We start from the raw sequence: 107,792 nt of genomic DNA, 5'->3' as shown, positions 1-107,792 counted from the left end.
TCAAGATATAATTTCTCAATGACTTATTATAAAAAATAACAATATTATTATTCATAAAAATTTATTATTAAACAAAAATATTTATAAAAAAAAAAAACCTTTTATACTGTAAACATATTTAAATTAAATTTTTAGAAATTTCAAAAACTTAAATCATCTCTCACGAGAGATTCTTAAAATAAAAGTCAGTTTTTTTATTTTTTAAATTATTAGATTACAGTGACATATATAACCTCCATTTGTAGAATTGATTCTATTGCAGTAAAAAAAGAAAACAAAACAGGTGAAACTCATATAATGGAAAATAAGAACTTAAGCTTTCATTGAAATAGAAAATTAAAAAAAAATTCTTAATTCCTAAGTGAAATTGAAGATTCACAAATGAATTATATCGATAAAAATGCTTAACTCAGCTAAATAATTAGTGCTAGACTGCGACTATATCCAATATGTAATATGTTGGTGGGAATATTTGAAGTAAGATAGAAAACTAAAACCATATGGAGCGCATGTGGAGACATTAAAAGTTTGTTCTTCGTATGATTCCAACAAATCCAGCGAATATATCATATGGTTTGTTTAAGCGAGTTGTGTGGCCTGCTATTTGGTAACTGTTGTTCTTTTGATTATTTTCCGGGATTTGCACCAATTACTAGCTGTTCCTTTTACTTCAATCATTCAAAGCAAGGGTGTTACAAAGTACAAATCATAGAATAATGGGTTTTGTAGATTCATAATCATAATGTAAGCCAAACAAGGATGTTGCTAAGTGCTAACACGAGTTCTGCTTTGAAGAAATGGGACCTGGGTGACACTTTCATTGGCTACCTTAAACCCTCAATCTTTACCTTTTTAATAGGACCACCTATCAAGTTCATAGACCTTATACCTTTCAAACATGATTTTCATGAGAAGACTGAATATACGTGTTGAGATATATTTTTAATGCAGATGAATTTTTCACAAGCTTAGAACTTGGTTTCACGAAGTATGATTAGCCAATGAAGACTCCTCCCAATCATGTTCCCGTACGATATATTTTGTAATTTTTTAATGAATATAATTTATGTTTTAAAATCGATAATTAAAGATTAATTTATATTAAAAAAGGTGACTTTTGTCGATAACAATGGTCCAAAATTCCTTATTTAAAAAACGAATTAATAATCGATATATATCTAACATAAAAATAAGCAAGGCATTACTTGGGTTGTTTCCAAATATATATATATATATAGGAAATTCAGTCTCTACTGAAGATTAAAAAACAGATACAGAAAACGTTTAAATGAAATAAATTTTAATTTTGAAAACAAATTATAAAGATAAAATGTACATATAAAGATAAAATAAAGATAGTTTGGAATGGTTGTTAGGGGTGTAAGAAGGTTGGATTAAACCGAATTTGAATGATCTAGTTATCTAACTTGATCAAAAATTAAAAAGTTTGATTGAGTTGAGTTTGCATTTCTTTTTACTTCAATCCGACTCAAGTTGATCACAAACAAGTTGGATTGAGTATGGTTAATTAGACCATTCGCAATGGTAGTTCAAGAAACAGCTTTCTTAGGAAAGTAACATTACTTCTTAGTTTGTGGCCATTGAAAACAATTAAATTGGAGTGCATCCTCAACAAAAGTTACTTTAGCTAACAATATACAAATCAACCAACAAATATTAAAAAAAATATATTTTTTATTTTATTGTTGCAAATGCAACAATTACTTTTTTTTTTCATTTATATATAAATAAGGGTTTTTCAAAAGAAAAATTGCACAACTGAACATCTCAAATTTCTCTCTATCATCCTCAAAAATTCTCAACTTCTTCTTTTCATTTTATGGATTCAAACCAAAATTCATGGTTTAATTTGATACCAAATTATGAACAATCCACAAATCCAAATTTTCAAAATCCGTGGTTTAACAAAAGTAGTAATTAATAATTTTACTACTTTTTTTATTGCGTCAACAAATTATTTAAATAATGAAAATAAAAAATTGGTTTTTTTAAAATTAATTAATTTATAAATAAATTATTATAAATTAATAAATAAGTTCATAATAAAATATAATGATGTAAACTTTTTTGTGGGACTTATTGGAAGCACCCAAAGAGAGTTGCTCGAGATGAAGTACTTGGAGGTGCTTGTATGGACAAGAGTAAAAATGAGTGATGTATATAGGTGAGTCCCATTGAAAACATCCAAATGGAGTTGTTCCATTGTGGATGCTCTTAGGTTAGCATAATTATTTATTTATTTATTGTAAACATTAAAATATTTAATAATAGATGTACATCATTTGACATCTTGTTACAAATATAATATATGTTATCAACTCATAAAGTAAATAACAATATGAATTAAATTTCTTGATTTGTCATATCAAACAACTAACATTAGTACAAAATAAAATTTAAATTACATATCTTCTTCTTCTTGAGTTGGGTCACTTGTTAAAAAATACAAAACTTGTTATTTGACCCGTACAATATCAAATTTTGATCGGGATGAATTGGATCTAATATGAACGTCAAATAAATTCAATTAGAACTTACTAGATTTGTTTTAGTTTGGATTTGCATATTATTAATACTCACTTACACTCCTAATAGTTGTTAGGTAAATTTTCTTATTGAGTTTGACTTCTACAAATAGTGTGAAATGCTCGTCCAAAGAAAAGAAAAGAAAATAATAAATACGTTTAACGAGATTTAGAGTAATTTATAGATAATATTTTTAAATTTCTTACTACACTTTAAATTAGAAAGCTAATTTTTAATTATATTTGTATACTACATTTAAAAACTTTTAAAATTTTAATGAAGACAACTACTCCACATCTTTGTATATAGTTCTATCATTGACAATAATTTAATTCAAAAAATGTAAAAAAAAAAATTTTAAAAAAAAATCCAACTCTCATAAGTTGTAATGTGTAATGAAAGAAGAGGAGATACAAAACTAGTAAGTGTTGAAACTTGATAGTATATAAAGATTTGAGTTCAATCTTTGATATTATTATTGTAATTCTTATCAATGAAAAAAGAAAGGATACAAATGTACGTTTGTTTCAAATCTTTATAGTTCTCTTAACATATTTTTTATGACAAAATAATTGACTTTTTAGAATTTTAAAATCTAATTAATACCTTTTTTCCTTTAAAAGAACTAATACTTTTTGTTTTTCAATTATATTCTTATTTAATATACACTTCATCAACTACTAACTTAATTTTTTTTACGAAAATTAGATAATATAATTGAGAAAATAAGATATTAATTAAAGAATTTTTAAGTTCTACTTTTATTTTTACGAAAATTAGATAATAGAATTGAGAAAATGAGATATTAATTAAATAATTTTTAAGTTCAAATTTACATCTATTAAATATTTGTTATACATGTGCATTACTTTAAAAGATTAAAGATTTGAGATAAAAAATAATAATTAATTAATTAATTTGTGTTGAGAATTAAAGAGACTATATAGAGAAGAATTTAGTCATTTTAATAGTAACTTTTGATAGAATTGTTTTACTTAATAATTTATATTTATATTAAATTTTAATAATTTAATTATTAAAATTTATAAATACATATTATATATTAATTTAAATCTATATAATTAAGTATCATATTATTTTTATACTAGAAATCTTTTTATAAATTTTATATATCTATTAAAAACTTTTAATTTAACGTAATGATTGAAATTTAAGGTGGATAACAAATTATTGAATGGAGTAATTCTAATGAGAATTATTGGTGGAATATGTGAATTCTTTCCCTATCAATTATTATAATTGAGAGAATAAAAATAAAACTAATAAAAAGAATGACAAGTGAAAAGAAATGGTGAGAGATAGAATTTTTTTTTACAAGGCCTATCTTAAAAAAAAAAAAAAGAAAAAAAAAAGACTAGTCTAGAGGGGATAAATTATTTATACAATTATTAAGCGAGGATATAACTCAAAAAATTCATCAGGTCAGGCATTTCTCCATTTTTGAAATGGAGGAAGTAATTAATAATGACCAATTTTCACGTTCTCCATTTTTCTCCCTCATCCTGTTTGCTCATTGCTTGAATTTTATAATGAAATCAAAGTTTAAAATTCATAGATTAGTTTTAGCCATACAAACAAGTGAAGTACAATTTACTTGACAGAGCAAACTATGCGACCGACACTTCTTAAAAAAGGAATGAATAATCGGATGACTAATTTGACACTGACAATTATGAAAATTAGTATTCAATTAGTTATCGTATCCGATCGAAACTCTTGATATGGATACATTGATGTAAAAATTATAGGTTGTGTAACATATTAAAATTATTATAAAATAAAAATTATAGCAATAAGCCTGAACTGGACACAATCTGCAAGTATTATAATTCATGAATATAGTCATCTTTGATAACAAAAAAATTGATAAAATTCTCCTATATGACTAAAATCAAATTTTTATATTACAGACATAGTGAATGAGAAAACAGAATAAGAAAGTTTATCTATGCATTCTGCATATGTAATATGTATCCCCATTTGCATGTTAGGAATAGTCGAATCAAATGCATTCATCTCTCCACATAACTAATACTGTCATACTACAAGACAACGAACATATGATGAATATTCACAGGAATCTTTTTAAGATAATAAATAACAAATAAATGTAAAAGCTAGAGAATCCATACATATTAAGTTCACAAAGTTGTATTATATAGTGTTCTACCTTGAATTGAAAGTGCTAAGTGTATGTCAAAACTGGAGAAAACATCTTGAACATGGAGAACCAAACACTCCTTCTATTTATTTTTTTATAAGCATACATAAAGCTTCCCTCGAAAGGTCTTACATTACATACAATGCAAATCACACTGCAGCTGTAAATAAATATACAGTATACACCCCATCTATCAACAAGCTTTCAATATTATTCGTAAGAAACTTTATACAAAAATCACACAACTATCTTCTCTAACGTAATGACGCCAAAAAAGAATTAAAATGAAGAATCCCCAATATGAAGTTGCAATAATTAGTATCATTTTTGTTCCTTCAATTTCAATAAATACTTCAGAACTCATACAGTGTCCCTGCACCAGAAAATAGAGATTATGGACATATGTTAGGAGGGTTACTTTATAGATTATTAATGAAGTTTCATAGTTCATTCATATTTATGTAAAGCAACTTGTCCAGATTATGTGGCTAAATTTCAACTACCTAAATTTGTCATGACTTCTTCATTTTCAATCTCTGCATCAGTGAAGGTCAGGGCTTTCTGCAGCTTCCTTGGAGAGAACACCTCAACCTCAGCCATGTATGTGGCAGTCACTGGTCTGTGGTCTGAAAATTTCAGTTCAGTCCTTCCATAACTAAGTAATTTCATTCCCGTGCCATATGAAAGAACACGATCACACCTGAAAGGTAATTGCAAATTTATATATATAAAAAAAACCATTTATACAAGATAATATTTTGCTAACAAGTGTGGTAAAGTTTGTCGGTTAAGCAGCAATAAATACACCATATTAAATATTAATTACTTAAAAAAATGTGTTAAATCACTTTTGAGTTATGAATATCAGAATGATCACCAACTATTTATGGTCCAAGTCAATCACTAATGCATTTAAGCTTTTCAATTTACGTAAAACTTAATCACTCCCAATTACATGTTAAGCAGAGATTAATTAGCATATAGTAGAATAACACATATACATGGATTCATAAAATTACTAATACTTGGTTTTCCTAAGAATAATTCAGTTTAGAAACATAAGAAAACAATGGTAGTTTGAAAGATAGATAAATCAATATATAAACAAAGACTGGCAGATGTTGTAGCAGAATCTGAGATCAAACAAGCATATGTACCATGAGGGTGTGCGCCTCCCAACCTTTGGATCCTCTCCATAGTATTTCTCTGAATTAAGCTCATACTTATAAGTTGGTGGGAAGTTTAACGTGCCTTCTGACCATCCATCAAACACACCTTTCTCTAGTTCTTTCGTAAGCTGTCACAATAACATGACAATAAATTACACAGCCATATAATATTTTTTCTTAAATATGTTTTTAGTCCTTCAAATTTAGGATAAATTTATTTTTGGTCCCTCAAATTTAAAATTGATATTTTTAGTTCCTGTAATTTCAAAAAAATCTTATTTTAGTCTTTATATTCAAATTTTGTTAAGAAATTTATCAAATATTATTACATAAAATTTACTTATTAGTATTCCTGTTAATAAAAATATCACATTAAATTCAATTGATATTGCATAACCGTCTTAATTTGTTACTTTCAGATATATTATTGGTGATCTGATAGATTAAAATAAGATTTTTGAAAATTACAGGAACTAAAAATAACAATTTTAAATTTGAGGGATCAAAAATAAATTTATGTTAAATTTGAAGAACAAAAACATATTTAAACCAATTTTTTTTTATGCTGATACTTTCCACATATCATAATGTATCTCACGATTGAAAAATAGCATGGACTGTAGAGCATAGTTATCTAACTTGTTCCAAAAAGGAAGCGTTAAAAATGTTATACATAACAGTTCCACTATTACAAGGTTACTGGGATATTGTTGTCATTTGAATACTGTTATCTAAGTTAAAACAAGGATACATTGGTTATATATCAGTATGCAGTTTTATTTACAAGAAATCACTGAAAGGGTTGAGCAAATTTCTTGAGTGACAGCATGTGTTTCCTAATAGATTTTGCGTATTGCTCCTCGCCAGCAAGACCTCAAGGGTACAAAGTTTCAGACAAAGAAATTTTAAAAAAAGGTTGGTTATATCAGTAACAAAGGCTTACTAGCTAGAAAAATATGGGTACCATATTTCTTGTCAAAGGAGAAGACTAGACCACATAATTGTGATGCAGAGGATGGTTCTTATGCAACACACACGGAATAAGAGTTTCTATACTATTACCTGGTCTTTCTCAATCAATTTGGACCATTGCTTTTTTGAAATAAAATCTCTTGTTTTCTCATATGACAAGTTGATACGGTAATTCAGATCACCCAACCAAATTATTCTTCTGCAAATAAATTGGAAATGATTATGTTATTATACTTGATTTAGACAGAACTTGTAAATACACAATTGAAGCAGACATAAAAGGAATAACCATCATGAAAGGAATGCCTACCAATCCCACTGAAAAGTCAGAAAAAATCGTCCTTTTACAAATCAATGACTACCAAAAAAAATAAAAGAATAATTACTATCTATGCAAGAACACAAAATAGAATATGTTCCCTAACAGTTGGAAGCATATTTTTATTTTACCAAAGATGAAGACCAAACTACCAGAAGATTTGCTTTAATTTAACGTTGTCTATGTGTTTAAGTGATGAGATTTCTATTTGATATAAAGTACTTCAAACATTATATTGTCATGCTATATTTAAAATTTGGGGGCATGATATAATTCAAGTATATAGAAAATTGGCAAAACAACAAAAATGATGAATCTAGATGAGAAAGCCAATAATTTTAATGCTACAACAGTGTCAACCTGGGGTAAAACATGTACTCACTCATGATCAAGGATGTTTCTGGGAAGTCCATCAGCAAGAGAATAAAAATGCGTTCGTTGATGTATTTCGCGCACATCAGCATTTCTTTTATGTTCATCTGCTTCCTTTTCACCTGCCGTAAGGTGGGTACATATGAAACAAAAGAGTGTCTGATATATAGACATGCTGATAGATATTGACCCCTGAAAATTTTAAAATGTTTCTTATCATCTCATAAGTACATTAACCTTGATCAGATGTCAAGATCACCCTATATTTCTTTCAACAAAATCACCTTAAACAAAAGAAGACCAATATAATCATCACAAAAAGTTATGTTAAAAGTTAAAAACATTAATTGGTCAATTAACTTCTCTTTTTTAATACTAAAGGTCATTAAAAGCTTAGCGATATCATCGCCATTGAATGGTGAGGAACCATATATATCAACTGTGCAAAGAGAAATGATAAGTGAGCAATGCAGAAAACTATATATAACAAAATAAACAAGAGAAAGATATATTAACATTCTCATATATAATCATCATGATATAATGAGTAATGACCAAAGACTTCAAACTCAAACAGTATAGAAAAAATTGAATATTCTAAAGAAAGGGAAAAATACCTTGTTACCAATATAGCCCATAACACCAACACCAACAGTTGACACCTTTAAATTCTGAATATGCTTACGCAAGCTGCGACGAACCCATATGGTGATGAAAATCCCAACCATCTGTTTGCTCACTATCTTTACATATGATGATCTCCTTTTCCGCTTCATTAATGCTTCAAGGTCAATTTCAGCAAGCAAACCTATGTCATCTATGGTTGGCTTGAGAGAATGACATGTTCTGAAAGACTTTGATGATTTAAAGGATCTGATAGACTTAAAAGAAGTTGGTCTATCCAATGGTCCCTGAGATATCAGGTGCAGTGGTGGCTCTGGCCAGCTCAAACCAATCCTATCAGAACTACTAATCATTCTGGATAGCTTACTCTTCGGTTGAGAAGATGATGTTTCTGTATTCTCAGACAAATTTTGGTCACGAAAACAATTCAGCCTATTCAACCTCTTTTGATCTGAAAACTGTCTCAGTAAATCATTGCCAAGTGGCTCTCCTGTGTTGGCAATATCAGCAACATCTGAAGCCTGAAAATTTGTATCCAAGACTTCTTCATCTGTGGTTGGTTTATCTGTAATACCATCATAAACGTTGTTTTCTTCATCCAAAGGATGGACTTCCTCGCCAACATCACTATCACTTTCAAGTAATATTTCTTCTTCCATGTCTGGCAAATCTTCTAATGGCTTAAATTTTGATGGTGATGGAGGATCACTGAAGGATTTAATCTTTGGTGCTTTTGGTCTAACTCTATTCAGTGTATCTCGAATGATATTTTCCCATTTTGGTACCGGCCGAGTATCTTCAGCTCCAAAAATGTTACCAGTATTTAATGGCACAATCTCCTGAAGACTGCAATATTTTACAGAAAAATGATTATATGAAGAAAATATATTAAAAAGTGATTCCAAAATGACGTTCTATTCAGGTGTACGTATATTCAATATATTTTAGAAAAAATTGATAAGGTAGAATGTAGAACTTACCCAAGAACATAGATATCAGCTGGCTCATTAATGCCTAACCATTCGTCAATATCTAGGTCATCAGGGGGAAGTTTTCCTCCAACATTCCATGTTCCAACACATACTCTAAGAGACAAGTATTCACCAGAATCCAGATATGAGAAGCTTGAGCAATACCATCAAATGAACTATGCTTTCTACTCTTTCAAATCATCGCAATTAGAGTCTTCTCTTGCTAAATAAACATAAGAACAGTGCCTCACCTCAGTTCCTTCTTGTTTATATACTGAGACCTAGAAGTTAATGACTTTTGCCTTCTTAACCTTGGAAGAAACTCTTCAGTTCATTGGAAATTTAGCGGGTGTGATAAAGATAATCAAGAAAAGTGTCATACTAATCATTAAAACTCTCAGAATAGAAGAAAATTTGGAAACAGTAATTTCAATATTTTCATATACCAAAAAGAAAAATAATTACCATTCGACTCAATTGGAGCTTGTTCCCCTCTGCTGTCCCCAAATCGTGAAGGTTTTCCCCACTCTGCATATTCAAATTGAGACAGATCACAGAAAAAGCCAAACTGAAAATAAGTTGTAAAGTTTTAATTCTAAATTTTCAGATTATTTTGACATAAAGCATACTGTTCAATTTCCATATTCTAATAGAATTTATTAATTTAACAACATGCTGCAACCAACTTTTGCAATCTTCAAATAAACACACGCACAAACACAAACACAAAGACAAACACTGATAACAACAGAACTTTGGTTGCAAACACTGACCTTCATTGTCTGAGTCACTCTCAGGGTCATCCTCGTTATCATCATCAGGGTCAGCGCTGTAATCAGGCTCGTTGCTTCCCATGTTAAGCCATTTGCGCATAACCACTCTTGCCCACAAGAGCTGCGTGCAACACCAAACCAAATAGCATATTTCAGACCAAATCCTTTGCACTGTGCCTCAGTTTCCAAAGATCAACAAATCCCAAAACAGTACCAAAGACACCAACTTGCACAAGCATGCAGAAAGAAGCCATGCACGAGCTCAGGGTAGAGAGAGAGAGAGAGGCACAGTACCTGTTGGTTGTTTGCTGACCCTTGCTTCATCACAGTTAAAAATGCCTATTATTGGACGAAGCAGAATGAGAGAATGAACACAGAAACTTAACAGAGTATTGACTAGAAAAGGAGGTAACAAAAGCACATCCAAGTACTTATACCATACGTACCTCTCAAAAAACAAAGTAGTTATAATAGTAATTCATACAACCAGAAATTATGAGAGAATATATAATTGAACTTGAAGATGCAAAACTGCTTTTTGTTTTTATGAATTTTTATTCCTAAGTGTGTTGACATAGTCTAGTTGAATTTTATAAAATAGGTGAAATATTTAACACATTTTTTTTATTTTAAGATCAGACATTTTGAACATAAAATTTATAAAATTATAGATTTTGATTTCATCTTAAAAAAAAGTATGATATAATAATAGATAGCCTAATAAATGTAATAAAATTTGCTAAGACATGAGCTCTACAATATTTTTAAAAGATAAATTAGTCTAACTCAATATTGAAAGTTGATTTGTAAAGTGGTTTGAATTGCTTCCACGCATATACAGCACTTTTTTTTGTTTTTGAATGTTAACTGTGGAGTAATAATTATAGGGTATTTTTGGTAATTTGTTGGTTTCAGTGGAATTCTTCAGAAGAAAAACAATAGCAGTAGTTTTAAAACATGATTATTGAGAAATCACTAATCAGGATTCAGGATCATATTCGATCTTTTATCTGATTGGATCATAGAAATGCAAAGTATGGACTGCATGGTGACCAAAGATGACAAGTGGGTCCGTCCCCAAAATCACGGGCTATGGACAAGTTGCGACTTCGACTTGGAGGTTAAGCTATTAAATTGGAATGATAGTACTCTCACATCTCAAACTCCCCCAACCGTTTTCGTACACGTGGCAGGCATACCTTGCACATGTAAAGCTTTTATTGAAAAATATACATACACAAGCTCCCAGTTATTAATTATTATGTCATTAAACTTTAATTTTTATTTTATTGAAAAAAATACTAAAGTTCCTTACGGTGAGACTTCTAAGGTGACCCTCAACTCAAGTGAAGTCAAGGAAGAAAATTAAAAAGGGAGAGAGGAAAGCCTACTATTTATGAGGATGGATCAAACTTCCAATTCTTCATTGCCTCTTTGGATTAAATTCTCTATGGTTAAAATTTTGAGGTTTATTTTTTTATTTATGATTTCATGAATTTTACTTTTAGTTTTTATGATTAAAATATTTTATTTTAGTTCATATATACACTATTTTTTTAAAAAAATTTCATACGTTTTACATTTTAATTTCTATAAAAATAAATCACATGGTCTTGAAAAGTAACAAAAATAATATAGTTTAAATATTCTTCTATAAATTTTCTTATAGTTTTTTATATTTTCATAAAAGAATATTAAATAAAAAATATCCCATTATTTCTTTTTAGTTGTCAATTTTTTAGAAGACTTTTATTTTTATCTGTTTGTCAGCTTGAAAGTTCATGATAATATTATTATTTTTGTCAATTATACCATTATTTCTTACCTAACTTATAATTAATTGGTTTAAACATTTTTTTTTCTTATAATTTCATTTACTTTACATTTTAGATTTTATAATTTAAAATAAATATTTTTAGTTCATATACTTTTTTTTTCAATTATTTTTAGACTTTATAATTTAAGGGATTTTTAATTTATGAGAATAAAAAAAATACTTTAACAATAAGTCTCACATATAAAAATATAAAAGAAGTACGAAACATTGAAAGATCTAATTTAGAATAATTTTAATAAAATAATTTGACATATAATACACAAAGTTGAATTAATATTTATGTCACATCAATAAAAAAAAGAGATTGTTGCAAAAAAAAAATGATAGAAACTAAAAAGATTTATCTTAAATTTTAAATACTAAAAAATTTAAAAAAAAAATAAGTATAATGACTAAAAATATCTATTTTAAATTATAATAATTAAAATATAAAGTAAATAAAATTATAGAGAGTTTAAAAAATATTTTAACTTAATTAATTTACATATTTAAGACTAATATTTTTTTTTAACATTTACAACTAATATGTATTCACTGCAGAGTAAAAAATTAAAATGCTATAATAAAAACTTTAAAATTATTTAACAAAAAATAAAATTATTATATCTTTTAATTTGTTTATAAAAAATTTAATCGACGGTTAAAAAAATTGAGGTAACAATTGTATTTAATATTTTAAAAATATAAATTACATTTGATACTTATTCCATAAAATAATTATAAAAAAATATATATGTTACTAGTAGAAAGGTGTAGGAGAATTTAGAATTGTTCCTACAATACTTACTGATAAGTTAAATTATGTTTATACAATTATACAGCATCTCCTTAACTAAAACTGCATTCTTTATTTCTCCGCACTGAATAAATGTTGATTAATGAATAATGAGTACACCACGTGAAATGCAACAATGAATGAGTGGGTCTATGGGAAATTAGGGTTGCATTCTTTTACTTTTACAACCTAATTGTTTGAAAATGGACAAAAGAAATGACAAAAGAGAGAAGTCATCATGAGATGAAATGAAGAAACAACTTGAAGAAAAAAATTTAATCAACTTGTTTTTTTGGTGAAAAGGAGTTTAATTAATTATATCACGTGTAACTATCCATCGACCCCAGCTTTCAATGAAGGCACCAACCAAAGTTGGTAAAATAATTAAAGACTGTGGAATGTCTCAGAAATTATTGAGTTATAATATATTAAAAACCTCGTAGATAAAGTGATGAAGTATTAAAATGGGAAAAACCGACTATTTTTTAGTCAAGTTTGGGATGAGTGGAAGCTACAAAATAAAAGAGTTAATCTGTAATACCCATTATTTTCAAAGATAAATGATGATAAGGTTGGGTGAAGAAACAACGTCCACAATTTAAACATATGCATGATGCATCCATTAATATTCTATTTCATCATCATTTTTGCTTTCAAATGAAATGGGCATGGATGAACATTTTGACTACCAAGCATACATGAGTAATTTCATATATAATAAGCTAATGGCACCTACCTCATGAATATTGCTTATGATTGCATCTAAATTTTAAATACAGTGTTTCCCATGTTGTTTTTTTTTTTTTTTTTAATTACAGTACTGGAAACTAATCTTTCTACATTAAAATTACTCCTCTCATAATCACATACTTTAAGAATTCAAGATTCAAATTCAAAATCTTTAAATTTGAAAATCAATCACTAATTATATTGGTTTGGTTTGAATTTTAAAATTTGTTTTAGTTAATTAAAAATAAATTGAACCGATTGAAGTTAAATTGATTTGGTTCAAGAAGGTATATTATAATTTTTAAGTACTTTTTAATTTTTAATATAGTCTATTTTATGTCATATAAAAGTTTATATTAATACAGGAAAAAATATTTTTTTATTTTGCAATCAATAATTATTTTCTTTATTTAAAAAATTAATTATCTATAGTTATCATTTTATATATTATTTTTTTTATCTAAAATAATATATATATATATATATATATATATATATATATATACGATCAAATTAAGGCACTTGATAATGAGATCATAAGAAAAATAAAATAAAATAATACAAAAATTGAAGTAAAATTTAAAACATATTAATCTAAAAATTAAAATAAAATATTTAATTAGTTTTGGATTAAAAACAATCGTGTTACTAAATCAAGTTAAAATTTAAAGTAAAAATATTTATTCCAAAAAAATTTTAATTAGTAAAAACTGAAATAATATACACATAATTATACAAGTTTGAATTCTTTTATTATCGTTACAATATCAATAAAATAAATAAATTTAATTAATTGATTTAATTTAGATCGTAGAATCACCATATAAATGAACACTTATTTTAAAGGAAACTGATAGAACTTCCGAATTCTTGTTCTGAAAAATATTTCAAAAGATTAAAATATTAACTTAAATTATAAAATATTAAATTAAATAATTATTTAATAATAAATTTATTAAAAAATCGAAGGATGTATCACATCTCTATTTTAAATAGACACCGACACCATAACGACCTCCGCAATAATCGTAGGCCATAACTTTATGTGATAGCTCTCAACATTAACAGTAGAATCATTTATTTATACATGTCTACATATTTTGGTTTGATATTAAATATGGATACAAACAACTTTTAAAAAAATTATACAATTAAATCAATGTTATTAATATATATTATTTTATTTTATAACATTAAAGATAGAATTAAAATTTTGTCTTGAGAATCTATATTATCTTATAACGTAAATTCTTTTATCACGCAAATCATCAAAGTGCAACTTTATTTCTAATTAAAAAAAAAATACTAATAGCATGTATAAATGTCTCTAAGTTTTTCTTTTTTCATTTTTTTTCTTTTACACCAATTAATGGGTTCTTAAAACTGGTTGTACAGTCAAGTTTAAAATGTAAAAAAAATTGTTCATAACATTGTGAGTTCACGTCAATTTAAATTAGTTATATGATTAGGTGTTGAATTGTTGTAGTTGTTAGTTAATAATTATGGAATAATAAGATTTTGAGAGTTAAATTACCTATGAGGTAGTCAAGTTAAAACTAAGTTATTACGACTTAAGAAAAAATATATAAGAGTTTTTTTAAGATTTGTATTTCATAAATGTGTGTTTTAAGAAAATCTAGAGAAAAGTTCTCTAAAAACCCAAATCTCCTTCTTTCCCTTGTTTTCTACTGAAATCTTCCCTCCTTTCCTTCCTGTAGTTGAATCCACTTGATTGAGTTGGAAGATCTAAGCTTGTGGAGTTGAAGACTTAACTCAGAATGTTGCAGATGGTTCCTTTTCTTCCTCTTTCCTTATCATCTTTTTGGTTGAGATTTACAAAAGGTAAGGGAAGCTTGTAGTTTGATCTTTTATATTGTATATGATGATTATATTATACCTTGTTGAATCCTACTCTGATGAGCATTTAAGTTGAAATTTTGAAAGATGAAACTTTTGAGCCCTTCGTTCTTGAGGTTTCTTGAAGAGGAATGAAGGAATTGATGAGTTTGTAATGCACTGTTGTTGCATGTTGTTTCTCTTTCAAAATTTTAGTAGTATTATATTGGTAGATGGTGGATGATGAGTTACATGCATGAATTATAGTATGGGATGAGAGAATTTGCATGGTTCTTGAGTTGTTGTATTCATACTTAGATTTATGTAGGTTTTATGAACTTGCTCGCTTAGAACGCCAATGGGTTGCTTAGAGTAAGAAAGTGAGACCATTGACTTAGCTCGCTTAGAGCGCAAGGTGTAGGTGCCTGGAGTGAATTACAGTGGCTCAAAGCGAGAATTAATTTGCTTAGAGCGAGCTAGTGTGACTAATTCAAATGTGCTATTTGGCTTGGGACACTTTGAGTGAATTTGGTTTGCTTAGAATGAGGGCTTTGTTCGCTTTAAGAAATCAGATTGAGATTTTTAGGAGTACTCTCTATTTGAGTTAGCTTAGAGCGAATTTTGTTTGCCTATAGCGACTTCTGGGGTGCTCAAAGTGCCAGTTTTCATAAAAACTTGTAAACCTCTTAATTTAACTTGATGAGTGGATTGATTATATGATGCATGATGATGATATAACCTGTGTCATTATGAATTGATCTTTGATGATGCATAAGAATATTTGAAGTTGTTTAAACTAATAGTTGATTAAATGTCGAGTAAGATGAAAGGTGTTTGTTGTGTAAAGTTGCTAGACATGCGGTGAAAATACATACATTTGTTAAGATACATAAAAACTATAAGAGAGTAAAAGATGTTTTGGAAATTAGAATATCTCATTGTAATGATATACGTTGCGGTGCTTCAAGAGCCTAATTGAAAACTCTTTAGTAAGTAGGTTGACTATTGAATGGGTAATTATTTTTTAGTTGTCACATCTATGTTTTATGTGGTATTCATATGTGGATAATTGAGTGAAGAATAAAGTTGGAGACTTAATCCTTATTCAAGTATCGAAAGGGCACAATATTTAGAGGGTAGTCGATGACTAATGTTGCAAACTAATCTTGTAATAGACTTATATCCAAATTTTTCTATCCTAACAGTAGTATTATATTTCATAGTTTAAGTAACAAAATATGATAAATCAATCTAGCTAATACTAGCTGTTGTTTCTAGTTTTATACTGGTTGTTGTTTTCGATTTTATACTAACTGTTGTGATTTGATAGGGTTAAGTCACTTAAATGACTCACCTCTATTGTAGAAGATCTTCTTAATTGATATGCATGACGACACATTAGTTGTTTATCGTTACTTAGGTTGAATATGTTGTTAATCTGAAGTTGATTAATGATGTTGAGATTAAGCAAGTGATATATTAAAGTTGTTATATATTGTATTAAGTTGCAAGTTGTTTGTGTAGTTTTGATGTTGTGACAAAGTTGTTTGAGATGTTGATGTGATGATGTTGACTTCAAGTAGTAAGTTGATATGTTGAGTTGTATTGTTGTAAGTTGTTAAATTGTGTTTATTGTATTGTTTCTTTTCGTAAGCTTACTCATCTTGTCCTTATAATTAGATTTATAATAATCATATTTAATATACAAGTAAAATATAATTAACAAGTTAACTTGTATAATTATTAGAAAGTCACGTGGTTAGTGACCATTTTGGTTAGTGTCAGTTTAATGTGACACAAATATTTTATTGATGCTAATTGATACTTAGATTTATCTTATATATAATGACATATTTTATGTATATAGATATATATGTATAAGAAATATTATGAATTTTCTACTCCTTACATATAATTCTGCATATGAGATTAGATATTTATTACATATAATCTTAAATTAATAGATATTTATTATTTCTTTCCATTATAGTAGTTAGATTATAATAAATGTACGCTCTATCGAATGATTACAATGTTGAGTGAGAATTTTTTGAAAACAAAAATATGATATATTCAAAAGGTAGGAGTCGTAATAAGAAGCATAAAACGATCGAAGTGATGTAGAAAGAAGAATCAGCGGCACCCAAATGCGTGTGACATTGACTTAGACGTGTCCTATTTCTATACACACAATCATAGCCACGAAGCCATTGGTACCTAAACAAATTTGGGCCCAAGTCTTCAATACTTCAAATTTTTATTCAACTAAACTCGGCAAATCTGGTTTGAGTAAAAGTGACAGTTTGTCGTCACATTTTCCTTCTTTTCTTTTTGTTTTTGTTTTTTATTAATCATCGATACCTTTTTGGTCGTCAAAGACAAATGTTATTCCTCACATATGTGGTTGTCAAATAATAATAATAATGTATATGTAGAAAAACAAAAAAAAGGACACAACAAACTGATAAAGGCTTTGTAAGGGACTATAATCCTTGAGATAAAATCTTACACCAATTCAAACTTCAAATAAATACCTGTGACAAATACGGAATAGGCTACAGTTTTAACCTTAGGTTCTTAAGTAAAATTATCCACAAACATTTATTAAAGAAGAAAATAAGGGGAAAAAGTAAAATAATTTTATTCACATATTGTACAAATTAAAAGGAATATTTTAAAAATTTATAAAAAAAATCTTTAATTTAACTTAAAAAACTAACTTTAATTTATACATATATAAAATAATCTCATCTCAGATGAATTTATTTAATTTTTTATATTCTTTTATAATTCTATATTTTGTGAATTCAAAAAAAATCAATATCAAAATAAAATGTATGAATAACTCATGAGTTAATCATATAAGTGAATTTGAGATTATATTTTAATCAATTTCTTATTTATAAAAATTTATCTAAATAAGGTTTTAAATAAATATCTATGCTTGTAGTTAAGAAAAGAGTAAAACACTTATAATTAATGAATTAAGTATAAATAATTAATGTACTAAACTTAAGGTTAAATTATTTGAGAATATAATTTTTTTAAAATAATTTTTAATTAAATTTTATTTACCTTTAATCAAACTAGATTAATCTAAAGTATAAATCTAAAACACGTGTGAAATGAAAAGAATAAAACACTTAGAACAATTTCAATGGGAGTTGTTTGTCCCGTTTCTTGTTTCAAGGGACAGTTTCTTCCCATTGGAGCACTCCTACGTGACAATATGAGTCGCTTGAAGAAGAGGGAGAGTTGTTTCTGCAAGCAATTGTTGCTTACCTGATTTTGGTGGGGAAAGAGATCAACGAGGTAGGGATGAGGCAAGGGTTTGATAATGGTAGGGTTGACGGCATAGGTGCGAGGTTTGATGGCAAGAGCAGAGCCGCGACGACGACTTTATTGAAGGCGTCGAGAGCTTTGTCGACATTGCGACGGTCGTGCTTGAACCGGTTCATGGCCTCTTATAGTAGTTGCAACGCCTCCCACCAGGCGTGACACACGAGCGATGCCGCGCAACACACGAGCACCTTTCTTTTAAAAGTTTTCTTTTATTTTACATTTTAAAAAATTAAAATTAAAATTTTATAAATATATAATTTAGTTCCTAAATATATTTTATTGAAAATCAATTTCTTTAATTTTTAAATTAAGTAATATTGGTCCATTATTAATATGTTATTTAAAATTTAAAAAGATTGACAGATAAATAACAATTACCCGATTGTATTGGCTTCCTCATATGGAATAATAATTATTTTTATTATATATATTAATTAAAATTTATAGTCTCTTTAAATAAATTTTTTAATTTTAAATACTATTAATTATCTATGTGATTAATTATTTGTCATGTAGTATTTGTTATGTGATTAATTTGCGTCAAGCATGCCATATAAATAAGTCTTAAAATTTTGTTAAAAAAATGTCTTGAAATAAATATTGAAAAGATGTTGAAATAAATTAATTATATGTGGCCTTGAAGCTTGCTAGAGGAGGACGTCCCCCTACCCCATGCATGTGGTATGGAGTCATTGTGTCCTTAAATAGTCTGACATGATCGGTTGTATTTGTAGTGTTAAGTAAATAAGGCTAAAACAACCTACAACAGATACATATCTGCATATCACTTGCAAAATTGGGTCGGAATTGTTTCCACGGTACTTCACTTCACGGGTACTTCACTCGGCTTTTTTGCCGGTCAGAACCTTCCGTGAGTAGCCCTTCTCGATTTGGCTGGTTCTCAATGAAAGCACCATTGTAACGAGCATAAGACTAAGGAAGGGAACCATCCCTCAAAAGCCGGCTCAAGAGGTTGGAGTTTCCACGGTACTTCACTCACGGGTACTTCACTCAGCTTTTTTGCCGGTCAGAACCCTCCGATGGTCAGAACCCTCCGTGAGTAGCCCTTCTCAATTTGGCTGGCTCTCAATGAAAGCATCATTGTAACGAGCATAAGACTAAGGAAGGGAACCATCCCTCAAAAGTCGGCCCAAGAGGTTGGAGAACCTCCCGCCTTATAAGGCCTCCCTGGTAAGGAGACCTCCCCGATGTGGGACTTGTTACATTACTACCCCCTTCAAAAGCCAGCGTCCTCGATGGCTGCACTCCACAGTACTTCACTCACCGGTACTTCACTCGGCCTTTGCCGGTCAGAACCCTCCGGTGGTCAGAACCCTCCATGAGTAGCCCTTCTATGTTACTCCTTTTTTGAAATCACATTCTTGAGAATATTATTGAAATATTATTTTTGAAAATATTGAAAAATATGTTTGGTGAGATTTTAATATTTTTGAAAATATTTTAAAAATGAAAATTAATTAAAATAAAAAATGAGTTGAAAAAGTAGATTAAAATATAACTTTTTACATTTTCATGAAAATATAATTTTTTCATTCTCCATCATGAGAATCAATTAAAACAAAGTGAATTATGTTAAAGTATTTTTTCAAAACTACTAACAAATATGAGAATATGATATTCTCAACTCAATATTTCTACAAATAAATTTTTAATTTGTGAAACAAACACACTCTAAGATTTCATGTTTTGAATTAAATTATTAAGCAAGAGATACTGTGGGAGTTGCTTTAATTTTGTTCGTAATCACAAGAATTTATACCCCAAGCACAATCATGGTTTTAATTTTTAAAGAAAACTTCCCTCTTGATAAAATAAAAGAAAAAAAAAAACTTTCCTAGATCATCGATCGTTTTCAAAAAAAATTGTTAATTAGCCTTCCAAAAGATTTTTAAAAATTATGTCTTTAATTTTAACATGCGGTAGTAATTACTATCTCTGATCTTTTAAATAAGAAACAAGCTATAAGTATAATTTTCACTATAACTTATTTTTTTATTAAAAAAATCAAAGGTAATGCATATTAAGAAAAACAAAAGTACAAATAAAATAAGGAATCTTACATAAATAAATAAAAATTTAGTGTATATTTTTATTTGATACTATGTTAGGTTTGATTATATAGATTTGTTACCCCTTTCTTTTTATCAAGAGGTAGGGTAAAATGTTGTTTAGATTATAAGCAGGCGAGAGGGAAAAATGAAATTTAACCATTTTAAGTATTTATTTAATAAAAGAATTGAACACAAATAATTAATATATTAAATTTAAGGTCGAATTATTTGGACAATGTCAAAACTTAATTTTTGACAAAATTAATCTTTAATTAAATTTTACTTACTCTCCAATTAAGATAGATTAGTCTAAAATTACAAATTGATGAGTCATAGTTATCTTTTTTTATTATTAAATCATTAAAAAAATTGACATAAATAAATAAAAATATCCTATATTAATTAAACATGTTTTTAATTATTGATAAGTCTTCGATATTATCTTGGATAAGTAAATTATATTTTAGATTGATAATGAATAATTTAAATTATGAAATAAAGTTGTTTTTATTTATTTATAACAGATAGATGAGTAAGAAAATTAAGTATATAAATTAAGATGAAAAATTATATAATTAAAATTTATAATAAATAAATATTTTCAAATATATGAGCTATATTACAATTATTTTAAATTTGTAATCAATAATTAAATTATGTTATAAGGTTATTTTTAATTTAAAATGGATACATAACTAAAAAAAATTAAGTATACAAATAAAGATGATAAAAGGAGTAATTTAAGATGTTTGAAAAATTATTATTTTTAGTTACAGAAGTAATGTGCAAAATATACCTTCTAGAGAAAGGAAAAAATATTAAAAAGGTGATTAGAGTAAGTTATTAGGAGAGTAAATTCTTCACCTTTTAGATCAGGGAGATAAATTAATTAATATAACGTATAGGAGTGATATAGAGTTTGAACATGGTATTTTCCATGCTCAAATCATAATCAAAGAATCAAATTCATATTCAATCTAGCTTTATGTATACTATTCTTTAATTGCTCCATGACTTAACGTACCCATAAAAGTTTAGATTCTAGATATGTAATAGAAAAAAGGAGAAGCATAAAAAGAAGAATTAAGATTATGAAGAAGGAAAAAGGGTGGAGAAACACTTAATAACATACCTCTGAAGTCTGAATATGAGATTAGCAGACCAGGGAAGTTCAGTACTGTACTTGATGCTTCTGCTACTTTCGTCACTTCCAAAGCTTTAATTCTTTAGGGAAAAGGAGAAAATGAAAAGGGTTATCCTGTGCTTAAGCTTAATTAATAATCTAAGCATAAGCTGAAGAACATTGCAATATTGCTGACTATCAAGAACCTATATCTGCAGAAAAGTAACACTCATAGTCGGAACCTGCTTCCTATATATCTTCCCTAGCTTGTATATAAGTTTTATGAAAATTAGTTTACATTATCTATTGACTAACGTATATAATAACGCAGTGGGGAAAGGGTCGTACGTCTACATCTTATCTGACCCAATGTTGCTGCTACACGTGGTCTTGGTTTCTGTCATAGATCTCCACCTCCACGTAAATATAAATAATACTCGTAAAAAAACTATTTAAGAAAAAAACATTATGTGTGGTAGGTGTTGCATGTGGTTTCTTCATGTGTGTTGTGTGTCTCATCATTGAAGGTAGAAGTTTCAAGAAACACATAAATTTCAACACGCTGGTTAATTAACCAAGCTTTACACGTGAAAAATATTTTTTTTATATACATCACTCCCTTCGAATAACAGTCGGCTCATGTACAGTATAACAAATGTATACTAGTATTCAATTATAAACAAAGTTAATTTGTTACGTAAGAAAAGTTGCTGATTTAATGATAGCTATTGTTTCAGACCCCAGGCTTGATATCATGATTACTAGTGTTTGCAATATATAATAGAATCGGAGTATTGCCATATTCCCTGACATAACAGCAAATGTTGTTTATTTAATTTTTTGATTTCTATATCAAGGTGGCAAAAATTAAGTTTCCTCGTTGACAAGTGTCACATATATAGCCAATAGCTTTCCTCATTGTCTAAGCTTTACCCCCATTTTATAAATCTAAGGAAACAATTTGATCGGGAAAAATAAGGGAAAGTTTTGTTTATACATTTTTGGAGATATGATTCCACATTGGCCAAGGTTTTAAAAATGGAGGAAGTGTTATGTTTCTTTAGCTCAACTCCATTAATTAATCTAGAGTCTGTAAACTGATGCCAAGTGCCACAAAGAGATGTATCGATTGTTGTTTTAAAATCATGGCATTGTTAGACATAACATGTGACAAAGTCAAAGGTTTGATATTTTCCCCACCGATAATCAAGGTAATTGGTTTGTTCTTGTGATGACTTCGACGAAAAGGATTGAAAAATGGAAGTGTTTTAATTAAGGGCATGATTAGCTGGTACTGCCTCTTATCTCTAATATGAGAGCATTTGACTTAACACGATCGAGTTGGGTTTAGTGAATTATGATTTCAAATCAACATTTCTCATAATGTTGCCAGCTTTAATATTGAAATTGACATTTGAAGAATATTTAATCCAATTTAATGTTAACTGACCAAATATACATCATTCAAATGAAGAATTAAACCAAGATAAAAGCAAAATAAGAAAACTAAATCCAATGGTTAAAGATGGTAAATAATGATCAAATAAATACTCAAATTGGTCTTTCAATTTAGAAGGTACTGTATAATTAAAAGATCGGGGTACTTAATACCAATATACCATGAATTGGAGTGCAAGCGATGACAGAAAAATGAATGGTAAAAAGCTGAAGGTGGTGAAGAGTTAAACGGATCATTATGATGCTGACAAAGCCTATACCCCTAGCTATATAGTTCTAAAAATGACAACACGAATTAGAAATTGGAGTTGAAAAACTTGTCTTGCTGTAAAATTAAAAAGAAGGTCATGGACAATAATGATCGTACAACAATAACAATGACAACAGAAAAAGAAAAAGAAAAAGTCATGGATACAACAAAATAGGGACATATATACTTGCTTTAATGTCAAACAAGTTGTCCGAATGGTGCCACAACCTTTAAAGTACACTCTCTAACATCCTTTAATATATAACTAAGTTTCAATACTTAGAGCTTTATATCAATAACATCTACAAATTTGTACTAATATTAGGATCAGCGTCTAAGATTGTTTTTTTTATTTTTATGTTGAAGTATCCCAAGTGATTTTTTTTTGTCACTATTATACATTGTTAATCATAACAAGAGAAAGCTAGTGCTCATTAGAATCAAGAAAAAGTAAGTTAAAATTCTCCTTATAAGAATATTCGATGAAATTATTGATTTGTTATGAGGTCTTCTAAAGGTTTATTACAAAAGAGTTTAGCAAGGAACACGTCGATACTAAATAAAGTCGAGATCTGTTCATGATATTAGTAGATTTTGTAGAAACTATTAAATTAAATATTCAAAATGTTAAAATTTCTTTAACTATTGAAAAGTGTCGAACATGACTAATCGGCTTTGATGTTTAATTTGGGTTTGCGTCATAGATTTATTATTAGAGTAAGTAATGTGATTTCACTTCCACTTTCGTTTCTAATTTCTAACAATAGATCGAATGATAGATATTATGCAATGATACTGAAGTAAATGTGTAAATAAATAAAGTAGAATTTGGAGATTAAAAAAGGCTAAAATTAGATAATAAAAAAATAAAGATTAAAATTGGATTTTAATTATTTTGGACTAAAATTAAAACTTAAGAATTTTCTATAGACGAAAAAAAAATGTTTAAAATGTCACAAATAGTAGTTACCATGTAGCTATCATATACATGAGTCCACACATACACATGAGATACACATGTAGTTGCTTAATAGATCTAATTTAATGATAGAAACTAAAAATATTGACCGAAATTAACGAGATAAAAAAAACTGTGAAATTGTTTTGAAAGAATAAACGAGAAAAATGATGGTATTTGTAAAGACAAAGAGATATTTAATGAAGCCTAGCCTACAAAAATGCATTAAAATGGAAAATATCAGCATACTTTCTAAAAAGTTAAAAAAAAAAGTGAAATAAAAATTAAAACAAAAAACAAAACAGGGAGGGAGATCACAATGCAAAGTAGAATGAGACAGAGAAACAATAGATGCATTTGTCTATCATAATTATTGCCATCAAAGGGACCACGTCTCTGCCCTGTCCTATAAAACAGCATTCATTTAACGTATTAGGATTTAGCAGGACCATTCAATCACACACGAAAATAGGAAACAAGGTTGGGAATGAGGACAAATAGATAGCCTCATTTTTTATTTTTTATTTTTTATTTTTAAAAAAAATTTAAAATTTATTTATTTATAAAACTCGAATCGAGATTTTATTTAAAAAAATTAAATTCAATACTATTTGAAATAACGATATTTAGTAATAATTATTAATTAAACACTTTTCTTTCACACATTGTGGAAAAAAAAATTAACAAAAAAATTTATAATCAATTCTAATCATGTGTATATTTTTTAAAAATTAACGACGGCCACGAGCAACATTAATATAAGAAAATGAGAAAATTTGTAAGGAGGGAAAGTCTGCCCTTACTTCTTACTTTTTTGCTTTGAAAGGGAAAAGTGTCATTTACATTTTTCCTTAAAGACCAAAGCTTGTTAGTTTAATTAAGTGATGAGAAGTTTAATATGTTTGAATTCATCTATAAGGAACTTGAATCAACTGTTTGTGTTCCGTTATCTATATTTATATACAAAAGTCATTTTCGTTATATAATTTTTGAATTATTTTATTTTAAAATTTTTAAATAATAAAAAATTAACTATTCTTATAAATTCAAGAGTCAAATCTAAAATTTTAATATTTAAAAATTAGACACAAACATCAATTAATTCAATAAATATTAATAATTTTTAAATATTCTTAAATAAATATATAGAGACATAAAGTGTTTTATCCTATTACTTATATGTAAAAAAATATTTTTTTTAGTAATAATCTCGATATCCACATTTAATAAATCATTATACTATTTTATTATTAAAAAATTATAAAAAAAAATATTTTTTTTATCAAACTCAAAACTCTAAAATTTAAAAATAAATCATAGATTTAGTTGAATTAATATAATTTTATTATTTAATAAAGATACGAATTGCTTTGTCTCCATCAATTCCTAATAAAAGATATATAAGATACTTAGATTTTGGCTTTCCTAAGTCATGAAACAAACAATAAAAATGAGTGATGGTGTGAATGAAAAACGTTCTCCACGAACCCAAAAGCCAGTAACCAAACATGTTAGAATAGTGGATTAAGCCTAACTCAACCCTACAAAACCGGCTTGTAAGGTAAGGGTTGTTTTCCACTTATATATTATTCAATTGCCTAATCTCTAGTCGATGTGGGACTTGGGTTTTTCCCAATACACCCCCTCACGTCCAGCACTATTGGGCTTGGTACGTGGATAAATGGTGGGTGGCCCTTTTTAATGATCTAGGATTGGCGGGACTTGGGTTTTTCCCAATACACCCCCTCATGCCTATGAGGCATGCATCAATGGTGGGTGGCTCATTTTTAAAGTGGATCTAAATGGCTCTGATACCATGTTAGAATAGTGGATTGAAGCCTAACTCAACCCTACAAAACCGGCTTGTAAGGTGAGAGTTGCTTTCAGTGTTAGAATAGTGGATTAAGCCTAACTCAACCCTACAAAACCGGCTTGTAAGGTGAGGGTTGCTCTCCACTTATATACTATTTAATTGCCTAATCTCTAGTCGATGTGGGACTTGGGTTTTTCCCAATACACCCCCTCACGTCCAGCACTATTGGGCTTGGTACGTGGATAAATGGTAGGTGGCCCTTTTTAATGATCTAGGATTGGCGGGACTTGAATACACCCCCTCATGTCCATGGTGCATGTAGCAATGAATGGTAGGTGGCCCTTTTCTAATTGACGGGACTTGAAATACACCCCCTCATGCCCATGGTGCATGTATCAATGAATGGTGGGTGGCCCATTTTTAAAGTGGATCTAAATGGCTCTGATACCATGTTAGAATAGTGGATTAAGCCTAACTCAACCCTACAAAACCGGCTTGTAGGGTGAGGGTTGCTCTCCACTTATATACTATTTAATTGCCTAATCTCTAGTCGATGTGGGACTTGGGTTTTTCCCAATAAAACAAGGCTATGTCGAAAGCAATTCTCATATCCAAGTGACCAAATCAAGGTCCTTCCTTTTTTCTATAAGTACACCTCCTTTTCTAAAAAAATTAAAATTTTAAAATATTCTTAATTTTTTTATTTTTTATTTTTAACTTTAATTTTATATCCACAACATTTAATTTATTATTTTTTTTTCACACATCTTCCCTCTTTTTTCTCAATTTTTACATGCACCTCCTTATTTTTCTCACCCTACCTATTTTAGTAGTATGTGAAAATTAAAAGAGAAAAAAAAAGTGTGTGAAAAAGAAAAAGAAAGTAACAAATTGAAAATTAAAGGTGTAAAAATAGAAGATTTAAAAAAAAAAACTACAATATTTTATAATTTTTAAAAAAAATATAAAGGAGGTGTACTTACAAAAAAAGAGAGGTGTATATATCATGAGCCCCAAATCAAACCACCTCTTCACCGTCCACGAGCCCAACAAGCCTTTTTTTTTTCTTTCTTGCGTCCGTGTTTGTTTATATTGCACCAGGTGAGAGGCCCAAAACCTTACCTTTGGGCTTACCATATTACGTCTCGTGGTCTGAACTCTCTTTTATTTGCTTTTCTTTCAATTGACTTTACTCTTTAGGAATACTTATTTTAATAAATAACTAATAAAACATGGAATATAAACATTCGAAAATCTCAGAAGATTAAAAACAAAGTACGAGTGTTCTACTTGTTTTTAATGGATCTCTTTTTAATTTTTATTTTTTTACTTTTATATATGTTTATGTATTTTATATATCATGTTATCTAGCTTTTTGTTTGAGTATTCTTTTATTACTTCAACGTGTTATTTGTGCATCATAGTTAAATACTAATCTATTTTAAATTAAAATAAAAAATAAAAGAATGTCAAAATCTATATAATGAGTTAATGCTGTGCAATTGGTTGGGCATGGTGGAGTTGAATCGTGTTTGGTTCTAAAGAATTGGGTTTGCACTGTTTGGTGGTTTGTTTTATCCTTCTTTTTCAAGATGTAATAAAGCTATTTACACCTCGTATTATTTGTTTGTACTATGTAGTTTGCGCCACATGCCCTCCTGAACTAACTAAAATATTTTTGTATCTTAATTAAAATAATTAAGGTGAATGTCAAAATTAAGTTAAACAACTATGATCGGCTAGTCATTTAATTAAATTCTATATTTAAAAATATGAATGTCTATCTTAAATAATAGAAGATTTTTAAAGATTATTTTAATTTTATATTTAATTTAATTATTTATAAATATAAATTTTAATATTTTAGAATAAATTATCAATAAATTAAATAAAAATAACCTTATAAAATAATATTAATTATTTATCATTGTACTAACCGTACTTCGCACCCGGGCTCCGAGCCCGGATTGGCAATACAAAACAGCCCCGGGCACATGCTGCGCGACGTTAGCTCGGTATTTGAGCAAATCATACCTGATTCCAAGGATCTCGTCCCAAACCAGATCCGCCTTTCAATCATATCATATCATATCATGATATATCTTATCTCAAGCCCAAAAGGGCCCAAGGCAAACCTAATTCACTCCAAGGTACGTGCATTACTTATACGAGACTATTACACATACAAACCCTAACTTTGGCATCGGAGTCTCTTTTGTAGGTACCTCCCCCATCTTGGAGCACCAATACATCAGGCAAAGGAGGCTCACCGATCTTACCAGACGGATCACCTCTACGACCAAATTCTGGTAAGAACATTTGGCGCCCACCGTGGGGCCGATCGAGACAGCCCTCATCGGCCACCTGTATGGTTTCTACTAGAAGCTACATCAGAAGAGCAACAGAAGACGATGCACATTCAGCCACGATGGACAGCAACGCTGCGACCTTGAGAAGGCTAATCGACCAAGTCGAACAGATGCGCCAGCAGCATGACGCTGACCTGCGCAACATGCGTGCCCAGCACGAAAGTGACATAGCGGCGATACGGACCGCCAATGAAGCAAACCTCGCAGCATTACGAGCCGAGAATGAGTACATCCGCGCCCAGCTCCCTTGACACCTTGGTAACGTCTCCGACTCTCAGCTCAACCTCAGCGGAGCAGCGCGGAGTGGGGCAAGTCGGGAACCCGGATCAAACCTCTCACGGGAGGTAATCGGTGCAATCGCAGGAGGCTTCGCAGGAGGGGGAGCCAGCAGCTCGGCCCGCAAGAAACACCTGCGTAAGGTTAATCGCGTACACTCCGCCACCTGCGCCTTACGCCGAAACCCGCCAATGATAACTCTCACCGACGACGACTATGTCGGGGTCAGCCGAAATCAAGACGATCCCATGGTCATAGTTGTGGCATTGGCCAATTGGGAAGTTCGCAAGACCTTGGTCGACCAAGGAAGCTCGGCCGACATCCTATATTGGCCAACATTCCTCAGGTTAGACATCCCCCACTCTCTCATACAACCTCATACCGAACCTCTAGTCGGTTTTGCAGGAAAAAGCATTCATACTCGGGGATATGTAGACCTACTCACGACTTTCGGAGCACCCCCGGTTTCCAGACAGGTCCTGATACGATACCTACTTGTGGAAGCCGACACCTCCTATAACGTCATCATCAGCAGACCAACCCTAAATTAGCTCAGGGCGGTGGTGTCCACCCCGCACCTCACCATGAAATTTCCAGGGCACGATGGGAAGATCATCTCCATCACATCGACCACGAAAAAATCACCGATCTCGACCCGAGATCCGACACTCATGACGAACGACCCAGCCCCGTTGATGAGCTTGACGACCTTCAAATTGGCAAACTCCCCGGACAAACCACGAAGATCAGCCGGCAATTAACCCCCGAACTACGACAGCAACTCCAAGCGGAGATCCTCAAGAACGCTGACCTCTTCGCCTGGTCTAGCGCTGACATGCCCGGTATAGACGCAGACTTCATCTGCCACAGATTAGCAATACATAAGGAAGCAAAACTAGTCGCCCAGAGAAAGAGGAAGGTCCGCGGCGAAAGACGGGAAGCCGTCATTGCCGAAACGCAGAAGTTGCTCAACGCTGGCTTCATCCGTGAAGTCAGGCACACCACATGGCTGGTAAACATGGTCCTAGTAAAGAAGCACTCGGGAAAGTGGCGTATGTGCGTCGACTATACCGACCTCAACAAAGCATGCCCCAAGGACTCATACCCCTTGCCGAGCATCGACAGGTTAGTCGACGGAGCCTCCAGACATGCCCTCCTCAACTTCCTTGACGCTTACTCCGGGTACAACCAGATAATGATGTACCCAACTGATGAAGTGCACACATCCTTCATCACTGACCACGCCAACTACTGTTACCAGGTGATGCCCTTCGGCCTCAAAAATGCGGGAGCAACATACCAGCGGCTAATGGACAAAGTATTTCACCACCAAATTGGGCGAAACTTGGAAGTTTATATGGACGACATGGTGGTTAAAACCATCTCAGCAACGGACCACGCCTCCGACCTCGCCGAGGTGTTCGCCTAGATCAGGAAGCACAACATGCGCCTCAACCCGGAGAAATGTGTCTTCGGCGTCCAGGGGGGTAAGTTCCTCGGCTTCATGATCACCAGCAGAGGAATCGAGGCCAACCCCGAGAAGTGCCAAGCCATCATACAAATGCAAAGCCCACAAACGGTAAAAGAGGTTCAACGCCTGTCCGGACGGCTAGTCTCGCTATCCCGCTTCATCCCCAAACTTGCGGAGAAAGCAGGGCCAATCTTTACCCTGCTAAAAAAGCCAAAAACCTTCCTTTGGACAGACCAATGCGAAGAAGCTTTTCAAAGCTTCAAAAACTTTCTCACAACCCCGCCAGTCTTACAGAGGCCGGATCACAATACCGACCTCCTTCTCTACCTGGCGGTGGCAGAAAACGCCATCAGCGCTGTCATTGTACAAGAACACCAAAAGACATAGACGCCTATCTACTTCATCAGCCGAGTCCTCCAAGACGCGGAAAGAAGATACCAGATGATCGAGAAGCTGGCGTTGGCACTGGTCACCGCAGCCCGGCGACTCCGACCCTACTTCCAGAGCCACCAGGTGGTAGTCAAAATTGACTACCCCATCAAACAAATTCTACGAAAACCTGAGCTCGCCGGACGTATGATTGCCTGGTCGATAGAACTGTCCGAGTTCGACATCCAGTACGAAAACCGTGGACCCCTGAAAGCCCAGTGCTTAGCCGATTTCGTAGCTGAGCTCACGCCAGCTACTACTGAAGAATCCCAGGCATGGACCCTGCATGTTGACGGGTCCTCCAACACCAAAGGTGGGGGTGCAGGCATCATTCTGGAAGGGCCAAAGCAAGTCACCCTAGAGCAATCCCTCAAATTCGGTTTCAAAGTAACCAACAACCAGGCAGAGTACGAGGCGCTCCTTGCCGGTCTGAGGCTAGCCCACGATCTCGGAGCTCGAAGAGTGAACTGCAACAGCGACTCGAAGCTCATGGTAGAACAGCTCAGTGGGACATACCAGGCAAAAGACACCCTCCTACAGCGGTACTTCCACATTGCATCCCGCTAGATCTCGTCTTTCGACGAATTCTCTATAAAACATGTACCACAAGAGCAAAACACCAGAGCATACCTCCTATCAAAACTCGCTAGTACTAAACGGCCAGGTCAACACCGAACCATCATCCAGGAAACCCTGCACTCACCTAGCTTAGACGACAAAATCGTCAATGTCAACGACATTGAAGAACGGGGATGGATGGCGGACATCTGGAACCACCTGAAAAAGGGGACCCTGCCCAAAGACAAAGACGAAGCACGAAAGGTGAGAATGAGATCAGCCAAATTCATCATCATCGATGATGAATTATTCAAACGTGGGATTTCCACTCCATTGCTCAAATGCCTGACCACATCTCAAGCAACCTACGTCATCAAGGAAATCCATCAGGGGATATGCGGAATGCACTCCGGAGCGCGCTCAATGGCAACCAGGGTACTCCGAGCTGGATACTACTGGCCCACTCTAAAGTCGGACTGCCAAAACTACATCCAAAAATGAAAAGAGTGCCAGCAATTTGGCAACGCACGCCGACAACCTCCCGAAGCCCTTCACCACATGATGTCAGCGTGGCCTTTCTCCCAGTGGGGAATGGACATCCTTGGGCCATTCCCCCCCGCAAAGGGTCAGCTAAAATTCCTCCTAGTGGCAATCGACTATTTCACCAAGTGGATTGAGGCGTGCCCACTCGCCAAAATCACCACCGAGAACGTGCGAAAATTCACCTGGAAAAACATAGTCTGCAGGTTCGAGATCCCCCACACCATCATTACTGACAATGGACGACAGTTCATCGCAGAAGAATTCGAGAACTTCCTCCAAGAACTCGGAATCAAGCATCTCCCAACCTCAGTGGAGCACCCCCAAACCAACGGCCAGGCCGAGGCAGCCAACAAGGTCATCCTCCAAGAGCTTAAAAAACGGCTCGGGAAAGCAAAAGGGCAGTGGCCTGACATGCTCCCCAGCATCCTCTGGGCATATCACTGTACCCCCTAGTCGACCACGCAAGAAACACCCTACAGGCTAACTTACGGAGCCGACGCAATGATCCTAGTTGAAGTCGGAGAAGCGTCGCACCGACGCCAAGTCTTCAATAGCGAACAGAACGCCCAAGAGCTGGTAGCCGACCTCGACTTGGTGGACGAACTTAGAGACGAGGCCCAAATCCATGAAGAGACCTGCAAGCTCCGAGCTTCCCGGCGATATAACTCACGAGTAAAACCCCGCTCCTTCCGAGCAGGCGACCTGGTATGGCGACTATTAGGAGAAGCACGAAAAGACATGTCAGATGGAAAACTCGCACCTACTTGGGGCGGCCCCTTCCGAGTCACAGAAGACTTGGAAAATGGAGCATATAGATTGGAAGAACTCAGCGGGAAACCCATACCGCGAACTTGGAATGCTACGCATCTCAAGTTCTATTTCAGTTGAACTTTGTACCAATGAGCCGTGCACTCTTTTCCCGCCTCAGTCTTTGGCTGAGAGGGCTTTTAACGAGGCACACATTTTCATCAATAAAATGACTCGTCCCCTTTTATTCATACTCTTACTTTCATCATTTTGTCCACGATTACTAGAGGTCGAGAACGAACCTCGCCACGATTATTAGAGGTCGAGAACGAACCTTGTCGTGATTACTAGAGGTCGAGTACGAACCACGCCACGATTATTAGAGGTCGAGAACGAACCTTGTCGTGATTACTAGAGGTCGAATACGAACCTCACCACGATTGTTAGAGGTCAAGAACGAACCTTGTCGTGATTATTAGAGGTCGATAACGAACCTCGCCGTGATTACTAGAGGTCAAGTACGAACCTCGCGACGATTATTAGAGGTCGAGAACGAACCTTGTTGTGACTATTAGAGGTCGAGAACGAACCTCGCAGTGATTATTAGAGGACGAATACGAGCCTCGTCGCGATAACTAGAGGTCGAAAACGAACCTCATCATACCTATACTCAATTAGAGGTCAAAAACGAACCTCGTTACGTTCATTAGAGGTCGAAAACGAACCTCGTCACGCTTATTAGAGGTCGAATTTGAACCCCGGCATTGCAAAAGATAAGCTCGAACCCTCGCAACACGCCATCAAACAAAGAGCCGAAGCCGACTTTGAGTCTCGATACAATAAATTCAAAATAAAACCACCTACGCAACGGGCACCGAACGTGCGCCCTAAAACTTGAGAAAAAACCAAAACCAAACACTGGTGCAGAACAAAACTCGTATACAAAGATCACGATCCATACATAAACACGGATACAAAAATGTATACACAACAAAACTGTCCTATACGGAGACGTCGTTGCTAGAACCCTCCTCGACATCATCCTCTCAGACTAACCACCCGAAGCGAACAACCTTTTCCAAATGCATACCGGAAGAGTCGCACCCCGGCGCGAGGAGCCTAGCCTGCCGAGCAGCCTTGAGGAAGCCCCTCTTATGTTCCATTACCACAGAACGTTCAACTTCCTCAAGCCTCCTCTTCAACGCCGCATTCTCGGCCTCCAAATTCGAAAGACTTACCCTCTGGGCAGCCACCTCCTCCTCCTTACTACCAAGGACCACCTCGTCGCGGAGACGCTCCTCGGTTACGGACACCAGCTCGCCCTTCAAAAAAGTCACCTCCTCCTCCAAGGAGCAAACCTAGCTAGCGTAACCCTCATTAGTGCCCAAGGCGGCCTCCAGCGATTTCCGGGTCTCGGCGAGATCCCCCCGGACCGCCTGGAGCTCAGCCCCTTGCATCTTCGCCTCAGACAGGGTGGCGGCCAAAACCTTGTTCTCCTCCACCAAAGGCCTCACTTAGCCCTTCAGCTTCGCCAGATCTTCCTGCTGTCGCGACCACTTGTGCTTCCAGTAGTCCACAATGGTTGTGCCCCTCTGTAGGAAGATCTGAGCGGCATCAAAACTCCCCATAGGCCCAGCAGACTCGAACATCGCCTGGTCGGCCGCGCTCAACGACCCCCTCAGAAAAAATTTCTCGGGTGTCAACGAAGCACTCCACAGTGAGTCAATCTCCTCCGACGCGCTCAGGTGCTCCAATCGCGTCGGGGCGCCCTCCTGCGCGTAGCAGTACGCAAGATAGGGACGTTTTGGAGGCCCCCTCGCCGCAGGTGCAGAGGTTGGGACCCCAGAGCTAGGACCTTCCCCACGAGGATCGGCCGAAGTAGCAGCAGAAGCCCCCAGCTCTGCCCCAGGGACATCGGCCCCCGTTGCCGTCGACCTCGGAACCTTCAGAACCCCGGGGGGCCTGCCCGCCTGCAAAAGAAGTATGGGAAAAGGTCTAAGCCCCGCCAGACAACAAACAACCCGGGGAATAGCAAATCAAGAGATCGCAAACACACGTTGCTTACCTCAACAACACGGGTAACTCGCCCGACGGTCGGAACTTCCGCTCTAGAAGTCGTACTGACCTGGCCAGCAGCCCGGGAAGTCGACTTGACGGCAGCTTCCACCTACAATAAACAATCGCAACTCATGGAACTGAAAGAGAACGTACAAAGAAAGAGCAAGTCATCGACAAGCAATCCCAATAGCTCGTTCAGAAGCCCAGATAGATACCCCGGCAGGACGGACGAAAGGCTCGGCAGCCGACGCTGCCCCCTCAGAAACCACCCGAGCTCCCCTGGGGCAGGAGACTCCCGGGCAAACCCGCCACCTCAACGCTGGTGGCCCCAGTAACAACCTCCTCCGCCTCGCGAGGAACAGAGGCTCCCCCAACCTCCCTCGGGACCCTTTTCCTTTTCCGATTGACCTTTAGGGGAGAGACCTCTACCTCCCCCTGAGCCTTAGAAGCCTCAAGCTCAACAAAATTGTAGCAATGGCACTGCTTCTAGTCACGCCACAAGTCCTTTCCCACAATACCTGAAAGCAAAGGACAGAGCACGTTAGCAAGCATAAAACCCTAACACATAAACAAAGTTACCAAAGACTCACCCTCCAAATCTCTTTCTCTGTGCGCCGAACGCTCGAGCGACAGAATGAGCTTACAGTCTAGCGGGCGAGGAAGCGCCTTCAAAGCATCGACAGCAGCCGTCTCCGACGGCGTCAGCTGCGAGGGATCCACCCCATGAAACCCAGACGGGTCACGGCACCAGTAGAAGGGAAACCTCGGCAGCCCGCCAAAATAGAACCCCCCATCCTCCAAAGGGTCGACATCGACAAGAGTAACCCGGAAACACTCTTGCCTATAGTTTTTATATGATTGGGAATAAGGAGTAAATAAACCCCCTTCCTTACCCCCATTCAAAGAAAGAGTCCCGTACGGCGGGGCGCCCGCCTTCAATTGGTAGAAAGAGAGGAAAACCCGAAGGGACACCTCCACCCCTAGAACCGTTCATAAAACCTCGAACGCCCTCAAAAAACCCCAACTGTTGGGATGCAACTGACTGGGGGCCGCATTGACGTAGTTCAAAAAGTCGCATTCAAACTGCGTCAAAGGAAGGAAGACACCCAAGTCCCTGAAAAAACTCTGATACATATAGAAGGAGGGGGAACCAACGGACCTCTTCATATACACACCTTCACTAGCCGAACAAGGCTCCAATCGAATCATCTGAGAAATAGAGGGGTCACAAATCCTGTGCGTCTCCTAGAGCGCATCAACCTCCAAACTCGAGTAAAAAACGCTTGCAAACTTGGCCATTTCGCGTTTTACCCATTCGTAGCCAGGGACACTCAACTCTAAGTCCCCGGGCGGAGGCACCTCCTTTCCCTCAGCGGCGCCCCTTCCGGTAACCACCGCCTTACCGCATGCTTTGCCCCTAGCAGGGGCAGTAGAACCAACGCCATGACCACCAGCCATCAAGAAAACTCAAAGAAACACAAGAAAGACAAAGAAAGCAGAAATAGGGAGTAGACGAAGACGAAGCGTGCACAAGAAGCTGAAGGGCCAAGAAAGAGTAAAGCGAAAACGAGAAGAGACGCGGGAAAAGGAGAAAACCTCTTCCCAAAATTCAAAATGGCCAGGCCACGTGTCGACCAAGGGGCACGCCTGATGACACATTAATTGTAACCCATCATTGCATAACCGTCATTTCCCTTAAGGCGCCACTTGCACGTTCCCGGGAAATGAACAGTCGCGACACATGGCAGACCCTCAGGTGGTGCGCGTGGAAAGCTACTTCCCACTGGCGAGCCCGGTCTCAGCTCCTCGACCTACGGTCTTCAGAGCTCGGGGGGCTAGTGTACTAACCGTACTTCGCACCCGGGCTCCGAGCCCAGATTCGCAATACAAAACAACCCCGGGCACGCGGTGCATGACGTCAGCCCGGTATTTCCCACTGGCGAGCCCGGTCTCAGCTCCTCGACCTACGGTCTTCAGAGCTCGGGGGGCTAGTGTACTAACCGTACTTCGCACCCGGGCTCCGAGCCTGGATTGGCAATACAAAACAGCCCCGGGCACGTGCTGCGCGACGTCAGCCCGGTATTTAAGCAAATCATACCTGATTCCAAGGATCTCGTCCCAAACCAGATCCGCCCTTCAATCATATCATATCATATCATGATATATCTTATCTCAAGCCCAAAAAGGCCCAAGGCAAACCTAATTCACTCCAAGGTACGTGCGTTACTTATACGAGACTATTACACATACAAACCCTAACTTTGGCATCGGAGTCTCTTTTGCAGGTACCTCCTCCATCTTGAAGCACCAATACATCAGGCAAAGGAGGCTCACCGATCTTACCAGACGGATCACCTCTACGACCAAATATCGGTAAGAACAATCATAAATATATAATATAACATATTTAAAAATATTTATTTACTCAAATTTATATATAATTTATATATTTAAACACAATATTTATTTATATACATAATTTGATTTAAATTTTAATAATATATAATAAACATTTAATGTGTGTACTGTCCAAACTAAAACACTAGTAACAATTTAAATTGAAATAATTTATAAATAATTTAACTCATTTCACATTAAATTTATGAGAATGTCATTTTAAAAAAATAGAAATTAATATATATAAATCAAACTTACACATATATTCAGTACTAATAAATAAATAATATAATGTTATTGAATCAATCAAATAATAACGTGTACTTTTTGATACTAGATATTTTAATTATACTTAAATAATATACTCTTTTATAAAATTGTTTTTCTTTTTGTTTCTTGGTTTTGCACATTTTAATGACTGAAATAAGATATTATTATCAACATAATTACTTTTTCATATATTTTACTAAAAAAATATTTACATATAATAATTAAATTTTCTAATATATTTTTATACCTAAAAAGTTTATCAATGTAGACTAATTTATATTATATATTAGTGAAATCAGGGGAACATTTTAAATCCGATTTATGTAAAAATATCTGTATTAATGAAATCACAAGTTCTATATCATTGGAGTTCAATTAACCTTGTCCACATCTCTTTTGCAAGAAAGAAAATCTATTAAGATTTAGAAACAGAACTGAGAGAACTAAACCAAGTTAAAGTAAAAATATCAAGGGAGAACAAAGGCAGAGCGAGAGACACGAAACCTCAAAAGGATAAAACAAAAACCAATGCGTCTGTCTGAAAACCAAAACCAAAGGTGATGCTGTGTGCAGCAGCATTCCAAGATGCCCTTTATTCTTCATCCCTGTAAGTCCCTTTGCTCTTCCAACTGCACAACAATACCAGTTAAGGATACCACTTTTTTCACCAAAACCTTCATCAAGAAACCCCACAACAATTCCACCAAGTTTCGTTCTTTTGCCAAGATTGTTCTTTCCACTCCCCGTGCTTCCATAGTTTCTAAGAAAGATTCAATCTTGGGTTACACCCACTTCACACTTTGCTCCAGGAGTGATGGGTTTGATGGCTTTCCCACTGAAGAGGCCATTGATGATGGAACAACCCAAGAGCTTGAAAAGCTTGAGTTGCTGAACAAGCCTTCTCCTGTGCTTGTTACAGAAGAGTCTTCTCCTGAAGTTGAAGTGGAGCAAGAGAAACCCTCCAAAGAGGAGGCTTTGGCACCTTTCTTGAAGTTTTTCAAAGGAAGGGATTCTGGGGAGGGTGTAGAGGAAGAGGGCCAGGAATTGCAAGTTTCTGAGGAGAAAAGTGATGTGGAGAGTGAGAATGAAGAGGGAGATAAGAAGGTTAATGTTGAGTACTATGAGCCAAGACCTGGGGATTTTGTGGTGGGTGTTGTTGTTTCAGGTAATGAGAACAAGCTTGATGTTAATGTAGGGGCAGACTTGCTAGGTACAATGTTGACGAAGGAAGTGCTTCCCTTGTATGGTAAGGAAATGGAGAACTTGTTGTGTGATGTGGACAATGATGCTGAGAGTTTCATGGCTCAGGGGAAGATGGGAATTGTGAAGAATGAGGAGGCAATAAGTGGAGTGGCAGTGCCTGGAAGGCCTGTTGTGGAGATTGGAACCATTTTGTTTGCTGAGGTTTTAGGTAGAACACTTAGTGGCCGGCCATTGCTTTCCACCAGAAGGCTCTTTCGCCGCATTGCTTGGCATCGAGTGAGGCAGGTTTTTCTCTTTCTTTTGTTACTCTTTTCTTCATCCCTGTATTTAGTTTAGTAGATATATTCCAACATTCATGCACAATTTGTGATATAAGGCATCAATATAGTACATACTTGCATTTGCTTCATGTCTATGTATCGGCTTCATATTGGACACTGATACATTTGGATTCTTTACCTATATATATTTATATAGTATCCGACTCTTTTCTATTAGTATTTAGTTTTGAAAATCCTAGACTGCTTTGCATACTCCTAAGTATGGCTAGTGAGGGAGCTTTGATATATTTCAATATGGATCCTTCAATTTTCTTATTTTTCACTTTCGTCTAACTATATGGCATGAAGTGCTGCCTATATGAACAAAACTACTCTTTTCTCTTCTTTCATGAGATCAACGATGAGAACTTGGTCAGTGGACAGAGAGCACAAGATGTAGGCACACAACAAGCAAAACATGGAAGCTTTCGTTTCCAAGAATGATACTTAAGGGGGAAATAAGATTGATGCTCTTCCTGTTTGTTGGCAATAGGCAGTGATATATGACAATAATAATTTATAATGTCAGGATGAATGCTCTTAGTTTGGTTTTGTGGAACTGAAATTATATACTATTTTTTATCATTTATGCATATCTATATGTGTGCTACACATATCCTTTGTATCATAAAAATATCACTTTATCAGATACATCGTATTCAATGATATGAGCATCATTTTGGATTCAGCTGTTCTTATGACTACTTAATTGGAACTTGGAAGAATATAATATTGAGCAAACACTAGCTTTGGCCCCCCAAATATACCCATGAAATCATTTATCCTCCATTTATTAGTGACATCATATTGGTCCTTCTATGATAATTAATGCCTTCAATTTTGTTTTTCAAGGTTCAATTTCTGTCCTTTTAATTACCAATTTGATGGAAAAATGAGAAATTGAAGGATCAATTTGGCATTGTGTTATTATGACCAAAATTGATATTATAAATTGTGAACTAATATGATGTTGTCTGCATATAGAGTGTGTCTGTTTCAATGTTTTAAAAACTGGATCAGTCTCTATTAATTTTTAAAAAAAAAATATTCATGTAAGATATTTTATATCTATAAATTTCAATAAAATTTATACCATGCTTTAAAGAAGTATCTAAAAAATCTATAATCAATATAATAATAATAATAATAATAATAAAAACAACCAAATTATAGATTTCTTGAACTGTATAAATTAATATAATTTTAAATTAAAAATAGTATTAATTAATTATTTAAGTCAATTGTATAATAATAGAGTATGTTAGTTTAGTGGTCACTAAAGTATTAAATAATTACATTCATCTATGTTTAAGTTCTATATTTAAATAAAACAAAATTTAATATATAGGATATATATTATATTTGTTGCATATAATAACAAGAAATCATTTGGTTTAGTGGTAAGGCACTTATACATACATGGAATAATTTTTAAAAATTAAAAAACGAAAACAGAACATGATTTTAAAAATTGTCTCTGACTAGCCAATTGAACCGGGAACCAGGGAGTAATAGAAAACTGAAAGTAGAAAACCAAAACAACATAGAGATGCTCTTGTTTTCTATTTTAAAAATTGAAAAAGAGAAACTATTTTTTAAATCAGTTTTCAAAAACTATTCTAGCCAAACATTTTTTTCTTGTTTTCAAAAAGAAAATAATTTTTAAAAATAGGAAATAATCAGGCTGTTACTCTTTATTATTTTGTATCAACATGGTAAGCAAATATTACAGCATAATTGTACAGAAATTAGAGAGAGAAAATATATTGTGATCAAATAACAAAATTGATACCCATGATCTTATGAATGCTACATTATCCCTGTTTGCAATCTTAACTCTTGTAAAGTCTAATAACATCTTTCTAATGCTGATTAGATTTAAATTTTCAATTTTTAATATTTTGGGCAGATAAAACAGCTCAATGAACCTATTGAGGTTAGAATTACTGAGTGGAATACCGGCGGCCTGCTAACAAGGATTGAGGTCTGTGCCATTGACCTGCAATTTATGTTTATGTGGCATTTGAGTAGATGCTTATCTCTTCTTAAATTTGGATGGGCAGGGTTTGCGAGCTTTTCTACCCAAAGCTGAGCTTCTAAGAAGAGCAAATAGCTTTACGGAATTGAAAGAAAATGTAAGTTACAGCCTTGGAACTTCCTTCCAAGCCAGGGTTTTTTTTTTTTATTTATTGGGATACCTTCTGCTGATATTCTGATTTTATTATCTGTTATTTAGTAGAACTGCTCATAGCAATCTGTATAGCTTCACAGCTGTGGATGATGCAATTATATTAAGTTTACTTCCAATGTGGCTGTTGAGTGTAAACTTAAGCTATATGATCTCTCCTGTCACTTTCATTGTTATTCTATAAGTAAAAGTGTGAAACCAAGTCTGTTCCTCAAGTGAGTAGCCAAAGATTTTGACTACTGCTTAGTGAATAGTTATTAAGCATAAAAGGATGTTCTGACCTGGTAGTCAAAATGATGTCTTATCTTATTGCCTCTGTAAGATCTTAATGTTTCCTCCCATGCTTATATTTATGTTGTTCTTTATTTTAACATATACCACTCTTGATTTAAATTCATATATATTATGATGGGGTTCAAAGTATGAAACGTGATGATCTAAAATATCTTGCATGATACTTTATTGCTTTATGAGCTTCCATTAGGTAAATGAATGTAGTATATCTTACTGTTTTTTAAGTGATCAGAAAATTACCTTCTTATTCTTTAATACATGGAAGACTCGTATTAGTTTGACCGAATACATTTGTTGTTATCTTCAGTCTTTATTTTGTCTTCCTTGCTTCTTATTACCACTTGATTATGATGATGTAGGTGGGGCGCCGTATATATGTACAAATTACTCAGATAGATGAAACTAAAAACAATTTGATACTTAGTGAAAAGGAAGCTTGGGTTAGTATTTGAATCTGTCTATTTTCTATTCTTCCTTCCTTGCTATTTTCCTTCATTTTTCCAGGGTTAGTTTTTAACCCTTTCTTTCTCTTTTGTCTTCTGAAGTTTCCACTGTGCTATATGATATTGCAGGAAAAGCGGTATCTTCGTGAGGGAACACTTCTAGATGGAACTGTAAAAAAGATTTTACCGTATGGAGCCCAAATTAAGCTAGGAAAAACTAACAGAAGGTTAGTGTCTGCCTGGAAATGGATGGCTTTGCATTTTTTTTCTTGTTTGATAAATCATAACTTTATTCAAAAGGGTATTTATCTTTCTAGCAAGGGATGATTCCATCTTAGAGAATCATCGGATGTTTCTAATGTTAAGGAAAGAAAACATAATTCAAGTTGGTTTCCTTCATTCTAGTTTTTTTTTTCTTCTTTAAACTTAAAACTTGTGGTTTGCCTTTGAAATTGGTGGAATTGTTTTGGGCTGCATTATTACACAAGTTTATTTCATTTTTTGGTCTAATTTTTTTCTTCTACGAGTACTTATGGAAAAATTTATCCTGATAGTGCCTAAATTTCAAAACGCATGCAGATGTAAATACTTCCTCAATTGTCTGCAGTGCTTTTATCTAGACCATTTTAGGCATCATGTCGTCTTAAAACGAAAAATAGACAGCATGAACTGTAAATTACTAAACATATTTGGTACTGTTGCAACTTTCATTGAACCTTGATTCTCTTACTAAATGAAGTTAACAAATACAAGGTGCATCAATCCATCTTCCTGCATAGTTTTCTTTATTATTTCCCTGCCTATCATAGTTTTAGTATTATCATGCTCATTTCTATCCTTATCATTGCTCTATCATCTGATATTCTAGTTTGGCTGCTATGATAAAGGCTTTATAGGCATATCATCTTGGACTTGGAGATTTATTTATCAACTTTATGAGCTTTTATTGTTAAAGTTGAATTAAGCCTGCCTATATACATCAACCTGGCATTTTAAATGAACCTATTGAATCCCTTTCAGTGGATTGCTGCATGTTTCAAATATCTCTCGAGCTGAAATTGCTTCTGTCAGTGACATACTTTCTGTTGATGAGAACGTTAAAGTTCTTGTGGTGAAGTCAATGTTTCCTGATAAAATTTCTCTCAGGTAATGGATTTATGACTTTAACTTGCTTTTGGAATTGTTTGTTACATTCAGTTTGTTCATGTTTCTGTAATTGCCGACTTTAACTCCTTTTTGCCATCATATGTACCCCCACCCAATCACCCAAAAAAATAAATAAATGAAAAAGATTAGTAATTTGCTTTTCTTGTCATGCAGCATTGCAGACCTTGAAAGTGAACCTGGCCTTTTTCTATCAAATAAAGAGGTATATATATTTATTATTTTCCTAATAAAGAATTTGTTTTGATAAACTTCTCAATAAATATTTATAAAAGAAGAAAATATGGTAAAATGAATTAAGTTTCTACCATAAACTAAAATCAAATTATGCACTTAAACATTTATAGAACTCTCTTATTTAACTTCTTCAAAAGCTGATTTTAACTTTAACCTGTGTATAAACTAATTTTAACTTATGAGAGAAACTTGATTCATTTTACCTCCATTTGATTTATAATTAATTGGTTATTGAGAAGTTTGTCCAAACAAAGCCAAAGGTGTCTTTGATTTTAGTTGGGCTGATATTGATTGATAGCCTTGATTTTCTTTTCTCATAAAAAAGAGAGTATTTCTGGAGGCTGATATGATGGCAAAGAAATATAAGCAAAAGCTACCACCTGCTGTCATCACTCAACGATTAGAACCCCTACCAACCAGTGCCCTGCCTTTTGAAAATGAATCACTTTATGCAAACTGGAAGTGGTTCAAGTTTGAAAAATAATGAAGTAACAAGTTGACACAAAACACAAGCATGATGTTATTCACTGACAGAAGCTCGACTGAGAGAACTTGACATTGCATGGGGGCGTGACATTGCATGGAAGAAAACATTAAGAGCCTCATTGGTTTTTGTTTTGATACGCTCACTGTTCTCCTGATGAGAGCATAAAGATCACCAGCTATGAAGTATATGTGGTCAAAAGGATCAAAGAGTGATTCACTTTTTTTTTTCCTTTCTTTTTATCTTAAATTTTGTCGTGCGGGGTCTCATTTTATAGATAGATTCATGTAGTTTTATGTAAATTAAGGGATAAATTTTCGAGTTTAATTTTGATTAACGCTCAGAGTAAAGCTTTTGCACTCTCAGCATGTTGTGTTGACACTTCATTTTTGACCTTCCAAGTTACAAATTTGTTTATGTTCTAACATTATTTTATGTGATAGTGTAAAAGTTTTATATTGATAAGATCAAAATTAAGGTCAGTTTGTATTACATTCATTTCCATAGTTTTTGATGTTTTTCACTTCATCTTGTATTTCTCCATACTATTTTTGTTTTTACTTTTTCTAATGGTTTGGACAACCCATTGATTGCTAGTTGTAGTGGCAATAGCCAATACAAATTGGAGGATGTTCTTTCCGCTCTTCTTACACTTCTTCCATTCTTTAACATCTAAACAAATCATCATAGATTGGCCAGTCAAATAATGTTGGAGAGTCATAAGCTGAAACCAAGTTCAAGTCCCCATCACTAGTCAATTTCCAAGCAATTCAATCCTGGCCCAAAAAAGCCTCAGCAAAAGGTCCTCAATATTTTCCATTTTTCTTATTTTTACCTAATTAAGGAAAGATAAGTAATTAAAAATACTCCTTCACATTCTTCTTTATCTCAGGCTGCAGAATAGAGGTCAAATTTTGTTCGAGGTTTTTTTTTATTTTTTTTACCTAACTACGGAAAAGCTTAGTTAAAAATAGAGATAATATGATCTATAGAAAGAGATAAGTAGTTAAACAGATATAAATATACAAAAAGAGTGATTTGAAATGATTGAGATTTTTTTTTTGCCCAATTACAGAGATATTATATAAAATATACATTTAAAGGAGTAAATAATATTACAATGTTTAATCAAGATAATGAAAAACAAGAGCTTTACTTTCAAGTTGTGTATTTTTCATAATACACGAGAAATTATTACAGAAAGTTTGCTTTCAACCAGATAAATTGAGCTAACGTGAAAAGATTAAAATAAAAAATAAAAAATAAAAAAAAAGGAATGAATTTAATCCAAAGAAATTATAAGTTTATAACTAATTGAAAACATAAAAGAAAAAAACACTTTAACCATGAAAAAAATTAATAATAAAAGCTCTTCAAAAGATTAAATATTTTCAGTATGAAACTTTTGATATTTAAAACTTAAACATGGCTTCGATTAATTTGAACTGTGTTGGATAGATCAATTCAAGGAGACAACTCCTCTAACATTTCTCAATTATAATTTGTAAGACTGAAATTGGAAACTTTTTAATGAATCAAACAAATAATTTTGAAACGGAATTAAACTAACAATAGTTGAAAAAATAAAATGCCTCCTCTAAACCAAGTATAATAATCAATAATAGTCACTTATAAAAAAATATTTGTTAATAAACTGTTTACTTCATAGTAAGATCAACCTAGTGTTGGGAATGAGCTAATATGCACAAAATCCTAATTGTGAGAATATGATAATATACACATGGTATTAAATTTAGACTCTTTGTCATTGTAATTTGAAAAAATCTTGATCAGAAAAAGGCATACAATTTAAGAAATTTTTATAATGAAAAGTACATTATTAAAACATGTTTAAATAATATAACCAAAAACGTCCTATTCAATGAAATTAATAACTAATTTTCCTCATAATACGGTATCACTTCAAATATTTTTATTTGTTTATATCAAAACCAACAATTCTACATAAATGAAAACTTGAACAATTAAACAAACTATTAAACTTCATACATTTATTGTATATACAATAATTCATATAAAAAAATTTACAAAATTTTCTTTATGCAACACTTGCATTTTATTGTAATCTTATATATTAACCATAGTTTAACAACTATATTTTCGCTACTAATTGTACTTGCACCCCTTCTTGATTAAAATATTACATCTATTTCCTTTTATTCAAATAAGGCTACAAATTTATATTCATATTATACTTAAAAAAGCAACTATAAATATCCATCCAAAGACATCGTGTTCTATGATTGTTAACAAATACCATATTCCTTTATGGTTATGTTGCGTGACCAACATGTGCTTGCTAAATATAATTTGTAAATATAGCCCATGGCATTCTTTTCCCCTTCACCACCAGAGTAACAGCCACTTTTCAGCTTTCACAAAAAAAAAAATGACACCAACTCGATACGAAAAACCCATCCAAAGAAAAGAGAATATCACCACTATTTTCAACATATTTCACTTCCACTCGAGAGACCATGATAAAAATTCTAGCTCTAACGGGATGAACTAATTTATGAAGAAAACTTAGGCAGGAGGAACAGACCGAAAAACCATATAATCGAGTCCTTAAAAAAAATATGAAACTAAAACAACTTGTACCAAAACCTTCGTTTATAATTTTGACTATCTCTTGACTGCACCCTCCCAACCAACATGACTCATTACTCGCAACAAATACATATGTAGAATGAAAATAACAATAATAATCGACTCCCAAACCCCGAAAGCTCAACCAGTCAAGCCTCAAAATTCAAACCCAACCCTAACTTTGCCAGATGACAAAAACTCAAGAGGACACAAACAGCTCAATTAAGTGACATAATCCAGCAACTATTAAGCATGAGAATATCCCAAGATATGGGCGGCAAAAACATCAACCACCTAACCTTGTCAGACTGCAAGTATAGAATATGAATAAAAAATACTCAAGCTGAGGACGCAGGCTCATCAACTTTCTTATCTTTATCCTTACTATCCTTTCCAGATGCAGGTTCTTGCTCCCCAGTCTTGTCCTCAGACTTATCTTCTTTCTTCTCTGCATCAGCCTTCTCTTCTACACTTAAATTTTCAATAAGACCAGCTGCTGTAGATGATTCCTGCTCATCCTCTGCCTTCTGGGATTCAGCAACTTCTTGGAAGGTTTCCATGAAGCTTTTGCAATCTAAAAGAAAACACAACAGAAAATAATTAAATATAGAAAGCTACAGTTATGACAAACACAACACCATTATTTGTCCGGAGAGAAAAACATTTGATAATAAAATTACTCCATCCATCCTTACAATAATACTACATCCCTCGGCCCAATCAGAAAAAGAAAATAAAAGAAAATATGTTAACGAGAACTTCATTGCATAGTTCATCCTGACGGTGGAACAGCTAATTAAAAAAAAATTAGTTGATACCAACAAGTATACACTGAACATTTCACCATAAAAGAAAATAAAAATCCACCATAAAGTAGTATTTGTCCAACCCCGACATACTAGTAAGTGGAAGCTAAAATCAATTAAGAAATAAACTGCACTACGATAATAATTTTTAATAATTTAAAAGTGTTGAGAACCAAAGATATGTTACAAAGAATACAAATCAGAGAACATTAAAATATTAACAGGAAATTCATACAAGTCTGTTACCGTATGGCATACAACCATGCTACATACAACCATGCTACATCATGGGTGACAAGAGCTTCCAAATATAAGAAAACTCAAAAAACTTGGATACCAATCATATCACAATTTCAAGAAACAAAGACAAAAGGGCCAATTGAAAATCTATTGTTCTGAATCTGAACTATGAAACCCCACCCTTTGTCCACCCATTTACTAAATTTATTAAAATCTAAATCTATTAAAGAAAATCACATAAATCGATAAATTATTTCATAAACTTAATATGTCATTATTCAGTTATGAGAAAGTACTTTAGGAACCATATCAAATAACATCTTTAATACTTGAAATTTATCAAAACAGTTACGGCCAGGGGATGTACCCAAACCATTTTCACTTCAAAAATATGTGCAGATATCAAGATAATACACAAAGTGATGCTCCGTCAAAAAGAAATAGAGAACCGACATCAAAATGAACGGAGGATGTGATAAATAAGAGAACACGTGATACGGAAGTTCACAATCATAATTCAGTTGGACATGCAAGTATTTCAAACCCTGAACTCACAAGACTTCATAAAAACTTTGTATTACAAGTATTTTACTAGAGATTCATCAAAAGCAGCTTTACGCTAAAGAGCACTAGAGGGTTTAAAGTTAAAACTAGTAACAAATACGAAACAAGCACAACCTAGTAACTCAAAAAAGCAAACACAAAAAAGACATACTTCACGGGTTCATATTGGCACCACACCTATCATCAAACAGCAATCGACAAGTCAATGGATTAGTTGCAAATCATCTATATGTGAATTTGCAAAACAACAAAACACACAATAAGTCTATATACCGCAAAAACATCATCGGCACCAATAGAAGGAACTCGAAAGCCACAACTTACTTTCAATGGAAGGAAAACGAATGCAGAAAAGCTCATCCTTGAGTTCACCATCAGCAAAGTCCCTAGCATGCCAAACGCATGACTTCTCGTTTCCGGCGTGCTCTTGCACAGACATCGTAGGCAAAACTACAATCGAAAATCAACAACAAAACAAAAAGTAAACCTCAAAATCAAAATTCAAAAAACCAGATGCAAAAGAGAATAAGTAAAAGAGCGCATACTGAGATGATTGGCGCAGATCTTGAGCGTCTTCGATTGCCTCATGAGAAGCCTAACCTTGCCGGTAGACTTGTGCTTCAGGAACTTCACGGTGCCGGCGCCTCGCTCCTTCCACTGGTTTCCGTCCTTGTCGAACCGGTAAAGCTTCGATTTGCTGCGATCCACGGGAATAAGTATCAACCGCAGCGATAAGTGGCAAAAAGTGTAAAATGAAAAAGTAAGAAGAGAAGGAAAGAACGTACAGATCTAGGATTGCATCCTCGTCCTCCTCACCGGTGGTGACAGCAACCTCCTCGAGTTTGACGATCGGAGCGACCTGAGCTCCGGTGTCTTCGTCATCTCCGACGGCGGGCGCCTCCTCTTCTTCTCGGTGCTCGGCATCGGCCATAGTGTTGAGATAGAGAGAACGTGTGCGGTGCCGACTAGGGTTTGGAAGGTGTGAGTAGGAGTAAGGTGTGTGCAACGCAGAATGCGTAATTGAGGGTGCGATGGTTATTTTAAACTCTTTAGAAAAAGAATAATAGTAATTTAGAATTTATTTTTGTTTAGGTATATACATACAAAAACTTGTTGACCTAAAAAAAATGTTGTAATCATTTCTGATTCTAAAAATAATATATATCAGTACTTTTCATTTTATTTTCTATTGTAAATTATTTTATTATTTATGTTATCTGTTATTATTTTTAAAAAACGAAAATGTAATTATTGCATAAGGATACCATGTTAACATAATAATAAAAACATTGTCATATTACAAGACTTGTCACGAGTCTAACACTGTATTTTTTTATATTGTAAATTTTATTAATTTAATTGTTGTTGTGACTAGTTGTTAATTTTTGTGAGACTCGTAGGATTGAAAAAAAATTATGAGTTTTAGTTGTTAGGAATTGTTTTGAACAGGGAAAGGTATATAAGTTATTTATTAATAAGTGAACATCATAAGTTTATTTATTTGGAAAACTTTGAGAGACGAACTCTAGAATCTAAGGAGAATCACTTTCACTTTCGACCCCACAAATTTCTTCCATCCCTTCCCTAATAGTAAACTTTGTGGCTGCTTAAGTGATTCGAAGTTCCAAAGCCAAGAATCAAAATAGTCATGGTGACGATACAGAGCCAACTCGAAGTGACTTGTTTTACTTCCTTCTATCTCCTTTTAGGTGATTCAGAGGTAAGAGAAACTATAACTTGATTCTCGATGAATTGATGGGTTGCATATTACTTGATTTTTGTTGAAATTGTAGTTATGGTGATAATTGAGAATTGGAATTCTTACTTTTTAGTTTTTGAAGTACTAGTTCTTGAATATGTTGAATATGAGATGATGATCTAAAGGTCAATTTCTATGTGGTTATTTTGGTTGGGAATGAACTGCTTATGATGTGTCGTTGTGATATTTTGCTTTGCATTTTGGAATTTTATGGTTTTCAAGTGAAGGGAGCCAAATTGTGAAAATGTCAAGTGTAGAATTTACCATTGTGTCAGTCGCAACTTCAAGGTGTTGGGCGTGATGCATGTCAGAGGCTCTTTGCCACACTTTCTTTATGCATAAGATTGGTAGCATTGGGCCTAGTTTTGGGTTAAAGGAGCGTTCTTTTACTTGTTTGTGCAGGGTGTGGATTGAGGGGTGTTAAGCGTGGTTGCCCTTAGAACTCTCTGACTTGGTGATCATGGGCTCGAGTTGAGTGGTGTCAGGCATGATCAAAACAAAAGTTATTTGCCTAAACAACGTTGGGCGCCAATGTTGTGACATCAAGAGTAAGTCAGGCAGAGACTCTGTCTAAAATGAGGTCGGGCATAGGTCTTGTTATGCTATACGTGATTGGCATAAGGCTCTCTGCCTTGTTCATGTCAACGCATGGGTAGTTTGACACTAGGTGTGGACAAGTTAGAGACTTTCTGCCTCAATGATGCCAAGTGCGGGGGAGAATAACATTGGGCGTGAGATGTTAAATTAAAAAAAATAACTTGTTATTTCATTAACTAAGTGTTGAACATGTGTTAGTAATTAAATTGGATTGCTCACATGGTATAAGTCGTTATGTGATTCTAGTACTTTATACATTGATATAGGATGATGTATATTGATATTTACACTATTAAAAGTTTTAAGTTGTTAAATATTGGAATATGGTAGAGTTGTATGTGTTTGTAGTGTTAAGGTGATTGTGTTGAGAATGCTTAAAACATGTAGTTGAGTATGTTGATTGACTTAGAAATAGAGGAGATTGTTGTTTTAAAAGTTTAATATCTCATTGTGAGGATATGGTATTATGGTGTTCTACGAGTCCAGTTGTTATAAATCCTTATTGAGAAGTTAACTTTTGAAACAAAGTGTTGAGTCTCATTTAGAACTTTAGTTGATGTTGTATAAGGGTCAAATTGAGTTATACGTGTATAAAGTGACTCCTATAAAATACTATAGGGGTCAAGTCGAGCTATATTGATTATAAAGCAACCAATGTAGATTTGTATTAAGTTAAGTCATATGTGTATAAAGTGACCAAACCGAGTTAGGTACAAAGTCGAGGACCAAACTCCAAAAGTATTGGAAAAGGTGCAGTATTTAGAAGGTAGTGAGTGAACTAATCCTATATTAGGCTTAGTTATGCATGATAAGGTCGTGATAGACTCACACCCAAGTTGTTATACTTTGGAAAAATATTGAATTTTCATAATTTAAGTGGCAAAATTCGAGAAATTATGTTGTGTTGTATATTTTCACCCAAATTTGTTGTTGATTTAGCAAGTCCAAAAAGATTGTGTTGTTAAGTTAGTTCGATAAGGTCAAGCTACTTATACTAATGACCTATATTGTAAGATATCTTTTAGTTGAAATGTGTGACGATACATTGTGTTGTTGTTTGATGATTTGTGGAGTTGGTATGCAGAAATGTTGCCTAAGTGTTTATGTTGTGAACTATATTGTTGATTAACTATTGTGTTGAATAGTTGTAACTTTCACAAATGAAGTTAATATAATTATATGTTGTGTTATAAGTTTACATGTTGTAAGTTGATAAGTTGATGTTGATAATGTTGTGTATTTTACTTTTGCATTTATAATGAAATTTTTTGTAAGCTCATCCTTACATGTTTTCTTGTGGTTGGATTGCTACGATAGTTTTTAGTATGATAGTAGGGCAGAGATATGTTGGAGGAGGAGTATTGTTGAGAGCCATGTTGGAAGGTGGTTGAATTCTTCAGTTGCTACCCTAGAGTAGCTATTCTTTTTGCAGTGTTGCTCGATCGATGACCAGGATTATGTTTTCAGTGGGATTACTGTGGATATGTATATATGTACAATATTTAAGGTGTAGTTCTATTGAGAAACTTTTATATTTTTTAGTATATACTTCTATACACACACACATACACACACACACACACACACACACACATATATATATATATATATATATATATATATATATATATATATATATATTATGTTGCATCTATATCCAAGATTTATTTGCATAGTAATCCTAGTTGAATTAGATTTATATTTTTCATTATTTTAATTATTGAGCTGTAAAGTATAAAAACCTATCAAATTGTTACAACAAGAGCGTACTAAAGTAAATATAAAAAAAAGACACACAAAAGATATTTTATTTGTATCTGTGCATCACTTCTTTAATTCCCTTCAAATTCTTTCGCATGAGAAGATAATTTTATAGTCGTGAGACACACCCTTTATTCCACACAATTTTTCTTATTTTCCTTCCACTAAACAAAAGTTGTTATTATTGTTGTTGTTATTGTTTTTTTTTTTTAATATTCTCCTTTAATCCACCCCTCAAATCCCTCTTAAATGAACCTCAACAAAATTTTGAAGTTACACACTCAAATTTTGATATGAACAACAATTATAGCATTAGCTTAGTATCCTTCTTTTATTTTTATCATATTTATTCTCCGTTTAATAGCATCATATTATTGTATTTAAATAGATAATTTTTATTTTTTAAATTAATAAATATATTGAAACTTTTAGAAATAGTTTTTTAAATAAATAATATTTTCACTGATAAAACATATGTTTATAGTACTAAATTATTAGTGTGTCTAAATTGAGGTTAAAAATATGTATGTATTTTATTTTTCTCAATTAAAATAAAGATTTAAATATTTTTTTAGTTCCTCAAATTTATGGTAAGTTTATTTTTAGTCTCTCAATTTTAAAATTGAGTTTTTTTAATTTATGTAATTTTAATAAATTTTGTTTTAGTTTTTATACTCAATTTTTTTAGGAAATCTATTAAGTATTGTCACATAAGATATATTTATTAGTGTTCCTGTTAATAAAAATATTACATTAAACTCAACTGGTATTGCCTAATTGTCTTAACTTATCATTTATATATATATTATTGGTAACCTAAGGAAATAAAATAAAATTTTTAAAAGTCGGATAGATTAAAATGAATAATTTTAAATTTAAGAAAAAAAACAAATTTATTCAAAATTAAAAAATTAAAAAATATGCAAGCCTAGAATAAAAAATGTAGAAACTACACTAAAAGATTAAAACACACGCCAACAACTGCGTTATTCATTTTGTCATTTTTTTTAAGTACATTTCATTGTTTTACACTTTCGGTGCATATTCATTTTGTCATTTCGTCAACACTTTATTATATAACTTTTTTTACTAAATTACCATTTTTTCATTTTTCTTAATAATAATAATAATGTTTTTATTACTAAAAAAAATTTAATGTTGTTGTTATATTTATTATTTTATTTTTATGAAAAATATTTTTATCATTCAATCAATTCAAATGAAGACCATTAGTGTTGTACAATATCAAACCAACGCAAATTGTTATATAGTAATGAAGTGATTTTGCCAATCCAATTAAACTTCAAAAGTGACAAATGCTTCACTATAGCATGCTGAAATTGGTTAAATTTTTTGTTTAGATTCTGAGATGAATTAATTCTCAAATCAACAATTTATTTTATCAAGAGTTTGCAAATAAATAAAATTGATTAAAAAATAAAAAATAGACGCAACAAGCTATCAGTAGCAATTTGTTCAACTCTTCCTTTAAAGAGAAACATTCATGTATGTAAAATTCTAACTATTTTAAATATGAGGAGTTCTATGGTGGCCCACCTTTATAGGTGGTTTACCATCGTTAGATTCATTTTGTCCTATAATAATACCATGTAGGGTTTTATTTTATGCTTTAAGGTTTGATGCCAACAGGTTGCGCAATGACATGCATTTCTGTGACTTGTGCTTGCATCCCTGATGCTACTGAATCTGCAAATAAAACACCAGAGTCGTACGTAAGGAAGAAGAGAAGAAGAAAAAGGAGAGGGGAATAAGTGGCGTCGTCGTCAAAAATCATCTCCAATGACGGTGCATGGTTGAAAGCGGTGGTTCCAAAGGTAGTGTAGGGTGGTTAGTTAAAAAAAAAAAAACTAATATTTTAATATATAATATAGAGGGTACATCTTAATAATCCAAGTCTCAAATTAAATTAATCTAAGGGACATAAATAATGGTGCATGGTGAATCACCTATATAAGTGGATCACCCTATAGTTTTTATCTTAAAATGCATTATAAAAAATTAAGATAATTATGAGATGCATACACATCAATTATTATCGGTTCCAGTTAAAATGCTTGAATAAGTTCCTTTAGAAACACTTTTCGAGAAGAAAAATAAGAAAAAGATGTAGAATTTTGAATGATTTTGTGGTTACTACTTACAAAGATGTGTAAATCCGATACAAGGGAGTTCCATGGATCTAAATAAGGTTGTCACAAATCGGAGTACACGGTATATACACAACTACAGATTTAGGGTGTCCTGTGCACATTAGGGCGAAAAATGGTTTATAGTAGACTATGAAGGATCAGTACTAGAATTTGTCATGACCTCAATATTTTTGGATTCAATTATTACACCTTAGAATGATAGTTTTAATGACGGAGGGGAAGGAGGTTGGGGATAGTTTAGGTTTGGGCCACGAAGGATTTCCTTGTCTTCATGGGACTTTGAAGTTGTTGTGGAAGACTAACTAAAGACAATATTGAAGGTGCTTTTCACTATGACAAACAATGTTCATAAATGCTCTAATTAGGGATGGCAATGGGGCGGGGCGGGTACAGGTTTCATGATACCCGTTCCCGTCCCCGCGAATCAAACTCATTCCCGTCTCCGTACCTGTACCCGTCGAGTATGTGATTTTCATCCCCATCCCTGTCCCTGTTGGGTATCGGGTATACTCGTACCCGTACCCGTACCCGTCAAATTTTTTATTTTTATTGTTTTAAAAAATATAATATTTTTAAATTATTTTTTTAATTATATTATAATTATAATTAAGTTATTTCTTTATCTCATATTATAATAAATAATCACACATAAAAAAATATTAAAATTCTTTAATATAATTAAATTGAAAGTGAGTATTAAATTAAAAATGAGAACGAGGACGGGTATGGGTACGGGTACGGGACGGGTAAGTACATACCTGTACCCGTACCCGTACCCGATTTAATATATCGGGTTTTACCCGTACCTGTACCCGGTCAAACTGAATATTCCCCGTTAAAGTCGGGACGAGTTCGAGTATTACCTGCGGGTACGAATATATTTGTCATTCCTAGCTCTAATGAAATTATACAATAATGAATGACGTTTCAACAAAATGTACAATAATTATTGGATTAATGTTGATTTGGTGTGGAGGATACATAATACATTATAATGTCATGCACCTCATATTAGTCTAAATTATTTGTGGAACATGGTGGATTTTACATTAAATGATTCGCCTCTTAAAAATTCGTCACAATTTATTCACCACTAAAACATAATATTAAGAGAAACAATAGGCTGAGGCTTCACCGAAAGAAGTGTGCTAGAAAAGAGTCTACACAAATGTGATTTTAAAATCTTGGTGAAACCAAACTTGCATGATAAATATGCAGATAACCCAACCCAAGTTCTTCATTATCCTACGAAGAACAACATCTTCTGAAATGTAATCGCCATGGGGTGGAGCTCGTACCATCTACAAATCCCGTGCTGAACGTACGTCAGGGATCATCATGAACTCAATCCAAGTATTAGGAACCACGTCAGGCACACGAGGCAGAGACAATTCACCATACCCCAAATCAAGGGAAAAAAATCATCCATCGATAATTAGTCTTATCTATCCACAAATTTTCCTAGGCATTCAGTAGGTTGACATGGAAAATTCTGAAGCACTGTCCATGGATTTGCACCAAAGGTACACATTTTGGTGACAGATTGACCAATATTATCCACAACCAATTGACAAACATTTGGATTTCAATCTCCACAATTTGACACGTTTAGAAGGATCAAGCAAGCAGAGTAAGCCACGGCAACACTTCCCTAAGGTAATGTCACTATTAGTTTGGCCAAACCATCAGCATTAAAGTTTCCTTCCCGAAACATGCGTTGTAATGTACCTCAATCCATCCTCGTGTAGATGATGGTTCGAGACACCAGCATCAACCATACGGCCAAGCATGAAACTTTTTCGAAACCAGTTTTCCAGCAGAGCGTGAGTTTTTGTGATTTTTAACGAGGACTTCTTTTGTCATTTCATAAAACTAAACTAATTTTTTAATTTAAATATAAAATAATATAATAATAACGTAGCTTTTATTTTGTTTTGCCCCAGTAAGTCATTTAAAAAATACTACCACGTCCGAGTAATACTAGAGTATAGAGTCTATCTCCTCCTTGGGGTTCAAGCAGGTGGATACAGAGATAATCAAATCGGAATTATGTTGCTGTGTACGTGACTTGAAAGTTTTGTGAGACTTTCTTGTATTTCTCTGTGGCAGATGCAATCCACAAATAGAATGAATCCCCGCACGAAGCTTTCCCTCTTGAACGCCTTCTTCAGAATCAGATACCCTTTTCGCCAATCCCCAATTACTCCCTTCACTCCACCGACCCACGTCACGTCCACCTTAAAGTTTCACTCTTTTTCAAACATCCCGAACACCCATTTCGCGATTCGGTGTAATCGAAGGAGTTTGAGTGGTGGGTCTGGCGAGTTGGATCACACGAAGGAGGTGGACAGCATCAACCTCAAGTTCGCGGAAGCCAGGGAAGAGATAGAGATGGCGTTGGAGTCTAAAGATACTGTTTATTTCGACGAAGAAGCTGAGTGTGCACGTGCAGCCGTCAATGAGGTTTTGGGCATGTTTGAGGGATTGTTGGCTAAGCTGCCAGAGAGGGAAAGAGGGGCTTTGCAGAGGTCTATGGGTCTCAAAATTGAACAATTGAAGGCTGAAATTCGACAATTGGATGAGTAAGAGGTTGGTTTGGTTGTGACTTGAGCTGATCAATTTTTTAAGAATGTGTCGCTGACAGAGTCATTTTAGGATGTTTTATTGGATGTAGTTTTGAATAAATACATTGGAAGCCAAGCCAACTCTTCATGACTTATTTGTGACTAATGAGGACTGACTATTATAGTTCTTTTGCTTTATGTTGTTGTTCTTCTGGCATTCTCGATACAGGGTTTGCACTTGTTGTATTGGTTTAATAAGACCTTTCATTTAAAGGGATGATGTTGTTATACTAAATCTTGGATTTGCTGATAGTGTGAGGAGTCTGTTGGAAAATCTTAAATTTCTAGAGATTCCGAGATATCCGAGATATCTGAGATATCCGATTTAAGTTATCTGGAATTATTTGATTTATCTTTTGAGTTATTTTGTTTCAGATTAGATAAGATAGTTTTTTGATAAGTTTTGATTTGATAAGATATTTTATTATCTTCTTGTTAGTTCAGTACGTTGTAAAATGACTATTTAAAGGTCATCTCTTATTCAATAAAGAAATACAGTGAGTTGCTACGTTCACCCACAACATTAATATTACCTCGTCTCTCTTTTTTTTTTCTACAAATTGGTATCAGAGCTTTATGCTCTGAGTGCCGAGTGTGAGAGGAAAATAGTGTGCGCCTGTGAAGGGGAGGAAAGAAGAAAGAGAGAGTAATGGCGAAAGTTGTTAATGGAATGACCGTACCACAACTGTCAAAGAAAACCAATTATGATAATTGGTGTTTACAGATGAAGACCCTGTTGGGTTCCCAAAGTCTATGGGATATAGTGGAGAAGGGGTTTCAAGAACCCGAGGAGGACGAAGACCAATCTGTGGCTCAGATTGCCGCATTGGAAAAGACACGAGTGAAGGACAAATCGGCTTTGTATTTTTTGTACAATGCCGTGGATGAGTCAGGCTTCGAGAAGATTGCAAACGCTGCATCTTCAAAGGAAGCATGGAAGATCTTGGAGGTTGCGCACAGAGGTAACCACCGTGTCAGACAGATCCGACTTCAAACTCTCCGAGGAGAGTTTGAGTGTTTGAAGATGGAGGATAAGGAACAAGTATCCGAGTACATAACTCGGGTGGAGAAGTTGGCTAACCAACTCGGAAGGAATGGGGAGCCAATGCCAGCAAGTAGAATTGTGGAGAAAATCTTGAGATCATTAACAGATGATTTCGAGAGTATTGCATGCGTAATTGAGGAGTCAAAGGACTTGTCAGTTCTCTCAGTGGAAGAGCTCGCTGGGTCACTAGAAGCCCACGAACAAAGGAGGAGGAAGATGAAGGGTACTCTTGATCAAGCATTATAGGCGCAACTTGATTTGAATGAAACTCGGAACACCCAGGGCCGAAGATCAAGTGGACAAGGACGAGGTGATCAAGGACGAGGTGATCATGGAGGTGGACAATGACGAGGTGATCGTAGCCAAGGAAGTCAGCCGAGGTCGGAGGTGGAATGTTATAAGTGTGGCAAACTCGGCCACTACGCAAAGGAATGCAGATCGGCAAATTGCTACAACTGTGGCAAATACGGTCACATAGCAAAGTATTGCCGAGCTAAAAGCCGAAGTGAAGAGAAAGAGAAGAATCTTCTCACAGAAGAAGAGGACGAGGAAGCAGGAATTTTGATGATGACGCAGAGCTCGGAGACCAAGCTACGTCCGAGTTGTGCCTCCGAGGATGAGCTAAACTTGAGTTGCGTGGAGAGATCAGCAGTTGAGCTTCCAAGCTCAGATGAGAAGTCAGAGGCCGAGCTTGATTCGAGTTGCTTAAACAACTCGGTCTGGTATTTGGACACTGGGGCGAGCAATCATATGTGTGGAGAAGAGAGTTTCTTCAACGAACTCATCAAGGTGAAGGCTGGATTCGTGTCATTTGGAGATGATTCCAAGGTTGCGGTAAAAGGGCATGGAACCATCAAGTTTATGCAGAAGGATGGACGAGTTGGAGAAATAAGAAATGTCTACTACGTTCCCGAACTTAAGAGCAACATCTTGAGCATGGGGCAGATGATGGAGAAAGGCAACTCGGTTCTGATGAAGGATCGAGTGCTTTATTTGAAGGACAAGCATGATCGTTTAATAGCCCGAGTGAAGATGAAAAAGAATCGGATGTATAAACTGAAACTGAACATCATTCAAAATAAGTGTTTAAAGCTGGACGTGAAGGATGAAGCAATAATGAGGCATTCTCGTCTTGGGCATTTAAACTTTGGAGGTTTGGTCGAGTTATCAAGGAAGGAGTTGGTGCACGGATTGCGTGGTGATGAGTTTGACAAGAAGTTTTGTGAAGCGTGTGTACTCGGAAAGCATTCAAGAACAAGTTTTCCGAGCTCGTCCGAGTACAAAGCAAAGGAGCAAGACATCTACAACTCCACTAACGAGTTACATGTAGTGTGTCTATTGACAGGAACAGAAGATATAAAGTTTGAAGAGGCGGTACTTGATGAGAGATGGAAGAAAGCAATGAATGAGGAGATCGGATCAATTGAGAAGAGTGAGACGTGGAAGCTGACAGATTTACCCACAGGAGCTCGGCCAATTGGTTTGAAGTGGGTATACAAAAGGAAGACAAATGCAAATGGCGAAGTGGAGCGCTACAAAGCTCGTCTTGTGGCAAGGGGTTATAAACAGCAGAAAGGCATTGATTATGATGAAGTTTTTGCACCCGTGACAAGGATGGAAACGATTCGATTACTACTGTCCTTAGCAACTCAGCATGGATGGAAGATACAACAAATGGACGTGAAGTCAGCATTCTTGAATGGGGTGTTGGAGGAAGAAGTCTACGTGGAGCAACCTCTAGGGTACATGAGGAAAGGTGAAGAGAAGAAAGTGCTGAAGCTCAAAAAGGCTTTGTACGGTTTGAAGCAAGCTCCTCGAGCATGGAATGAGAGAATAGACACCTACTTCAAGAGAAATGGTTATGAACAATGTCCGTATGAACATGCTCTCTATTTAAAGAAGTGCAAAGGAGATATATTGTTCGTTGCTCTATACGTGGATGACTTGATATTCATGGGAAGCAAAGCTGAGCTAGTTGAGGAGTTTAAAGAAGTGATGAAGAGGGAGTTTGAGATGACCGATTTGGGCATCATGAAGTATTTTCTGGGTTTAGAGGTGGATCAAAGAACAACGGGTACTTTTGTGTCCCAAAAGAGGCATCGGCCACCGCGGCGTCGGGGGTGCTGGACGTCGTGTGGCTCGCGGGGCCATGGTACGCGGAGGAGTATCGCGCTCTGGTGGAAGAGGCATCGAAAAAAAAAAAAATTTAAGATTATGGGGGAGTTTTGTTGGAAAATCTTAAATTTCTAGAGATTCCGAGATATCCGAGATATCCGAGATATCCGATTTAAGTTATCTGGAATTATTTGATTTATCTTTTGAGTTATTTTGTTTCAGATTAGATAAGATAGTTTTTTGATAAGTTTTGATTTGATAAGATATTTTATTATCTTCTTGTTAGTTCAGTACGTTGTAAAATGGCTATTTAAAGGCCATCTCTTATTCAATAAAGAAATACAGTGAGTTGCTACGTTCACCCACAACATTAATATTACCTCGTCTCTCTTATTTCTTTCTACAAGTCTAGTTGATTGAGATGTTCTCGTAACCTATCTCCACAACTTTAATATGGTTTAGTCTCATAATATTATGATAAAGAAAGAAAAGTTTGACTAACATGAAAACTTAATCTTAGTCCCATAATATTATCATAATAGGTCTCCTGTAGCTGATTTCAGTTGATTTTGGCTATGCTAGGTCAACTGACTTAGATCATGCATTATTGGTGGTTGCTAACTTTTTCTATGGCGTAATTTCATGTGTTTTGATGGTTAATAATATGAAGAAAGCAAGATTTTTAGTAATTCATAATTGTTAGCAGTAAGTGATATTGCTCTTGACAAGACTTTGCGATACATTAGTAGCACTGCCAAATTTCAATTAATGTTGATATGCGTTATTTGAATTCAGGAGGCTGCTCACACCAGGGCTACACACCGTTTGAACTCATGAACAGCAGATCCTTTTATTAGCTCAGAACCGCCCAATGGTGTCTGTCATTGCTTGCCATGTCAAGGACCAGCTTGAGCTCTCCTTTTACTTCTTAGTCAATTACCTTTGTTTCTATTGCAAGACACATTCTTTGTAGACAATAATTAAATAAATCATCTCCAAATCTGAAAACTAGTTTTGTTTAATTTTTTTTTTTACAGATTAACTGTTCAAGCCTAGTGTTTATTTAATATTTTGACTGGAGAGCTAATCCTAGGATGTTACGAATATTATTGACTTGAATAAAATTGCCTCCCGTGAAGATACTTATGGTCTAGATTGAGAAACAAATATGTATTCAATCTATATGTGAATCATATTTCACAATAGCTGCACTACTGGAGCTCCTTGCTGCTACATGTGATCCATTCACTTTAATTAACCAGAGAAGGTACTAGAGAAATATTTTTTTTAAAAATGTTTCCCTGATCCAAGGTGGCTCAAAATATCAGGCCCACACTCGAATGTGGAGGTTTCTCTGTTTGACTGCTCTGCTACTCTGTTGAGCATGATTGATGGAGGTTGTGTCACCTGTGGAGACTTCAATGCTATAATAAGTTGAAATTCCTAGAGAGTAAAAAAATCACAGGATGATGAAGATACTTGTCTGAGAAGGAAGTGGTAGTATTTATAAGTGTTGGATAATAAAGGCGGTTATCAACTAGCATGAATGGATATTCACGTGCTTCCTCATTTCAGCGTGAAATGTAACGAGCTCTTAGATGTTTACAAGTTTGGCATTGGATCAATTGTCAAGGGGGATCCCATTGTTTTACCAAGATGTGTGATGTGGCAAAGTACACGGTATTGTAGCAAGTGATGTACTTTGATGCTTTTGAAGGTTACCTTTTAAATACGTGATTAGACCAGCCACATAATGAGTGTTCATGTGGGAGATATTCCAAGGTGTATCCGAGACTACCTGAAGCAGCTTGGCTTCGAGCTGGGTTGTCTCAAAGGCTTTTTCATTGTCGAATCAGAAAATCAAGATGAGCTTTCTATATTTGTTGCAGTTCCATTGATAAGATAGACAATGAAGGTAAAAAAACCTCGGAATGTAATCCCTTGTATTATGTTCCCGTAAGAATCTGTATTCTCAAGTCTGCATTCTTAGATATAGTTAGTTACTTTATAGTAACGTGAAGGAACAAATGGTAAACTTGAGACAGGTATCGTGTATGATTAAGAGATGCCAACATGTTGATACATTTATCATTTGCAGGATAAAAAACGACCCTTACAAGAAAATTGGCAGATCATCTCACTCTCCCTTGGATTCTCATCATCTCCCTTGAGACTTCCCATTCAGTACAACATATTCATTCGTCCATCATTTGCCATCAACCTCCTTTTACTAAGTCATGGCATTGTCCAAGGGGCATGAACATATTAAGTTGAACTTCGAAGTTCAAACTACTCACTTTTAATAACGTGTTTCGATCGAATATTTTCAGTTCAATTAACTAAAAAGGTGGCTCAAGGAACATGAACATATTTCAACATAATTCAATTGATTATTTAAGAATTTCATTCGATTAAAATGACAACTCTAGGGGCATGAACACGCTCCAATATGGTTTAATTGATTATTTAAGAATTTCAATCAATTAAAATGACAAATTAGAAAACATAAACACACTTCAATATAGTTCAACCAATTATTTACTAAATTCAATTGATTTAAAGAGCTATATAGTTGGTGGTGCACGGCTCGAGATATCTTTGTCAATACTATTTTGTTCTTCACTGAATACAACTTAGGTTGCATTTTCGAAGCCACTCACTGAAGAAAAAAAAAAGAAAAAAAAAAGAAAAAAAAAGACGAGTCCCACCAACTTTTATCTTCTCTCCCCTTGTTTATCTATACTACCAAGTACAATGTAAAAAAAGTATTTTGTTCTTTTAGTTTCGACAAAATTTGCTATGGTACAAACTGTTGGAGGTCCTTGGAGGGGATGAATACAATATAAGAAGGGAGATTCCTAGAGCAAACTGATGAACATGACGATTCTGCCTTTTGACCAACATTGTCTGACAAATCAAAGTTTCGCTGTAGAAGGAAAATCTAGTGTCTGCTTAGATATGGAAGAAGGAAAGGGAAGCATGGCTTTGTTTCCTTTTGTCTCCCAACACGCTGTAATCTTGCCCCCCACACTTAAACCTCTCTCCATAAAGCTCATGCATCTATAAGCCTCAGAGTCCATTTTATATGTTTTAGTCACTTCATTCTTCAAATTTAGTGTTGCGTGTGTTCTAAGAATATTTATAAGAAAAAATCAGTAAACAACATTTTATTAGAATTTATGATAAAAAAAAATTAGTTTTTTTATAGTGAAGGCTAATCCTAAAGTCACAAGGTTACTATCACGGCATCTGTGTCCGACTTGATCATATAACAAGCACTCCAAGATGTCTCAAGCCATTTAAGGTCTTTAGACTCAGGCCAAAATGTCTCATGATTATCTTTGCAATTCGCATGATGAAAAAATTAATTTACTCTACAGAAAAGTATAACAAAAAAGAAAGGCATATGTTTTGTCTACAGCAGACGTTCGGACCAATGGGCCATAGAGGTTCTGTATTTTTGCTGTCAGGTCAGCCTCACTCCTTTCGGCTCTCTCTTGTACCCTTTTGTAGATGTGAGACATAATGTCGCCAAAGAATTTTACGTAGAATCAGAATAAGATATAAATTATTATTTTTAAATAAATAAATAGGTGTATATTTACTTTGTGGAGGGGCCTTGGAAGTGGCATGAACATGATACGTGTGGAACCAGATGACTGAATTCAGTTAAGGAAACAAAACTCTCCTAGTGCTTATGTTCATTGTTTACGAGAACTTGAGACGGTGCTTAATGGAAACTCAGCTACTCACCATTTAAATCCGCAGACAGTGAATGGTAATAGCATGTATTATTTTGTAGTAAACCTTGTCTTAAATAAAATTTTTAACAGAATTAAAAATCATCAAGAGGATAAAGTCAGCAACAAGAATAAGGGCTTTTACTCATTTTATTTTTTGTATTTAAGATGTATCTTGGTCATAATTTATTTGAATTTAAAAATAAATATAACTTTAACTTTCTACTATGAAATCAATTAATTAAAGAGGTCCCTTTTCCCTGGAAATTATTGGCAGAATTTCAGGCAGAAAAACTGGTACCATTTATATAGCATAAATGACAAATTTTCGGTGCCATGTCGAGTGACTCGAGTCCCCTTTGCCAACCATTTAGGCTTTCAACAAATCATAATAACATGGAATAGCAATATGAAAAATTGAATGAAAGAGCATAGTTATTCAGTAGTAAAAGGTGGCGAAGCACGAGTATACTACTTCACAATCACAAAGTGCAGATTACTGAAATCTGTACTGCTGAAACTGTACAACAATAGCCGTTTAAATGAAACATCAATTCCTCTCTAGCTCCCTACTCTCAACTTTTCCACATTAGCAGCACCCTTGTTTTCATCTTGGAAGAGATGAAAATCAATCAATAACCATTTTCAATTTGGAATCATAATAAAAAAGGAAGAGGGGGAGGGGGTTATCAGCTTTGATTTGAGGACTGTTTTATTAGAGGTTGAGAAGTCTTTCCCATCTCCTCAGGTTGGCTCTTCACCTCCATTAGTAGAGCAACCACTTCCTTCATTGTAGGGCGTTCTGATGGCGAAGAGTTCACACAAAACATAGCAATTCCAAGCGTTTGAAGCATCTCTTGCACCATTTGATCTGGTAGACCTTGGAGCTTTGTGTCTAGTATTGATACAGCTGGTTCAAAGCTTCCCATCTTCCTCTTCACCCACTCCACTATGTGTTGGCCATCTCCAACATGGGATTCAACAGCACTACGCCCACTTAGTATCTCTAGTAAAACCACCCCATAACTATAGACATCACTCTTCTCTGTTATGTTCATGGAGTAACCATATTCTGCATTGGTGATAAAAACATGGTTAGAATTTAAATGGATATTCCTGAACTTGAACTGAATTTGTGCACATTGTTCCTACTTTAGATGTCCTATAATACTATAACTAAGACAACAAATCTAAGGGCATTGATTTTGTAAATTATGTAAAGGATGTAAGAATTTAAACAAGGTAAAAAAAAAAAAAAAGTAAAGAAAGCCAAGTACACTTGCCTGGGGCAATATAACCATATGAACCAGCAACTCTGGACATTGCATGATGATAATTTGGTGAATGCATTAGCTTTGCAAGACCAAAATCTGCCAGATATGCCTCAAATTTGGAGTCTAGGAGTATGTTATTGCACTTGACATCTCTATGGAGGATTGCAGGGACACAATCATGATGAAGGTAAGCTAGACCTTGAGCAGATCCAACGGCAATCTTGTATCTTGTTTCCCAGTCTAAGTTCCTGTTCCCTTGTAAAAGCTGTCGCAGATTACCATTTGGGATGTAGTTATAGAGAAGAAGATTAGTGCTCCTGTTAGAACAATAACCTAGGAGCCTCACAATGTTCCTATGCCGAATGTACCCGAGAATCTGAATCTCTGCAGCAAAAGAATCCACAATTTCATCTGCTTTGCTTGCTTTCCAAAGCTTCTTCACTGCTATCAACTCCCCATTTGGCATCTCAGCCTTGTACACAACACCTGAGCAACCCTTTCCAATCACATTTTCATCCTTCAAGCAATCCAAGATATTATCTATGCCGAAGTTTACTTTCTGAAATGGGATGAAAGTCCAAGGATAAGAGAAGTCTTCAGCTCCTGATGTGGAACCTGAAGTCCCCAAAGTTTTTTCAGCCGTGTATCCATGCTTACGAGTTACTAGAATCCAGGATGAAATGATAATTATAGTAACCGAGGCTAGAATGACTGCGATCACAGCGATGGTTTTTGCAGATTTTAAACCATTTTTTCGTATCAGACTTGAAGAACATGTTGTTCCATCAATGGACTGACAAAGATGGGAATTCTGAAGATATGAATTAGAAGATACAGTTCTGAAGAATGGAGTTACTGGGATAGGACCTGAGAAGTTGTTGTAGGAGATATTGAGATAAGTGAGGCTAGTGAGAGACCCCAGAACCTTAATTCCTCCATAAAGCATATTATGAGAAAGATCAAGTGATTGCAACTGTGTCAAAGCAGACACTGAGTCCGGGATTTCTCCTGTAAACGCATTTGAGCTCAAGTCCAAACTGATGGTTAAGCTTGTAACAAGACCAATCTCAGGGGGTATGCGACTAGAGAGGTTGTTGTAACTCAAATCCAGTAGAGTTAGCTTCTGCAAATTTCTAATGGATTTTGGGATTGATCCTGTCAGTAAGTTGTTATTGAGGATGAGCTTGTTCAAATAGCTTAAGTTTCCAAAGCTCCAAGGAATTTCACCTGTCAAACTGTTTCTACTGAGATCAAGCTGCTCCAAATTTTCAAGCTCCCCAATCACATATGGAATTTCCCCAGTGAGGTAGTTGTTGTGCACATCTAACAGTTCAAGAACTGTGATATTGGCAATCTCCACTGGTATGCTTCCAGAGAAGTGATTCATGTACAAGTCAAGGAACACAAGATTCTGCAATTGGCCTATCTCTTTAGGAATCTGTCCTGAAAGGTGGTTCTCTCCAACCCTCAGCCTCACTAAAGACTGGCAATTAGCAACACTTGGTGGCAACCTTCCTGTTAATGAATTTCCCAGAAGCAGAAGCTTACTCAGCTTCTTCAAGCTGAAAATCTCTTCTGGGATCGAACCTGTCAGCTTGTTCCTTGAAAGGTCAAGTGCATAGAGTTCTGTGCAGTTTCCAAAAGAGGATGGAATGGTTCCAGACACTAAATTACCCCAAAGGAAAAAACTCTGCAGAACCTTCAATTTGCCTAAATCCCATGGAATTGTACCTGATAACTGATTCTTGTCAAGCTGAACAGTGGAAAGGCTGGTGCAGTTGCTTAACTGCCATGGTATTTTACCTGTGAGTGAATTGTCTGATAGATGAAGCTGTTCCAGAACCACCAGCTTCCCAAAATCCCCAGGTATTTCACCAGAGAGATCATTAGAAGAGACATCAAATATAACAAGTGATGAACAGTTGGAAAGCTCTGCTGGGATTGGACCGGTTATGGCATTGCCCCAAAGTAGCAAGCTAGTAAGTTTTTGCAACTTGCTCAATTGAGGAGGGATAGAGCCAGTGAGCTTATTCATGTGTAGATACAGATTTCTCAGCTCAGAACACAACCCAAGTTCTGGTGGTATTGAGCCGGAAATTTCAGTATCATAAAGTGCTAGAGTTTGTAGATTGATCAAGTTACCAAATGTAGAGGGAATGGCACCAGAAAGTCCAGTGGAAGCTGCACCAAAAGTGGTGAGGTTGGAGAGTAGTCCCAACTGTGATGGGATTTGTCCAGTGAGGTATGGATTGCCCCCTATCCTAAACTGCTGCAGAGAAGTCAAAGAGCCTAACTGTGATGGGATTGAGCCATTAAGAAGATTGTCTTGGAGGCAGAGAACTTCAAGTGAAGTAAGATTAGCAAGATGTTGAGGAATGCTTCCTGTCATTCTGTTGGAGTTCAAGAAAAGGAATTGAAGTGAGGAGAGTCTTCCAAGTTCAGCAGGTATGGAACCAGTGAGAGAGTTTGAGGAGAGGTCCAGCAGCTGAAGATGGGTGAGTTGACCAAAAGAGGGTGGAATGGAGCCAGAGACATTGGTGGAAGAGAGATTGAGAAGTTGCAACATTGATAAAGAGGAGAGCTGAGGAGGTAAATAGGAGAGGTTTAGAAAAGTATCTGGAATAGAGAGGGAAATGACTCTACTTTGTGGGGAGCAAGTGATGCCTTTCCATGAACAAGGTGTTGAGCTTGATGGATTCCATGAGGAGAGAACAGAAGGTGATGATTTTGCAGCAGGACCTGCTGCAGATAGAAGAGCAAGAAGGGCTTGTCCATCAGGTGAGAGACAAGTGACTCCTATCTTTGTCAGGGAGAGGCAGAAGAATAGCAAGGAAAATAACAAAGTGGTAAAACTATAGGGAGCAATATTTTCCATTTGGATAATGAAAATGACCTGGTTTTGGAGATTCAGAACTTGGTCTAATGAAGTATTGGTTGGTTTTAAGGTCACTATGTCAGTCTTCCAGCTATTGAAGATGGTGATTGGTGAAGCTGAAGTTGATTAAAGTCCACTCTATGTGACCAAATGCATGTGAAAGAGGGTTTCTATTGCTTAAGTTTCACACTAAAGTTTTCAATAGTAGCATGTGAAACAAAAAGAGACTGTATCATGTATCTTTAAGAAGGAAGATTGGACAATGAAGAGTGCAACCCATTTCTCTCTTACCAAAAAGTTGGTCTACTCTCTCTGCTACCAAATGTTAGTACAAAGCCAGGCTTCTGATGATGATGCTTACTGTGCGGCTGTTCCAGTACTTGTGATGTTATGCTAATGGTGGTGGAAATGGTGCATAGCCGTCTAAGTTCTGGCACTTGTAGTGCATGCACCATTGTTGGTTTCCATGATTCGCGTGACTGCTTACAGGTAATAATAACAAAGGAGTTTAGCTCAATGGTGGTAGTGCGGTGGCTGAGCTTTTTTTTAGTTCAATGCACTTTGAAAACCTACCCTCCCAGTTTCTCTTTTTCATTAAATAGTTAGTATAGTTTTTTATTTAATTGCTTTGGCTGTATACGTTGTTGTGTGCATGTACCAATTTGACCTCCATTATTTAGCAAGTAGTATATAGTATTATAGGGAGTCTATGAATTGGGACAATGTTGGCAGTTTACAAAATTTCAATTGTTCTCCAATCACTCGCTGACACAGACACTCTCCCTTACCCTTTCATTATCTTACTATTTAGGGAGGAGTGGGGCTTCCCTGTTTGTTCTTGCACCTGCTGTAGTCACTGACTTATCAAACAGACCAAAATTCTCACACCATTGATAAGTTCTGTAAACTACATAACATTATTGATAAAAATTGCTAGCCAAATATCTATATTCATATGACTTAAAATTGATGATGATAAAAATACTTTAAGCAGAGGAGGAAGAGAATTATTTTTAAGTGCTAAATTCATGTATTATTAATGCCAAACTAAATGTTTATTACAAAACATTTTTTGAGTACTCACAGGGGGACCATTAAAAATAAGGAAAAAACTTGGATACAATTTCTTGAATGTTATTGATTTTGTTCTTTGATTATAATTAAAATTGTCTTAGATATCTGTATAACATAAGTATGCATATTATTAATGTAATATTCAAATTCTGATTAAAGAATTACACTAACAATAGTTTAAAAATAAAGTGATGTATATTGATGAGTGAAAATTTGGTAGGCATGTGACTATGTGAGAACAACGTCGGTGTAAATATCAGTCCTCATGAATGAATGTCTAAAAGGACAAAATAGCCTGGATGAATTCATGAAGGACCTACGAAATGCAAAACAGTAGTTGCATGAATGTGACAAAATTAGGCATTGCGGATAAGTTGCCTCTATCTGAATCCTGGTGGTAAGGGCTGGGATTGGGACAATGCAAGAGATTCAGAGCTGTGTGTTTATGTGCAAATGTGTCCATGGCACACACAGTAAAATTGCCTTATTGGGAACACAAAGAACACTTTGATGAGTGAGGCAGCTTGGGAGATTGTGAAAGGTTAAAAGGGTAGAGTAACCAAAACAATTTCAATGTCTTTTTCTTTGCGTGGCCTTGGTTTTAAGCAAACTACTAGTACTTGGCTACTTGCATAGTCATAGAGGAATTCCTACGTGGGAGGGGCCAAATTGGTACTGTAAATTTTCCAAGTTTTACTTTTTAACTGTGTGATTAATGTTTTGAAGATTTAATTAAGAAAGGTTAGAGTGATTTGGTTACCGAGGAGGAGGAGAAGGTGGGTTTGTTTTGGGAGTGGTGCAAAAGAAAATTGAGTGTCACATGACAGAGAGAAGGTTTTGGAATAAATTAGGGCACAGGTAACGATTAGGGTTTTATTAAGCTTTAGGTTTTGACTGTTTTCTATCATATTCAGCTCCACGAGGCTTATCTCTCATAAATGTCGCAAAATTTTAGAATCGAGAACCTTTTGGAATGGTAACTATGATTCAGTATAGTACAATTGTTCATTTTTCATAACATTTTGAATTTTTATTATTGGCAATAACTATATTAATTCGGTCATCAACCGTGTTCATAAAATGTTTGGGAAAAATAAATGCTAATTATATGAAAGATGAAATTTGTTAAATTAACTTATTGAAATAATTTTAATTATAAATAAAATTAAAAGAATCTATTTAATGAAAGTTATTTTTTTTATAAAAATTAACTTTTAAAAAATAATTCAGATAGTTTTATTTTCTATAACAATTTATTCATTATTTCGTAATTTTGAAATAAAATTTTATTAACATACTAAAATAATATTTATGCACTGTAACAATTTATTTATTATTTTATATTTGTTTAAAAAAATAATTAATTAATTAATTTTTTTTCACTATAGCCTTGTTATAGTTGTTACACTTACATTGTTTTTGGCTAGCATGAGCACAGGTATCAAAATGGGTAGAACTCAATAAATTAACTCCAATAATCTATCCAAATAGGTTTGATTAAACCCTAAACTCAATAAGTTAAATGGTGAGTTGGGTTTGGTTGACTTGTTGTGTTATCTCTTTTTTTTTTGTTGGTGATATTTATTTTATTTGTGATTTATTTACTTAATTAGATTTATTTGTAATTTTATTATATACTTATTTTATTGTTAGTTATTAAATTATTTTGTGACTATATTGTAAAGTTATTTTAATGTTATTAATAGATTTATTTTATTGTTGATTATTAAGTTTGTGCTTCACTTGAATCATTTAATTCATTATTAATGTTACAACATTTTTAATTATATTTGGTCATAAAATTTAAAGAAAATTTAGGAAAAATTAAATAAAAATAATTTATAATTTTTTTAACAATTCAATTCTCAACCTACCACAAATAGAGTTAAGTTAATTTTTAACTCGATGAAATACAAATTTAATTCAACCCATTTTTTAGTAACACAAAAGTGGATGAATTAAGTTTGATCGACTTATTTAACAATTTTAGTCGTCAATCTCATGATATGTTAGTTTCATAGTAACTGCCTCTAATTTCATTCCAAAACAAGTTAAGTGTTAATATTTTTTTTTGGTAACAAAATTTGAATTTTCTTTTTTTATAAAAAGTTTAAATTAAAATAAGGCATGATTACATGTAAGAGTCAATTACTAATTTCTTTGAGAACTCTCAATATGGTTATATATTGTGTATTACATCCTCAACACAAGTTCACATTAAAAGTAAAATACAAATAAAACTAGATCTTGATCTCAAATTATAAATAGTAAAAATGAAGAGGCTTAACTGATTACCTTTGTCACATTATTGAAAATTGAATCTAAGTTGAAGTTTGAAAATAGTTGAAAAATATTTCAAAAAAATTGCTATATAAATTTAAGATGATCGAGTCCATGCATTCTCCACTATAAAGTATACATGTAAAGGAAAATTGAAGCGTTTTTTTTTTTTTTTTTTTTTGCATTTGTTAAGGTTAAAGTATATCATTGACTCAATGGTCTATGGATTGGTCTAAGCTAGCTAGCAAAATGGTACAGTTATTTGTGAAAACTGTTCTGATAATGTGCATGTCCCTCCTATAACGTATAGTGTAAAGCAAGATCTTCACATTTTACGTGTATCATAATTACATCTTACATATAATCAAACTAAAGAACACACATTTCGCCTTCTTTTCCCCTTTTTGGGGTTACGCCAAATTAAATAACGATGATCAAAGACAATAAATAATTTAGGGGGGAAAAATAATGTGACCCTGCAACTAGGCAGTTCGAGTAGCAAAGAATCACGTAAAAAAAAAGATTCCAAGTTTACTTTAATTCACCGTTACATGTACAACATTTAGTATTGTTTAACAATTGTGAATACAAAAAGTAGTTCCCATTTTCCAAAATAATTTTTTTATTTGAATTGCATTATGATTAATTATGGTGTAGCATAAGCATGACAATCTAACCCGCCCCGTGGGTACTTGCCTGAACCTGGCCGATTTGGATGGGGAAAATTCGTGTTTATCGGGTTCGAGTTTGGGTTAGGGTTTTTCCTGATTGATAAAATCGGGTGCGGGGACGGGGATGTTAATATCCACCCCGCCACCATACCCGCCCCCTCCCCCGCCCCGCTTAATAATATAATTAAAAAATTATTTTTATATATATAAACCAAAAATTATAAATATTTATATGTAAAAATTTATATTATTTTACTTTTCTTTTATTTTTTTAAATTGTTCATATTTATTTAAAAGAAAAAAGAAGAAAAAAAATAGGAGCGGGAGCGGGAGACGGGGGCGGGGGGCGGGGGCGAGGCGGGGCGGGAAAACTCGAACCTCGCCACCAGGGGTGGGGATAAGGACCCAGATTTTATCCCCGGTGAGTATCAGGAGCGGGAGAGTTTAAATTTGCAGGGCGGGGGCGGGTGCCCTGTTGCCATGCCTACTGTAACAATAGCTCATGTATTATTTTATAATTGAATTATGTGGCATATTCTGATAGGACAAGGTGAATCCATTAAGATAAGAAGCTGGACTCAAGCAATCAAAGACAAACCTAGGCCTCTAAACTCCGCAGTGAACTACACAAGGAACATGTATCTATTATTTTATTAGCTTTATTTTTTTTTAAATTAGTGGTTTGTTTTAGTGTACAAGTTTAAATGTTTATCCAATCAAGTATATAATAAGCATATTTGCACTAAGTAGTATAAAAACCCTAACTAGAGAATGGAGCAGGGGTATGCAAAGTGTATTGGGTCTTATATTAAGAGTCAAAAGAAAACAAAGGAAATAGGCATATATGTTGTGTATATGTTACCAAAAATCTTATTGTGAGGTACAAGAAATTATTTTGAATGCTATGAGCATGTATTCTAATCATAGTTAAGTTCATACAGCCCCAAACCCTATAATGGTAATATATAGGGGTGTCAGTGTGATCACTTTAAGATTCTTTTAGGAACAATTCTCTTATTAATGAATTAATTTGTCTATATCTTGTTGTCGTTTATACATGAAGAGAGTTGTTATGTATACTCTTAATAGAAAAAGTAAAGAAGTTACTTATAAATGAAGAGGATAAAAGAGATGGACTTAAGCCGTAATTCCTAAATTTAAGTGTAAACAAATTATTACTCCTTCCATTTTTTTTCATTGACGTTTAAAGTTATATACAATAATTAAGAAAATGATTGATATTTTAGTTTTTCAAAGTATTTATTACATATTTTTCTGTTATATTCTTTTGGTGGTTAGAGAAGAAATAGGTACATTAAAAAATGAATAGACATATTGATCCATAAACATACATTAATTATTAAAGGTAAAAATGAAAAACAAAATTAATAAGTCATTGATTTTAGAAAAGTGAACAATGTGTCACTTTAAAAAATAGGTAATAAATACTTTAAAAATTTAAATATCAATTATTTTCTTAATTATTCTACATAATCTTAAATATCAATGAAAAAAAAAAGGAGGGATTAATAACCTTTAAGTGATGCGATAAGGTATTTCAATGCTGAGACATTAATCATAAATGCAGTTACACTGGGCTTGTAAGTTGTAACACTTGTTCACATAGGAGAGGGTTATTAGGTGAGTTGAGACGGTCATGAGACATTTTGGCCTAAGACTATCGGTGAGCAAACTAAAGATCTTCGACAACATGAGACATTTTGAAGTAGTAATAATAACCTTGGAACTTTGGATTGTTACACCATTAAGATTAGGTCTCACTCCAAACACTAACATTTTTTTAACCATAAATTCTAATAAAGTATTCTTTATTAATTTTTTAATTAATATTCTTAGAACGCGCACCATTAAATTTAAAGAATGGGCCGTGAGGTTTACAAATCCATGAGCCTAATGGAGAGGTTCAAGTGTGGGGGCCAAGATTGCAGCGTGTTGGAGACAAAAAGGAAACAAAGTCATGCTGCCCTATCCTTCTTCCATGCTTTAGCAGACACTAGATTGCCTTCCATAGCGGCGCTTTGGTTTGTGGTTGATGACATGGTTGTGAATTGATTCTTTGAAGATTAATCAAATTAAAAATCTTTCGTTCATGTGCGTGGGACGCTCTGTCGATTTTGTAAGGGCATTTTTTACCTGCAATTCTGCAAATGATAAATTTATCAACATGTTGGCATCTCCTAATTATGCACAATACCCTGTCTCAAGTCTACTATTTGTTCCTTCATGTTTAGACTATAAAGTATAAAGTAACTAACTATATCTAGGAATGCATATTTAAGAAAACGGATTCATCCGGGAACATAATTAAAGGGATTACACTCAATTCTTTTTTTAACTTCGTTTTCTATCTTATCAATGGAACTACGACAAATACAGAAAGCTTATTTTGATATTCTGATTCCACAATCCTGCCCGTAATAATTCCTCCTAAATGTGAACTTAAATGGCTATCAGTTCAAAAGAAATATCTATAGTTCTAGAACAATATTCTAACCTTTTCATCTCAAATTAACATCAAGTGGTCATTACCTAATACATAATCATTTATATGATATAAGTATATTCATTCTTATATTTTACATTTTCTGCTGCAAGCATTCCTCTAACATACTAACCATAAAACAACCTCTGAAAAAATATTCTTGCTTTATCTGTTCAAAATATATCAAGCAGGACCCAACACCTTCGTTCCTATAACAAAGATATAGACCAGACGGAGTTGGGTCTGGCAAAAGGAACTAGTCTCTTACAGTGTCGCTAACTAATATTTGAATCTATGTTAACAGAGGTGTCCACATATAGTTTTCGTTAGTGGCTAGAACAAGATTGCCTCTAAAAAAAGATACTCAGTAAAAAAAAGGGCATAGTAGAATAGTAAAAGCCCAACTTGTGTGTCTCCAAGAATTACAAATTATTGTTCCCACGTACATATGTCTCATATGGTGAGCAATTGACAGCGTGTAGATACATACTGATGACCTGCACGTCACAATAACGATCAGGGAAGTATCTCTACCATGGTCAAGATGCGTCAGTTCAATGAAAGCCTTTGAGACAACCCAGCTTGGAGCCAAGTTGCTTCAGGTGGTCTTGGATCCACCTAACAATCTCTCCCACGTGAACACTCATTATGTGGTTGGTTTAATCACGCATTTAAGAGGTAAAGGTAATACACCTTCAGAAGCATCAAAGAACATCACTTGCCACATCAGCCAGTACTTTGTCTCATCAGACATCTTGGGAAAACAATGGGGTCAACCTTGACAGTTGATCCAAGGCCAAACTTGTAGACATCTAAGGGCTCACAAACTTTCAAGCTGAAATGATAACCTTCCATACTAGTTGATAACCACCTTTATTATCCCACACTTATAAATACTAGAACACCCTTCACAGATAAGAATCTTCTTCATCCTGAGATCTTGTTACTCTATTGAAATTTCTACTTGAGCATTGATGTCTTGATAGGTGTCACGACCTCCATTCATCATGCTCAACAGAGTAGCAGACCTCCACATTCGAGTTTTTGCCTGATATTTTGAGCCTCCTCAAATCAGGTCAGCATTTTCCTGTAGAATTTTCTGGTTCATTTCAATCCTAAAACTCAAGACCTATAGAATAGTTAATTAAAGTGAGTGGATCACATGTAGCAACAAGGAGCTCCACTAGTGCAGCTATTATAAAATATGGTTAACATATACATTGAATACATATCCGCCAGTCTCCAAGCAAAAACTTATTCTACACACTAGGCTTGAACATTTACTATGAGAATTTTATTTTAAATAAAACTAGTTTTCAAATTAGGAGATGATTCATTTATTGTTTAGAAGGAATGTGTCTTGCAACAGAAACAAAGGTAATTGACTTAGAAGGAAAAGAAGAGCTCAACCTGACCATTGACTCTACAAGCAGTGGCAGCCACCATTGGGCAGTTGTGAGAATTAATATGTATGCTTAAGAAGCATAGGAGGCTTTAGGTTTATGGTGACTTCGGATTTTAAAAATCTAAGAGGATCTAGTCGTCATGAGCTCAAACAGTGTGAAGCCCTATTGCTCACTATTAACTATGAGGTATACAACACCCTATTTGAGGGCCCGCTTTTGAATTCAAATAATGCATTATCAGCACTAAATAAAGTTTCGCAATGCTAGTAATGTAGCGCAATGTCTTGTCAAGAGCCATATCGCTTACTACCAACAATTATGACTTACTAAACATCTCGTTTTATTCGTATTATTAATCATAAAAAAGATGGAATTACGCCAAAGAAAAAGTTATCAATCACCAATAATTCATAATTTAAGTCAATTGAAGAAACGTTGAGACAATCAACAGAAATCAGATACAAGATAGCTTTTTCACTTTATTGCTTTAGGGAAAGTCAACTCATATTATGAGACTAAACCTTATAAGGTTGTATGTAGAGATAGGTTTCTCAATCAAAGTCTCCTTGCGCTATCAGTCTCCTTTAAATAAAAATCTTAATAAACCATTAAACAAGTGCAAACCCAAGAATAACAACATCAAAATCCCTTTAAATGAAAAGAACCATAGAACATAGTAGTAAGTCCTCACAAATAAGTAGTGAAGAGTTGGCTTGGCTTCCAATGGGTTTATTCAAAACTACAGCCAATAAAACACCCTAAAATGATGGTGTGTGTCATACATTCTTAAAAAAATTGACCAGCACAAGTCACAAGCAAACTAACCAATTACTCATCCAATTGTCGAATTTCAGCCTTCAATTGTTCAATTTTGAGACCCATAGACCTCTGCAAAGCCCCTTTTTCCCCCTCTGGCAACTTAGCCAACAACCCCTCAAACATGCTCAAAACCTCGTTGACGGCGGCACGTGCACACTCAGCTTCTTCGTCGAAATAAACAGTGTCTTTGGACTCCAACGCCATCTCTATCTCTTCCCTGGCTTCCGCGAACTTGAGGTTGATGCTGTCCACCTCCTTCGTGTGATCCAACTCGCCAGACCCACCACTCAAACTCCTCCGATTACACCGAATCGCGAAATGGGTGTTCGGGATGTTTGAAAAAGAGTGAAACTTTAAGGTGGACGCGACGTGGGTCGGCGGAATGAAGGGAGTAATTGGGGATTGGCGAAAAGGGTGTCTGATTCTTAAGAGCGCGTTCAAGAGGGAAAGCTTCACGCGGCGATTCATTCTGTTTGAGGGTTGCAGCGGCCACAGAGAGAGATACAATACAAGAGTGGCGCTAACTGCAAAGAGCTCAGGGTTGAAATGAAGAATAGCAAAGAAACTCTCCACGGAACTTCAGTATTCACTATTCAGGTCACATACACAGCAAAATAAGTGGTGTTTCCATCGTTATTAGCTAATCTAATTTGAATTACATAAGATTTGTCTTTATAATCTAATCTAATATAGTTTGTATTTTTAATATTAAATATATAATGAATATTTATTATTATTTAGATTTTATACCAGTATTGGGCTGAGAGTACTCGGGAGGGAAACCTGTTAGGCACGAGTTCACTTTGTAGCCGCCGGCCGAGTATTGCTCGGCCTCGTCGTGGTTGGGGATAGTGCTCGGCCTAGGTACGTCCTTAGCCGAGGAGGGTACTCGGGAGGGAAACCTGAGGCACGAGTTCACTTTGTTGCCGCCGGCCGAGTATTGCTCGGCCTCATCGTGGTTGGGGATAGTGCTCGGCCTAGGTACGTCCTTAGCCGAGGAGGGTACTCGGGAGGGAAACCTGTTAGGCACGAGTTCACTTTGTTGTCGTCGACCGAGTGTTGCTCGGCCTCGTCGTATTTGGGTGTAGTGCTCGGCCTAGACATAATATAAAAACAATATGAAGAATTCTGAACTTTTATTAATGAAGTGCCTCGTTAAAAACCTTGCCGACCCAAAAACCCTCCCTAGGGAAAAAATAGTCGGTCAAGGAAAAGAGTGCACCATTACATCAGCTGTAATACATCTTTAAGTGTGTCGAATTCCAAGTCCTAGGAATAGGTTCTCCTGATAGGTATTCTAGCTTGAAAGCTCCATTGTTTAGGTTGTGTCGGATGCGGAATGGTCCATCCCAATTTGGGGCGAGCTTCCCCTGTCTCGGATCTTTTCTTGCTTCACCTGTGGCTCTCCAAACGAGATCTCCTTCTCGAAATTCTCTTGGTTTCACCCTGCTGTCGAATCTTCGCTTGTAGCGTTGCTTGGTGGCCTCGGCCACGACTAGCGCTCGGTCACGAACCTCTTCTACCGTGTCCAAGTTTGTTCGGAGTTCGGCTTCGTTGCTTGCTTCATCAAAGTGGGCTCGGCGGAAGGACGGTTCTCCGATTTCCACTGGGATCATCGCGTCGGATCCATAGACCAACCGGAAAGGTGTTTCTTGCGTGGTTGACTGGGGGGTGCATCGGTATGCCCATAACACCTCGGGTAGCTGCTCGGCCCATGCTCCATTTGCTTCCCCTAAACGTTTCTTTAGTTCTGAGAGGATGACCTTGTTGGCTGACTCGGCCTGACCATTCGTTTGCGGGTGTTCGACCGATGTGACCTTGTGCTGCACTCCTAAGCCGGCTAGGAACTCGTTTAGTTTTCGGTCGGTAAATTGCAGGCCGTTGTCGGTCAGAAGAGTGCGTGGGACACCGAAACGGGTGATAATATTCCTCCATAGAAACTTTTGGACTTGATGGGCCGAGATACACGCCAAGGGTTCGGCTTCGATCCATTTGGTGAACAGGTCGACGGCAACGATGAGGAATTTGCATTGGCCCTTGGTGACCGGGAAAGGTCCAAGTATATCGGCACCCCAAGTGGCGAACGGCCATGCTGGGGGAATGCAATGTAATTGTTCGGCCGGCTGATGGGCCAAATTGCCATGCTTTTGACACGGTAGGCACTTCTTTACGAACATAGCGCAGTCGGTGTTCATGGTCGGCCAATAGTACCCGGCTCATAGGAGTTTGGAAACGGTTGTCCTCGCTCCCGAATGCAGTCCACATATACCCTCGTGCACTTCTCTCGTCACATAATCAGCCTCGGCGGAGTTTAGGCACTTGAGTAACGGGGTAGAGAAACCGCGTTTGTACAACTGGTCGGCGATGACAACATATCTGCCGGCTTGGGTTCTTAGCCGTTTGGCTTTGGATGGATCAGTCGGCGTGTTTCCATTCGCAAGGAACTCTTTTATTTCGGCTCGCCAGTCTTGAGAATCGTCCTGATCGGCGTATCCGGCATTGACGTTTGACACCACTTCTGCGTCGACACTGGGGCGGTCGATCTCTTGTTGGATTATCGTTCTCAAGTGCCCCGACTTTTTGGTTGCGGCGAGCCGAGCCAACTGGTCGGCACGGGCATTGTCTTCGCGTGGAATGTGCTCCACCGACACCTCCTGAAAGCCCGCTTTTATTTTTTGATAAGCGTGATAATACTTCATCATGCTGTGATCCTTTACTTGGAAGCTTCCACCAACTTGCTCGGCCACCACTTTGGAGTCGGTTCGACATTTGACTTTTGATGCACCCATGTCCTCGGCCAGTCTTAACCCTGCCAATAAAGCTTCGTATTCGGCTTGGTTGTTCGAGGCTTTGAACCGGAAGCGCAGGGATTGTTCCAATGTTATCCCTCTCGGCCCTTCTAGGATCACTCCTGCCCCGCTCCCCTGGCTGTTTGAGGATCCGTCCACATGGAGGGTCCACCATGGTTCCTCGAATTGGCCCTGTGGGTGAAGTTCATTTATAAAGTCGGCCAAACACTGAGCCTTGATCGGTCCCCTCGGTTTGAAGGTGATGTCAAACTGCGAGAGTTCTATCGACCAGGCCATCATTCTTCCGGCAAGTTCGGGCTTCCTTAACACCTTAGCGACGGGGCAGTCGGTGTGCACAACAACTCGGTGGCTTTGGAAATAATGGCGTAGGCGTCGGGAAGTGTGTACTAGGCCGAGCGCCACTTTTTTGATCAATTGGTATCGAGTTTCTGAATCTTGTAGCAGTCGGCTGACAAAATACACGGGAGCTTGGTTGCCTTCTCTTTCCTGCACCAGAACCGAGCTGATCGCCTCCTCTGACACGGCCAAATATACCAGTATTGGGCTGAGAGGGTCAGGCTTCGTAAGGGTCGGGGGTGTCGCCAAAGTCGTCTTCAAGGTTGTGAAAGCTGCTTCGCAGTGTTCATCCCACGAGAAGGCCGACGCCTTCCGCATGAGCTTTGTCATCGGGCTAATTTTGTCGCTTAACCGTGGGAGAAATCGGGATAAGGCGACTAGTCTCCCAGAGAGGCGTTGCAATTCCTTGAGATTGCTTGGGCTTCTCATGTTCAGCACGGCCTGGCATTTGTCTCGGTTCGCTTCTATGCCTCTTGCTGATAGCATAAAGCCTAAGAATTTGCCTCCCTTGACCCCAAAAGTACACTTCTCGGGGTTTAGCCTCATGTTGTGCTTGCGGAGTTCGCCGAAGATTTCGGCTAGGTCCGTGATGTGCTCGGTGAGAGAATTGGACTTGACCACCATATCGTCCACGTAGATCTCGATGTTTCGACCGATTTGTCCCTCGAATACTTTATCCATTAACCTCTGATAGGTCGCCCCGGCGTTCTTCAATCCAAAAGGCATGACTCGGTAACAGAAGTTGGCGTTTTCAGTGATGAATGCCGTCTTCTCCTCGTCGGAAGGGTGCATCCTTATCTGATTGTAGCCGGAATAGGCGTCGAGGAAGCTGAAGATAGAGTGCCCGGACGCTCCGTCGACAAGTCGGTCGATGCAAGGGAGTGGATAGGCGTCTTTGGGGCATGCTTTGTTGAGGTCGGTGTAATCGGTACACATTCTCCATTTTCCATTCGACTTTTTTACCAAAACTACGTTAGCTAGCCAAGTCGTGTACCTGACTTCCCTTATGAACTTAGCCTCTAACAACTTCTTCACCTCGGCGTCCGCAGCTTTTCGCTTCTCCTCCCCCATCTTTCTTTTCTTTTGCGCGACGGGTCGCGCGTCTCGGCAAACGGCTAACCGGTGGCATAGGAACTTGGGGTCTATCCCTGGCATATCTGATGCCCTCCATGCAAATAGGTCTCGGTTATCCCTCACAACGCACTTGACTCGTCTTGAGTCGGCTTCGCTCAACTGAGATCCCATATTTGTGCTTTGTTCGGGTGTTTTGCCTAGTTGAAAAGGTCTGAGGTCCTCGGTTGGCTCGATTCGTTCTTCTTCGCCTAACCGAGGATCGAGTTCGATGTCTTCCGTCGTCTGCTGCCCTACTACATTCACACCCTTCGTCCTTGGGGAGTCGGACATTGGCCGTACCTTGAGACTGGAGAGATAACATTCTCGTGCCGTTTTTTGATCGGCATGTACGGTTATCACTTGTCCATCTCTCGACGGAAACTTCATGCACAAGTGGGGGGTCGAGACAATCGCCCCGAGGGCGTTAATGGAGGGCCGACCTAGTAGGATGTTATACGACGTGTTTGCGTGCACCACGATGTACCGGATCTTGATTTCTTGGGAAGGCTTTTGATCGAACCCGAATCGGGTATACAGGTCGATGCACCCTCTCGTCATCACCCTTTCGCCTGAGAAGCCTACCAGTGGCTCTTGGTACGGCTCTAGGCTCTCCTCAGGAATTCCGAGCTGTACAAATGTATTCCAGTACAATATGTCGGCCGAGCTCCCCTGATCAACCAAAGTTTTCTTTACGATGCAGTTGCGTACTTCGACGGAAATCACCATGGGGTCGTCCTGAACAGGATCAACCCCCCGGAAAATCTCGGTCGGAGAAAGTTATGGGTGGCATCCTGGGCACTCTTGGCTGGTTCACACTATTTACCGACCGCATTGCCCGGAGGTGTCTTTTCCTCGCCGAAGAGGTAGATCCTCCCCCGGCGAAGCCCCCGGCTATTGTATTTATTATCTTTCTTGGTCGGTCATCGTCTTCTCGAGAATGTCTTGACTGGTCTCTCCTTTCATTTGACCGGGATTGGCGGCGTCGGTCTCTGGGTGGGGGTGCTTCACGTGAGTGGTGGCGGTTACCCCCCCTCAACTGGTGGTCCTGGGGGGTGATGAAGCTTGATAGGTGGCCCTGTTTGATGAGGTCCTCGAGTTTATCTTTTAATGCTGAGCATTCTTCGGTCGAGTGTCCTCTGTTTCGGTGGAACCGGCACGCTTTCGCCTTATCGGCTCTCGGGGGAGTGTTTGCCCTTTTCGGCATCGCAAGGATTTCGGAAGCGAGGGCCTGCTCCATCACCTTGACCCTGCTCGTATTCAGAGGGGTGTAGGCGGTGTAATGTGGTCCTCTCGGTGGTCGAGTGGTCGGGGCCTCGGCATTCGCCTTTTTCAGGGGCTCTCGGCCTGGCTCTTTTCGGCCGTAACCCTCTTCGGCCCTGGCCTGGTTTCGGGTCTCCGCCAGTTCCTCCATTTGCATATACTTCTCAGCTCTTCGTCGGAGGTCATTCATATCAACGGGTGGTTTTTTGCACAAACTGTTCACGAATGGTCCCGGCCTGAGGGCCGTGCTCAGCCGATCCAACGCCACGGCAAGATTAAGATCACCAATCTCCATTACAATTTTGTTGAATCGGTCCATGAAGCTTCTTAGGCTTTCTTTCTTTTCCTGACGAACCCCGGCTAAGGCTAATGAGGTCGTCTTGTACGGCTTACTTGTTGCGAACTGCAAGGTGAACTGGGATGACAACTCACCAAACGAGTCAATGGAGGCACTCGGCAGTCTCGTGAACCAACTCAAAGCTCTTCCTTTTAGTGATGTGGGGAATATTCGGCACAAAGCCGAGTCGTCCTGAGTGGACAGGGTTGCCTGGGTCAGGAAAACGTTTAAATGTTCCTCGGGGTCGGATGATCCGTCGTACTTCTCGATCGGCATGCTTTTCCAATGGTCTAACAGGGTTGCCTCCATTATTCTTCGGGAAAAGGGGTGCCTTAGGGAGTGAGTGGTGGTATCGGCCTTGTTGGCTATCAATGAGCTGACGGGAGTTCGGGTCACATGGTCAGTCGGGGCGTGATATGCCGACTCCTCTTGGAGAGTAGGGGTTGACGACACATTTGTTTGGTTAAGACCTCGGAGTTCGGCATTTTGTCGTCGCAGTTCGGCCAACTCCCTGGCGTCGGCCTCTCTCTGCCTTCGGATAGCGGCCATTTCTTCTCGTAAAGCACGCAAGTCATCTTGGAGGTCAGGTTGGTCTCGGTTAGTGTTCGGCCGGACCTCTTGTATCACAGGTTCAGGTTCGGTTTGAGGCATTCCATATGAGTAGCGTTCTTGGTTGGTCATGACGGGGTTGCTATCGGGATTAGGAACCGGTTGAGTTGCTGTTTGAGGATACACACTTCAATTATCTTCGTTGTGACGGGTCGGGTCTTCGGTCTCTGTTTTCTTGTTCCAATCCGGGTAGTTCGAAGGGGGTGTGCCTGCAAAGACACTCCGACGCTCAAGTTAGTGCTCGGCGTAATAAATGCGGTAGTTCAGAATTAATTACGTACCTCGTTGAGGTCCTATTTATAGTGGTTCTTATTGGGCTGCAATTAGGGACTGGGCCCCGGAAAATTAGGGGTTTAATCCTGTGCATTATATTAATTAATCTCTCCGTAACCATCTAGATGATGTCGACAGACTCGGCCGACTCCGCCGACCCGCTTCACCCCATGTAGGGGTGGTCGGCGGGTTCGGGTACTCGGCATAATCAACGATCTCGGGAATTCGGGCGTTTCGGCCACTATACGGTCAACGATCTCGGGTATTCGGGCATTTCGGCCACCATACGGTATACAACCCTAAATCTAATAGTATGTTCGGCAACAAAATTGATTCATATTGTATGTGCAGCACTACTTAATTAACCCAATGAATTACTCATTACTCCCAGCTTGAAGACAAAGGAATAAATTAAGGAGATGGAACAAGTGGCCTGGTAAGGACATCATCCAGCTTATTGAACTAATTAAAAAATAAAAGGTTTCTATTGTAGCTTCTATCGAAACAAATGACAATTCAACTACATGTCCTTAGAGAAATATCAATAACAAAGTCTTAAAAGTTTTTGTATATCCTCGTTATAATTTTTATGAATAAAAAATAATAATTATATGTCTTTAAAATATGTATAGATAAACATTTTTAAAAATATTTGTAAAAAAAGATAAAAGTAGTCCAATTATATTTGATTTTGCATGTTTTTAAGAAAAATATTGTAGTATAATTTGGCAAGTCACTGTATAAGAAAAATACAGTAATTAATTAAGTAATAAAAAACATAAAGAATTATCTAGCTTAGGAAAAATAATTCCTAAATATACATGTAATAATATATGTATAAGAATTAAAATTTTAAAAAAATATTTGTTTATATCAACTTAAAAACATCAAATCTCTCGTCGAACTTAATTTTACCATACTCTTATAATAATATGATTATTGTAATTCAACTTCTATTTATAATGAATAATTTGATAATAATATGTCTCCTTAATACATTAATTGTAATTAAAAAAAAGAATTAGATAAAAGGTTAACAAAAATTCTTAAAAGCATTTGTCTATTATAATTCCTAAAAATATTTTTATGCAAAATATATAAAAGTTAATTTATTATTTTTATTTATATAGTAAATATTTAGCATAATACTACTTAAAATTATATATCTAAGTTGCTAAGTTATATATACAAATATAAATATTTAAATAATTTTTTTTCAAAACACATGTTTAAACTTGAATATCACGTGTATATATATATATATATATATATATATATATATATATATATATATATATATATATATATATATATATATATATATATATATATATATATATATATATATATATATATATATATATATATATATATATATAAACAAAATATTGTTCCCATCTAGAAAATATCTTGGTTTAACCTAGTTGTTATAGAATTAAAGACTTTATATTTGACTATTCTAACTTAATTATAGGGTTAGTGTCTTTATGTTTGACTATTACATGATCTATTAGAGGTGATTGGTACTCTACCAGAACCTCTCGAAAAAACATTGAGACGGTATACTCTTCTCGGTAAATTTGGACTCCTCTTAAAAATGTCTGACGAGTTAGTATATTTTTTTTTTGTTAAAAGTTAATATAGTTTTAGATATATGAAAAAGCAATTAAGAGAACTTGGGACTATAATGAATAATTTATTAAAATAAAAAATCGTATTAATTTTATTTGTTTATTTAAATCTTATTATTTTTTTTTGTAAAAATTCATTTTATTTTTAAAAATATCAAAAATTGATATAATATTTTCAAATTTTATAAAGAAAATTTTTAAAATATAAATTACAAAATTTGTATCCTAAAAATATTTAAAAAATTTTAAAGTCATTATATTTTTTTAAATAGTATTCAATCTTCGACAAATTTTCACCTTAAAATAATCGATTAAAATCAGAGTAGCAGTAATTTAATCGATGCTAGACCTAGTGCTAGTTTGAAGAAGAAGAAAAAAGTCTAAAAATATTTATCCTTTTTATTTTTTATTTCTTTCTCACTGTCTGTCACAACTCTTGTAGGATATGGTTGCAATTGCAGAGACCACCACTTTGACAATAGTTTGATGCTCGATTCTCATTCTCAAGATGGATGAATCGCCTTCATTGCCTGATGAACTCATATTGGAGATCCTTCATAGGGTTCCGGTGAGATCCCTTCTGCAATTCAGGTGCGTCTGCAAATCATGGAGAACCCTAATCTCCAATCCCCAATTCGCTAACGACCACCTTTCCACCTCAATCGCTGATCCAAACATGACCCACCACCGATTGGTCTCTTCCACCTTCGGCGACCCCCGCAAAATCGTATCTTTCTCCTTGCAGTCGCTGTTCCAAAATCCATCATCCCGTGCTAAACCACTTACCTTGAGGATGAGTCACAAGTACCACATTGTAGGTTCCTACAATGGCTTATTGTGTTTGTTTGATGTTTATCAGGGTTATTTCAGACTGTGGAATCCTTCTACCAGGTTGAAATCCAAAAGATTGTCAATCGGTGTTTACCCTGATGTGATTATTACTTACCATGGTTTTGGCTATGATCACGTGAATCACAAGTACAAGTTGCTAGCAGTTGTGGAAGATGTTCATGAAACCCTCACCAAATTATATTCCTTTGGTTCAAATTCGTGTACTGTGCTTCAGAATTTCCCGTGTGAACCCACCAGGATGCAAGGAAAATTTGTGAGTGGTACTCTTAATTGGATAGCTAAAGGAGGTGTAAGTGATGATCAATGGGTGATTCTTTCCCTTGATTTGGCAACCGAGACATACAGTAAAATGTTGCTGCTTGATGGGGATGCTGAGAAGATTCTTAGTCCTGGGCTACAGGTCTTGCGTAACTGTCTTTGTGTTTGTTTTTTTGACTCTAAGAGTGCTCATTGGATTGTGTGGTTGATGAAGGAGTATGGGGTTCATGATTCTTGGATTAAATTGATGATGGTCCCTTGCATTGGGCGTGAGACTAGTGCAATGTATCCCTCATCTGAGCCCTTGTGCATTTTAGAAGATGGTGTTGTTCTCATGAAAAACACATATGCCAAATTAGTTCTGTATAATCTGAATGATGGTAGGTTTGATTATCTTAGGATTAGGGGCGAACTTGGGTTTAATATGCATATTTACCTTGAAAGTTTGGTTTCCCCACAATGTTAAAACCGCATTTGTGGATTCCATCCTGTTGTGCTTCTATGAGATCTGATTAAAGGAAGATTACTGTTTGTTTCAGAATTTTTGGGCACTGTGTTAATTTGAATAACAAAATATGGGGTGTCTTTGGTACGAGTTCTTTAGGTGAAACCTTACTGTACCATCTCATATATTGTTATATACTAGTGATGATTAAATTGAAAAGCACTTTTTCTTAAGAATTCAATTAATATTATAGCGTTCTTTCTATTCTGTTCAGAAAATGTATTATGCTATCTTGACTTGGAAGACATTTGCATTATATGAGTTGTGTTTTTACATGCATAAACATTGAAAAATAAAGCAATCTTAGTGCTGCAATAGTGAACTATTTGTCTCTGTAATTTTTCCTCGTTTCAAATTCACAATGTTACAGCTATTTTGTTTGGAAAATCAGATTTTGTTCAATACTTTTAATCTCCAAAACAAAGGGAGTTTGGAAAAAGTATTTTTTGAATCTGATTTTTCCAGCCCATCAATATCAAAGGTTTCAATGACATTGGTGCCCAGAATTAATTTAGAAATATGAACTCTTACTTTTTATTTCGAATTGGTATTAATACTAGTTTACAAAGAGGCATGACAGATGTTTTGTTATTCATTTGTAAAATGATTTGATCACTTTAATAATAGTGGTATGCAATGATCCACTATACTTTTGAATTTGGACAACATGATGGTAATGGAGCAAATACCTACTTTGGATGTTTATCTTTTGAGTTTATTAGGGTAAATTTTTTTAAGAACAATCTTCTATTGCAAGGTATCTATGATTGAGTGTGGATGATGATCATCTGAGAAGAATTTCTTCAATTTTGTTTGAGTTGTGTTGAAAAGCTTTTCATCTCCACACGTAACACAGGATAAAAAGGTGGCTTGAAGTCATGGATCTTCTTTTTGTTTTGGGTTATGGATGTAAAACCCTGATTCCTGATCTTATAGCTTTCACAAGGTAACGGAAAAAAAGTTATGATACCTCTCAGTTGTATGGCTATTGGCTAGTACTTGAAAATGACTAAAAGTATTCACCATTCAATCCTTAATTCGAGGTCAAAGATGAAAAATTCACTTGTTGGTTTTAGGGAATGTAACCATATACTCAGTATTTGCCATTGACGCTGACAACCAATCATTACCTATTAATTATGGAGTTCCTAAGCTTTTCTATTTCCTTCTTATATTGTTTGATATTTTATTCCTGCCGTGCTACTTTTTCCCAGGATTTTTCAGAAATGTAAACCAACCAAACCAAATGCCCCCTTAATTTTCATTCCCTTTCTGTTTTACATAATTACTAAATTAGTTTCCATGAAATCTTTTAGTGTCTCAGGTGATATCCAGGAGGACACACTCTCAGGTGAAAATGCCGGCTTAATACATTTATTTGTCATGGTGGTTGTGTAACCTGTGGTGATTTTACTCCTAATGATAGTAGTTTCTCTTCGTCTTGGGGCATTTTTTTTATTTGTCAAATGTTGTCATTTGTGTTACATATATTTACACTCTTCCCTTTCCTTTTACTGGGTACCTTACAGAAAATAATTTGTGCTGGTTCTAACAACGGAACCTTGAGAATGTGGAATCTAATATTATGTGTAAGAAGCTATAATACTAAAACTAAAATATTATGTGCTAGAAGCTACCAGGAAACTAGTCATACATTCCATCCCAGCAGTATTGGTGTACCCATTTATTTTAGAAAAATGATATCTATTTGCTTCTCCTGGAAGACTATTCATTACTCGTTCTTTTACGTAGTTGTTTTTCTAGAAGCTTCAATTGTGTGTATATATGAATGTGTTTTTGGTATTTGCTTTCTATTCCTTGTTTATGCATTTTGTCAATTATTCATAGCTCTGATTTAAATTGCCTTTGTTCTTACAACTCATTATAGTGATTTTATTTTTCAAAAACATATTCTGGAATTTTCACAGGAAAAAAAAATATGGGTTGCAATTTAAGCAAAATTTAAAATCAATTGAAAGCATCTTCACATGCATCTTTTATCTCTTTTCTCAATATCAAATAGGGACAACATTCATGAGGTAAAACTCGATGTATATAATGTCATGACCGCTTCACAAAAAATTGATGTATAATAATTGTTTCATACGCAGATCTTGTTTTTCTTTTTGTTTTTCGTAACTTGCTAGAGTTTGCTTTATTTGAAGCTGTATTATAGACAGATGCGTTGATTACAATGACAAGATTTATTTTCATCATGTGTGTTTTCATGCTCTTAATAGAGATGGAAATCTAACAATTCTTGCAGATAAGGTGTGGAGGTCACATGGACACACAAGTGGGATACTGAGTGTGTTTAGTAAGGTAATTGAGAATTTTGTATGTTTTTTATTAGCTTATAAGTTAGTTTGACCAAAATAAACTTGTTTGGGACTAAAGCTTATTTTTGAAACTTATAGTTTATTTTCACGAGTTAATTGAAGTAGCTTATACTTTATATGTTAGTTTTTTTTTTTTTTTTTAATCTTCATTAATATACTTGAATTTTGACTTTACCCTTTTTTATCGTCATTCTCTTACTCTCATAATCAAATAAATAAATATATCATTTTACATTAATTAGCTAGCTTATTAGCTAAACTTACCATTCACTTTCAATTAAGGGCCTGTTTGGATAAATTTTTTTAGAAGTATTTCTAGTAGGAACAAAAATAGGAAGAAAAAAAGAAATAAGTTTCTCTAAAGTTAAAATTAACTTATGTATAAGCTAATTTGTAGAAGGTATTTCATATAGCTTCTCCTAAAACTTATTTTTACATATGCATATGTTAGTTTTAACTTATGAAAAAACTTATTTTATTTATCTTTCCTATTTTTTCTTCTGAAAGTATTTCTAAATAAGTTTATTCAAACAAGCCTTATTTCAGGTAACTTTTAAGCTTTTGGCTTATAAACTTCTAGCTAGCTTATAAATTAGTTTTACCAAACACAACAACTATGCAGCACATCATCATAGCTTATAATAGATTCCTTTTAGTTCAATGATTTTTGGACATCTCATTTTTTATTTTTATCTCTCGTCTCATCTTATTATATCCCTAGATGTGTATAAATATATATATATATATATAGAGGAGGGTTCAAACGACATCGGTGTAACTTTTACTAAGTGTTACACCGCTCAATAACTTTATATTAAATGTGAATTTTGTAAATCCAACCGTTAGATTGAAAGTTCATATCTCTTAGATCATATATGTCAAATTTTGTTAAAAAACAACAACTTGAAGGTAATCAAAGTGTTCATATTTTAGTATATTTTGAAATGTATATATTATGTCAATTTTGTTTTACGAGAATGAAGTATCAAATCATCTTAGATTAATATAAAATTTGATATATATGATCTAATAGATATGAACTTTCAATCTAACGGTTGGTTTACAAAATTCACATTTAATATAAAGTTATTGAGCGGTGTAACACTTAGTAAAAGTTACACCGGTGTTGTTTGAACCCTCCTCATATATATATTAGAATAGTTATATGAGAGTTTGTAGAGACTATTCTTCAACAAAAACGTTTTTAGCCGTTTCTTTAATAAGAACGTTTTTATGATTTTTTTTGCCAACTTCTTATATCTTTCAATTTTTTAAATTCAATTTCAATATTTTTAAAAATCATCAATAATTAAAGTTATCTTGTTTTACTATATAAATTGCTTATTTTAAATCTTAAATTTAATTTATATGGTAAAATATTCATTTGTTATAAATTTTAACTATAATATAATTTAATATTTGAATATCTATTTATTTATAAATTATAGCCATATAAAATAAATATTTATTCTTGAAGTTAAAATAACATTTATATTTTTGGCTAAATTGTACCTTTGGTTTGCTTATAATATTCAATTCACGATTTTTGTTTTCCAATTTTATTAAATTTGCAATTGTGGTCCCATTGCTAAATGTTTATTTATTGCTCGTTAAAATTGTTACGTTGACCATGACATGATATTGGGAAATGTTACCAAAATTGTTATTTAATAATATTCAAGTTAAATTGTCCTTTTATTCTTATTTTTATCTCATAAAATTTGTAAAAAGAGATGAAAATGATATAAATGGGAATAAAAATACAATTTAACCTAAATATTATTAAATATTAATTGTCATATCATCTGTTTAATGTTAAGTCATGGTCAATGTTACAATTATATCGGTGAACAAATAAATATTTAGCAGTGAAAGCAAAATTGTAGATTTTATAAAATTGAGCGACTAAAATTGCAAAATTGAAAGTTGGAAACTAAATCGTTGATCGAATATTATAGGGAACCAAAAGTATAATTTAACCTATATTTTTTGTATGTTTATCTCTCTACATAAATATTTAATAAGATGAGTTGTCTAAAAATATTTTTTCTTTTTATATCAATTTCCTTCTCACCACCAAAGCTCTAATAGGATATGCGTTATCAAGACCATTTTGACAGCAGTGTTTCTACTCAACTGATGCTCATTTCTCAGGATGTCTGAGGTTGTTTCTCCAACCGGCGATGAATCCCCTTCATTGCCGGTCTTACCTGATGAACTGATATTGAAGATCCTACTTAGGGTTCCGGTGAGATCCCTTTTGCAATTCAAGTGTGTCTGCAAATCATGGAATGCCCTAATCTCTGATCCCCAATTCGCGAATGACCACCTTTGCACCTCAATTGCTGATCCAAACATGACCCACCAACGATTGGTCTCTTCCACCTCCTCTAAGCCCTGCAAAATTGTATCTTTCTCTGTGCAGTCTTTGTTCCAAAACCCATCAACTGGTGCTGAACCACAGATCTTGCAGATGAGTCTCAAGTACCACATTGTAGGTTCTTGCAATGGCTTATTATGTTTGTTTGAGATTTATCAAGGTTATTTCAAATTGTGGAACCCTTCTACCGGATTGAAATCCAAAAGATTGTCAATAGGTGTTTTCCCTGATGTGATTATTACTTACCATGGTTTTGGCTATGACCATGTGAATCACAAGTACAAGTTGCTAGCAGTTGTGGAAGATGTTCATGAAACTCTAACCAAAATATATTCCTTTGGTTCAAATTCTTGTACTGTGATTCAGACTTTCCCGTGTGATCCCACTAGGATGCAAGGAAAATTTGTGAGTGGCACTCTTAATTGGATAGCTAAGGGAGGTGTAAGTGATGATCAATGGGTGATTCTTTCCCTTGATATGGCGAATGAGACATACAGTGAAATGGTTCTGCCTGATGAGGAAGATGAGAAGATTTGCAGTCCTGTGCTACATGTCTTGTGCAACTCTATCTGTGTTTGTTTCTTTGACTCTAAGAGTGCTCATTGGATTGTGTGGCTGATGAAGGAGTACGGAGCTCAAGATTCTTGGACTAAATTGATGATGGTCCCTCACATTGGGCGTGAGATTAGTGCAGGGTATCCCTTGTTTGAGCCCTTGTGCATCTCAGAAAATGGTGTTGTTCTCCTGAAAACTACTTCTGCCAAATTAGTTCTGTATAATTCGAATGATAGTAGGTTGGATTATCTCAGCACTAGGGGTGAACTTGGGTTTAATATGCATATTTTCCTTGAAAGTTTGGTTTCACCACAATTATAAAATCACATTTGTGGATTCCATCCTGCTGTGCTACTATGAGATGCTGTTTGTTTCAGAATTTTTGGGCACTCTGTTAATTTGAATAACAGAATATGGGGTGCTTTTATATTGATTGTGTTCATTATTGAACTAATGTTATCCAATTTTAATCGCCTTCTAATTTAGATATCTTTTATGATGCATCTCAGTTGTATGGGTATTGTCTATACTTGAAAGATCTTTTATGATGCATCTCAGTTGTATGGGTATTGTCTATACTTGAAAGAGACGAAATGTATTCACTGTTCAATCCCTAATTTGTGGGGAAAGATAAAAAAATCCCTTGGTAGTTTTAGGGAAATGCAACTATATACTCGGGATTTATCATTGAAGCTGACTACTAATCATTACCTTTTAATTTTGGAGTTCCCATGGTTTTTATATCCTTCTTATATATTTTGATATTTTAATCCTGCCTTTTTTCACAGAAATGTAAACAAATCAAACCAAATGCACCCTTAATTTTCTTGCCTTTTCTGTTTAACATAATTACTAAATTGGTTTCTGTGAAATCCTTCAGTGTCCCAGGTGATATCCAAGAGGAGACACTCTAAGGTGATAACACTCCCTTAATACGTTTATTTGTCATGGTGGTTGTGTAACCCGTAGTGATTTTACTCCTAATGGAATGTTAGTAGTTTCTCTTCGTCTTGGAGCATTTTTTCATTTGTTAAAGGTTGTTACTTGTGTTGCGTGTTTTTACACTCTTCCTTTTTCTTTCACTGGGTACCTTATTGAAAATAATTTATACTGGTTCTAACTATGCGACCATGAGAATGTGGAATCCAAAAAATGTAGAAAACATTCAGGTTGTGCGGGGTATGTAAATAGCTGTTTATAGTGTATTTGCTGTTCATAAATCACAGGCTACGCAATTATTAATACCAAAACTTCAATATTGTGTAAGAAGCCTTAAAAACTGAAAATACCTGTTTCTGTCGACCAGGAAACTAGTCATACATTCCATCCCAGTATCGGTGTACCCATCTATTATAGAAAAATGATACCTATTTTCATGTAGTTGTTTTTCTTGAAACTTCAATTCTGTGTATTTATGAATGCGTTTGTTGTGTTTGTTTTCTATTCCTTGGTAAAGCATTTTGTCAATTATTCATAGCTCCGATCTAAATTGCCTTTGTTCTTACAACTCATTATGGTGATTTTATTTTTCAAAACATATTCTGGAATTTTCACAGAAAATAAAAAATATGGAATGCAATTTTTGAGCAAAATTTAAAATCAATTGAAAGCATCTTCACATGTATCCTTTTATCTCTTTTCTCAATATCAAATAGGGACAATATTCATGAGGTAAAACTTGATGTACATAATGTCATGATAGCTTCACAAAAAATTGATGTATAATAATTTTACTTTCATATGATCTATTTTATTTTTCTTGTTTCTTCTTTTTGTTTTTGATAACCTGCTAGAATTTGCTTTCTAGGACATCCACATCCTGCTGAGGGGTTAACATGCTTGACAAAAATTTCAACTTCAACTCTTACTCTTTCTAGTTCTAAGGATGGACCTGTCCATATTGTGAATTTCACCACGGGAAGAATACATGTTTTTATTGGCTTATTGACTATTTTAGGGTTCTTTTTAAAACTAATTATGTAAATGGTGTTGATTTGAAATTATTTACACCTTTAGGACTATTTTAGGGTTCTTTTTAAAATTAATTATATAAATAGTGTTATTTTGAAACTATTTACACTTTTGGAATAGTTTACTATAGTGTCGCTCCACGTGTAATATTTTTTTTTAGAAGCCATGAAAGTGATGCCGTAAAAGTTTTCATAGCCGGTAATGTTTCAACTAAAGTCGTTATTTCTACGAAGTTGTTACACGTTATAGCGCATATTTTTTTTTTAAAAAAATAATTAAATAAAGTTGTTACAGACTATAACAATAGTAATTAATTAATTTTAAAAAAAATTAATTTATTTAAATTTTTAGCATATAATATTTTTTAAAAAAATTAAATTTATTTAATCATTTTTAAGATTAACATAAATTGTTAAAAAATAAAGAAAAAATAAATTTATTTTTGAATTGAATTATTTAATATATGAAATATAATTATAATATATATATATATCTGTAAATATAAATATAATAAAGTAATTAAATTTTTTTTATTAACTGTAAAATAGAAAATATCATAAATTATTAAATAAATAAAATTATTTTTTAAATATTAATTAATATATTAAACATAAAGTCGCTATCTTCCCTAGCGACACATTTAATTTTTAAAATTTAATTTATATAATATGTAAACATATTAAAAAATTTAAATATTAATTTATGTTTTAAAAAATGAAGATAATATAATTTGACGAAAATAAATTTAAAAAATAATTAAATAATTTTATTTCTGTGAAGTTGCTACAAACTATAGTGACATCTTTTTTTTTCAGATTTATTTTAACAACATTTTTTCACTTTTTTTTATTTTGTAATTCATTTTTTTTTTAACATTTTTTTCCTTCACTTATTTTTTTTATTTTGCATTTTTTTTAAATTTTCAGATTTATTTTAACCATTTTTTTGTGTTTTTTTTTACATTTTTTCCTTCACTTGTTTTTTTTCTTTTGCATTTTTTACATATTTTATTTTATTTTATTTTTCATTTTTTTCACCTTTTTTTTTCTTCTATGACTCACTTTTTTTTTTCATTTTTCATCGGCTTTTTTTCAGAGTTTTTTTCCTAGTTTTTTTTTTTGAAGTTTTTCTTTATAAAAATAATTTTTTAATGTTAATTGTTTTTATTTATATTTATTTTATAAAATAATATTAATTTATTTTTTGTTGACTGAATTATTCTGGATTATTTTTTAAAATCTTATTTTCTTGTAAATTATTAAAATACTTTAAATGATCAACTCTTAAAATAAATATATTTTAAAAAAATATTTTTAAATGTTTTAAAAAATGAGCTATTTGAGAAGTTGAAATAGTCGGTAACGACACTACTTAATTCGTTACCACCAGTTGCAACTTCTACACGACTAAATTCAAGTTGTTTTCAAATATATATATATATATATATATATATATATATATGACATTAATGTCGCCATGATCTATAGCGACATTATAATAAACAATTTCAAAGATGTAAATAATTTCAAAACAACCCTATTTATGTAAATAATTTTAATATGAATCCTACAATAATCAATCAGCCGTTTTTACTGTATTTAACATTCACTGCACTATTTGTCTTGTCTCGTCTATTGTTTTTGGTTATGGTGTCTCATTTTTATTTTTTTTTTGAGAAACTCTTGGTTGTGTCTTGACTCATGAATGATGCTTCTAAAATTTGGGTCACATGATTTCAAGTTCTGTATGCTACTAAAATTTCAGGGACAACAGTAAAAAAAAAATTGAGCCTAAAATATTCTAATCCTTGATTGATGCTAAAGATCTTAGCATTTATTCAAATTATGTTAGACTCCAACCTCAGTTGCCATAATTTGAGTGAAAAGGAATTTTTGACGGATTGCTGTTGTATTACTGTTCTATCCTGAATTTATCTGGTCCTGTCAAAGGGCTAAAGGGAACAAACATGTGAACATGTATGGGAATCAGATCCAAGAGCATTTAGCAGGACTAGTTTCAGCCAATATTGTACCTTTATTGAAATTTAATTTTCACTATAACAAGACTACTCTGAATGACGTTTGATTCATCAGGAATGGGAAGCCAGCTGCCATCTTTCCCCAATATGATGATAATATTTACATAGTTTATCCCGCTAGATTCACATCAAGATGGAACACAATTTTTCTTAGATTTATGTTCTTCCATAGTATAACAACTTGTCTAGTAGAGTTGTAATACCCCATGCCCCAACACTTTCAGCTTCACATTGTGCTACATGTTCTGTTTGTCTCTGCATGTTGCAAATTTTATTTCTTTGTTAAGGGGTTTGATTGTTTAAATTAAGCACTTGCTTGGTCTCTAAGAAACATGATGTTTGACAGTTGTTGATAATAGTGCCCTTGCTTCTCATTCAGATTGATTCGGTTGAGTGGGCTGAATGCTGATGATAAACAACCCAAGCTGTTAAGGGGGGAATAATCAAGCCACTTAAGATTTCAGTGTAGGGTTGGAATCTTATACTTCCAATGTGGGACTCAAATCTCATATTATGGAAGAACAGAATATTAAGAGTCTGTTTGGTCCAACATATTTGTACCTTAATTTTTACTTATCGGTAAAAGTTGGGTCAAACACATTTGTATAAAAACCTTTTAAAAAATAAGTAGCTTATTATTTGTGAAAAATAATAAGAAAAAAAAAATGAGCTTTTGGAAAAGTTAATTCAAGGATTTTAAGCTGAGTCTTTTTGGTTAGAATTTCATTTGAGTTTTTGTTATTTATATGCATTTTTTTTATTTTCTTTTATTTTGCATGCTCAAAAACTCTTATACTTTATTTTATTTTGTTATTTTGGCTCTCTAAAATCTCTAGTCAGTTATTTTTCCTCTTATAAGTTTTTTAATATTAGTTTTTTCCATTTCTTTTGATCACTGATTAGAAATTTTTGAAAAAAGGTTATATATAACCGCATAACGTTTTGATTATTTAATTAACTGTTCTGAAATACGTAATATTTTTTAATATATTTTAATGTAATTTAATATTATTAAATTTTGCCTAAATGATTTTTCAGTTCTTAAAAGTATTATTTAAAAAAATTAAACATTCAATATTTGTTTTACATGATATTTTTTATTTTATAAATATATTTTTTATTGAATGAAATAAGCTAATTTTATATAATTTTAAGTGAAAAAAAATCAAATACCTTGTAACGTAAAATGAATTTTTAAGCTAAAAATGATGAAATTTAACAAAACTACTTTTTATTATAAAGTTCTTATGTTTAGCGTTAACTTAAAAATCACTTTGAAGTGAAAGAAATAAAAAGATTATTTATTCTTTTAGCCCCTATAATTAAGAATGATCCATTTTAGTCATCGTACATACTATTTTTTTTCCCTCTTTTCAGTCCTTATATTGATTCATAAACCTTTTTTTATTATTATTTATAGTTTTATAAATTTTACTTTTTAGTCTTTATAAAAATAAACATGGACTAAATATCTTTACTTTAAATGTCATGGAAGTAAATATCATTATTTAAGTAGTTATCTAATTCCTGAATTAATGTTAAAATTTAACAAATAATAAATATCAAATTAACAACAAAATTTAAATTTTGTATTTTTAAAATCAGAAAGACAAAACATTTTATTCTAAAATAGAAGAATGAAAATTATAAATAAGTAAAAGTAGAAGAGTAAAAATGTAATTTAATCAATTTATTAAGGTTTTCCAAACAGTAGTAGAAATGTAAAACAATAGCCTCTCCATATATTATCGCGTCTTGAAATGCAACCTTGTATAACCTATTCAACTATCTCAACACTTAATAACTTTATTATTCACTCAAAGGTCATTTGAATTATTTGGTATATCTTTCATCCGCAATAATTAAGTAAGCATCATTTATCCTCATTCTTGAACAAACACAACTACGTAGTGTTTAGTTGGAAAAATTAGAATGAGGGAGAAGGGAAAGAATTAAAACATTTTAGTGTATTATATAAAATATTCCATATTTATAACTATGTTTTGAAATCTAAAATTATAAGAATATTAAGACGCATTAATTTTTAAAATCTTCCTCCCTTTTAACAAAAAAAATATTAGACTATTTCCTCTTAACAAAAAGAAAAAAAAAATCTCTAATCAAAATATTCTCCCTCCCCTCTTTTGAACAGACAGGGCCAAAGAACCACATGTCACGCATTTAAAAAGAAAAGGGAAAAAAACAGAAATTTAGCGATAAATAAAAGGAATAAAAGACAATGCAAAGCATACACGGGTCTTGGATCACATCAAAGTCCTACGTATTTCTTCAATACAAATATTTGCAATATTCTCTCTTAGAGTTAAGAGTTTGTCCAAGTAACACTGTCACCTTACTTAAATAAGACAACTGTGAAAATGAAACTGCAACGCTATGAAACAATTTATTCAATGATAGCCATGTTATTCATTTTCTTCTAGTTTCTATCTGCTATTCTTGGTTCTTTCCGCGAATCAAGTGGTAATCGGAAAAGTGTGTGGCAGAAAAACTTGCAAAACTATGTTTAACGCTCTAAGGTTCCATGTGTGACAAGTGCTCACTAAGAAATATAAGATCACTTGTAAAGTTCAGGCTTCAAGACACCAATGTAAGGCAAATTTCTATACAGTTCGGCAAAATCCAATCCATAACCTACAACAAAATAGTCTGGACACTGCATACCAAACATACGTAAACACAATCAGAGCAAATATCAACACTGCCAACCCATACCGCTTGGCACTTCATGTCAGTACCATAATTTGCTGAACTGCATACAATTCAGATTCATGCCAAAAACTATCTATGAATAAAGAACCAGCTAAAGCAAAAAATTTGAAAACTAAAATTATCATAACTGCAACATATCTAATTATCTATAAATATAATAGTAATACACTTCCACAATTCCGCCCCAGAGATTAATTAGACATTGATACATTAACCACGCGAGTACTCAACTAGTTTCAATCATATTTCCATTCCATATAGCTGAAAATCAAACTCGTTTCATATGTTAAAAGTAAGTTATGCACCTCAGTTTTTTAAAAAGGTTCAGGCACATGAGCTAATTTTAGTTCAAGAGAAAAATTAGAATCACTTAACCTCAGACATTGTGTTTAAGTGCAACACGTATGAGACATGGAATTATCTGATATGGCATGTAGTGCTATGCAGAAACAAACCCTAAACTGAGAGTACCATACCTCAAATCCCCGGTAGAATTTGCCTTCACCAACCAGCTGAAAGTTAACTTTTCTCCTAGAAGGTTTATCAAGGAAAGCGCAGACAGAAACAGAGGACGCTCCTTTCGATCTCAAGTGCTCAATCACTTTAGACAAGGTATGTCCAGTGTCGACAATATCTTCAACCTAATTACCAGAAATCAATGAAGCAATTGAAAACAAAACCTAATTAAAAGTGCAGTGAAATAGTTAGAGGAACAGTGTTGCAAAAGGGGGAATACCACGATGACGTGGCGGGCTCTGATGTCGAGCTTCAAATCGAAGGAAATGGTGGGAGCGGCATTGGAGTGGGTTCCGGAGCCGTAGGATTCGGCGCGTAGGAAGTCAACGGCGATGGGGAGGTCGATTTGGCGAGCGAGGTCGGCCAGGAAGAGGAAAGCGCCGGTGGCCACGCCGACAACCACGGGCGCCGGAGAAAGGCCGCTGAAGTCGGCGGAGATTGCAGCGGCGAGCTCGGAGACACGGCGGGAAATTTGGTCCTGGTTCCAGAGGATTGTCTCGATATGGGAGTGCATGGTTAATAGAATGAAAAGGGTTTATGGATTGCGACCAATCAGTAGAATAGGGTTTTTTTTTAATATTACAACGTCTTACGTCCTATCTCCATTCATCGCTATTTATAGTAATCTAATTTCAATTTTTATTTCCTCCTTTTGTTTTCTATAAAGATGAAGACTCATCTACATTCTACATTATCTATTTATTTTATTTTATTTAAATAACACTCTTTAAAATTTTAAGAATTTTTATTAACACTTCCTTCTTTCTTTCTTTCTTTCTTTTTTTTTTTTTACATTTCCAATAACCTTTCCTAAAAGAGAGTTATAGTATAATATTTTTTTAAGAAGTAAAAGAGTTAATACTTAAAGAACTAATTCAAACCATACTATTTTGATAAAATGAAATGTCAACTATGTCGCTCTACTTTATTAATTGTGTATCATTTACACGAAGGAAATCTAACTCAAATTGAATTGTGTGTACTAGTTATTATGAATTCTCTCTAGGTTGAATTCAATTTCTACGAATGAAAAATAATTATTGAGATTTTTTTTTCTTTTGCAAAGTGTAGGATTTAATTTGTATTGTTAAAAAATTTGTTGCTTGAATGGATGTAATTTTTTTAAAAGTATAATATAATATGCTTTTATTTTTTGAGAAATGTAAAGTTTATACTTCTAATCCTTATAAAATTGATTTAGTCATGTAATTTATTTTTGATTTAATGAATCTATATTTTTTAAGAATTTTTTTATTGGATTTTTAACTAAATAAATTTGTTATTAGATATTTAATTTTCTACAATATTTGCAATTAGGTCTATAGAGTTAATTTGTGGCAATTTGAAATCACCGAAAAAATAACGATATATGACAATTTTACTAACTCTAGACTAGAGAGTTAATTTTAGATATTATATAAGATCAATTACTTTATTATAATTTTTAGTTTAGAGACTTAAAATTTTCCAAAATTCAGGGACTTACTATTAATGTAGTAATGCTTTATTTATTTTTAATTTTTATCTTTCTTAAATTTTAAAAATTGTTTTTGTCTTGATAAAACAAAAAAAAATAGTTTTTATAAAAAATAATTTTCATCTTTTAAAATTTAAAATTTCTATTTTTATCTTTAAAAATTATTTTTGTTAATTAGATAACTAATATTCATTTTAAAAATTAAGATAAACAAATAGAACGTATAAATTTTATTTGATAATAGATATTAAAATTGGTTGTCGAACACATAAGTATTCAGTGAAACATGAGAATAGATATTAAAATCGATGGTTTCATACTATTTTAAAGATGAAAACAAAAGATTTTGTTTTTGTTACAAGTTTACGGAAAGAAAAAAAACTTCACTTATTTTATAGAGATTAAAAATATATTTAACTTTTAAAATATTTTTAACCTTTAAAAATATAGTTAACTTTTAGATACACAGTAAAATTTACCTTAACACTTAAAATTTGAATCGCTGTATTTTTAATAATAACAAATTTCAACCATTATTTTTAAACTAAATAATTTGGTACGAAAGTATGGCATATGACACGAAATTAGTTTTTCAAAAATATTTTTTTAATCCAAATTGTGTAAAGTTCGAACGGTTAGGTAAAGCTCTTGAAATATTTCTTAAAGTAAATAAGCATAAATGGCATCGTTTCAAATATATAAAAATTCAATTAAACATTTTGAAATAATAAATTTAATCAATAAAAATAACAATTTATATTGTTTCAGCATTTAATGTTCATATAATTCAATCCAGGCAATTGTCAACTAACTAATATATTCATCCTATTAAATTGCAAATAAATAAATTTCTTATTAAGAAAAAAACTAATTTATATAGCATTTAACTCTTTTAAAGTGGTTAAAATTTCTTAGAAATTTACCACGTATCTTTATTTACTTAATATAAAAAGTAAGATTTGATTACAATTAGAAATATTAAGACGAACACTGCATGTTAATAGCTAATGGCAAGTCCGTATAAATTATTGCTTTGCAAATATAATGATAGTAGTACCATAAACCTGGGTTGCAGGTTCTGTTCATCACCGCAGGCATCGAGAACTCATCGACCTTAGTTGGATTTCCCCAACCCAAAATTGGAGCACAAACAGAAAATAAACTAAACAAGAAATTAAAGGAAAAGATGTGTCTACCTCAAACTTGAACCCATTTCAAATGTCTAATAAACCAAAATTGTTTCCAAGGCTAATATACCAAATCCTCTACCGCAAACTCAGTCCTAAATAAAATATAATCATAAGAAAGTCTGAAAATGCTAAAATGAAAATGTCTACCAAAACAAATTCTTGAATCCCTCCATATCATCTCTTAAATCAACAATCCCGCAAAGAGAAAATGTGATCTTGATGAAAATCAAAATTGCAGAAGACCCCAGAAAGTACTAGCTCGTTAAGTCCAAAAATAAAAGCGGTTCAAATATCTAACTCTACCACTAAGATTGCTTCAATCATTCAACGACATCGAGCCTAGTTGATCACCAACTTCAGAACCAGATGCAGCCTCACGCAGAACCTGCATTGCCTCCGACACCTTTATCTTCAGGTCCTCCGGAGACTCAATAAGATTGATTACCTCTGACTGGTCCATTTCCAGCAACATCCCTGTCACCTTTGCTGTATATTGGTTTGGTGTGAGACTATCCACAAGGGGATATAGATGTTCACCCAACATCTGTTAATTTGAACAACATAAGCCAAATAATAAATTTCTCATATAATATGATCATTATAAATTTATTAGTGTCATCATAACAAATTATAAATTAAACAACGTGCTTCTGTTATTGTAAACCTATTCCTTCCAAGACAAACAAGAAATTAGTAAAATGCAAGTTGTCCTCTAATAAAGTACTTCAACTCTCAATTTAGTCTTTAGATTTAAATTGTGTCCGATTTGTCCTTTAAATTTTCAAACTCATTTTATGTTTGTCCCTACCGAAGGGAAAGAAGTAACATGGACATACTTTGAACATTACAAACAGTATAATTTAAAATAATAACTATTGTGAGACAGAAAAAGTTAGATGTAAAACATAATAATTTTTATGTACCAAGCGCTGATTTTCTGGAGTAGCAGATGCCAGAGCTGAGGCAAGTGTGGTAGACAATGCTCCAGGACGCTGATGATTATCATTAGGAGTTGATGCAACTCCAGATCCATCGAAGGGTATAGGCATCATTGGACCCATGAGACTGTGAGAAACTAAAGATGGATCCATGCTATTTCGACCATTGGACATGTATCTGAACCCTTGGTTGGAATTACGATGTAGCATGTGCTTAACAAAATAAAAAATTTTCAGCCGTCAAAAAAAAAATGAAGACTATATTTAAATAAATCTTTTAAATCAAATCTTAAGATTATAGTCTTAAGACTTATGAAATAATAATTACCTGGTTTTGTTGCACCTGTTGTATATTTCCATTCCGCCTAACACCGGTTCTCTGTCCAGGCTGCCCCTGTCTTTGAAGATGATAAGGCATAATGAAATTGGGGGCGACACCAGGCCGCATTCCTGGCAAGATTTGTTGCTGGAAAGAATATCCAGCAGGCTGTGGTGGTATGAAGCCAGGTGTGCCTTGACCAAAATACACCTGTTGAGGAGCAAGCCTTGGTGCCCCTGGATGATACACAGGAATTCCGGCAGGTAGAGGTGCCATTCCACCATGTGGTCGGATTTGAGCAAACTGAGCCTACAAAAAGAAAAGTTAACTTGTTACACCACCAATCAAGTTTAAAGAACTTCAAAACACAATTTAGCAACCATATTTCTAATTTGTATGCTTGAAAATTATAAAAAGAAAATAGTATTTTTGTGGAGGGTGATATAATATGCCAGAATTTTATCCACAAAAAGGAGTTGGACAGATATCACAAAATAGAAAAACTCTAATAACCCAGAAAATCAACAAAAATGCTATAGAGAAGCACATATATAAATCATAAAAGCACAGATGAATATTTCAACAAATGCGATTAAAGAAAATCAGGTTAATGACAAGTGACATTCACTTAATAGGGAAGCACTCAGGAAATCATATAAGAACAAGTAACAATGAATTGAAGAAAAGTGTCACCTGTAAGTGAGCCTTCCTCTCTTCTTTGCGTTGGGCCACAGCAACATAAAGGGGCTTTCGTCCAATCAACTTTCCATTCATTTCATTCAACTGAATAAAAGATGATAAAAAGCTCATGCATCCAATAAGAAATAATCATACATACCTTTTTGTAAATAAGAAAAAATTATGACTTACAGCTTTACTTGCTTCCTCGGGAGTAGAAAAAGCCACAAAACCAGACCCCTTGCTATGCCCATTTGAATCAATCATTACCTAATATATTTCAATATATAAGAATTCCCTCAACAAATAAAAAGCTAATAAGATGCATGAAGTACACTAAAACAACAATACAGTTCACTTGTCCGTGCACACAATGAGAGACACATAATATGAATATTTTTCACATACCTTGCAAGATGTTATAGTTCCAAACTCTGAAAATAGATCCTTCAACTTCTCATCACCGAAGCTGTCATCAAGATTTTTCAAGTACAAATTAGCACCTTGTAGTTTTTCATATCTACTAATTCTTTCCTGCTCAATTTTGGCTTTCAACTCAGCCTCTCTTTCTGCTTTCCTCTGAGCTCTCCCCACATATAAAACCTTGTCATCATTGATAGTAGTTCCATTTAACCTCTCAACAGCAGCAGCAGCTGCATCTGGACTCTGGAAATTCACAAAACCAAAACATTTAGAGTTCCCATTCACATCTCTCATAACTGTTGCACTGGTTATTGTACCATAGGGGCCAAATAGCTTCTTCAGGTCTTCATCGGTATATGTTTCAGTAAAATTTTTCACATATACATTAGTGAATTTTGGTGACCCATTTGCATGAGCCCTTTCCTGGCGCCGCATAAAGAGTCCAACATAGACTTGTTTATCATTTATAAGCATTCCATTCAACTGTTTGATTGCATTCTGGGCAGCCTCCTCATTGTCAAACTGAACAAAACCATGCCCTTTTGACTGGCCACTGCCATCAACAGCCACTTTACAAGAAAGTACATTACCAAAGGCAGCAAAAGTGTCATGTAATGCCTTGTTATCAATTGATGTATCCAGATTCTTAATGAACACATTGCCAAATCCACTTTTCCGAATGCTTGGATCACGTTGAGAAAACATAATTCGAATCGGTTTTCCATTCAGAGGAGTGAAGTTCAGAAGTTCCATTGCATTGGCAGCTGTCATAATTCATAAAAGTACCAAAATCAGTGAGACAACAGGATAAAAAATGAAAACAAACAATCAAATTCCAAATATTAAACATTTTTTCCTCTGTAAAATGACAGCATAGAGATTTCAACTAAGGGAGGTCAAAATCTCCTGCAAACTACCCCAAACAGCCAAACTTCTCACATCAATATAACTATAATCAAGGACCAAATTATCTTTCATGATTAAATTTTTTCATTCTGAATTCACTATCAGTTACACTTATGAAATGAATCTTGAAACCTATGAAATAGCAACTCCAACACAAGCAGTCAAACACCGACTCCATAACTCAGTAGTGTATGAAATGAAATCAAATAACAAATACAAGTAACATAACAAAAGATAATCAATAAGTATAATCTTGTGTAATGAGCATCACGAAGACATGCCGAAATGCATTTTTTTATAATTTTATATTACATTTTAAGATGAATTGTCTGACAGTGTCCGAAATCCGAATCATATAAAAGTGTCAGTTCAGGCCAATGAAAAATATATTTTTGTAAGTGGATGCATAATGAAAAGTGTTCTGCTTCATAGCTTGGAACACACATATCTAATTAATGAATATCATCATATACAAGGTGCAAAAAATCAGCCTCCGCCAAACACTTGTCTTTCTACCACTCAACCCCGCGCATGAAAACGAAATTCACTGAAATGTTGTCGATTCCAATAGTATCAGTTCAGCAAATCCCCACAATCCTACTTTGTTATTTTTTTTAAAGTGATGGTTCTCTCTTTTATAATAATAATAACAATGATGGAAAAACTCATTCACTCAACCAAAAACCCCAAAGCAACGAGTGATGAACATCAAATATCAATAAAGATCAAAATAATTCACACCAATTTGCAATTAACAAAAACCAAAATCAAATTCAGAAGAACACGAACCGTCCTGAGCGTTAGAGAAGTTGACATAAGCGTAACCAAGAGAGGATCGCTTGGCTTGATCTCTGCAAACCCTAATTGAAACAATCTGAGCCACCTGGCTGAACAGATCATAAAGCTGTCCCTCGTTTACGTTACCCTCGAGATCGCCGACGTACAGCGACGCATTGACAAATGATCCTCCGCCCAATGCGGCCGCCGGAGCCGTCACCTGAGCCGCCGCCGCCACAGACTGAGTCATGGGTGTGGGAATCGCAGCCGCCATTCACTCTTTTTGAAAATAAAAATCAAAAAATTGGAGAAAGAAAAAACTCAAAGTAACAGTGAGAAGGAGAAAATGGAGTTGCAACTGCGAATGAAAATGTAGGAAAATGTAAATAAAAATAAAATTGAGAGTTTTAATAATTTGGGGGTTATTTTTTTCCTTCCCTTTTCTTGAGCTCTGAAAATAGAGAAATGGGAGAGGTGGACGTTAGAGACGAAGCGTTGGGTTTTATACCTGCCTCTGCCTGCAACGTCACATCTCGCTGCGTCTTGTATTTAGGGAATCGTGGTGTTTTAGAATGATGACATGGCACCTTTTCTCATTTTTTTTAATGCATCTTTTAATTTATGTACCCAAATAAGAAAATTAAAATCTACCTTATTAAATATTATAACACTCTCTAGATTTTTTTCTAGAGAATAAGTTAACAAGAAGTTAGAACCACTTAACGTATCATTTTTTTTTAATTTCATTTGTCATATCTTCTAATTCTCTTAGCAGTCAACAAAATTAATTTAATACATTTCATTTTTAAGTTCATAACAAAATAAAATTATGTTATGATATGTGTATTTTTTACTAAATAAGTTAAAACTATTTTTTTTTCTAAAATATTGTAATTGTTGATATGGCAGAACTGTTTTTGAATACATAGAATTAGAAAGTTAATTTTACTCGACATATTTGAAGAGATTAATCAAACTTTATGTATCTATTGATATTCATTCATTCAAACATAAGCTGTTGGTGTATTTTTTATATCAAAATTATACTTGTTTCCGTTGAAAGTTCAAAAAAAATCTCTCTATGTATAAAATAACTATGTTTTTATTTTTGTCAAACAGGATGACTACCATCACCATTACAAAGAAAAATACAAACATATATATTATGAACTAAGATGCACACCGTTAAATACTAATCAAGATTGTGAGCTTAATGAAAAAACCAAACTCCTTAAAATATATATATATATATATATATATATATATATATATATATATATTAATCCATTTACTTCAAGAGTAAATTTATTTAAACTTACTTAATTTAATAACTTATATTTTACATTAAATTTTAAGAATTTAACTATTGAATTTAAAATTTTGAATACATAAATCAAATCTGCAAATTTTTAAAAAATTTGAAAATTATTTAATACTTCATTTCATTAATTTAAATTGGCAGATAATCATAAAACTATTTTATACATTGATTTAAATTAATGAAAGAAAGCATCAAATAATTTTTAATTTTTTTTAAAATTTATAAATTTAATCTATGCAATAAAAATTTTAAAATTCAATAATTGAATCGTTGAAATTTAATGCAGAACATTAGTTATTGAACAGAACAAATCTAAGTAGACTTATATATATATATATATATATATATATATATATATATAATTTTCTTCAAAATTACAAATAAATATTTTAATCCACATAAAATTAGGTGCCGGTGCTAATTAAAAAAAAATAGGACAATGTTATATTCGTTATATATTTTTTATAGCAATATTAACAATTTATTTTAATATATTTTGTAATATATTTTTTGTTGCAATTTTGACAGCTAATATATATTTTAATTCTATAACATTTTTTTATTTTATGAACTGGCATATTGGACCCAATTTCACAAAAAACAAACATGCCTGTCTAAGGACAAGTAACAAGACCACTCCAATCCAAGTTAAAAACAAAGTATGAAAATAAAAATATCAATTTGAACATGTACTAGTCATAAATGCAAGTCTGAATAGTCCTGAATTTGGTTTTTTTTTTTTT

At 34.2% G+C, this 107,792-nt stretch overlaps 11 protein-coding genes and 1 non-coding gene across 16 annotated transcripts; 6 read left to right on the top strand and 6 right to left on the bottom strand.

Moving 5' to 3' along the window:
• Window positions 1–4,784: 4,784 nt before the first annotated feature.
• On the bottom strand, window positions 4,785–21,940 carry LOC109812167 (type IV inositol polyphosphate 5-phosphatase 3). Of its 2 annotated transcripts, XM_020376064.3 has the most exons (13): window positions 21,850–21,940; window positions 21,653–21,744; window positions 10,224–10,268; window positions 9,930–10,050; window positions 9,622–9,684; window positions 9,408–9,480; window positions 9,166–9,270; window positions 8,179–9,031; window positions 7,572–7,753; window positions 6,961–7,069; window positions 5,887–6,026; window positions 5,233–5,429; window positions 4,785–5,102 (listed from the first exon to the last, which is right to left on the bottom strand). In XM_020376064.3, exons 3-13 carry the CDS (start codon window positions 10,251–10,253, stop codon window positions 5,083–5,085), a joined length of 1,893 nt encoding a protein of 630 aa, XP_020231653.1. In that variant the 5' UTR covers window positions 10,254–10,268; window positions 21,653–21,744; window positions 21,850–21,940; the 3' UTR covers window positions 4,785–5,082. The 2 variants fall into 2 exon arrangements, with proteins under 2 accessions (XP_020231653.1, XP_029129987.1); XM_029274154.2 differs by having other exon boundaries at window positions 21,653–21,921.
• An 8,739-nt stretch (window positions 21,941–30,679) lies between these two features.
• On the top strand, window positions 30,680–31,234 carry LOC145950073 (uncharacterized). Its single transcript, XM_083061001.1, has one exon. The coding sequence runs from the start codon at window positions 30,680–30,682 to the stop codon at window positions 31,232–31,234; it is 555 nt and encodes a 184-aa protein (XP_082917127.1).
• Window positions 31,235–37,689: 6,455 nt separating this feature from the next.
• On the top strand, window positions 37,690–44,096 carry PDE338 (Nucleic acid-binding proteins superfamily). The gene is made up of 8 exons (XM_020376103.3): window positions 37,690–38,728; window positions 40,673–40,747; window positions 40,827–40,898; window positions 41,605–41,685; window positions 41,818–41,915; window positions 42,709–42,834; window positions 43,009–43,057; window positions 43,415–44,096. The coding sequence occupies exons 1-8, from the start codon at window positions 37,826–37,828 to the stop codon at window positions 43,571–43,573; spliced, it is 1,563 nt and encodes a 520-aa protein (XP_020231692.1). The 5' UTR covers window positions 37,690–37,825; the 3' UTR covers window positions 43,574–44,096.
• A 2,040-nt stretch (window positions 44,097–46,136) lies between these two features.
• LOC109812197 (ran-binding protein 1 homolog b) lies at window positions 46,137–48,824 on the bottom strand. The gene is made up of 4 exons (XM_020376115.3): window positions 48,579–48,824; window positions 48,339–48,490; window positions 48,118–48,243; window positions 46,137–46,757 (listed from the first exon to the last, which is right to left on the bottom strand). Exons 1-4 carry the CDS (start codon window positions 48,722–48,724, stop codon window positions 46,522–46,524), a joined length of 660 nt encoding a protein of 219 aa, XP_020231704.1. The 5' UTR covers window positions 48,725–48,824; the 3' UTR covers window positions 46,137–46,521.
• Window positions 48,825–56,014: 7,190 nt separating this feature from the next.
• Window positions 56,015–61,007, top strand: LOC109812177 (embryogenesis-like protein). Its single transcript, XR_014427966.1, has 2 exons — window positions 56,015–56,670; window positions 60,661–61,007. It is a non-coding gene; the product is annotated as an embryogenesis-like protein (transcript).
• On the top strand, window positions 58,318–62,125 carry LOC145950072 (uncharacterized). Its single transcript, XM_083061000.1, has 5 exons — window positions 58,318–59,824; window positions 61,072–61,132; window positions 61,441–61,545; window positions 61,755–61,860; window positions 61,964–62,125. The coding sequence occupies exons 1-5, from the start codon at window positions 58,318–58,320 to the stop codon at window positions 62,123–62,125; spliced, it is 1,941 nt and encodes a 646-aa protein (XP_082917126.1).
• Window positions 62,126–64,077: 1,952 nt separating this feature from the next.
• Window positions 64,078–68,329, bottom strand: LOC109812175 (Leucine-rich receptor-like protein kinase family protein). Its single transcript, XM_020376071.3, has 2 exons — window positions 64,889–68,329; window positions 64,078–64,677 (listed from the first exon to the last, which is right to left on the bottom strand). The coding sequence occupies exons 1-2, from the start codon at window positions 67,752–67,754 to the stop codon at window positions 64,295–64,297; spliced, it is 3,249 nt and encodes a 1,082-aa protein (XP_020231660.1). The 5' UTR covers window positions 67,755–68,329; the 3' UTR covers window positions 64,078–64,294.
• A 5,032-nt stretch (window positions 68,330–73,361) lies between these two features.
• Window positions 73,362–77,148, bottom strand: LOC109812178 (embryogenesis-like protein). Of its 3 annotated transcripts, none has more exons than XM_020376075.3 (2): window positions 76,514–77,148; window positions 73,362–73,941 (listed from the first exon to the last, which is right to left on the bottom strand). In XM_020376075.3, exon 1 carries the CDS (start codon window positions 76,973–76,975, stop codon window positions 76,517–76,519), a length of 459 nt encoding a protein of 152 aa, XP_020231664.1. In that variant the 5' UTR covers window positions 76,976–77,148; the 3' UTR covers window positions 73,362–73,941; window positions 76,514–76,516. The 3 variants fall into 3 exon arrangements, with proteins under 3 accessions (XP_020231664.1, XP_020231666.1, XP_020231665.1); XM_020376077.3 differs by lacking the exon at window positions 73,362–73,941 and adding an exon at window positions 74,430–75,411; XM_020376076.3 differs by lacking the exon at window positions 73,362–73,941 and adding an exon at window positions 74,430–75,369.
• Window positions 77,149–85,384: 8,236 nt separating this feature from the next.
• LOC109812165 (F-box/kelch-repeat protein At3g23880) lies at window positions 85,385–86,452 on the top strand. The gene has a single exon (XM_020376062.3). The coding sequence runs from the start codon at window positions 85,385–85,387 to the stop codon at window positions 86,450–86,452; it is 1,068 nt and encodes a 355-aa protein (XP_020231651.1).
• A 376-nt stretch (window positions 86,453–86,828) lies between these two features.
• Window positions 86,829–92,246, top strand: LOC109812164 (F-box/kelch-repeat protein At3g23880). Of its 2 annotated transcripts, none has more exons than XM_020376061.3 (2): window positions 86,829–88,813; window positions 90,985–92,246. In XM_020376061.3, exon 2 carries the CDS (start codon window positions 90,986–90,988, stop codon window positions 92,084–92,086), a length of 1,101 nt encoding a protein of 366 aa, XP_020231650.1. In that variant the 5' UTR covers window positions 86,829–88,813; window position 90,985; the 3' UTR covers window positions 92,087–92,246. The 2 variants fall into 2 exon arrangements, with proteins under 2 accessions (XP_020231650.1, XP_020231649.1); XM_020376060.3 differs by having other exon boundaries at window positions 90,913–92,246.
• A 5,787-nt stretch (window positions 92,247–98,033) lies between these two features.
• Window positions 98,034–99,615, bottom strand: HGPT (Hypoxanthine-guanine phosphoribosyltransferase). The gene is made up of 3 exons (XM_020376102.3): window positions 99,241–99,615; window positions 98,981–99,145; window positions 98,034–98,448 (listed from the first exon to the last, which is right to left on the bottom strand). Exons 1-3 carry the CDS (start codon window positions 99,532–99,534, stop codon window positions 98,350–98,352), a joined length of 558 nt encoding a protein of 185 aa, XP_020231691.1. The 5' UTR covers window positions 99,535–99,615; the 3' UTR covers window positions 98,034–98,349.
• A 2,075-nt stretch (window positions 99,616–101,690) lies between these two features.
• Window positions 101,691–106,245, bottom strand: PAB3 (poly(A) binding protein 3). The gene is made up of 7 exons (XM_020376114.3): window positions 105,741–106,245; window positions 104,031–104,809; window positions 103,815–103,892; window positions 103,638–103,727; window positions 102,954–103,253; window positions 102,611–102,838; window positions 101,691–102,231 (listed from the first exon to the last, which is right to left on the bottom strand). Exons 1-7 carry the CDS (start codon window positions 106,000–106,002, stop codon window positions 102,004–102,006), a joined length of 1,965 nt encoding a protein of 654 aa, XP_020231703.1. The 5' UTR covers window positions 106,003–106,245; the 3' UTR covers window positions 101,691–102,003.
• Between the last annotated feature and the right edge of the window lie 1,547 nt (window positions 106,246–107,792).

Source organism: Cajanus cajan, chromosome 7, assembly GCF_000230855.2.
Source record: "Cajanus cajan strain Asha chromosome 7, NIPB_CcT2T_4, whole genome shotgun sequence".
Lineage (NCBI taxonomy): Eukaryota > Viridiplantae > Streptophyta > Magnoliopsida > Fabales > Fabaceae > Cajanus > Cajanus cajan.
This window is presented reverse-complemented; position numbering and strand designations above follow the sequence as displayed.

Coding starts and splice junctions, on each gene's coding strand:
- LOC109812165 (XM_020376062.3), top strand. CDS start 85,385: ATGGATGAATCGCCTTCATTGCCTGATGAACTCATATTGGAGATCCTT.
- PDE338 (XM_020376103.3), top strand. CDS start 37,826: ATGCCCTTTATTCTTCATCCCTGTAAGTCCCTTTGCTCTTCCAACTGC. Junction 40,748..40,826: donor GCCTGCTAACAAGGATTGAG/GTCTGTGCCATT, acceptor TTGGATGGGCAG/GGTTTGCGAGCTTTTCTACC. Junction 41,686..41,817: donor TTAGTGAAAAGGAAGCTTGG/GTTAGTATTTGA, acceptor ATGATATTGCAG/GAAAAGCGGTATCTTCGTGA.
- LOC109812164 (XM_020376061.3), top strand. CDS start 90,986: ATGTCTGAGGTTGTTTCTCCAACCGGCGATGAATCCCCTTCATTGCCG.
- PAB3 (XM_020376114.3), bottom strand. CDS start 106,002: ATGGCGGCTGCGATTCCCACACCCATGACTCAGTCTGTGGCGGCGGCG. Junction 104,810..105,740: donor CTTCTCTAACGCTCAGGACG/GTTCGTGTTCTT, acceptor GAATTATGACAG/CTGCCAATGCAATGGAACTT. Junction 103,254..103,637: donor AGAGGAAGGCTCACTTACAG/GTGACACTTTTC, acceptor TTCTTTTTGTAG/GCTCAGTTTGCTCAAATCCG.
- HGPT (XM_020376102.3), bottom strand. CDS start 99,534: ATGCACTCCCATATCGAGACAATCCTCTGGAACCAGGACCAAATTTCC. Junction 99,146..99,240: donor GAGCCCGCCACGTCATCGTG/GTATTCCCCCTT, acceptor TCTGGTAATTAG/GTTGAAGATATTGTCGACAC. Junction 98,449..98,980: donor AATTCTACCGGGGATTTGAG/GTATGGTACTCT, acceptor TTTGGTATGCAG/TGTCCAGACTATTTTGTTGT.
- LOC109812178 (XM_020376075.3), bottom strand. CDS start 76,975: ATGAATCGCCGCGTGAAGCTTTCCCTCTTGAACGCGCTCTTAAGAATC.
- LOC145950073 (XM_083061001.1), top strand. CDS start 30,680: ATGATCGAGAAGCTGGCGTTGGCACTGGTCACCGCAGCCCGGCGACTC.
- LOC109812175 (XM_020376071.3), bottom strand. CDS start 67,754: ATGGAAAATATTGCTCCCTATAGTTTTACCACTTTGTTATTTTCCTTG. Junction 64,678..64,888: donor ATATGGTTATATTGCCCCAG/GCAAGTGTACTT, acceptor TCACCAATGCAG/AATATGGTTACTCCATGAAC.
- LOC145950072 (XM_083061000.1), top strand. CDS start 58,318: ATGACGCAGAGCTCGGAGACCAAGCTACGTCCGAGTTGTGCCTCCGAG. Junction 61,133..61,440: donor ACTTTAATTAACCAGAGAAG/GTACTAGAGAAA, acceptor TCCTCATTTCAG/CGTGAAATGTAACGAGCTCT. Junction 61,861..61,963: donor AGTCTGCATTCTTAGATATA/GTTAGTTACTTT, acceptor TATCATTTGCAG/GATAAAAAACGACCCTTACA.
- LOC109812167 (XM_020376064.3), bottom strand. CDS start 10,253: ATGAAGCAAGGGTCAGCAAACAACCAACAG. Junction 9,481..9,621: donor AGCTCCAATTGAGTCGAATG/GTAATTATTTTT, acceptor AATGAACTGAAG/AGTTTCTTCCAAGGTTAAGA. Junction 5,103..5,232: donor AGAAGTCATGACAAATTTAG/GTAGTTGAAATT, acceptor TTTCTGGTGCAG/GGACACTGTATGAGTTCTGA.
- LOC109812197 (XM_020376115.3), bottom strand. CDS start 48,724: ATGGCCGATGCCGAGCACCGAGAAGAAGAGGAGGCGCCCGCCGTCGGA. Junction 48,491..48,578: donor GAGGATGCAATCCTAGATCT/GTACGTTCTTTC, acceptor CGTGGATCGCAG/CAAATCGAAGCTTTACCGGT. Junction 48,244..48,338: donor GATCTGCGCCAATCATCTCA/GTATGCGCTCTT, acceptor TTTCGATTGTAG/TTTTGCCTACGATGTCTGTG.